Below are 144,179 nucleotides of genomic sequence, written 5' to 3'. Positions count from 1 at the left end.
GCGAAGAAATGAAACGCCAGCGGGAAAACTACGAACAGAATTTCGTTGATCCCCCCCCCCCTTCCCTACCTTCCCTACGACGTTTCCAAATCAATCACACAATCGCCTCTTTCACGCCCGATCTTGCATTTTTCTAGATTGAATTTATCTTAATTCGCGTTTCAATTATTCAGGACATTGTGAATGAGGGGCCAGATTCACAAAGAGTTTCGTACGTGAGAGCTTTTTTTTTTTTCCATAGGCCGGCCGCCTTCCCTCATAATATGTCCAACATCATTATCGGCCGGTACCTGCTATTACGAACAGTTCTAGCATAAAAACACCTTGCGAACACGGGCCCGTGAGCAGAAATACTGCTTGCAAAGAAATAGTGCGACACCGGTGGTATCGCTTTCCTGCACTGCATTTGAAAAAAAGAAATTTGTACCTTTTTCCGACATTAGCGAGCCACGATCATGCAGATAGCAAATGCACCTCGCAGCGCATCGCGACCACTACTACTCTTGCATTCGTTTCGCACCCTGTGAAGCTTTTGCATAATGCACCTGCACTCGTGCAACGTTAGAGAGCGAAACAGCTGTGACACTTGGAATACAAATAGCGACACATCATGCAGCTGTTACGCGATAAGACGTCGCAACATGCAAGATATAGAGTCACTCGCCTTCCCCACCTTACACTTCTGCAAAGGCTTTCTTCGGCAAGAAGCGGAATGACAATGAGAAGAATAACGCAAACAACCGAAGCAACCAAAACCTGAGTGAGAAAATGCTTGAATTTCGTTACAAGATAATCGTCGGTGCATGAGACACGCAGTGTCCGAGAGATAAACGCCTGCGTAATCGCCGCGCACAATATTGCGGGGCCAAGTTGAGGTCGAGAGCCCTTCCGATACTACCATTTGTGACTCGAATAACAACTATATATAGGTGACAAATGTAACCCGCTCGGTGGCCACATGTGAGGTCTAGGAACGAGACCCAGGAAGATCGGTCCCGCACCGCTCACTCGCCAATGCTTTATACAGGTGCCAATCCCTTATACTGACGTTCGTACTCACGGATAATTATTCCCAGTGCTTATATGAGGGAGAGTGGACACACTGACGAAGGAGTGTGCCGCAAGATATTGAGAGGGCCAACGTCTCTTTTCTTCTTAGTGACTTTAATGGTAATTAGGAAGAGAAAAGTACAGCACCGTGACTGCCACTCGTGCGAGGGCACCTCAACAGCGCTGTACGGGAAATGGTGAGGGATCAACAGTAAGAGAGAAAGATTGGGGGGAGATAAGGGAGAAGAACCAAGCGGTAAGGCGTGACGGCGAACTTGTAAGCAGATCTGAGGCAGGCTCGCACATTTATTTTATTTATTTATTTATTTTCAATACTGCCAGTCTCTTTATCGAGACCATAGCAGGTGGGCATATTGTTACTATGTAAGCGTTGATACAACATTATTCATAGAACATGTGAATACAAAGTACAATGAACTAGATACGCTACATGTAGGTACACAGTAAAGTCTGGAAAAGTACAAAATGCAAAAAAAGAAAGACATCGTTTCATGCATATAATTAGTGAAGTCAGCTATAACAATAAAACAGATGTTATAAATACAATAAATTGTCATTCAATACAATCTCGTGAAATATAAATGCAACAACAATTTACAACCTAACAGTGCATAACTTAATACAATCTAACATAACATAACATAAGAGAGAGATCTAAACAATGTAAAAAACAAATTTGCATAAGACTAAAATATTTCTAGCAGTCATTCCTTATTCTTTTCTATCATATTACTAAAAATTGAAGGCGAGTCTATATCAGCTATTGCTGGGTCGAGGTGGTTCCACTCCCTAACAGCAGTAGGGAAAAAAAGAGTACCTAAATGTGTCCGTTTTACAAGGGTACTCAACTAACATTTTATTATGCTTATGGCGTGAAATACGGGACGTAGAGAAAGTGATGTATTTTGAAGAATTTATGTTAAAGCGGTTGTGCAACAGGTTGTGTATGAATTTTAGTCGAGCTTGCTGTGCTCTGTTTGCCAGTGTGTCCACTCCGGATGACGTCAGGAGTTCTGTGGGCGAGTCAGTGGTTTTGTACTTGTTGTGAATAAACCGTATTGCTTTCCTTTGAACTTTTTCCACTTCGGCGGTGTTTGTCTTTGTGTGAGGAAACCAAACCGTGTTGGCGTATTCTAGTACTGGCCGCACAAATGCTTTATAGCATAGCAGTTTGATATGACTGGGAGCAGATTTCAGGGACCTTTTAAGGAAGAAAAGCTTACGGGTGGCTGCTGAAGTGATGTTGGCAATGTGCTTATTCCACTTCAAGTCTGATGCTAGAGTCAGTCCTAGATACTTGTGTTGCTGAACATTAGTTAGGGGTGTACCATTGAGAAGGTAGGTGAATCCTGATTTAATCTTCTTTGTTGTTACTACCATTCTCACTGATTTCTTGATGTTGATCGACATTTGCCATTGTTCACACCAGGCATTTATCTCGTTAAGGCATCTGTTCAAAGTAAGGTGATCTTCATAACTTATTATTTCTTTACATATAATGCAATCATCTGCAAAGAGCTTTATGCTGCATGTTATGTTATTGACGATATCATTGATGTAAATTAAAAATAGTAAGGGCCCCAAGACCGAGCCCTGGGGAACGCCAGATGTGATAGGAACTGTATCAGATGATGCTCCATCATGGAAAACGAACTGTGAACGTTGTGATAAAAAATCCCTAGTCCAGGCTGTAATGCTTCCATTTCCAATAATTGACTCCAATTTTGCAATTAGCTTGTTGTGACACACACAGTCGAATGCTTTGCTAAAATCTAGAAATATTATATCTGTTTGACCGCGGTTGTCAATAGTCTGTGCTAGGTCATGTATAACTTCAGTCAATTGTGTTACTGTTGACATCCCGTGCCGAAATCCATGCTGATTGGCTGTTAGTATGCCATTCTCTTCAAAATATGTTGTTAGGTGTTTTAAAATTATATGCTCTAGTATCTTGCACGACGTACTAGTTAGTGATATCGGTCTGTAGTTGGAAGGAGAGGCTGTGTCACCTGATTTATGGATTGGTATTATCTTTGCTTTTTTCCAGTCATCTGGCACACGTCCGGTTGAAAGTGATATGCGATAGATAATGCCAAGATACCTGCTGCACCATTCTGCGTATCGCTTTAAGAATTCGTTCGGGACGTCGTCAGGGCCACTAGATTTTTTCGTGTCTAATCCGAGTAGGAGGTTAAAGATTCCTGAGTCAGTTATGTTTAGTGAGTCGATGGTGAAACCTGTAGGAATTATTGGGGGGACAAACCCGTTATCTGCAGTAAATACCGATTGGAAGTACTTGTTGTATGCATTGGCTTGAGAAACTTTTTCATCGTAGGGTCGTTCTGGCGTGATTACTTTGCGTGCACGAAAGTGATTCCAAAATCTGTGGGGATTACTTTTTACGAAGTTAGGCAGGGTAGTATTAAAATATTCTTTTCTGGAGTGGCTTAGTTTGACTTTAAGTTCTGCCTTGGCGGTAATCAATTTTGATGTCCCAAGTGATTGATTTTTAGCTTTCTTCAAAGACCGACGTAACCTTTTCACTTTTCGTTTCGCATGAATTACCTCACGCGTTACCCATGGGTTGTTTTTGCGCGATTTTCTTGTTCTTAACGGTATAAATTGTTCAATGCAGTCATGTATTACTGTCTTAAACTTAATCCAGAGGGAATTTGCGTCTGCCGAAGGATTGCAAGCCATTTCCGCAAAATCCGTGAATTCATGTGCCATGTACGTCAAAACACTGGCGTCGTCCGACTTCGCAAAGTCGATAACGGTGCTTTCTAAGGACCTTTTTTGTATGCTAAACGACAGAGGTAGGCGACATATTGGAATATTGTGGTCGGATATACCTTCAACAATACTAGTGTGCATTTTGTTTACAAGGAAGTGATCAGAGAGTAGTATTAGATCGAGTATATTACTTGCAGTACCATGTGAGCGTGTTAGTTGATCAACTACTTGTTGTAGGTTGAAGTTAAGCATTAAATCAATTAGTGCCTCTGAAGTACGTGAGGAGTAATGCATTTTCTTCCAGTTAATTTCTGGAAGGTTAAAGTCCCCCATGATGATAATTCTTAGGCTGTGAGCGTGGCACTGCAGAAACTCATGTTGGATGCCGCGAGAAAACAGTTCGATGCGCACCGCGAACTCTTACGGCGCGTCGATCAAGTGATCGACCCCCGCCTCTAGCCGGCGCCCAAACCGAAGAGAGAGGGCAGAACGGAGAAAGGAGAACGCGGCCACCTTGCACGTGCCACTGGCGCTAGCACGCGGACGACGGCATCGCCGCGCCGACGCCACTCTAAACCAGTGCGGCGACGGAGAAGCGTGCGGAGGCGAGCAACAGTCCAGTCATGCACTCGCATGCACGGGCGCAGGCAAAGAAGCAAAGGATTCGCGGCCGTCAGAAGCGAGCCCACGCCAGGTGCGCGTCGTCTCAAACGATGTCCGCCCCCCCTAAGCCCCTTACCTTCCGCCTCCAATATGCCGTGCGCTATGTTAATTCTGCAGGACGGAGCCGAACGGCTTGGGCAAGCAGCGCACCTGTGCGGGAGTCCCGCGTAAGCGTGGCGTGACACCGCCGCATTTAACCCCATGCCCGTGCCACGGTTGCCGCCGATGACCGCGCCACACGGCCAGACAGCGATCGACCTCGCCGCGCTCCATATGCGCGTGACAGCACCACGGCGCACGTGGTCCTCGCACACGGGGCTCGAATGCTCCTCGCGGCGAGAGCAGCAGCGCGTTTCCCGAAGGGCACGCCCACTGCGAGAGATGCGCGTAATCTGCAGAAGCATGACGTGGTCGCGACGATCTGTCCGCCTACACCCGGCAGACAGGACACACGCGGACTCGGTGCCCCCCTGCAACGACCTCCGCTCTCGTGGGCGCAGCCGATAACAGGAATCGAAGACGCTGGTTCGTAGTGACCCTCCAACAACCTAGCTGCCCAATGTGCGTGCACGACTAACCGGATTTGGTGGCGCACTCTCTCGGAAAACTGCCAACGACAAATTCGAAAAGATTTTTTTGTTGTTGTAAAAACTAGACCCAGTTTTCCCAGCACTTCAAGCAAAATTAAAACGAATATGGTTGAATTAATTTGTCATGTTCTTTTTTTATTGAGATAGCAGTTATATCGAAAGTCCAGGCATATTTCTGCCGCCGCCGTGATATTCCGTATAAAGTCCAAGCGCGAAAACATCGTCCCCGCGCGCCGTATGCTGTATGTGCGAGTGAAAGCTTGCGAGGGTGAGCCGAAGATGGCGGCTTAATCTCGTGCGAGCAAGGGAGGAAAGTGAGGATGAAGCGCGCGGTCTTGTACCCCGCGCAAGGCACCGGGGGTAGGGGATGAAAGTGGGGGGGGGGGGTTCTACTCCGGCGGCTTCTGCGTATGGCGCAGCCGCACGGGCCTTATCTTGAAAGCGATCTGCGATAAGGACAGAGTTTAGATGCGACGAGGACTGATACCTTTGTGTGCGCTGTTTTTTTTTATTGATATGATATAAGGAGATGTTGGCGCACAATTTAAGGCGCCGGCTACTCCTCATCTCTTGAGTGGTTCCGTCATACATCGTACAGGGTTCAAGGTTACATATCAAACAGTCTTTTCACACAAGCACCAGGACTTATCACGCAACGTTTCCACAGGAAGACTATGACGTAAGGAACACATGGTACATACAATATATAATGTAAATGTCTCCACACTTATTTAGATGAAAGTCTCAAAAGTACAAAAGATATTGTCGCCTAATAACACATTGTCTAGTCAGCGGGTGGTAGATACATCGTGTAAATGCATTATCACATACAGTCTCAACAGAACAGTCAACATAACATAATTCACAAACAGATGGATATATACAGTGACAATGAAATGAAGGGAACAATGAAAGCGCTCATAACGTCCAGCAATGCCGCTGTCTTCAAGAAAAGTCTTTAGTGCTTTTAAAGCACTCTTCTGCAAGGCCGTTGTTGGCCAAGGGCCCAAAAGTTTCCTTAAACTGAAAGGTCTGCGGTCTAATTGAATTAGCGCTGATTTAAGTCGGCTTCTTGGTGTGTCGTGATGTGGGCAATCTAGAAGGAGGTGATATATATCTTCGTCTACAAATCCACAATCACATTCGGGGGTTTCCGCACGGCCAATTCTGTGCAAGAAACGCTTTGTGTAAGCAGTGCCTAGCCTTAATCGATGAATAAGGGTTTCCATAGTTCTATCTAACGACAATGAAAATTTGAATTCAATAAATGGATCAATATGGTATAAGTCCGAGCTCTTAGAATTCTGGTCAAACCAAGTGTTTCTAGATAATTTGAGAGACGTTGTCCTTATAATGCAGCGTAATTCATCCTTTGATATTGGGAGCGGAGCCGTATCATCTTTTAGGTGCGCTTGTCGTGCTGCTTCATCGGCTGCTGTGTTGCCAGGAATGTCGCAATGCCCTGGTATCCACTGGAATGATATTGCATGTTTCGCTTCGCTTGCCTTTGTGAGGTTTTTAAGTGCTTCATATATTATACTGTCACTGAATGTTTTCCCCTTTGTGTTGCAGAGTGATGTTAGAGCCGCCTGTGAATCGCTGAAAATTACCCATTTTTGCGCATCTCTTACTGACAATATAAATTTTATCGCACATAGGATTGCGAATAGTTCAGCCGTTGCAGACGAAGTCGCACGAGATAATTTAAATGATTCTTGTTTGTTGAGGTGCGGTATAATGAATGATGAAGTTGAAGAGGTTGCTGTACTGGAGCCATCTGTATAGACGTGTGTGTATCCTGAATACCGCATATATATCTGGTACAGCGCTAGTTGTTGAGCAGCTCGAATGAACATATCTCTTTTGCTGAATATCCCATCTACTGACAATTCGATTTTTGGAACTGTAAGCAGCCATGGAGGATATTCGATGTCTGAGTTCCAAAATTCATTTCTTGGCAATATGTGAAGATGTTCTCTAATTTCTATATGAACATAACTTCTATCCCGTTTCATTATTTCTAGAGCCAATGGGTGGTTTTTATGCTGGGTTTGAAGACGGAAATAATGCCGGCATGTTTCTGTTGTTCGCATAACTGGAAATGGTGATTGGCGAGCCTCAGCTATTAAAAGAGAACTAGAAGTCGCTCGTGGAACTCCTAGACATAGGCGTAGTCCTCTAGCTAAAAGTCTTTGAAGTCGCTCTTCTGACGTGTGGGAAAGTCCGTGTAAGATGGGCGCGGAATACGCTACTTTTTGTCGTATTAATGCATTGTATACAGTTAGCATGGACGATACTGATCCGCCCCATGATGTGCCTGCAAGTCTGCGAACTACAGTCATTACGGCATTGACCTCGTTTTCGAGTTTATTTATGTGGGCTGCCCAGGATAGCTGCCTATCAAGTATTATGCCTAGAAATCGATGCTGTGTGACAATCATTAGATGGTGTCCTTCCAGACTAAGAGTGAAATTTTTTAACCGCCTTTGAGTGAAGGGCAATACAGCTGTCTTTGCGTGTGATAGTACCATTCCTCTCTCTCTCAAAAATTTGTTGATTATATTTATGCCGTCTTGCAATGCCATTTGAAGTAGTTGAGCATTAGACCCAGATGTCCAAATACACACATCATCTGCATACAGTGAAAATTTTAACTGTGATGGCAGCCTTCTGGTTAAATCAGCCATGACACAGTTAAAAAGGAAGGGGCTGAGTACGCTTCCCTGTGGTACTCCCTGTTTGACGAGATGTTCAGCACTCTTTCCTTCACCCGTCTGAACAAATATTTTGCGACCTGATAGAAATTCAGAAATCCATCGCAAGGACCTGCCAGACAGACCAAGTTCCAACATGCTTAGCAAAACATGAACGTGACTAACAGTGTCAAATGCCCTCTTGATGTCTAGGAATACTGCTATAGTCATGTTCCCACGTGCACGCTCGTGCTCCACACAGGTTACTATATCTAATATTGCATCCATTGTGCATCTATGTTTGCTAAAACCTACTAAGTAGTTGGATAGCACATTCGTTTCATTACACCACCACTGAAGTCGCGCGTCAATCATTTTCTCCATTACTTTGCATAAACAACTTGTCAAACTAACAGGGCGGAAGGATTCAAGGCACAAGGGCGTCTTACCAGGTTTTAAAATTGGTATGATTCGAGCGACTTTCCAAGAGTCAGGTACCGTTTCCTCTATCCATAAGTTATTATAGATGTCTAAGAGAGCATTTGTACCTGTCGGTCCGAGGTTTCTTAGCATATTGTACGTAATGCCGTCCGGCCCAGCAGCGGACTTTTGGCGACATAATGCAATTGCACATTGAAGCTCGCTTAATGTGAAAGTATGATCTAATTGAGGATGTTGGGCCCAGTAGCAAGCCGTAATTTTTCTCTTAGCCAACACTACTGAAATATCAAAGTCTGCACATTGCGATGAGAAAGCAGGTCTGGAAATAAGCTCACAAAATTCATCTGCAACTATTATTTCACACGTGTCCCGTGCTACAGCGAGAGCACGAAATGGGAAGCTCTGTGTTACAGGTCCACTTAAAGAACGAATTACTAGAAAAATTCGTGGGACAGCCGTGTGAGGAGACAGCGTGCCGCAGAAATCGCGCCAGCGCCGTTTGCCTAAATTTTCCATTCGTCTGCGCATTACACTGTGTATTTTCTGAGCGATTCTGTATGCTTCCAAACTTCCGCTCCGTCGGTAAGCTCTTTCGGATCGGCGTCGGATGGCTCTTAGGTGTTCATATTCTCCGTCAACTGCAGCGTAATTTTTTGGAATTGGGACCCTCTTTGTGCATATGTTCATATTGTCCTGCAAAAGTTCTGTAAATTTTTCCACTGTTGCATGTTGATTCATTTGATCCGTTAGGCGGTACCGAAAAGCTTGCCAGTTGGTTAGTCTGCTGTAACGCCTGATATCACAGTGCATGCTAGGGTGGTTAACAAGGATGGGAAAATGATCACTTCCGCGCGTTTCCATATCTGTTGTCCATCCCACACCATTCACTAGATCATGTGAACACAGGGTAACATCTATGCAGCTTGAGTAATTATATCCACGAAGGAATGTTGGCGACCCATCGTTTAAAACAGTCAAGTTGCATTTATCTATGGCGCACTCAATAACGTTACCCCGTGCATCACAATGACCACTGCCCCAGATGGTGTTGTGTGCATTGAAGTCGCCACATATAAATACATTAGAATGAGCTATTTTGAAGATATCCACTAGCGCTTCTACTGAAATCCGGTTTGAAGGTTGTAGGTATAAATTAATCACTGTTATACAGAGCTTGCCAAAGGATACTTTACATGCGATGAATTCCGGGAAGTCTGAATCACTGGACAGAATTTGATAAGATGGTAGGTCCTTTCTGACGCACAGGAACACTCTGCTAACAGCACCTTGACGAGAAGTCTTGTATATCACATAATTTGAGAGGCGAAAGTCGTCATTGATTCCCGCCTCTTGAATGCAAAGTATTGGGAAGTTGTATTGCACAAGCAGTTTACGAAAGTCAGCACACTTCCTTCGAAGACTGTTGGCATTCCACTGAAATATGGAGACATTTTTGTAGCGGTTATTCATGTACTGCCTGCCGCAGTTTCGACCCGGATTGTTGACAAAATAGTGCTTCTAGAGGCAACAAGGCTTTCACTTCTGGTAGGTTGTTTGCTTCCGGCAGAGCAGATAGGATTGCCTTAAGAGCTGCGAAAAGCATTGGCAAAATCAGTTGTGTCACCGATGCTGTGGTATGCTCGCTATTAGCTGGTGTTACTTCTGCAGTAGATGAGTAAGGTCGCTGAGAGAAATGTGTGCGAGTACTGGAGCTTTCTTGTGTATTACCTTCTGCCTGTTGTCGTCTGGGTTTCCGTAGCACTGATGCGTAAGACTGCGCACTTGACTGTGATCCTCTTGATTGGTCTCTTGATTGCACTGTTGGTTGTTCTCTAGAGGAGGAATAGCTTGTTGGTGCTCTTGGCTGTAGTGGTTCCGGTGCCCGCTGAGGTGGGTGATCTGACACTGGATGGACAATCTCAAGGTTTGGGGCGGGTTCATTGCGTCGCGGTTGTCTTCCATGGATTAGTTCATGTCGACGCATTTGTGCAGCTGCTTTTTTCTGAGGGCAGCCTGAGAAGGAGGCAGCATGGTTCCCCGCACAGTTTGCACATTTAGGTTGAAGAACTGACTTGCACTCCTTGTGGTCATGATCTGAGCAGATTTTGCATCGACGTGTGCTGCGGCAGGTTTTCGCCATGTGCCCAAATCTCTGGCAGTTATAGCAGCGAAGTGCTGGTCCTAGGTATTCCTCGACAGGGTGACTGGTGAAACCCAAGTAAATTCTTCCTGGAATAGGGCGATCGTCTCTGAAAGTCAAAATTACCGTGTGAAGTGGATGAGACTGTACTGCTCCATCTTCTTGGCGGGAATACCTTATCTGTCTGCGTGCCGATATAACTCCTGCGTCTTTCAAGAAGTCTAGGAGTTGTTCGTCTGTATACTGCAGAGGCACGTTTTACTTTCCCAACGTTTCGCGTGTATGACTCGGGAATGAAGGGCTTGACTTCCAGGCCGCCTACACTTGAGAGCATCAAAAGGCGTTTCGCCGACGCTAAGGAAGCAACGCTGACACTGAAACTTCCATCTCTGTTCGTCCTGAAAGACTGTACTTTTTCTTTGGCAGCGGAAACTATTTCGGCAGACACTCGGTTTGGATTTACTTGCCAAAAAGTAGTACCTTCACTTGGGCGAAAGACAACCGGAATGCCTTCGGCTCGCTTTTTCTTGTACGTGACCAAAGTAAATGGTGCATCTTCACCCATCTCTTCTTCATCACCTATAGCTCATAATTCGATGTTGTGTCATCGTACTTGCTGTCTTCTAGGCGAGGCTTCTTGGTCTCGGCTCCACCGTCAGCCATTATTCCTGAATTCGCTGAAGTTGATTCCGAGTTGTGGAGAACCCAACGTGCTGGCTTTATGAAGCTTTGTGACGCTTGCAAGGCCACAGGCTTTTCATTACGGCCCGTAGCATCATTCATATGGCTTGTCACGTTTGGACGAGCATAAGGCTCGTGACGATGTTCTCGGCTTCCGACCACCGTAGCGGTAGGGTAATGGCCAGGTCCTTAACAAAAAGAAGTGTCGTACCTGTAAGGCGCCTGGCTCGTTGAACCTTCGCCCGACGTCTTGTTAATCAGTCGTCGTCAATGGCAACCGTAAATGTCCAAAAACCAGAAAACTCAGAGCACCGCACAAAAACAGCGACCGAACAGATACACTTCCTGTGTGCGCTGTGTTCTCGCCGCTTAGTTCGCATTGGAGCGAGGGGCAGCACGAAGATCAATTCGCTCGCTGCAGCTGCCGCACTTCATCACTCCAGCGTTTTGACAGCGAGTATCCACGCTCATCGAGTGATATATGTGTTCGTGTTTGCTTGTGCGCGCCTGACACCATGCTTGTTGATTTAGTTAGTAAGCGAATGTTTACAACTTCATACGGCCGATAAAACTATTATCCTTACTTCGTATAGCTGTCTACTAATTTGCTATCGCAACCGATGCACCGCCTTTCGGGAGAGACCGCGACTTTTTTTTTCAATACTTGAAGCAAAACGTGCACTCTCGTACGACAGCTAAAGAAGGGGATGTGGGTATGTAGGCGTCTATACAGCAAAGAGCGCTATGACGTAGCCGGTAACCTTTTTTACCTCCGGATATATAGCGAAATGCAAGACGCGGCAGCGTAATTCTAGCCGCTGCTGTTGTGTTCATAATCCCAGTGCAGTGCAACGCACACACACATAGGAAAAAAAGCTGGGGGGGGGGGGGTCGGCGGTCGTGCAAGGGACACAATGAGTGCAGGTATATACGACAGCTCGGTATGCGCGCCTGTCACCTGGCGTCTCTCCCTTCTTTGGCAGTATGTAAAAATACGGCGCCTTTCTGGGATCAACGAGAGCGAGAAGCAGCCACTGACGACGCACGCCAGCCTCCGCCTCGCGACAGCTTCGAAAGCCGCGTCATCTTCTCCCAACTCAGCGCGGCACATAAGCCAACACTGGCCAAATTACGAACGAGGCACACCACGGAAGAGAGTTAGAACCGCACGGGAACGCGACGGGGGATGCGTCCTCGCCACCCCTTTTGTGACTGCGGCGGCGAAGCAGCAATTAATCTAATCTAATCCGCGCCTGTCCAAGCCGTCAGCGGGCGACGTCAGCCGCAGTCGACGACGGCAGCCGCGAGCGCCCGTCAGGGTGCGCGCCCTTCCTTGAGCTTGTCGCTTCACAAAAATGCTGGCGCGAACGCCCGTATAGCCAACGCGTCGCGCGAGTGAAATTCACTGGCTGATGGGCCAACAGCCCGTATCGGCTCCCTGGACGATCGCAGTTTGGTGGCGATTACGGGCAGATTAAAACTCGTTACAGTGTACCCGCAGCTCCGGTCTCGCAGTGCAGGATCTCCCGAGTTGGAATTCCGTCAGCGCTAACCGGATGTCAGCTTAAAGGGAGGCTAAACGAGTGAAACTCGAGCTGAAATTTCAAATAAATGCTTTTCGCTGTCACGCGCCTTTCGCTTTGCGAGCCTTCGACATGTAAAAGGATTGTTAATAAGGCAACGAAGCGTGGCCGACTTCACGCCACACCGCAATGTCCCGAATGAGTTCGTCCACTGTTGAATTTACAGCGTATCTCGTGGTTAATATAATTACGACTGTGACATATAGTAAAAAGAGCTGCTACTTTTACTGTAGTAGCTGCTCTGGATTCTTCTGGCTTTGAATGTACCTGTACATACATCTTTTTAATAAGTAAAGAGCAACGTTGAAATGAAATAAACGAAGAATTTGATGAAAACTCGCTCGATAGCAGTTCGTATACCACTGAATGTTTATCTGACGCTCATGGAGATCATTATTTTTCTACCATTGAGCATATACCATTGAGTATGATGTTTTAACACATTTTTTAGAAGCTCCGAAATTTCCCATTTTCCTGAAAACAGAACACACCAACCAGCTTATTAAATTTAATGTGAGCCGCATTAAAGATTTCGCATCTCCTAGGCCCAGCCTAAGCATTTCTTCTTGAGTCAGCGTTGTCTTGGCTGGTTTTCTGTTGACATTCTATGTACCAACTTGGCCAAAAATTAGTTGCTACCCCATACCAAGCATTCATTATCACACAGTTTCATTTTCAATGTGGCAGCCTTTATCGGGTTCGTATTCTTCATATAAAGTCTAAGATTTTCGCTATAAAAAACAGAGCTATCCCCTAAGTATCCGACAGCGGGATTCGAACCGCTGAGCCGACGGATGCACAGGTGTGTGTATAACAAACTTCCTCAGCACCAATTGAATAATGACAACTGTACAAGTACTGGCAGCTTCTCGTTTTGTGAGTGAAGTGAAAGACTGCGCAACTGCGAGGGGAATCTTAAAGAAATGAAAGAACGGAGCACATCCGCGGCAAGCGCACGCCATCAATTTATACAGATCGCCTCACGTGAAGCGATAAAAAACAAGGGCTCCGAGTATTGATACCGTTATTTAGGCCATTCAAGTAAAGCTCGCGCGTCGACTACTGCACCGCTATACTGTACGCGCAGTCGATTACACTGAACGCTGCAGCATAAAAGTGCTAATCGCAATTAGCGTGCTCCTGGCGACCGTGAAACGTGGAACCACTCGACAGCGTGTTTGTGGGTGCGCACCGTAAGACCGATAACAGAGTGCATGAAGCAAAATTCAGCCTTCCGGGGGACGAAAGAAAACAAATATTCTGCCTCTAATATCGAGCTTCTCGGAGGAGAATCCGGCGCGCAATTGCCTGCATTTCTACCTTTTAGTGTACGTGTATACAGTACCGTCCCTATACACGATGGTTTCAATGTGCGCAACAGGGCACGCTGGGTTGGAATGCGTCATCCGAGGAACTCGGCCCACGTTGCAGCCTCGGGGGGCTCTCTTCAATGAACTCCGAAAGCACCGTTTCCTAAAATGTAGCTTTCTTCCGTTATTTTCACAGGCGATCTCATTCTGTCTATACATTGTGCCAATAAAAGCGACACACTTTCTCGTGTCCCCTCACCGGTGACATCGAAACACTTGCAGTCGTCGTCTCCCTGTTTGAGCGGTGCCCACCGGCAGGGACACGCGTAGTCTCTCACCGGAGCCCGATGACAAGGGTGCCGTTATTAGAGCTAACGCACTGACGAGTGGAACAGGCAGAACCAGGCTCCACTCCAATGGCACCCTCCGCGACGACCATCTTTCCGCGCGCGCTGCCTGCGAAAGGCAGCGAGACGTGACGTCGCTCTACGTGCAAGCGCGTGGTGGCCACGCGCGAGAGATTAGCATCCCCCGGGGAGTCGCGACCGTAGAGGAGAGGTGGCGCGCCCGTTACGCAACACCGTCAGTATAAGGCCAAGCCGCAACCGGCTTGCTCGCCTGGCCTTTGCCAGGCTGCAGGGCGCGGCAGATCAGAGGGGAACTCGGCAAGCTCTTCTCTCGCCGTCTACGATACGACCGCCGTAAAAGAGGAAGCCCACGATAGATAGCCTGCTCCGCTATGCGCAAGTGGAGCAGCAGAAAAGCAGCAACAAGCGCGCCAGGAGGGTGACGCAATTCGGTTCGCTCATTCTGGCGGCCGCTGCTCGCCTCCTTTCCCTCCGCGCTCACCCCGCTGACTTAGTTCCGGGTTGTGTGCGTACGCGTAATTTTCACTCTCGGATGAAACGTGCGGCTGGATTTCGATCACGTTTCATTCCACTACAGGCGCGCAGCCGCCGCTGGGAAGAAGGTGCGCTTGCGGGTTGGTTGGTGCCCGTGCGGCTCGTGTGCTGCGTGCCCCCTTCAGTTTGAGGCCACGTTCAACGCTTGCGGTCCCGTCACGTTCGGCACATCTGTACAGACCGCTACTCACTACGCTACACTTGAAAACATTGACAAACAGCGGCGCTACAAATTGGCTCTTGGTACGCCAGACGAACAACGCATGCAAGCGCGACTGTAGTTCGTAAATGGCCCCGCACAAGGTTTGCGTATTCTGGCCACGAACACCGCGCGACAGTGCAAACGTTTCCCAGCGCGGCGTGTGCTGCGGGTATTCGGCGAGGACGCACTGCAGGAAAGCGTCGAGAGTTGCACGTCACAATGCAAATAAAACCATAAGTGCACACACACTGGACGCGGTTCCGAGACCGAAATAACCGAAAGTAAGGTCTCTCTATAATGAAACTGCTCAGACATTAACGGAAAGTATACCCAGCAGCGCGAAACTTGTGCAATGCGGGAGTCGTGCAGTGCGCACGTATGCAGACAGTTTCACTGGCGCTGCCATGAGTGGCTACGACACGCCCCTCGGTTTCCGTTAGATCGCCAGCGAGTAAGATGGAGTCCTAGAACTTACTACGGTGTGCTTGCGAAATAGGAAGAGTCCTCGCACCGTACGCCGGTGCTGCACAAAACTAGTAAGCAAACACGACTGCTTTATTTTTTTTTTTTTTCGTTCCTAATCTGGCGCAGCAGCCGATACACGACTATGTTGCGCCCACGAAGCTCCGCAAAACTGGACGATTACATAGAAAGCGAAGGAAAAGACAGACCGGCGCAGAGGTTTGATTTGAGAACACATACACGCGCGATTGTTGGTAGGCTATTAGCACGAGTCCGTGAGAAATTTTCTTCCTATACATTGAAGACCAAGTGCATGTTGCTTAGAATATGTTTGAGAAACAGCCTGTAATTTATTTTAGTCCATGACGTCCATATATTTCAACAATATAGACAAATGGGCTAGTTGGTTGATATTCATCTTCAGAGCTATTTGAACAGCAACGAAAAGGGGAGGAGACAAGGCGCTTCAAAAAGCAACTCGAGATCCAGATATTTAATTAAAAGTATGCATCTATATATTTAGTTCTTCTAATTGTTACGATATCACTTAAGCGGTCGTACAGAATTATAGACACATCCATATGAGCGAAAGAGAGAGAGAAACCTTAATGATATGCTGGAGAGGTCAGCTGGGCTGATCGCCTGGCATGTTACTCCAGGTACAGGTACAAGTTGGAGGTACGAGCTACACCAAGGTACAGCAAGGGCGGAGAGGTGGCCATAACCGCGCGCGTGTTCTTTCCACGATGCGCGAACAGCTCTCGGCGATTAATACGTAGCAAGATCCCGGAATTGCGCTGCCCTGGACGGCGAGCCTGAGATGACCACAGCCGTGGCTTCGTTGTCGAGTGCCCAGCTCGGCTACGCGAGGTCGTGAGTTCAAAACCACGTTGCCACCGGTTATCCAAATGGGCCAACACTTGACTTTCTTTAGGGGTGTATTGTCCTGGGAAAGGAGCTCGCACCATGACAATCACGTCGAACCCTATGGGCACAAGAGCATTGAAAAAGGAGGTCTGGGCCGCTCCCATGCCACTCTCCACACACACACACACACACACGAGTAAGCAGACGAGTCTAGATACTTATTCATTTATTCGCCAATAAGCACTGCCCAATACTGCCTTATATTATATTAACGAATATTACATAAGGCTATATACCTTGGTGCAGAAATGCTTCGTTTCCACACATCAGTCCGCAAGAATATGTATGTATGTTCTCTTATTTTGTATGAAAGACTGGCGACGTAGCCTTGCGACTAATGACGCACTGTTTCTGCATTACATGCAAAGCGCAAGATATTAACTAACTGGTCATGCTACTCATGTACAGTAAGGTTTCACGTAAAACGAATCTGGCTAAGTTACCAGTCCAAACAGCAGCATTTTTTCCTTGAAACCAGCTCGTTGGTCAGCTGAGAACAGGTTTCCTGTACAGTATATGAAGGATGGAATTAGGGAATGACCCAGGCAAGGTAAAACAGGGAAGCCATTTTAATAAAACAGTTTTTCTTCGCAGTTTTTTTTTAAAGAGTAGCGTTTAAATACTCAGCGACGGAGAGGCAAATCACCATGAACACCATGGCTTGCACGACGCAACACTAGAGACATACGCACCAGGTATTGTTATATTAAGTCAGAACTCGCAACTACGGACTGGAGCAGCCACTAATTAACAGCACAGTGTCTGCATATATAGCGACGGCAGCAGAGCCCACGAAGGTGTAGTCACGAAGGCGTACGTACACAGCTCGGAGCATGAAAATGGTGCACTGAACGGGAGATCACAATCCCGCGTTCGTAAAGCAGGAAAAGGAATTAACCGCAGGCGGTGGCAGCACAAACCAACGTCCAGAACTCACCCGGCGCAGCGAGCGTCCGATGCCAGGCGCTCGGGTGCAAAGCGATCATGCACCGAAAAAAATAAAATCGTAACAAGCACAGAGCTAGCACACGAGCTCCACCTGGTGTGCGACAAAGCCCAATGGCGAGAGGGAGGGTCCCACATCTGTCCCTCCGAGCATCAATCGCGCAGGCACTGGCGGCTCCATCCCGGCCGAAGAAAGCCGCGCACTGCGGGGGTGGACCAAAGAAAAGGCACCGCTGGCGGAAAACGACCGGCCCCCTTCCCAGCCGCCGGCACGCAGCCCCGCGAGCGGTTGGGTCAACGGGCCGCGTTAGGAGAACAATTATCGGCGGACAGTGACGCGCTCGGAGAGCTGCTGCGTCTTTTCCCGTGAAAGGACAAGTTGGCGCACCCGGCGAAGGACGCCGCTCTGCGGCACGTGACACAGCGGTCAAACGCCCGTCGGGCCGCTGGCATCCCCCGCACACTGCTACAGCACGGTGCAGACAGGTGGCGGCCGCGCTGTTTTCTACATTACTGCCCCGCAGGTGCCATGGAGCGTTTCCTCAATACCACTGTTGCATGAACCGCATAGCCGCGGGCTCGCTATTAACTCGGATCACGCGGGCTCCGCCACAATTACGAGCATTTTACGCGCGTGGGAGCTGAACGACGACGCCCAGCACAAGCGAGTGTACTACCAGCGTCTACGCAGCCGTCACTCGTGCGCAGCGAGCAACTAGATGCAGCATGTGAGAAAATGTTGTCATTCATCTGTAACGTGAGTTGTTGAATGGAATGATGCATTAATGAAAACGCTCTCACGGAGTAAATCGTTCCATAAACAAATATTATTTAAACGAACACATTAGGTGAACAAGCTTTGACATCGTGACGAGACAAAAAAAAAAAAAAGGTCAGAAAAGCAAAAATAAAAGAAGAAATACCTTACAGTAGGAAATACAAATAAGTTTACCCAAACAACATGACGAGTGGGGAGAAAGATAGCAAGTGTTAGTTCCACGTTGGGCTAGTTGGTGTTGCACATTTGAAGGTGTAAACAGTGCGTAAGACGAGGACAAGTGAAAGAACGACAACACGAGCGCTGACTAACAACGTTATCTTTATTGCAACACGGCAACACATAGAAACCAGGTACAGCTTCCCCGCATGCGCCTAGCATATCGTCAAGGACAAAAGGCATTGATTAAAAGTTTTTGCGCAGGAAAGATGAATCGTCAATTTATAAAGGTGACCGTTTCTCAGGAGCCGTCTAGCAATGCGATTTCCTTCTTGCTTCAAGCTATCGAAGCCGTGCTCACGCACACATTGCCTCCGTTGTGAATAGCGTGTGCTTTGGCTATAAAACGCGCGTGAGTTTATTCACAACGGAGGCGATGTGTGCGTGAGCACGGCTTCGATAGCTTGAAGCAAGAAGGAAATCGCATTGCTAGACGGCTCCTGAGAAACGGTCACCTTTATAAATTGACGATTCATCTTTCCTGCGCAAAAACTTTTAATCAATGCCTTTTGTCCTTGACGATATGCTAGGCGCATGCGGGGAAGCTGTACCTGGTTTCAATGTGTTGCCGTGTTGCAATAAAGATAACGTTGTTAGTCAGCGCTCGTGTTGTCGTTCTTTCACTTGTCCTCGTCTTACGCACTGTTTACACCCCCTCCAAAAAAGTTGGTGCCTTACACGTTTTGTTAACATATGTCTCGATCACGTTCATTGAGAGTCTGATCTAGCCAACAATGCTATGATTCAATCACAGAGGGAAGGAACGACTGATTAAAAGCCTTTGTAGATCCGTGCAGGTGTGGTACACTGACACAATTGGAACGGTGGCTAGAAGAACGGGCCGGGTGTAACAGAAGTGTTCCTCGTAGATAAGGGAAGCTGTAATAGAGGTTGTGGAAAATACATATAGCGGGCTGATTTTTCGGCGCAAAAGCAGAGCGGTGAGACCAAGGGTTGATTTGACATACGAGATACTGGTGCGACGATCGTAACTATAGAGGAAATGAAGCGGGCCGTACAGTTTTTTTTTTTTTTTATGGATTCCGATGAATTAATTTGGTAAGCTTCATCGGGGGGACAAGATGGCAGACGCGTGCTCGAGAAAGATGTCCGCCCTAAGGTTTCACAAGTTAGTTTGTGATCAGACGGTCGACGTAGTGAAAGTGATACACCCAAAGATTTGGCAAACCTCTTCGTTCAGTTGGTCTGGAATGTGATTTCCCTACACTGTTCGAACATCCCCTGTTCTGGCCCCTGAGAAGATAACGTCGAAGCATGCAGCCCTCACTTATTTCAGAGGAATGTGGGCAGATTGATGCTGCTCGAATCAGTAGACATGCGAGTGCTCGAAAAAAAAAAAATTTGGAAAAAAAAAAGGAAGGCAGTTTCTTTGTACTTTCTTTTTTCTTAAAAAGCATAAGGTCCAAATTTACCGATTAAAATGGAAGACATGGATGTAAATCATGCAAAAATAAGGTTGGTGACACTTAGTGAGTGTAAACATTCAGGTGACGTAAACGGCCCCTTTGATTTGGCTGCACTTTATGCCCCCCAGTTCAGGAAGTGCAGCACTTTTGTCCTCGATTTCACAGTGCAGCGCGATTTGAATTCGTGCAAGGCAAGTCCTGCGCTCGTGAGTTCACGGTTCTCCTGCACTCGCTACTCCGGAAGTGCAGGCTCTCGGTGGCAGACGACACGGCGCGCGGACGTAAATATCTGCCGCTGTGGCGACAACAGTTCCTCTATAGCTGGTATAAGAACCTGAGGTACAAGTTCGATGCCTGAATAGGGGCGAGGGCAGTTTAGTAAACTCATGTGACACGTTAAATTGTTTTCCATCGTAAAATTGCCTGAGGAAAAAACAGCATCAACCTCCTCCATTCCGTTCTCACGACGTAGTACTATCAAGATAGCGATTATTGCGATAACGAAAAGAAAATACCCTCCCTTTTGCTACATGCGAATTTGTCGAAACGGTTCACGACAGACCTGCACTAAGTTGATAGGAGATGGTGCCAGATTGCAGAAGCATGTCCTCACAGGAGCCAAACTTTGGGCACAGTCACAAGCCAAAACATATATCAAACCGCGAGAAGCCGCGCCAGCTCAAAAAAGCGTCCCTAGAACGATGCGGCGACAACAGCAGACGCTGCCACACGCCCCCGCAGCACGCCGTGGCGCGACACAAGAGCAGACGCTACGACACAATGCGTCAAACGCGCGAAATGCGCAGAGCAGACGGCAAGGCTTGCACTCTTCTACTCGTTACTTGAAATAAACGTGCTTCGCTAGTGCAGGTACTAACTCTGAACTAACTAACTTGAACTCTCTGGACTGGCACTGTACTCTCCGGCACTCGCACTGCACCGCAACGGAACGATAACGTAGAAAGTCCAGGTAAATTGAACAGAACTATTATTTCATTCGTGCGAACGACAAGGGACAGGCGCTAACTCGCCAATGAATTTTGTTGGAAGCCACATGCGTACATATACGTGTAGACAAGAGCGGTGGTTGCGCGAGAGCTAAAGGAAGCGTACCATATCAGGAGGAGAGAGAAGGCACGTATAAGTTACACCTAGGTATATTGTTGCGGAGCAAAGAAGGAATGTTTTATAAAGACTGCTATGATTTTTTTTCATCGCTTGCTTTTCAAGATATGTGCGACCTCGTATGCTCAGTGCAGTCTGCGCACCTGTTTTTGTGTCCACATATAGGCACGCCATGCGGCGTCCAATAAAATTGCGAGCTGGCGCCTGTATCTTGTCCGTCTCAACACTCGCCCGCTTAAGGTTGGCGCTTAGTGTTCCACGCTAGAATGAACCCGAATATAGCGCTCAGCAACACAATCTCCACTTTGATTCAGTTTGTGAAACAGTTTCGATATTGGTGGTGCGCTGCATATCCATAGTTTGTTGCTCAGAGAGGCAATGACGACATGCGTCACTTGTCGAGGGTCACAATCCTATATTTGACGGAAAAAAACCACAAGTAGGGCAAGTCCTGGTAACTGTCTCATTCACGACGACCCAAGAAACTGGCTTTCAAAGCTTCGTCAGACGCCTTGCTTATATAGTCTGACGATGAACGTCTATCGCTACGCAGAACAGCATTTGCCGTTGTCTTAACCTTGTGGGAAAGTGCACGTGAATCGAGAGATTGATAATTCTGCGCATTTTTGAAAAGCTACGCTTCTTGGCTTTCAAGAAAGCGCAATCGTAGTTTTAATATGAGTTTCCACCACTGGTGGCACGAAAGTGACTCACCCTTCAAGGTGGAGAACCTCAAGAGGCAGAACGTTATACTTAAACGAAAAGCCGCAACGTCAAGGTGACTAATTAGAAATATTCCCGAACTAACTTTTTAATTGATCGCTATAGGGCATAATTGAAGCCGTGCCGCAGTGAACTCGTGTCTGCCGTGCGAAAATCCTATGAACAGCGTCACTTTCGAGATAACCGCCTCCAAAATCCACTAAACAAATGGACTGGCACTACAGTTAAGGTCATCCCGAACTGCTTGACGCACGCTTTTGAGAAATTGCTCGCTGGTTTTAAGGCCAGATATCTCAAAATTGGTGCTAGGCTTACAATTTCAGCTAAGAAAACGTTGCTTCACTCCTACTTACTGCCTGACTTCAATTTCGTATTCGGATTTGTCAAGCAAGTAACGTCAGTGTCTTCCATAAATGCACCTGAAAAGGCGGAAGAACGCAATGTATCGCAGGCTCCTTTTCCTCTTTTTTCGTTTTTAATATGCTCGCTTTCAAAAAAGAAAAAAACCAGAAAACAGACATGTGGCATATTTGGAAATCGGCGCAGATTTGCTCCTTTGTGTTCTATTCTATAAAGTTTTTTTTTTTTCTATGACCTTCGTCATCCTCCATAACAAATCATAGACGCCATGCAAGCGATCTTATATACGCGCGACGGCGGCAAGCGACGCGATGGTGATGGCTGTCGCGTTCGCTCGTCGCCTACAAGTCGTACCCCATGCAAGCGACAACTCTGAGCGACGTCTTCCCGGTGTTGCCGGTATGAGGGCAGCAATATACGCGTCAAAACTAGCGTGAGCCGTGCTTCATTAATTTAAGTTGATGTGTTTTACTGTACAGAGAAGCATAAAGCATTTCTGAAGGCCTTGAAGTAGCTTCTTATCCTTGCACGTATCAAAGTTTAGTCGTTTGCTCGTTCCGTGCGACAATCGGTAGTACTTGACTGACGTACTACATCCAGTTCCGGCTTCGCGCTATTGGCTGCTCGCTCACAGCACTTCCGGGCGACGAATTCTAGATTTCCAGAACCAAGCGACAAGAACGAGCGATCTGTTCGCGCGACGGCCCGTTTCGTCGCTCGTCGCCGTCGCGCACAAAATCGCTTTCATGGGGTTTACGCTCAATGTTCAATTTAAATCAAAAGTAATTTATTAACGAGATTGATTTCAGCGTTAATCAAATCACAGGGAACAGGCGAACCGAGAGAATCAACAAGTACACGCACGCAATATGTGTACAGAGAAAACAGTGTACGTACTGGTCGAGTGAGAATGCGGCGACAATTCAACAAAGTGGTGCTTTGTCGATGACACCTTCGCAAGTGGCGTCGCTGTGAGGCCAGGCACAGTAGACGCCACTACAACAAAGGCGCGCTCATCTCGAGTGCACCGGCAATGGCCGGCCGCAGCACGCGTCTGCAGACACTTTGCACGCCCTGCAGTTGGGACCTCGAACTTATCTTTTTACGCTAAAGCTCGCGCAGAGACTATCAGGTGAAAGTCGACGTCTCCTCCCCGGAATTTGTGGCAGCAGCCAGCGGGACACCCCGTTTATGGAGACAAATGAAACGCAACTCCCCTCGCATTAAATAAATCCCACAATCTCTCAATCACAATAAGAAGTCGCCATCCCTGCAGTGAAGGAAGGTTACACTTGCCGAGACAAGTTTCTTTGCAGACCGAGGAGACCGAGTTCACGTGTCAGTTAAACCCAATGTTCGAGTCAAAGAAAAGGTACAAGTTGCGCGAGCGTTTACGGGAAACAAAAACAAAACAAAAAGAACGGCAGATAACAAACTTCTTTCAACGTCACAACACAAAGAAAACGACGCACTAACTACACTGTTTTATTTCTTCATCTTAATAAATAAATTCTGGGGTTCTTGCGTGCCAAAACCCCAATATGATTATGAATTACCACCATATGGGGGGACTCCCGATGAAATTTCATCCCCAGGGGTGCTTTAGCGCGCACCTAAATTCGAGCAGGCATGCGTTCTTGCATTTTGACCCCCATCGAAACGCGGCCACCGCGGCCGGGATCAAACCCGCAACCTCGAGCTCCTCTGCAACACCCCTGGGCTGTCGCAACGGGTGCTTGTACATCTTCCGTTCCGTTCCAAGTCACAGGAACTTTGCAGTAAATACAGCGAAAGTTTCATTTCCTACCCGAACACGCGCTACAGATCCAGGTTAGAGTATACTATATACACTTACAGAAGGTGTCGTAAATAAAATTAATTAAATTCTGGGGCTTCTCGTGAGAAAAGCGACGATCTAATTATGAGGCACGCCGTAGTTGGTGACTCCGGATTAATTTTGTCCACCTGGGGTTCTTCGGCACACGGCCGTTCTGCACACGGGCGTTTGCATTTCGCTCTCATCGAAATGCGTCCCCCGCGGCCGGGATTTGGTCCCGCGACATCGCCGTAATGTAGTACCGTTGTTCGCCAGAAGTAGCAGTGCAGATATTATGCAGCATCTAAGCAAGAACGTGTACGCATCGTTCATTCGTTGTACCGATGACTTCATGCAATATATATATATATATATATATATATATATATATATATATATATATATATATACGTCATATGTGCGAGATGGAACGATCTTATGTTACATAAATTGTGTACAGACAAAACGCAAGTTACGCCGCGGTTGCTTAGTGGCTATGGTGTTGGGCTGCTGAGCAGGAGCTCGCGGGATCGAATCCCGGCCACGGCAGCCGCATTTCGATGTGGACAAAATGCGAGAACACGCGTCACGCGTGTGCTTACATTTAGGTGTACGTTAAAAAACCCCAGGTGGAGTAAATTATTCCGGAGTTCCCCACTACGGCGTGCCTCGGAATCAAATCGTGGTTTTGGCACGCGTACAGCCCCCCGCCCCCCCTCCCCTTTTTTTTTTTCACAACATAAGCGTTAGAGCTGGAGGAACAAAATAACAAATATAAAAACAGAGCGAAAAAAAAAAGAGGGGGAGACTGATCACTAGATCCCAAGCGTTAAAATGTAATTAAATTGAACTGGCCCCCTAGCGACAGCAACGTATTGCAAGCCTTACAGGCGCCGGATGCCGCAAGCGCGTGCATCTACCAGGAGACCTTAGACGTGCTGAATCAAATTAGGAACGAAAAAAAAAAAAGTCCACGTGCTTACTACCTATTCATTGTACCTTACGTTGCAAAATTACGAATGATACAAACCCGCACCTTGCACACGTTACACGAAAAAAAAAAAAATAAAGATGGCGACATGCGGCGTATTTAATTGACTTTCAAGCTGACACGGTTCTCATATGCGCTCATTACCCAGCCGCATACAAATGTTTCATTATGTGGATAGGTATTGCTTATGCGCGCCGTAAGGCAGAAACAAAGTAAACATTTTGATTGTTAGGAACGCGAGGGTGCCTTCGCAAAACCAAAGCGATTGAGCACTCCTGCGATGGAATAACAAAACACGCTCAAGAAAAAGTAAAAATAAAACAGCGATGCACGAATCAAACTAACGAAAGCTCGCTTACCTCCTTTCATTATTTTCCTTTTTTTCTTTTTGGCCATGGTGTTCTGCCTGTTTATACGGCCGCGCCAGCATAACAGCTGACGGCGCCGCGCGTTTATGTCGTCTGCTGCGCGCACGGAGCCGCTGGCGTATTGGTCCACGGTTTCGAAATGGACGGCCAAAGCTAACTTAGCCCGTCTGGTAAACCGACACGGGACCCGGCGTGAGCAGCGCTTGCTCAGCGCTGTCCAAGCAGTCCGTCTCGACTTTTGCTAATTCCCTGCCTGCTGAGCGAAATAAAGACAAAAGTAAAGGTTCTTTTTATGTATGTTCCTCCTGTCACTGCCGGGCTTAGGAGTAAGTTGAACTGAGCCAGGGGTGGTCATATCGGACACAGTGAGAGAACAGACGGCTGTCCTACAGCTGGTAACTTTCCTTCATTCCCATTCTCACGATTTTGTTACTTCTCGTACTACCTTAAAGATGCACGCGCTGAGAAATTGCTTTGCCATCGCGGGAAATCAAACGAACCGCCTTACGTGCGATTGCCGCGTTGGGAAACGAGAAATCGAGCAGAAAAAAAAAGAAAGGAAAAAGAGAGCCTCAGAACCTGACCCTCAGCAAGGCCATCAAGGCGAGACTGCCTTTTTTTTTTTTTTTTTTGCTTCAATTGTTTCCTTGGAGCATTTCAAAGGCTCTAACGCTCGCGCAGCGGGACATGCCGCAACGCTTATCGTTCTTAGTCACGATGCCGACAGCTCCAGCTCGTGCAGGGTCATAAAGCGGTCAAATTTCCACTATAAAGAAATGGAAAAATAAATTTAACGAGGAGTTATTCGGAGAAGGTAGCGTCGCAAACAAGAGCGCAACAGCTCTAAAAAAATCACTCACCGTGAAAGTCGGCGTCTTCGTAGCCCGACGCACTGCCGCGGCCCGTGGAACCGTAGCGGGGCTCGGCCGAAGCGTCGTCGGCGAGCAGATTTTTCTCGGTCTTGGACACCGTAAACCGAGAAGTCATACTGCCAGTCGGTGTAGTCCGCACCCGTTAGTTGAGAACTTCTCGAGAGTTTGCAGCGTCTGCTTCCGTCGATGCTCGCAGCCCGGTCTCTTTACGACTCTCCGCTCAAGCAGTCACACCGAAGGCAAACACACACGCGCGCGCACACGCACACTACTCTCATACAATGCGCTGCGATGCGCTTGACGGCCCAGAGGCCGTACTTCCGAGTTCAGCACAGACGCAAACTTTCAGTCTGAAAGCCAGAAATCCTCTAATAGTTCAGTAAAGCTCGTCGGACACTACTCGTAAGCAGTAGAACAACTTTCCTTAGCGGCGCAGCAACTCCGCCTGGAGTTTTATTTGACTGACGCCGCCCGCGAAACGATGCACGCTCCCGTGCTCCGTTCACCCGCTCACAAGCAACAGACCCGGCAGACCTCGCACCTCTCTGTCATGGTACGAAAGTGCGGCGCGCTGCGCGCGGCCGATTCAGCGTTGGCTGCGCAGGGTCGCGAAAAGGCGGTGCGGCGCGTTCCGGAACTCTCCCCGGCAAATATGATTTGACGAAGCGCTATAATTTTCGATTACTCTGGTAATTATGAAGTTTATGGTCTATTTATATAAGATTTACTGTATAAGTAATATTGTAATAAATATAGAACCGAAAGTTACGAACCAGAAGTCGCACTAGGACAGGCTAAGTCACAGCGCGTTCACACGCCGCATGAAAACGTTGTAAAACTGAAGTTCTAGTGAAAAACTGGTCGTCGACATCGTTCGTCGTTAGCTTTTTTGACGCCTGAACTCTACGTTCAGATTAATTTGTAGCGCTGTTCACTTATCTACAGGATTCATGATGAACAAGTTGGTCTACTGTAACAACTGTTTTGCGCAGCCATCGCGAACGCTAATGTTTTATGTCACAACATGTGCCCATGTGTACTGCCATACTTGTAAGGAAGATTGTAAGTATGAGTTGCATTTGTAATCATTTTAGTATCATCTATTTTTAGCATGTCGCATGGTTCTGAAGGTTTACTTTGCCGCTGGATTTCGCACTTCTGCTTAGGCACTCGGAACTCGTGCAAGATGTGCGGTGCGACATGCACGACTGCTGCCTTGTCTCAAACCGTATGTATCACGTTCTGTTGAGCGTCGTCTGCGAAAAGGTGTTCACACTGAGATGTTATTTCAGATGAGTCAGGATGTTCGGGAGCTTTTCAAGGACCCTAAACACATTTTACAAAGAGCAATGATGGTATGATCATCGCAGTCACCCGTTATGGCAGGCTCAGTGCCATTTACTTTAATGGATGTTTTTACCAGCACGGTGTCTTTTTCTTTCTCGCTCTTTTTTTTTTCACAGATCAGTGAATTCCAAGTGTCTCAACTCGTCAGGCTAGCGTCGTGCCTGAGACAAGAGGTCAGAACATTTTTTCTTTGTTGCAACAGTGCTTTATGCGCACAGGAAGCTTTTCCAGATGTCTTATTCGTCGACCAATGCCTGCCCATTGACACCGGAACCGTGGGTCACTTAGAGGGCGCTACTTTCTCGGTAATTGATCTCAGTTTATTGGACATGTTTACGGTCACGTCAACTTTCTTTCATCGCACGTCACAAGGGAAGCAACTGGGCCAGCTAGGGCAACACCACCGCCAGGGCGAACACGGAGCGGCAGCAGCGCCGGACGATGGTTGCTCGAGCTCTAGCAACCACGGTAATCAAATTTCTCGGAACGTGGAGCCACAGCGGCGGACCACTGAGCAGGCATTGTAAAAGTGTTGACCATACGCTTATAGGGGCGCTAATGTGTGTCGTTCTATATGCTCAGGTATATAGCTGAAACTCGCTAACTGGGTAAAATGAAGTCATATACCTGTATAGTGTTTGCGTGCTTTCCGCAGGTACTTTCCTGCTTAGTTGCCCGTAGTAATATGCGGGGAATGAGAATGGAGCTGCCGTGGTGGCTCAACTGCTGAGCCGCTGTTCCGGAACGTTCAGCGCGGTCTTGTTTCATGTGCGTGGCCCGTGGTAGATGATATTTCGACTGGGGCAAGATGCCCCGCAGGAACAACCGAGCACTAAGATTAATGTTTTGGAAGATGAAATTCGAGGCGGCTGCAATAAATCCGAATACCTTCGCTTTGCACACTCATGGTCTGTTCTGTGGCGTACAGGTTAAGTTAACCCGACGAAATGAGGTAGTGTGAAGTTAAAGTTAGAAGAAAAATATGTCTATCTCAGGAGCTTTAGCAAAGAGTGCTGCAGTTATAGTCAGATTTAAAGAACCAGATAAAAATTGAATGCGTAATGAAATGAAATCTCAGGGCTATTTTTGAAGTAACGCAATGGAACAAAATGATTTTGCTTACGCTTTTTTCCTAGGTGCATCCAACATGTTTGTGAATCACGCTGTTTTGTTGTTTTTATGATGCTTTTATTTTTATGTGTTTATTCACATTATTATTATTTGTATACAGTAAAGGACATTGGTTGTTCTTGCATCCAGAGAGTGTGTGCGTGTGTGTACAGGGTGTTTCACGTAACTTGTGCCAAGGATGTTTTTAAAAAAGTGGTTAGCCGCAGCTGAATGCAACCAACGGCATATGGTTTGCCGTCATGTGGCGCTCCTTAGAGTATGTTTTATTTTCCACTTAATTAGTTAATTAACCAAGATGAATTATGCAAAACTTGTAATATTCACTTTAGGGCCAAGTGCGTTTCGTTGTGTTCTACAGATGTTTCAGAAACGACCGATCCAATTTTCTGTGGCAATGTACATGCTGCGTGGGGCTTTTCTACAGCGTTTAAACAAAGCGAGTACATGAAAAAAAATAGAAAAGGAGAAGAAAAGAAAACGCGCGACGGGATGGTTGTAACAGGTTCGCAGAGCAACACTATATACAGAAAAAAAAAAAGAAGGGTTTTGGTGTATATAGTGTTGCTCTGCCAACCTGTTACAACCATCTCGTCGCGTTTCGTCTTCTCTTTCTTCCTTTCTTTGTTGTTTTTTTTTTCGGCATGTACTGTTTCTTCGTCACGAGTGCAAGATCCTCACAGCAACAATGTGTGTCTTGGCAGTGGACAAGCGTGTAGAGCCCCCCCCCCCCCCCCTTATGCCGTGTACGTATTTAAGCACAACGCCTTACCATGTCATGTATTCCCTGACGAAGGCCGGACCCCGGCCGAAACGTAGGAAATAAAGCATCGATTTTGTTCTTGTACGTGCGTCGTCGACCTACAAGTGCCTATATATATATATATATAATGTTTGAAAGTATGCAAATATGAAATATCCTAATGCCACGTAGCTGGACCGAACCAAGGTAATGCTGTTTGCCGACGCTTGGAGATACTCAGATTATTTTGTTTCATTCCGCTTAATTAGATAATGAGTCTAAATTAATTTACCAACTTCTTAATTATAAATAGATGAAAATTGTCAATGAGAAAATTGTACCGCAACATGAAAAACTCCCGATACAGCTTTCTGTTGCCCAATACGTGCTACATAAAAGTGTTTTCCCGAGCCTGAAAGCAGCCCTGCGAATACACACGAAGTGCCTTGAGCGGGCAGTCGCGCGGCAACGTTGCGTGTATTCGCGGGCTCCTTTCACGCTCGGAAAAACACTTTTATGTATCATGCTTTTTTGTACCAACAATGCATGACACTATAGCCAAGCCGAGTCGGCTTAATTGCACCCTTTATCCTCCCCCTCAAAATAAAAATAAAGGATAACCATGCTTATTTTCTGCCAGCTGTCCATTGAATAACTGCTGTCTACTCGTGAAAACGTGCCTTTGACTACAAACCCTGGTAACTGAAACACGTTTATTCACGTCCAGGTGAGCACGCTGAAAGCGAGCCACAAGAAGGCCACCGAGCTGGGGATCAAGTACAAGCAGTAAGTACCCGTTCATGTATGTCTGGACACACTGACGTGTTTTATGTAGGCCACAAGCAGTGGCCGTTGCGTCCGTGTTTTTTGCGCTTTGCCTGCCTTAAAACGAGAGGATCGCCAACCGCGAACGGCACTTAGCTATCAGATGTTTTGCGAATGCGGGCCCCAATACCGCGCAGCCCCGCCTTCGTAGAATTCCGGTGTGCGCATCCGTGTGGGTTGTTATTCCGACTATACTGTTGTCATTGACTTGGACGGAGTCACCGCTGTGATGCAACGAGGGCGTGATGCGTGGTTCGGTGTTTCTGTCATGTACTCGAAGCACGCAAGGGCCCACGCGAGCGTAAGCAAGCACTGAACAGTGCCTGCACACGGTGGGTCAAATGAAAAACCTATGATCTGAAAAGAAAAAGCTTCCTTAAAGTTTTCCCACGATGTTCTGCCCCGCTGAAAGAAAGCATCCATCAAGAGAAAGCTTGAGAAACACCGATGACGCCTTCGTCCACCACAGCCGCGGTGGTGACAGATGCGGCGGTCGGGAAAACTCGCTCGACACGGTGCGTGGCATGCCCATAGGGAAAGAAATTGCATGTCTGCGAATTGTGGGGGAACCCGCCGCGGTTGCTCAGTGGCTATGGTGGTGGGCTGCTGAGCACGAGGTCGCGGGATCGAATCCCGGCCACGGCGGCCGCATTTCGATGGGGGTGAAATACGAAAACACCCGTGTACTTAGATTTAGGTGCACGTTAAAGAACCCCAGGTGGTCGAAATTTCCGGAGTCCTCCACTACGGCTTGCCTCATAATCAGAAAGTGGTTTTGGCACGTAAAAACCCCATAATATAAAGAAATTGTGGGGGAAGCTGCTAATCGTTCGCGCCGCGGACACAGTGCACGGTGACGACACAGTCCCGGTCTGGGGTCCTATTTTGTGGCGATCCATTTCATGTTTTATTCTTTTCGTCCGTCGCGACGAGGATCCCGGTCCCAGCGATAACGGTGGCGTCCGAGCCAATGACAATTGGCGGACAAGAAAAGAATGGAAAAAATGAATCCGGATCCCGTTATGACACCGTCTCCACTTGAGGAACAGCGCGGGTGGGCGCGTGGCAGCTCGGCCGTCGACGCCGAGATGAGCCTGAAGCTATCGAAACTATACTGGAGAGCACACAGACCGAGTGGGTGCTGATGAAGACGACCGCATCCGAAAAAAAGGCGCCTAGCGGATCGTCGATTCGACTGATCCACGGGGCTTGGCTACCAAAAAAGCAACACTGCAGCTAGAGAGACGCCTGGACACGTGGAGGGCTCAGGATTAACTTCCACCACCCGAGTTTCCTTAACGTGCAGCTAAATCCTATGAGTACGCGAGCGTTCTTGCGGCCACCGCGGCCGGTAATCGAACACGCGACCTCGTGCTCAGCAGCAGGACGCCATATAGCCACAGCGGCCGGCCGTCGCACTGTGCCACTATACAAGGTATGTGTTTTGTCGAGGACGGTAATCTGCGCCTTAAGAGGAAGCTTCAGCACGGGCCACACTCCGGCGCGGCCTATTCAAATACATGTAAAACGCAACAAAAAAAAAAAAACGTTTTTCTCAGATAACCGCTGGACGAATATTTTAATGAAATTTGTTGCATTTGAGAGAGAAAGTTAAATTTTAGTGACTGTTTGAAGCGGAATTTCGATTTAGGGCCTGAATTTCGGTAAAAGGATTTTCAAAAATTCGAAAGTTCGAAAAAAATGGGGGCGCGAAGTTCACAAACGAATAGCTTTGCATCAAAAACAGATATCGCGGTTCTGTCAATGCCATCCACTAGATCATTGAAAGTGGAGAAATTCGATTTGTGAATTTATATATTACGTGGAATAGTTACGTTGTGTACAAGGGTTCTGCAGAAGCTGTATTTACACATTACTAAACTTCTTGAGATTCATATGTAACATATCAATTTTGTCCGCTTTAGATGTACTATGAGATGCGATTCACAGAATTGTGATGCCATTTTTCATTGCTGAGTTACGGAGTTGTAAACTTGATAGTTTCGTTTTCTGAAAATTTTCTATTTTTACCACTTTCTTATAAAAAAATTGGCGATGTAAATCAAAAGTTCGAAACCGACGGTCACTAGAGTTTAAGTTTTTCTTTTAAATGGAACACACTTTGCCAAATTTGGTGCAGTGGTTGCTGAGAAAAACGAATTCTCCTTTTGCATGTATTTATATAGGAGCACCGGAACTAAAGCTTCCTCTTAAGCGAAGTTCAGATGTATAGTTTGGAACATCAGATGAGGTAACACTGTGAGAAATTAGGAGCTAGAACGTTTACGCGGAAATAAGTGGAATAAAAAAAAACGTTGACGAGCAAAATAACACTTGACCCACCCACGAAACAAGACCAATAGCTCAAAATGAACTGTATTTTTCCCTTCAAGCACACGTCTGGCTTTAGCGGTTTTCACAAGCGAAGTGTTCCGCTGTTTTTCTTACTGGCTTTACTTCTTTACTGCGTTAACACCTTCCGAGGAATCGATCTATTTGATCGGTGCAGCAGATTATTTTCAGCACTTTTTTGGCATGACAAGTCACCTGCTGCATAGTATGAATACGACACTTTCAGTTGTAACTTCATTTGTGTCGTATAAACTGGGAGATTTTAAACGTTAAATGTAAGATTCTTTCTATGCAACTTCTAACGCACACCACGCAGTTTATTTATTTATTTATTTATTTAAAGTACACTAAAAACCTGATAGGAATTATAAAGGGGGGCACAACAATTAATGGAACAAGATAACACAATTTCTTTGCATGCACAACTTAGCAATGATTTACGTATTGCAACGGAACTGCAATGCGTTAGATGATAATGCAAAAAAAAAACTTATGCAAATATTACTAACAGTCGCGAGTTTAGAGTTTTAGAAAACACTTCGGATAGTTTGCAACTCGTTATGATGATACACGCGATGCCAGCCGGTAGCAGCAATAAATAGGACAAGGCGACACCCAATTACTTCGCATACACAACTAAACAAGAAAACAGACCAAATCGGTACGGCAGGAGATCTCGTATTGCCACGGAGCTGCAATATGTCTGGAGATGGTGAACATTTGTGGTACTGTTGCTAACAACCACGCGTTTAGAGTTTTAGGAAGCATTCAAACTGTTTACAAATGCGTAGTGGTCAGCAATGCATGGGATGTCAGCCGGGAGAAGATTCCATTGTCGGATGGCGAGGAGGAGCGGTTAGGGATAAAACAAGAGTGTAAGCGAAGGTAGGTTCTACTTTAAGTTGTTGATCGAGTCGCGGATGCACACGATAGGTTAACCTGGTATGTAGCGTATCGCGTGACGACTGACTGTGGTAAAGCTTGTGGAAAAAAAGGGCACAAGTGTGAGTATATAGTCCGCGTATTTGGAGATTAGCTAAATTAAGTGACGATTTTAATTCCGTTACGCTTGATGTTCGCAAGGAAGTTTTTGTGATCAAGTAAGAAGCTTTATTTTGCAGAGACTCCAGTTTATGAGGTAGGCCTGTGTGGGTTCCGAATTATGGATGCGCATTCAATTTTAGAGCCTGCCAAGGCGGTGTAAGCAAGACGTTTAGTGGCGGAGTTAACCAAATGCAAATTGCGCCGTACGAAGCCAAGTGATTGAGATGCCTTGCTAACTATAGCCTCTGAGAGATCGGACGACAAATGAACACCCATATATTTGATAGCACCTACTGACGTTACAGGCACGTTATTTAATACGTAGCTACATAACATGGGGCTAGCTTTAGTGGTAAATCTAATGGCTTTTCTTTTATTGACGTTAGCTTCCATTTGCCACTCATTACACAATTTACTGAGATTGTTTAAATCAAATTGTATGAGACATCCACGTGGTTAGTAAATTATCTATAAATCGCGCTATCAGCAGCAAATAGTCTGACTGTGGAACACAGACCACTACTGGTATCATTATTCTAAAGTAAAAACAAAATCGGCCCGAGCACACAACCTTGTGGTAGTCCAGATTTAACGTGGATCAACGGATACGTATGTTCATTGACGAAAACTAATTGCTATTGGCTACCTGAAAAGTTCTTAAAGGGCACTAAGGCGAAACAATAAATCAGTTTATACTAATAAAGCATTGTTCGAGAACCCTGCAGGCAGTCATTTCAAAATAATAGTTTGATTATTAGATGAGAAAATGAAGGTCGAAGTATGAGTATTTGTCGCGCCGAAACCCCGACGCCGGTACGTCAGTGTAATGTCAGGGATTCCAAAGTATGTTTTCGCATTTGGGCCGCGTTGGCTTAGTAAAGGTCCCCGAAACTTGCTATGTTTAATGTTTGCTTCCTTTAGAACACAACATAGTCGATCTCTACCGCTATGTAAGTAAGTAGGTCCTAGAAGATGCCATCAAAATCCATGACGTCACAGCGACCAAGTGCGGGAACTTCAAGGAGGCCTGGTGTCGCCACCCGTCTTTCGTTCTTGCGCTTTTTCTGGCTTTCCAAGCGTTTTATTGTGCTAAGAGTGGCCTTTTTAGTGTTGTAGAAAGGTGATTTACTAGTGCAGAAGCAATCATTTTTCTCTTTAGTGTCCCTTTAAGCATAGTATAGTTCTCGCATGTATGTTAAGACTTGTCAGTTTGCGAATTAAGGCGCAAGTGAGGAACCTTGTCGAAAGCCTTCACGATGTCGACAGATATCGCATCAACTTTGTGTAAAGCGTCGATATCGTGATGCAAGACAGTAATTATTTCCAACAGTTGCGTTTCGCAAGGTAGACCGTGCAAACACCCGTGCTGATTGTCAAAAAAGAAGTTATGTTCTGTTATAACCTTCATGATAGAGGGTGATGATATGTTCGAGAAGTTTGCAACGCGCTCTGGTTAAAGAAATCGGTCTGTAGTTTGATGGTTTAAATGAGTAACCCAGCGCTTCCAGTTAGGGGTGGCCCGGGGGGGGGGGCGGACCCCCTTCCTTTTTTTTAAGGAGGGCTCGGCCCCTTCTTGAAGGTCAGCTGTAGCACTGCTTCTCTGAGTAGCTTATGGCATACGTCATCAGGGCCTGGTGCAGAGTTCGTCGGAAGACGGTCAATGGAGGATTCTATTCCTTCAGGAGTCATAACTACGTTGTGCATGGTTGAAAGTAAAATCTGTAACTGGAAGGTTATTTGGTACTGGACTCTCATCCGTAAAAACAGAGGTAATAAATTCATTAAATTCTACAGCGACCTGTGCCGGAGAAAGGACGTCGTTGAGAAAGGTGCCGGAGAAAGGATACCATTGAATGTGACGCGTAATTAGGGTTAAAAACATTCCAAAACTTTTCTGTATCATGGGGTAGCACGTTGGAAGAACTTGTGTTTAGCTGTTGCTATTTGGCTTCGGCAGAAATGCGTTTGTTCGCGCCTCCAACCTTCCTCAGAGGTCGATAATTTAGCTGTTGAATATAAACGTTTCTTTTTCTTAATGCGACGTTTTACGTTCGTCGTAAACCATGCGCTTTGTGTCGAGGCAGTTATTTTGACTTTAGGGATATACTTTTCCTTAATTGAACTCAGCCCGTCACGAATAAGAGCGTATAGTTCACGTTTGCATGCTGAAGATGGAATGATTACAAAAAGCCGACGTAAAAGGTTGAAAAATCACGGACCAGCATATCGACATTCGCTCGCGGGTTTTCTGTGCATCTACGAATTCGCAATGCAAGATATTGTGATCGCTCACGCCATCCAGTACATTTACCGAAACGCTGTTTGGCTCTGCGGCAAGTATAAGGTCTAAAAGTGAATCACCACGTGTGGGAACAAAAACCACTTAGTGCAGATCAAACCACGACAGTACGTCATGAAGATATTGACGGATGTATGGATGGATGCTATATGAGTGTCCCCTTTGGAACGGGGCGGTGGGTTGCGCCACCAAGCTATTATTATTGACATGCACACTATCTTGTGCCACCTAGGAGCCTGCATGATTGTCATTCGATATTCGGATAATTTAAATCACCAGCTAGAAATATCAGTGATGTTGGGTACCTGTCTTCACAAAACTTGGATTTATTCACGTACTCTGGAAATTCGCCAGATGGACCAGGTGGGCGATAGCACCAGCCGTGGTGGCGTAGTGGCTTTAACGTTGCGCTGCTAAGGCCGAGGGCGTGGGATCAGATCCCGACCGCGGCGGCCGCATTTCGAAGGGGCCGAAATGCAAAAACGCTCGTGTACCGTGCATTGGGTGCACGTTACGAAACCCCAGGTAGTCACAATTAATCTGGAGTCCCCCACTACGGCGCCCCTCATAATCATACCGCGGTTTTGGCACGTTTAAACCCGAGAATTTAATGTTTTAGGTGGCCGATAGCAGACCGCAATGACACGCGTGTGGGCAAACATGAGCTATCCACAGAATTTCGAGGCACGAATCATTTTCAGCAATGTAAGCTTCCAAACTATCTTTCACTGCGATTAACACACCACCACCTCGTCATTCAACCATATATTTTTTAAGCAACAAAACCTGACGAGACCGGGACAACTCGCGGTCAGTAATGACGGGTGATAACCATGCAGGTTTCTGTGCCAAAAACTATCTGCCGAACACGATCCACCATGGGAACACAGGTGACCTTGCTTATGAAATAGACTGCAAAAGTTTGACACAAGAACTGACAGAGAAGTAGCCCGGCATTCGTGTTTCCGTCACTGGGTTTTCATGGGCGTATGACGGTTCGTAAGGGCGGTTGCCTCGCTAGTGGTGCGGTCAAAGACGTAAACTGTGTAGTTCAGGGCAACCTTCTCAAATAGAACCTTGAATTTTTCGCCGGGCGTTTGTTTGTTACGAGCGAAATATCGGAGCTTCTTCCAAATAAATAGCATCTTGGTCGCAAAATCCTTTTCAATCTGGACTCGGGACGATTTTAGTTTTCTTGTTTTTTCAGTTTAAATGCATTTTTCAGCGTGTTTCTTCTGTCCTTGAAGTTGAGCAATTTCATATTGATGGGCCGAGAGTGGTCTGGTTTTCTCTCGTTTATCCTATGAGCACGTTCCATTTATCACGCTGCAAGTCCTAAACATTTGGGTACAAACTCTGTTGCAATTCCTTCTGTGTCCTTTCATGTCTCAGAGTCTTGCTCAGGAATTCCTTTAGAAATGAGGTTGTTCCGACGCAATATGTCGTCAACTACTAAGCTTGACTGTTCCAATTGCTTTGATTGTATATTTTCCCGTTTGTCCTGGGTGTCTTTAGGCATCTGAACTACCTAGCCAGGGCTGGGGGATCCTCCTTTGGTGGAAAGACGCCTCTTTATGTCTGTTGCATTTATTTGGACGTCTTTCACCTTCCCTGGGGATACCTCTGACAATGGTTAGAAGCTGGTTTACCTTGTCAGGGCCTGCCGCTTCCAGCAAAATAGCCTACTCGACCACGTTACGTGCAAAGGTCTATACCCATTACAAATACACAGTTGCGATTTGCAGCCGAAAAAAAAATGAAGCAGATAATTTCCGCTAGTAAGGTACACTCACATAGGACGTGACAATGCAGACTTGGTTAGCGACGAGCATTTGGCCGCAAACCCCACTTCCGGACGTTTCCGACGTTCCTTCTTATAGTCGATAGGAGAGCACTGCGCTCGGCGATGCGTGCGCTTGCGCTGTAATGGTGAACAAGGTAGTGGCCCTGATGCGCACGTGGCGGGTGATAAGTCCCGCGAACGGTGATGCACCGGCCAGTTTCAGATAGAGTCCGTGATCTGTGTGCAGCACAGGCTCCCCGTCAACTAGAGCGTGACTGTACAGAAGACTTGGTTAGCGACAAGCATTTGGCCGCAAACCCCGCTTGGAAGCACACAGACATGATGCACACCGTGACCACACACGCGCACACGCGCCCGCACGCATGCAAACTGATGAATAAGCGTTTTGTCAAGGGCGAAACACGAGCACAGCCACAATTTTGCATAGTAGCCGCCTCTTTTTGTGTTTTTGTTTATATAGTGGTCGCAATATACGATGCTTATAGACAGCCGCGCAGCCGCGTATATACGAGCGTCGGAACGCACGTAAACACGCAACGAACGCAGAGGTGCAATCTGTCTTTATTTCGCGCGTCTTGCGAAACGCGATGCTGGCGTTGCAATCGGGAGCGCGCTTCGGTCGCGCCGCTACAAGGCTCCCCCCTCCGTGGAGGAGAAGGACGTTTTATTAGGGTCCTTTCACGCCGGTTCAACCGTCTAACTTTTGGGAAGCGGAACCGAAATAGATGAGTTCGCCATGTACGCAGGTTTTACGCGGTCGATCGCTACAACGTCCGTGCGGCCGTTTACTGTCGCAGTGAAGGTCCTGTCGGTACGCCCAAGCACCTTGAAAGGGCCTTCGTAGTGTGCCGTAAGAGATGACCGGATGTCTTCGCGTCGCACAAAGACGTGACTTGATGAAGCAAGGTCTCTGCTTACGAAGACGTCGTATAGTTGGATGGTTGTGTGGGCGTTGGTCGCAGACGTTGACACAGGTGCCCAAGCTGCTCGATATAGTCAGGCGGTGACAGGTCGGGGGCAGGAGCCGGGGCGAAGAATTCACCGGGCAGGCGAAGGGCGGTGCCGTACTCCATTTCAGCTGCAGTGCACCCGAGGTCTTCTTTAATCGCCGAGCGAATGCCGAGCATCACGAGGGGAAGCTCGTCAACCCATGAAGTTCGGGCGTTGCGAGCGATGAGTGCAGCCTTCAACTGTCGGTGCACACGTTCGACCATTCCATTTGCGGAGGGGTGATATGCCGTTGTGTGGACGTGCCGTACACCGAGGATACGTGTCAGTGCTCTGCTCGACTTAAACTGACGGCCACGGCCCATAGTAACAATACTGGGGCAGCCGAAGCGAGAGATCCATCCGGCAACGAAATATGAGGCTACGGTGGACGCCGTGATATCGTGAAGCGGGAATGCCTCGGGCCAGCGTGTATAGCGATCCACACAAGTGAGTATGTAGCGCTTTCCGCGCGATGACGGGAGTGGACCGACGATGTCAATGTGCACGTGATCAAAGCGACAGTCGGCGAGCAGAAGGTTTGAAGGGGAGGTTTGGTGTGTCGCGTCGTCTTCGCACGTTGGCACTGCAAGCACTCACGAGCCCGGCCAGCGGCAGTCGTCTTTGTTGACGCCGGGCCACACAAAACGAGACGTGATGAGGCGGTGAGCGGCGCGGATGCCAGGGTGGCTTGCTTCGTGCAGCTAGTGAAGATTTGACGACGATATTCGGACGGCACAAAAGGGCGCGTGCGGCCCGAAGACACATCGCACACAATTGTACCAGTGGAGAAAGGCAGCAGCACATCAGACAATGAGAAAGAATTAGAGCTTTCGCCCAAGTCGCGAAGTTCACTGTCACTACGCTGTGCCTCTGCAATTGCCTCGAAGTCCACAACAACAGATGTTACGACACTTACGCGTGAAAAGGCGTCGGCAGCAGCGTTGACGGGGTCTTCTATGTACCTTAGGTGTCGCTGAACTCCGAAATGAAACTTAGATGCCGAATTTGCCGGGATGTATAAGCACTGTGGTTTCCACGGAAAGCGAATGTCAGTGGCTTATGGTCGGTCAGTACGTGGAATACGCTACCTTCCAGTTGATGGCGAAAATGCCGAATTCTGAGGTAGACGGCGAGAAGTTCACGGCCGAACGTGCTGTATCGAGTTTCGGCAGGCTTTAGTTTCCGGGAGAAGGCTAGCGGGCGCCACGAGTCTTGCTGGAACTGCTGAAGGACGGCACCAACGGCGTTGGAGGAAGCATCGGTGATCAGCCTCATTAGTGCGTTGGGTAAGGGATGCACGAGTATTGCTGCGTTGGTCAGAGCATTCTTGGCTTCCTCAAATGCTGCGTCAGCTGCACTTGTCCACTCGAGAGGGACTGACGGTGCTTTAGTTGGCTTGAGCATGTCGGTCAGTGGTAGGGCAATACTAGCCACATTAGATATTGACACATGTACTTATCTTTATCGGGCGACCACGTTTCGCCGCCTAAAATATGTAATCGCGCAGCGCGGGACGCGCCTGCCTGTATCCGAAGTTTCTGGAAAGTTATCGATGCTTACCCGGCTGTCTGTTGTCGCCGAACCTTGTGTTATCTGATTTCATCGCGTGACGCGAATGGTGTAGAACTTTGTGGAAGGCGCGCGGGTCCGAACGATTAGTCTGGAACATTCGCCGACTGCTGTATAAAAGCCGACGCGCTTGACCCGCTGATCAGATTTTCGACGATCGCCGGCTGTGTTCGCCGCTATCGTGGTGCTTTAAGTGTAGCCTGTTTTGTGGGCACAGGTTCGCCCAATAAAAGCTAGTTTTGTCTTTCACAGTACTGCTACTGTGTTCTTTAACGTCACTACCACGTGGCAGTATAAAGTGGCGGTGAAAGTTCAGCAGTCCTACGAGGGGCTGACGGTGCTTTAGTTGGCTTGATCATGTCTGTCAGTGGTAGGACAATACGAGCCAGATTAGGTGTAAAGTGACGGTGAGAGTTCAGCAGTCCTAGGAACTTGCGCAGCTTTCGAAGTGAAGTTGGACGAGGGAAATTGCGCAGGGCTTGAACTTTGCCGTCCAGGGGCTGGACTCCTTCAGGTGTGACGACGTGGCCAAGAAATTCGATATTGTTGACGCCGAAAACACACTTTGCTGTGTTAACGGTCAAGCCGTGTTCCTGGAGTTGTGTAAAAAGCAATCGCAGATGATCGACATGCTGTTCAGGTGAAGAGTTAGCCACAAGTAAGTCATCGAGGTAGGCGACGACGAAGTGTAGGCCGCGGGTCACCTCATTGAGGAATCTTTGGAACGTTTGGGTGGCGTTCCTCAACTCGAAAGGCATGCGGACGTACTCAAAGAGGCCAAAAGGTGTCGCAATGGCAGTCTTTGGTATGTCCGATGGCTCAACAGGAATGTGGTGGTAAGTTTTGACCAAGTCGATCTTGCTGAATATCGTCGTACCAGCTAGTGTGGCGGCGAAGTTGTGAATAATGGAAAGTGTACACCGATCAGGGAGAGTGCGCGCGTTCAGTGCACGACAGCCACCAAAGGGACGCCAATCACCTGGGTCACGCTTCGGAACCATGTGCAGGGCGGATGACGAGCTGCTTGACGATGGGCGAATGATACCAATTAAGTTGCAGCATATGTTCAAATTCCCTGCGTGCCGTGGCAAGGCGGTCACCCGCGAGGCGTCGTGGTTTGCTGAACACGGGAGGTCCGGTTGTGACGATGTGGTGCGTGACTGTGTGTCGCACCGGTAGTACTAAGTTGTTGGGCCTTGTAAGTTCAGGAAAACCAGACAGAATTGAGCCAAACGAGCATGCTTGTAAGTTCGGAACCGTTTGCACAGGGTTCGACAAAGGTGCGATGATTCCCTGCACGGACAAACTAGTCGTACAGTCCACAAGGCACCGTGAGCGGATGTCCACGTTCAGGCCGAAGTTGTTAAGAAAGTCCGCTCCAAGTATAGCGAAGCGCACATCAGCGACGATGAATATCCATCGAAATGTGCGGCGCTGTCCTAAGTGGATGGTGTCCAAATGTGGCGGTGGTGCAGCTATCTACCGCTTGTAAAGACGCAGTCCTTTCAGCGCGTTGTCGATCGTGACGTGAGGCAGGAATAACGCTTACCTCAGCGCCAGTGTCGACCAGGAAACGACGTCCCGTTATTCTGTCTGATACGTATAGCAGGCAGCTGCGTTTCAATGTGAGGTCAAGCGAGGCACTCGCCGCCACTGGCGACTCGCGTTCGTGTTTTCCTGCCAGCGACAAAGCTCCCGACGCTTCTTAGCGCTGGCGCCGAAACGGACATGATACCAGCGGTAGCCGTCACAGTTGCTTCTAGTGCGGGAAAGAGAACGCGAACGTTAGTTGCCGTGAGAGCGACCATGGGTCGAAGTCCGCATCGCGGCGATGGAGGCAGTGATCTGCTCTATATATTTTTTTTTCGAGGCGAGAGTGCCGCGCTTGGGTATCCGGTGTCACGGCGGTCGCTGCTGCAACCATCGAGCCAGCGCGGGAGTATTCTGCAACGCGATCCCCGAGCTCGGCTAGCTTCTCCAACGGCATGTCACCTGCAGCAGCCAGGACAGGAAGCAGGTTTTGTGGCAGACGCTGCAGAAATAACTCACGAAGTAGAGGACTCTCAGAATCTTGCATGCTGTCGCCGAGTAGCTGGCGCATCGGTGCAGCAGCTGAGATGGTCGTCGGTCTCCCAGCTCCTCCGTATTGAGAAGTTGCGGCAAACGGCTGCGCTCCGAAACCGTTTTGCGCGTCAGAACAATGGTCTTGAAATGGTCGTATGGTTGGGTTGCGTGTGGAAGACTCAGCACGTCGTCGAATTCGTGCGCAACTTCACACGGTAGTGTAGAAACTACATGAAGGTATTTCGCGCGCTATGCAGTGATAAGGCGCAAGTCGAAGAGCGCTTCCACTTGAGTAAACCATACTGTCGGATCCTTCGGCCAAAATGGCGGGAGACGCACCTGCACGTTTGAGACTGCTTCCATGTCGATGGCGAGGGAATGCTTCTCGTTGCTCATCGTTGACTGCGGTCGCTGTTGAGTACCGTTGTCCGGCGACGTTGGACTTGTGTTCGTAGCCATCACGTACGTGCGTCCCGGTCACCAAGCTATAGTGGTCCCGATATACGACGCTTATAGACAGCCGCGAATATACGAGCGGCGGAACGCACGTCAGCACGCAATGAACGCAGAGGTGCAATCTGTCTTTATTTCGTGCGTCTTGCGAAACGCAGTGCTGGCATTGCAGTCGGGAGCGCGCTTAGGGCTCGCCGCTACAGTTTATCTTGCCTTACCTTTATTTTATACTACATTTTTCCTATTACACCACATTAGGAGACTGAGAACTACTGCACATCTATTGCTTAAGGGCACCCACCACTCCGTGATGTCTGCATCCATGGCCCAGGCCTTCAATAATAATTAAAGAAAATCCAGAGATGAGTAGTCTCCTTTGTGCTATCTTCAGTTCTTGCTTCAAATTTCACAAATAAAGCTTTAAGGGTCTAATTCGGAACGTATAGCGTTCGGAAGTGCACTAGACCATTGGTCGCCCTCCTTCGCTATGTTCCGCGTCAGGATTTGCTCTTACCGACAGTTCCACCGTAACAGCGATTTGTGAATGCGGGCCTAGAATATTCTGACTGATGTTTCTATTGCTTCCATTAAAAAGTACACATCATCATCATCAGCCTGGTTACGCCCACTGCAGGGCAAAGGCCTCTCCCATACTTCTCCAACTACCCCGGTCATGTGCTAATTGTGGCCATGTTGTCCCTGCAAACTCCTTAATCTCATCCGCCCACCTAACTTCCTGCCTCACCCTGCTACGCTTCCCTTCTCTTGGAATCCAGTCCGTAACCCTTAATGACCGTCGGTTATCTTCCCTCCTCATTACATGTCCTGCGCATGCCCCCCCCCCCCCCATTTCTTTTTCTTGATTTCAACTAAGATGTCATTAACTCGCGTTTGTTCCCTCACCCAATCTGCTATTTTCTTATCCCTTAACGTTACACCCATCATTCTTCTTTCCATAGCTCGTTGCGTCGTCCTCAATTTAAGTAGAACCCTTTTCTTAAGCCTCCAGGTTTCTGCCCCGTAGGAGTACCGGTAAGATACAGCTATTATACACTTTTCTCTTCAGGGATAATCGCAACCTGCTGTTCTTGATCTGAGAATGCCTGCCAAACGCACCCCAGCCTATTCTTATTCTTTTGATTATTTCAGTCTCATGATCCGGATCCGCGGTCACTACCTGCCCTAAGTAGATGTATTCCCTTACCACTTCCAGTGCCTCGCTACCTATCGTAAACTGCTCTCTTCCGAGACTGTTAAACATTACTTTAGTTTTATGCAGATTAATTTTTAGACCCACCCTTCTGCTTTACCTCTCCAGGTCAGTGAGCATGCATTCCAATTGGTCCCCAGAGTTACTAAGCAAGGCAATATCATAAGCGAATCGCAAGTTACTGAGGTATTTTCCATTAACTCTTATCCCCAATTCTTCCCAATCCAGGTCTCTGAATACCTCCTGTAAACACGCTGTGAATAGCATTGGAAAGATCGTACCTCCCTGTCTGACACCGTTCTTTATTGGGATTTTGTTGCTTTCTTTATGGAGGACTACGGCGGCTGTCGAGCCGCTATAGCTATCTTTCAGTATTTTTACATACGGCTCGTCTACACCCTGATTCCGTAATGCCTCCATGACTGCTGATGTTTCGACTGAATCAAACGCTTTCTCGTAATCAATGAAAGCTATATATATATAAGGGTTGGTTATATTCCGCACATTTCTCTATCACCTGATTGATATTGTGAATATGGTCTATTGTTTAGTAGCCTTTACGGAATCCTGCCTGGTCCTTTGGTTGACAGAAGTCTAAGGTGTTCCTGATTCTATTTGCGATTACCTTAGTAAATACTTTGTAGGCAACGGACAGTAAGCTGATCGGTCTATAATTTTTCAAGTCTTTGGTGTCCCCTTTCTTATGGATTAGGATTATGTTGGCGTTCTTCCAAGATTCCGGTACGCTCGAGGTCATGAGGCATTGTGTATACAGGGTGGTCAGTTTTTCTCGAACAATCTGCCCACCATTCTTCAATAAATCTGCTGTTACCTGATCTTCCCGAGCTGCCTTCCCCCTTTGCATAGCTCCCAAGGCTTTCTTTACTTCTTCCGGCGTTATTTGTGGGATGTGATGTCAAATTCCTCTAGACTATTCTCTCTTCCCTTATCGTCGTGGGAGCCACTAGTACTGTATAAATCTCTATAGAACTCCTCAGCCACTTGAACTATCTCATCCATATTAGTAATGATATTGCCGGCTTTGTCTGTTAACATATGCATCTGGTTCTTGCCTATTCCTAGTTTCTTCTTCACTGCTTTTAGGCTTCCTCCGTTCCTGAAAGCATGTTCAATTCTATCCATATTATACTTCCTTATGTCAGCCATCTTACGCTTGTTGATTACCTTGGAAAGTTCTGGCAGTTCTATTCTAGCTGTAGGGTTAGAGGCTTTCATACATTTGTGTTTCTTTATCAGATATTTCGTCTCCTGCGATAGCTTACTGGTATCCTAACAAAGTTACCACCGACTTCTATTGCACATTCCTTAATGATGCCCATAAGATTGTCGATCATTGCTTCAACACCAAGGTCCTCTTCCTGAGTTAAAGCCGAATACCTGTTCTGTAACTTGATTTGGAATTCCTCTATTTTCCCTCTTACCGCTAACTCATTGATCGGCTTCTTATGTACCAGTTTTTTCCGTTCCCTCCTCAGGTCTAGGCTAATTGGAGTTGTTATCATCCTGTGGTCACTGCAGCGCACCTTGCCGAGCACGTCCACATCTTGTATGATGCCAGCGTTAGCGCAGAGTATGAAGTCTATCTCATTTCTAATCTCGCCGTTCGGGCTCCTCCACGTCCACTTTCGGCTATCCCGCTTGCGGAAGAAGGTATTCATTATCCGCATATTATTCCTTTCTGCAAACTCTACTAATAATTCTCCCCTGCTATTCCTAGAACCTAAGGCATATTCCCCTACTGACTTGTCTCCAGCCTGCTTCTTGCCTACCCTGGCATTGAAGTCGCCCATCAGTATAGTGTATTTTGTTTTGACTTTACCCATCGCCGATTCCACGTCTTCATAGAAGCTTTCGACTTCCTGGTCATCATGACTGGATGTAGGGGCGTAGGCCCGTACGACCTTCAATTGGTACCTCTTATTAAGTTTCACAACAAGACCTGCCACCCTCTCGTTAATGCTATAGAATTCCTGTATGCTACCAGCTATATTCTTATTAATCAGGAATCCGACTCCTAGTTCTCGTCTCTCCGCTAAGCACCGGTAGCACAGTACGTGTCCGCTTTTTAGCACTCTATATGCTTCTTTTGTCCTCCTAACCTCACTGAGCCCTATTATATCCCATTTACTACCCTCTAATTCCTGCAATAACACTGCTAGACTCGCCTCACTAGATAACATTCTAACGTTAAACGTTGCCAGGTTCAGATTCCAATGGTGGCCTGTCCGGACCCAGAGATTCTTAGGACCCTCTGCTGCGTCACAGGTCTGACCGCCGCCGTGGTCAGTTGCTTCGCAGCTGCTGGGGACTGAGGGCCGGGTTTGATTGTTGTGTTCATATAGGAGGTTGTGGCCATTTACTGCACCAGGGTGCCAATCCTGCTCTGGTGAGGGAGTGCAATACCGGGCCTGGTCACCGGGATCAGGCCACACTCCAGGCTTGTTTACACCTAAAAGTACGCCTAACAGGCAACAATTTAATGTGGAACATTGACTTTCCTACATTTTCTTTAACGAATAAGGCAACACCTGAAGGCCCGCCGTTGTGACTCAGTGGTTCATATCCAGCTTTGGTGGACACGTACCAACCAGCGCCCCAAGCGGCCCCGGCACGAAGCTAGCCCGTTTTCAATGGAACGAGCAGGTTTTTCGCGAATAACAAAAAGCTGCAGGTAGATTATCGAAAAAGGCAGGTGACAGACGTGTTCTGGAAGACAATCCAGACGAGCCAAATGCAGTGATCACTCTATGGGACGTAAGAATTTTGTTCCCACAGCGATTGAAGATTTAGCAATGGAAGCCTATGGAAACGATGAAAATTTGTACTCGATTATCGAGGCAAGAACGATGCCGGATATAAAAACTATGGCGTCTATCGTTATACCCTGTGCGGCGTATGTAGTCCGGAGACTCAGCTTTCGATTGATGCCTATCTCGACTCTCCACACATGGCGTAACACTATTCTCGAAAGCGTTTTTTGTAACACTGTCGTGAAAATTCACGTCGTATCTATATATAAGGATGAGCGTACCATGAGGCGCAGCCTCAGTAACCGTGGCCGAATGGTAGAATCGCGCGCACTTTTAGTCCCGCGTCGCCGTGGCCACGGTTCGATTCCCACTTCGCACTTTTTTTTTAAGCCGCATAGGACCTAGTTTTGTAGCTTTTCACTAGATGGCAGAAACACAAACACAACGCTTGCTTTCGGTTCTGGCTTTTCAGCGGCGCATTTTTTAAAAGTCGCATAGGACTGAGTTCTATAGTCTCACACCAGATGGCAGAAACACAAAACTCATGATTTACTTTCGGTTCTGGTTTTCCAGTGGTTCTCTTGAAATGTTATTTTTTCTATTTTTCCTTCCTAAAACATAGCAGTGTCGTGTTCATTTGTTAAATCATCGCATTTATGAAGATTTTATTCATTCGCCATCATAAGTAGAAGCTTGCGCATAGCTTTGTGGTATGCACAAAAAAAATTACGTGCTTTGTAGCGTGGAACCATGGAGAACAAAATGGCTATTCTTATTGAGTTCTTCTGGAAGGTCCGTTTTCTTCGACTTTCGCCTCGCCTTAATGGCACATACTCCCAGCGAATCAGGTCAACCCAAGCCACAATGCCACCCGGTGGCCAGTGCCATCCTTATGCAACATTCGTGCGGAACAAAGGGTCTGCTAATCTGAGTCGCTGCCCGAACGTTAATTATTTCTAAAGATTCATCCAAATAAGAAATGCACCAACTAGGAGAAGATGTACACTGTGTGGATTATAGCTACTGTTAACGTGATCCCTACAGCCAAGTGGTATGAAACCATTTGAATAAATGTCCCGTGCTGTGTCTGCCCCAGTCGCTCTACAGAGAAGCTAGCTTGGCTAGCCGTCAGTATTTGGGATCACCATATGGCGTCGCTTGTTCGGTGCAGTTGCTTTTAATGCGCAGCCTTCTTTGGCGAGTACCCCAGCAATTTGGTAGCAAAATCGTGCAAAATCGGGTCTGTAACGCCAAAAAACGACGTATTTCCTACATGAATACGTAGGTCTTTATAAAGAAGGTTGGGGTGGGCCAACTTGAAATTGGAAGTCGCATCAGCATAAATTTGGGCGTGATAAAGGGATGGGCCAAGTTGAATTTGGTAGTGATATGGGAGTGGCTCATCCTAAACTTGGGGTGAAATGGTAATGAGCCAAGCTGAACTTTAGGCTGATATGGGGGTGGCCCAACCTAAATTTGAGGTGATATAGGGGTGGGTAAGCCTAAGTTTGGGGGAATATGGGGGTGGGCAAGCCTGGATTTGGGGATGATATGGGGGTCGGAGAACCTAAATTTGGGGGGATATGGGGGGTGGGCCATCCTAACCATGGGGGTGATATGGGGCTGGGCGAAGCTGAATCGGGGGTGACATGGAGATGGGCTAACCTAAATGTGGGAGTGATTTGCGGTGGGCCATCCTAAATTTGAGGTGATAGAGGGGTGGGCCAGGCTAAGTTTGGGGCTGATATGGGGATGGGCCAACCTGGATTTGGGGATGATATGGGGGTGGGCCAACCTAAATTTGGGGGTGACATGGGGACTGGCTAACCTAACCATGGGAGGATGTGCGGCTGGGCGAAGCTGAATTGGGGGTGATATATGGGCGGACTAACCTTAATTGGTGGGGGATTTGCGGTGGGCCATCGTACATTTGAGGTGATCGAGGGGTGGGCCAGTGTTAGTTTCGGGCGGATATGGGGGGTTAGCCAGCCTTGATTTGCAGGTGGTAATGGTGAGGGCCAACCTAAATTTGGTGGTGTTGTGGAGGTGGGCCAATCTGTATTTCGGGATGATATGGGGTTGGTCCTACCTAAATGTGGGGGCAATCTCGGGGTCGGCCAATCTGAATTTGGGGGGGATATGGGGGCGGGCCAACCTAAATTTTGGGATGCCTCGACTCGCAATTTCGAGGACAATTTATGGAAATTCGTGCGTGGACCAACTTGAAAATTAGAGGTGGCCCAATGGAAATTTGGGATTGGGCCAACTTGAAGTTTAAGGCTGGGCGAAAAGAAAATCGGGCCTAACCGACTTTAAATTTGAGGGTGGGCCAACTTAAATTTGAGGGTGTGCCAACTTGAAATTTGGGGGTGGGCCTACTTAATGTTTGGGGTGGGCCAATTGAAATTTGGGGGTCTGTTTACGAATAGTTAGGCAACACCAGTGGTGCTTCTGCATGTTTTTCATCATGTCAAAGTACGTACATTAATAATTGTTACCCAATACCCCTCAAGGTGAGCTACCACTCGAGCCTTCCCAGTCCACTGAGCTAATAATGTCACAGGAGTGCTCTCATCGTGACGACTGCGACGTTCAATGTGGAGATCCACAAGAACGAATAGCAAACCGAGCTGACCATTTTCACACCAATGTCATCGCTAACACTACTTGCTCGTGCTAGACGCAACACAAGCTTACAACGATAATAATTCAACTTTCAATCGCACGCTAGTCGACACGTTCTCAGTGCACGATTTCGTCAATCGTCTGGATAGGAACCTTGCTAGATGTTTTACTGTTATGTTGCGTCGTTTTTCACGAAAGCCTTCTCCCGTAAAGAGAATACATTTTTTGAGATTGACGAGGCAAGCTAGTAATAAGTCATACGAAGCAAATGTATAAAGTGTTATAGTAATTTTTCAAGAAATATGTATAAGTAAATAAGATTTCAGATGGTATTGTTTCGACCGTGCATGACAACGATTTCTTCCCGCCTGTCACAGTGCTTTGACCGAAAACCTAATCATCTTGCTCAAACGTGTTGCCCCAATACTACTGTGTAGTATTGTAGTACTACTACTGTTGCCTTACTACTGTGTACTTTTGTTGATATTGTAGTAATGTAGAGTTTTCCTCTTCATAAGAGCACAAGAAGAAAAAAATATCACAGATAGTAGCTAAGATCAAAGTACATTGGAAGATCTCAAACCAGCAATTATCTTTAATTTGCGGGTTGGTCTTCTCCGCTGGTGAAGCGCTGTCCGATCACTTCAACGAATTTTGTTTGTGTGCAACTGCAGCAAAAACAAAGATACTACCATTTCATTGCCAGGACCTTTATGCCCTTCACAGACACGAGAAGGACACCAGATAATTGACACTATCAGTTTATAAAATGATATTGTTTTGCTCATTTCAGTGTTGGGTGGTGTCTGCGAACGGAATATTTTCTTATTATCAATCCAGTGTTAGCAGTGAGAAGCACTTCGGTCTACCATCCCCATGAGGGCATACTAGCCATTGTAGCGCTTTACTCTAGGACAAGTGCTGAAAACTTGGTGTGCTTTGTCCTTCCCGCAGGTCGTCCATCCATTCTGTTATGGTGACCATCAACGTTGTGTCCGTCAGGCCTCCTCCTCATTTTAGCTTCACCATCGCGAGATTGTACAGAGAAAAGAAGCTTTCTTCACAATCAGCCCCAGCGGGTTTCCACCACTCGTAACTGCTACAATTTGCATTCAGTGGCTGGGCATGCTAACTACATCCTTGGTGTCGCAATGCCTAGAGCGCGCAGAAAAAGTAGAGCTTTGATCGCTATCACTACTACGAACCCATGTCAATGCAGATATAAGTATGTGCAGGGGCTGGGCATGCTAACTTCTGCGCTACCACCTGCCGCCGCCACATCAGATTTTCTATGCATACCTGCTTCTTGTTTTCATCGCAGACGCACGCAGGACAAACACGGATAATTAATTGGATTGGATTGCGAAAACGTTTATTAAGCCTCAGTAAAGCGCGAAGGCGCGCTTCGGACGTGGCCTACGTCGTCATCGTGGCGGGTGCTCTACGAGGATCCCCGCTCGCCGTTGCCGGCTCGCCAGGCTCCTGCCTAGCCAGCGCCTCGATGACCTGCTGGACGGCCTGGAGTTGTTTTTCTTGGTTGTCGCTCCGCGTTGCTTCCTCAGGCTGCGGCGGTATACGTCCTGAGTTAGCTTTGCTTCGATGTTTGGAGCAATCCCATAGCATGTATTCGAATGTGGCCGTCTCCCTGCAGCACGCTCTGCACTTGTCATGGGGGTGCGATTCTGGGTACATCCTATGCAAGAGTGCCGGGCTTGGAATCGTTCTCGTTTGTAGTTGCCTGAATAGCACGGCCTGCGACTTGCTCAACCCTTTGCAGGGCGACGGGAGAAGTCTGCGTGCCAGCCGAAAGCCTTGGTCAGTTCGTTATAGCTCGTCATCCGGTCTTTGGCGCTGAACCACAGCGGGAAGCCGTTGCCTTGGGCGCGGTCGGTTAGTCCTCGCGCTCGGACGTGTGCCGTTTCGTTGTGATTGGCATGCTTCTCCGATGCTTGTCCTGCGTGTGCCGGGAACCACTTGATTCCAGTCCTCTTGTCGCGGTCTGCCTGTCGGAGCAGGACGCGTGCCATCGTTGGGGCAATTTTTCCTTTGGCGTAGTTCCTAACCGCCTGTCAGGAGTCGCTGATGATCATGTGGCATTCTCGGTCTACGATGGCCAGGGCGATGGCTATTTCTTCTGCTTCCTCCACTTGCTTGCTCGATGTGCTGGCGGTCGCCCGCACTTTGCCTCCGGAGTCGACCACCGCGATCGCAAAGCCGTTGCGGCCGGCATATTCGGCTGTATCCAGGTATCTGGCGCCGGTGTCTTCCGCGTGCAGGTCCGTCAGTGCCTTGGCTCTAGCGCGTCTTCTGCCTTCCTTGAATTCCGGGTGCATGTTCCTCGGCAAGGGCTCAACCCGCACGTTCCGCCGTACGTGGTCGGGGAAGGGGGCATTTTGGTCCCTGCTGCTCGTGATAACCGATGCCTAGACTGCACAGGATCTTTATGCCGGCCTTTGTTGATGACACTCTTTCCAACTGAGCGGCTCTTTGCGCTTCGGTGATCTCGTCAAGCGTGTTGTGTATGCCCAGCTGGAGGAGACGTTTCGTGTTGATAGTTTCGGGTAGACCGAGTGGTGTCTTGTAAGCCCTCCGGATTAGGATGTCTAGCTTGTTCTTTTCGCTTTTCCCCCACTTGTGGAAGGCTGCCACGTACCCTATGTGGCAGAGTACGAAGGCGTATATAAGTCTGATGAAGTTTTCCACCTTCATGTCTCCCTTCTTAGTGGTAACGTGCTTGAGCAGTCTGGTGGCGTTGGCCGCCTTACCCATGATGCGGGTGACGGTGTCTCCGTTCCTGCCGAGCGCTGCGATCGTCATGCCAAGGACTCGTATCATGCTGACCGTCGGTATTGTGTTACCATCGCTGGTGCGGATCTTGATCTTTTCGTGTTTTCTTTGCTTCTTGATTCTGTGCGTTTTGATCGGTTGGTAAAGCAGGAGCTCCGACTTACTTGGGGAGCAACGCAGCCCTGTACTTTCCAGGCTTTCTTCGATCGTCTCGGCGGCCGTCTGTAGTTTGGATTTTATGCGATCATCACAGCCCCCTTCCACCCACAGCGTAATGTCGTCCGCGTATATCGTGTGCTTCAGTTCTTCAGGCTGGGATAGTCTTTTGGCAACTTGAATCATAACAAGGTTAAATAGCATGGGTGAGATGACGGAGCCTTAGTGAGTGCCCTGGCTCCCTAATGTCTTCTCGTCCGTCTTCAGGTGGCCGGCTCTGAGCTCCGCCGTTCTGCCGGTGAGAAAGTCTTTAAAATATTCGTACGACCTCTCGCCTAGGTTTAGATGGGATACCTGCGCGAGGATGACAGAGTGCGTCACTTTGTCGAAGGCGCTTTCTAGGTCGAGTCCGAGGACGGCTTTGGTGTGCCTGGTTTCACCGTCGATGTCCTGATGTTTGATAAGTAAAAAATTTCAGTGCCCTCCCACTCTGTGAAGAAAAATGACCAGCAAAGCTGTGTATGTGGGCCCCTTAATGGCGAACTGCACCTCCGCCGTATGTCGGCCCCGCATTGCACTGTCTTCGGGATCAGCCCACGTATGGGGAGTGCTTAATGCCTGCTTCACCTCCGTCGCATGCAATGAAAACTGATATCACAATTCTGTACATTGTATCTAACAGCACATCGAAAGCGTGCAAAATTCATATGTTACGCATGGATCTAAAAAAAAAAATTAGTAATGTAGAAATACAACTTTTCCACAACCCTTGTTCACAACGTAACGACTTCACATAAGATAAAAATCGGCATATTGGATTTGTCCGCTTTGAATTGTCTAAAGGATGGTGTTTACATAACCGCGATATCAGTTCTTGATGCGGAGTTATTAATTTGTAATCTTCGTGCTTCTGTATTTTTCGCACTTATGAATTTTTGAAAATCTTTTACCAGAATTCAAGCCCTAAATAGAAATTCCACTTCCAGTAGTCACTAGAATTTACCTTTCTCTCCCGAATACAGCAAATTTCATTAAAATCGGCCCAGGGGTTATCTCGGAAAAGAGTTTAGGGGTTTTACGTCTACTTGAATAGGCCGCGTCGGAGTTGGGCCCGAGTCAAAGCCTACTCTTAACGACTTCGTTGTAAAAAAAAGGAATAAAAGAAAAAAAAACGCCTCAGCCCTCAATATCGCCGCCTCAGATTTCGTCATGATGGCACCGCCACCATTGTCACGGCTCCGTGAGCAGCTACCCAGCTGTTCACTTTCGTTATCTTCCTTCCCTCGCCGGCAGCGCATTGTCTTGATGCCAGCGACGCGCTGAATCTGCACAATCATTCCGTCATACATCGCTTCTGCGACCAAGCAAAATTTCGGCGGCACACGTTCACTGCCGTATTGACACTAATGGTATCTTCGACTGGTCGCCTGTACGCCCCGAATCAGAGTCGGGTAGATCGGTCGTTTCCCGAGCTCAAAGGTAGGGGACAAGCGCGCAAGCCAAACGCGCGACTCGCTCTCGGAGGAGGAAATTGCTGATGCGAAACCACGTGACTACTGCCAACGTCCGATGTTTCGCCTATCCAAAGCTCCCGGCACTGCCTGAGAAACCGGCGGACGTGCCGGCGGGACGAACGTTCGTCGAGACGCCAGCATGCAGTGGCCTAGGTTGCCAAGGTTACGGTGGGCCGTCGCCAACAGAAGCGACGCGGCGCTGCGATGACGTTGCAATCTCGATGACTGCTCCGACGACAGGGCTCGGAGCGCCTCAGAGCGCTCCAAGATAGAGGAGAGCAATCGAGAAGAACCAGCCGAACGCAGGGCGCGCACCCTCTTTCAACCAGCCGAAGACAACGTAGCTCGCGAGAGCGCTCCAGAGTGCTCAGAAACGACCAGCCGAAGATAGCATTAAACTTTAAAATGCCTGCCTTCGACAAAGCAGCATGAATAAAAATGGAACGCGACTATGTGGCCATGGGGAACATGTTCACGGGGCCATACTATTGATGACAGCATCACAAAAGGCTAGATGTGGTCAAGTTGCCTTTACAAGTTTGGAACGAATGACTGACGGGCTAGTTGCTTCATATCACGCATAAAGAACCGCGCTTAAAGTTAGCGCAGTTTGTGTATGGTTCCTCCTTTGTGTCCCGTCGTGAAGTGCTATTCTTTCTGTGACTTTACAGTTGTTCTTTTTCTGCGTCAGTTACGTCTTCCAAGAGCGTTTACGTGGAAACTTTTTGTTCGCATGGCTCTTACAGAAGCATGTTTAGTCGAAATTTTTTCGCTTGACTGCATAATCTCGAGGACGGGCTCCAAACTGCTCATTTTCTTTAGCCACGTAAACACCATTACTGAAAATTTAATTAACGTAGCTTTGTTAATTCCGCAAACAACTTCTCAACTTACTCCGCATCTAGAGGTTACCAATGTGAACACTCGAATGATAAAATGATGTTAACACTGTTTGTATCGTTTCAATAGTTTTGTTTCGTGCAGTTACAAGCAGCCGGCATATTGATGGTGCTGTAGACTTCTTATAAAGTAAGTGTGAAAGCTTGGACAGGTTATCTTGGCACAAATCAACTTCATGAGCTTAAGCATATGGCCCAACCTTGCACGTCTGTCTTTACAACCGATTCTCATACATTATACAAGAAGCACCTCAGCGCTACGGTACATCCCACAAGGCGAGCGAGAACAGTGTGCGCGCTCCCGATTAGGTTTCTGAGCGTTGGTGGCATCAGGCTCGGTTTCCTGGCATCATAAGGAATAAAAACAGCTTCCTGGAGGAAAGCATTGGGCACATTTTCAGTACTTTGTAACATATGGATCAGCATAGATATGTACGTTAGAACCAAAAGTACTGAAATATTAAGGTGAGGGTTTCGCTGGATGTATTTTAGCTGTCTAATGATAAGATCTAAAGAAAAAAATACTGCGATTTTGTGACAATTAATGCTGACATGAAATATGAGCTCGACACAGTACCCGTGGTGGAACTGGCCCCTGGACTACAGGGCTACATTGAACCACGATATGCTGGTTTGATAAATACCAGTAATTGGAAAATGGTTCGCTCTTGAATTCCATGTATGTCGGCGCCGCTGTGCAGTGTTGGGGGCCCTTTTTAAACCACAAGCACTATGTTTCAGCTAATATTGAAAGCAACTGTATTATTTTTCTTATGGGGGGGGGGGGGGGGGCTTTCTTTAGCGTCTAACCACAGTTCCAAAGTTAGCAGTTAGCTCAAGATGCGCCTGCATGTGTTTCTAATATCCAGTATGTTGTCACGGATTCAATAGCGAAAGAGCGTTATCTTACCAGATTGCGCGCGTGAAGCGAATACTGGCGCACATTCTCCGTCACATTCGACGACCCCAGATTGCGCTGCAATGTACGAGCATTCCAATCTGACGAACCGACGCCTTGGTCCGTAGATCGGAATCACAGGAAGCACTTTGCGCGCAGCCATCTTTATGTTTGAGCGTTGTTTTCTTTTCCAGCGCAAGCTCACCTTATAATGAGTTATATTCGTGACTCACTCTTTTGGAAGTGTTTTGTTCTTGAGATTACTACAACGCGAGAGTATAGAGGTGCTCCATCTTCATTGAGTGAATACTGGGAAACGGACTAGGCCTTTTATTGCGTCTGCGCTTACACATTTACCGCACCAATTTATTTTTCATAACTCACTTTTAAATTTAGGGGGCTGTAAAGCACAGCAACCTTTTATTAACAGGATCTTTTCATAACACAGAAAATTTAAATGCTTATTAGTCGGCTTTCACCCCATGGTAAGGAATTTTAATAAAGATATACTTATAATAATTAAAAGCCTATCCTTTTGACAACGTTTCATCTGAGTTCTCCTTTGCAAGGTGATACAGACTTGCTGGTGGTTCCTATAGGGGACCCCCGACATATGTCCAACCGCCAAACAAAGGGTTATTCCGAATGTTTCATTTCAGGAAGGCGTGTTACCCTCCTGTCTTTTATTCCCGTTCGCAAACACGCATAAGACAAAAATGCTGGGTGAAGAGCGTCGTTAGTCCAAGCCAACGAGCTACCGTAACTCACCTCGCCTATATCGCTGTCATTTAGGCTTACTTAAGAAATATATATATATTTGAAATCGACGCGTCACGAATCCAAAAAGAGCTGCCCGTGACCAGCCCAGCTAGATTTCTTTCATTTCGTACTTCGTCGTAGCGGCTAATAGTAGCTCACGAAGCAGAGCACTGAGTGTGGATATGTCAGAAAAGGTGTTCTATATACTGTCTCGTCACCCACCGAAAATTGCCCGCCGTGCTACTGGCGATTCCTAGAAAATTGTATATGTGACGCCCAGCCATTTGCAACACAGCAACTTTGTTTTGCGATGAGAGAGTCCAGGTGAGAGACAGCGTGGTTATGGAGATAAAGACACGCTATTTTCTGCAGTAACTTAGGAATGAATTAATGAATGCCTTCATTTATTGAGAAAAAGGAGCAAGCATCAGTGGAATCAAGTCTCAGCAGATTGGGAAAGAAGCGGGGGACAAAGAGGAAAAGCTGGGGCCCGGGTGGCAGGCGAAGTCGCAGCTTAGGGGCGAGAGAATATAAGCAAGAGTTGGCGAAACCAGTTGAATTCGAGTGTAGATGTGTGATGTGCCGAGTAAATGATTGGAGTCACCGCCCAGCATCCGTCCTTTGCGGCAGTATAAGCTCCCACCGTTCTTGGGAACAAACCTTTACTGAAAACCAATCTTCGCAATTACTTATTCATCAGCCATGCCTAGCCACGTATTCCTTAGTGGCAGGGTCTGTGGATTACAACTACGCTGTCCCGACAAGTTACGACCATAACGTGACGCTTGCGGTTACGGATGCCATACTCATGACTCTTACTATACTACTACTATACTGCGCGAATAGTATAAACATGGGCTTACTGCACAAGTTAGTGCACATGCAGACATTTTAGAACCGCGTTTTTCGTCTTACGTACTCTCAACGCAAGTAGCATTGCAGCGTGTTACGGTGCGCGTCCCTTCAAGACAGAGACGCAAACGTAAACACAAGAACGCGTTAGAAGACAGGGCTTGGGCCTCGTGCCAAACATATCCAAGCCAACCATATATTAACAATCATGCCGTCGTTTCTATGCAAAGAGGTTATGTATTTAAACTTCTGGAGTGACAGTCCAATCCGCCACCTACTGGAGCGCGTGAAGCCGCCGTGGGCCACATTGTTAGAGGAAAAGGAGCGCGGCCACAGTACGCGTGGCTGCAGTATACGCGCGACGCAACCTGTGCTTGCGGTTCTGCGATGAAAAAATAAAATGTAACCCCTTTAGGAATTATATCTGTCCGCCATTGTGCGTCGCTGTTGTCAAAAATAAATGTCATGGTGGTGGGTGCCTTGTGTTCTGTGTACAATGTTGCGAGAACTGAAAAACAGTCGTTTCCTGTTTTCTTCATTCAGTAACTTGCTACGTGCATCGGCACTGTGATGCCCTTTCGTCGATACGTGGTGCCGGCCCGTATTGACACAACGACTTGACCTCGAAATATAGTATCCTTATGCTATTTCTTTAAAAAATCACTATTTGTGTAAATGAGCGTTTTTGGTTTCAACCTAGAAAACAAGAAAAAAATATTCAACGGTAGGTCTCATTTTTGTCCGGCATTTCAGTTCTAGCTGAAGAGAGTCGGTGAAAGCAAATTTACAATAAAGCTAAGGCGACCCACAATCTGCACGCAGCCGCAAGCCTACATGCGCTCCAATGAGAATAACCTGCCAAAGTTAAGGTCATGTGTCAGCTGGCGGCTCAAGCAATCTTTGCTTTTTTTTTTTCGTTTCTACATCCGTTCTGCCTGCGTCTGCGGCAAAAACGTGAAATGGGAAGGCAGATTAACAGATAATGGTGGAGGCAGGTGGTAGCGTAATGGTTAACGTGCCCATCTCCCAAATGCAAGATGGTGCATTTGGGAGATGCGCTCGAATCCCGGTGGTTTGTTTGTGAAGACAGCTTTCTGTGCTCTCTGGTGACTGCGAAGCTCAGAATGAGGCTGCAGCCTGACGACAACGGTCGTCGTCAATGTAACAGAATAAGCGGGCGTGCAAGGTCACACCTAAAGCCGACAGCACATTCAGAGGAAATACACTATGCTCTTGTCGACAAAAAAAGAAAAGAAAAACGTGATGAGTAACGAGCGGTGTTGTTGAGCGAGGCTGTATAAGGATAATATCACCATAGACAGGACCACGCTCCAATCCCGGTGCTCAGCGGAAATATACATCGACAGCGTGTCAACTAGCGTGTAATTGATACTTCATTAAGGTCGTTGCGTGTTTGTGTTGTGTCTAGCAGGAGCGAGTAGTGTAAGAGATGACACTGGAGAGAAGGCGGTGAGCGAAGTCTGCGAAAAGTAATTGAGGATGGCCATACTGAACGCCGACGCCGTGTTGAATAAAGCCTGCGACTTCAGTTGCTCAGCCGCCGGAAAGGCTTGAGTGGTAGCATACCGCTGGGCGTATTTGGTAACCACAGCGATAAACACACACTTTGCGGAAGTAAACAGAGGAAAGGGACGTAGTGAGTTGGCCGCCATTTTCGAGCTCTGGCATAGTTTGAAAAATGAATGTGGTGAAGTATGACGCACAAAATAGTATATGTCAACCCTAATGAATCAGCGTGGTCATACTTGCGCGACACGTCATGGTGACCTGCCACCAGGACATCATGAAGTTGCAGCAATGAGAGTTTTCGTTGGGTACTTGAGAATAAAAACGAGCACATTAGAGACGTCCGAGGGACATTTCTAGGGTACAAGAGCACATCCCCCCCCCCCCCAAAAAAAAGAAGAAAAGAAATAAATCACGAATATAAGCTTACGCATAGGCACATCATAAGATCGAGCACTACGGCGCTTGTTGATCTTGTTTGGGATGACGTCAGCATTTCATTCAGCGTTTATTTCTGATAAAATGAGTTCAAGTTCCGTTTATTTGCATCACAATGGCAGGCGTAATCAGGCAAACATTGACAGCATTTCATTAGAGTGCCTGTCTACTCTGTGGAGATTACGTATGACAATGACAACAAACACAGAAAGCTTTGCTTACATCGATTCGCACATACGTGGGATCCGCATAATTTTTTTACTGTCAATTTAAATGCTTAAGAATGGCGCTCATTAACGCAATATTTCCATTCACAGTGAGCAAAAGCAGCTGTCGTATCCACAGTAGGATTGATTTAAATGGCTTTTATCCCATGGACATTGTATCGTTGCCAACTTCCGTGGGATTGGAGTCCTCAAAATGGGATACAGTTGACTGGGAAATAAGGAGGTTGATGAACGGCAAGAAGGCAGAAGCTTGCACAAGACCTCAGGGATATAAAATGACTTTTTGAGCAGCTTGGTCAGGGGGCCACGCAATGGTTTCCACGTCTATTAAAATCTTCCAAAATATGAACAGAGACCCACAAAAATGTGGGATTTTGGGAATGTTGAAACCGCTAGAAATTTCAGGACAGCATTAGCCTAAATATAAAAGATGACTTAAAAATAAGCAACCATAACGTTGACAGGGTGGCCAAATTTTGGGACAGATAAATTGCCTGTTGAAGCAGTTCAGCTGAAACGCAATGGTGCGAAATAAGGCGAGAATGCCGGCAAGTGCTGAACAAAGGTCAAGTAGGTCCTGTGGCCTACGCCAGCGCTCGGCAGCTATCAAGCGACTGCACGTGTTAGCGAGATACCTGGTCGTCAGTATTTACCGTATGATTCGGGTCTGAAATATTGGACGCGGACTGCATCACATTGAATACAATGCATTCTACGGTGTCATTCTTCGACAGATGGTACCGATTCTTGCGCAATGAGGATGGGAACAAATTTTCTCACGTGCCGGCTGTCACCTTCCTCCTACTGCTAACATTCCTTCCCCTCCGTAGTTGCTTAGCTTTTATTGGGTTCGGCTGCTAATCACGAGGTCTCGGGATCGAATCCCAACCACGGCAGCCGTATTTCAGTGGGTGTGAAATCCGAAAACCCGCGTGCTTAGGGTTAGGCGCACGTTAAAAATTCCCAAGTAGTCTAAATTATTCCCGAATCCTCCACTACGGCGTGCCTCATAGTGAAATCGTGGTTTTGGCAAGTAAAACATCATAATGTTTTATGTAACATTCGTTAAGGATGTCCTGGGAAGTCGCACAACTCTTGAGTACAACTAAGTGTCAGGAGTTGTGCGCGAGGTCTTTGAGTATGTGGATAGCCTTTATGGCGTTCGATAGCTGCTAGTCTACATTGCGGCTATATAATAAAGGCGGAACGGCAACATGGTAGAGAATGTGGAGAACATACAAATCCTGCATATATTACTGCACAATAATTTTAAATAGCGTTCTTGCTTCACGCACGTGGATAACCGCCATAGGAGACTACTTGGGAAACTAACTGCAAGTACTGTATATGTCGTACCCAAGGGTGTACCTGGCCTGGTGGCCACTAAATGGTGATGTAATACTGCGAGCAGCTTCGGCCATAGCATGCTAACGGACGACGACACAGACTGAAGTGACTAGCGCAAGAGTGGACAGGGGACACTAAAGGCGTTACAAGGACAAGCGCCCAGTTGGAAGTTTGCGCTTATCCTTGTCGCCTCTTTAGTGTCCCGTGTCCACTCTTGCGCTTGTCACTTTAGCATGGAATACCAACTAGCCCGGTCTCACACCCTGCGACGACACAGGGTTTGCTCAACTCTTGTGTCGTGACTTTTGTGTCACGGCGAAAAACCAACATATCCATGTATATGTCTTAATACTTGAGCACATCTAGATTTGCATCTGCGGCGGTAGCCCATGAGTGCGCATTGCAGAGTCGCTGGCGAAATAATTGGGGGCACCTTATTAAAAGCGATAGGTCAAAATCAAAATCCGTCCACGACGGTGTCTCTAGTAGACGCTGTGCGATGTTCGGACGTTAACAATGTGTGCCGACTGAAGAAAGGCTACCCCGAAGTGCTTCTGACGGTTAGGCTAGCTTCTTTACTTAGAATGAAAGAAAAGAAAAAAAAGAACCGCATCAAAAGCCCAGAATCAACCATTGCTCGTCGCGACTAAACGCTCTTAGGATGACGAGTAATTTCCAGGCGACGAGCGAATACGCTTTATCAAGAACACTGATAACGCCGGCGGGACAAGCATTGTGGCGAAGTTCAATGCGCAGGGACAGCTTTTATTATTATTTTTTTTTTGGTTGGCGTCATCACGCGTCATCGCGGGAAGTTTGAAAAGTTTAAGGCCAGTACGCCACGTGGTGGCACTCACGCGAACTAAACCCCTTGTGTCCAGAAAAGCTGGATACGTATATGGATTCTGTTGCTCAGCGCCATGATTATGTTTTAGATTTCCGGTGGCGACAACCGCAATTCGGCGCCCATATCCGTGAAAAGCTCCTGCGACAGTATTTTCCATAAGAGCATTTTTCAGCAAATCTATATTGATGGACATATCAATATGGAGGGCTGCCAATCAATGGCAAAGAGTACTTACGAACGAAAAGCTTCGTGAATTTGAACTCTTTTCCGCGATAACTTAGTGGAACTCAGCGTGTTCACCTATTTGAAGTTCAGTCCTTTTTGCCAATCACTATTCGCACAGACTGTATTCTACATATCGATAGCACATGCACCGTTCTTCAGTAGGAGCTGAAGTGACTAGCGCAAGAGTAGACACAGGACACAAAAGGGCGACAAGGACAAGCGCAACTTCCAACTGGTGTTTATTACAAAAATGGTTATGAATATATACTCTCGCGTACTTGTTCGCGACGGCTGCAAACGTGCAAGACAACATGGTTATCACAAGCAGACAAGAGCGCACCATGGCGGGGGCAGTGCTTAAGGTGTTCTCCCACAGACAGTCCCCAGGAATACAAATCCTTTAGCGGTCAAGGCTATGGATGGTTTGCTGACGCAGTTGCCTTCTGCTATAGCCGCTGACTCAATGATGAGTCTGGTGTTTTCCTGCTCGTGCCTTGCTATTATTTCTGTTTTTCCAAAGAGTGGTTGACATTTACATTGGGAGCAATGGATCCCAAGCAAACCTTCTCTCCCTTTTTGAACTTTCTGATTTGACTCCTGTTTCCGAATTGAGGACTCTCATAGGCAACTCTATGGAATGCAAATGGCGGCAAGATTTGTTTTAAAAAAGAGCTCGTCCTTGTCGCCATTTTGTGTCCCGTTTCTACTCTTGCGCTACTCACTTGAGCAATGGAATACCAACTATCTTCAGTCTCACACTGCTTCACTTCATTAGGATCCGTTTGTCAAGCTGGCCTGCATGGTAACGGATTTTACAGTTCGCTTGGCTCCTCGCCGAGTGATTCATATGCACGTTGTTTCGTGATTTAGACGTGAACGACGCATCCCAGGCGCATGCGGCCTAGTCGAAAAGTGATGTGATTTATTCACTGCTGCTTTTATACATTCTCACTTAGAGGGAGAAAAGAAAGGTGGTAAGGCGCGAATGGGGAGTGAGTGTGCGCGCTAATCACAGTTCGCTAAACGTGTAGGATACGGACGTCACAGGTTCATTTCGAAAACAGCAGTTGTATTCGACGCCTCTGGCATGTTACGATCCGCCAGCGAGGGTAGTGACCTTCTAGCCTCTTCTGCACGACTGCGACGAATCGCTTCGTGAAGCTAACAATGCGTCCCCTCGGACAGACCTGCGGCGACAGCAGGGCGAGACACGTTTGGCGGATCGAGTGTTGTTTTTTGGTACACTGTCGCCGTCACCGACGATGGAAGCAAAAAACTCCTGGAAAAAGGTGTTCTACAGCATCTCCTCACGGACTCCGGTAACCGCTACGGTCGTTTGATAGACGCTCCAGGTAACTGCTGGGTCATCCCAGGAACCAAGACGCGCCAGTTTGAGTCGAGCGTAACAATCACTATCTACGAAGCTCCCCTCCTTTCCGTGTGTTCAGTGAACAAAGGTGCGGGAGTGATTGTGTGGACCCTCGCCCTCAACGCGTGTCCTTCGACGACTTTGGACGCTCCGATTGGACGAAGGTGGGGCGGCAGATTTCCCTGACCTAGGGATCTAGGGGGGACGAGGGGGTTTGTGCAGACTTTTTCGGCTCCTCAGTGTGCTTCAATTCACTCGTGCTAGAATGATGAGGCGTAACGATTCCACTCTTCATGTAAATATTGTAAATACACCCAGTACTCCTCGTTCTCGATGAGAGCGTGTTCCTCCCTTCAACAGCATCCTCAGCGTGGATGAGTCGGACGACGGCATGGGCCAGCTACCCCTTTTGACATACTCGACCCTAACCCTTACAGGCCATCGCGCATTGATTCTTCATTGTGAATGACCGTCTGTGCCATGTCTTGCCGTGGGGGTCGCTTCAGTTATTACCCAACCTTTATAAGGCCTACAGTGCTGCCATAACCTAGCAATCACTAAAATTACTACGACCGTCGGTGACACGCATCCGACACGCACTTGGATCATGTTCGCTAAAGAAATCTTGACTATTTGCTACCTTGCTTTAAAAAAAAAAACTGTCACGTGACGTGCTTCCAAAGTTTGTTCAAGTACGTGAAACGTGGTTCTGCGAGAAAATTTACATAAAAGTTATTTTGATGTGTAGATCTGTACAACTTCGCCTGCCGAACCTACAAATGCTTGTCTTCAACATGTAATGGTGTTTGTTGGCAACATTTGTCGGAGAAAGTACTTTAGAAGCCCCAAATTTTTACAGAAATTTGCCAAATTCATTATTTTTACTGGCAAAGTAACTATTGATTTATTCATTATAATTATTTTGTTTGAGTGTCCCAGGGCTGTACTGTGCAGTAAACAATCTTTTCTTCCTCTACATCGTACTGAGACTTGCTGTTACGGCCGCGAATTTCTTTTTAAGCCCTTAAGTGGCTCCTTGCAATGGCTCATACCCGAAAAAAAGGGGCGTCTAGTTCAGTTAGAGAAAAATATCATCATCAAGGATGGCTCATACCCCCGTAAGCAAGAAAAGATGCAATGGCTGACTATGAATGAAGAAACGAAAGAAAGAAAGAAAGAAAGAAAGAAAGTAAGAAAGAAAGAAAGAAAGAAAGAAAGAAAGAAAGAAAGAAAGGACGAGAGAACCTTTAGGCAGTGCATTAGGTGCTCGCATGTGTTGTTGAGGAAGTCGACTTACAACGCCATACGCTTAATTCACACTGCGGCTCGTTATTTCTTGCATCTGACCCATCCGGTCGTATAACTTAATGCACTACTATGTGTGCAGCACGCTTTCGCGTTCACGTGTTACAGTATTGCAACATGCTTCCGAATTTTTTTTGATTAGCTCCAGACATCGAAAGTCGAAATTGATTATCCGAAATATCATTTGAAGCCTGCTTCCGCAGGGCGACTTTTTTAATTGGGAACTTTATACTCTTAAATGATGTCAGTCTTGCAAAGAAGTGCATGTCGAGATCGGTTCCAAATTCTGAAGTTTTCTTCATGTCCCTAGGGGTGGGCAGCGCAACCCGGACGAAGGACAAAAGGAACTGGATGATAGGAGCGCCCACTAACAACTGGTTTATTTTTTCCAAACAAATGATTAAATATACAGAGAATGGGATTATGTGATGAAGAGACGCGTACAAGTGGTGAAAGGGTGTCAGCCTATGTTGCCATTCAATAGCTTCGCTTCTTTATCATGCTGGGAGATAGACGTCTGGCTGACGCATGCGTTTGAGTTGACATGCATGAAGCAAGCTTCCATAATCTCGCGGCTGACTTGATTTCCACTTTTTATACAATATTTCGGTTTTTTCAAACAAAAGTTTGCATGGACAACTTCGACAATGCGCGGCCAGATTGGAGCCTGTCGAGTTCCTGATCGCACCTTGGAGCTCCGTAAGGCGAATGCTCCATAAGGCGAATGTCTCTTCATCACATAATCCCATTCTCTGTATATTTAATCACTTGTTTGGAAAAAAATAAACTAGATGTTAGTCTGCGCTCGTATCGTCCACTTCCTTTAGTCCTTCGTCCGGGTTGCGCTTCCCATCCCAGGAACATGTTCAGTCACCAACTCGCCCAGCTTGCTGTGTTAATGATGTTTTCTAATTTCCTTAATAGGAGGTTCTACACTCAACGTATGTACAAGGAAGATGGCTTCTTTTTTGGCGCTTCGCCCTGTTTACTGTCCTCCTCTTCTCCTCCTTCTCAGTCTTTTTGTTTGTTTGATTACGCTGAAATGCCGTATGCCGACATTGTGCCGAGTTTTCGAAAGAAAGAAAGAAAAAAAAAAAACACGGCGAACATACCAAAATGTCTGTTTTAGTCCACTTTCAACTTCCAATTTTCGCAGTGACGTGGTCCCTGTAAAATATGACGCAAAGTGCATGTTTGTTGGCCTTACATGTTGTTCATTATCTCATTTTGATTTTGTTTTAAAGGGGTTGGGACACCAAATTTTGAGGCTATAAAAAGCATGTTGTAGGCTGCTTCCGTATGCAAGGACACCCAGAACGAGGTATTGGACGCTGCAAACATTTCAAAATAATTTTAATTCAGCTCCAAAAGTCATTAAAAACTCCTTCTCGTAGTCGAGACCCATCGCTAGCGCGACAGTTACTACATCACAGAGGAGGAACGAAAATATTGACGTCATAGCACACTAGCACAAAAACGTGACGTATGATGAGTAGCGATGAAATGCCGATTACGGAGCCTGCTGAGCCGAGCGACCGAGCATAGCCTCCACTATGACCAAGCTACAGGCATATGGAAATACTTTCTTAATGCAAAGAAGGGGTAAGGCCTGCAGACACGGACACAAGAGGAGAGAAGTGGACAACACGAACGCCGCACGGCGGCCCACGAACGGCGTGCGTGCGGCGAGTTGCCGTGCGGACGTATAGTTCGGCACCACCACTTCACCGCACAGGGAAATGGATGTCATGCTTCAGGCACCCGGCACGATCAGCGTGGGACTGTAACGTGAATTTCCTCAGCACCTCCTGAGGACTTCGCCGTATTGTCCAGTCCTAAAAATCATTACAAATATTGTATTTGCCTCGTCGTTCTTTTGTACCTGCCAGAGCGTGCTGGAAGCCGGGAGGTTGGGCGAGTGCTCTCGGAGTTCACATCTTTTGTCGCAACCCATCCTTTTTTCGTGCATTCCGAATTACACGCCTCTATGAAAACCTTAACACACACCTGAGTGCGCATGCCGGAGATGTCTGGCCCACATGAAGTGTTTATCCCGGATAAAGATCCAGAAAGCGGTGAAGCAGTGCGGGCGAGTTCTTCCGCGCGAGGCTGCGATAAAAGTCTAGTGACAAGACGTGCATGGGGCTGTTAGGAGGACACCTGTCATGAGGCAAATCAACGCTAACGTCACGTTTGCGGCAGCTGCCTAATCATCGTCGTCATCATCATCTCCATTGTTTGCTTATATAATGTGCACTGCAAGGAAAAAAGTTCCTCCTTTTGTTCTCTAAACAACTGTGTCCCGTTCTGAACGGACGCAATTTACGGCCGCGAATTTTCTTACACGACTATAGCTCTAGACATCGAAAGAAGAATTTGCTAGGCCGAAAACTTCTTTCGAAGCCTGTTTTCGTAGAGCGACTTTTTTAATTGGGCGCTTATATATTCTTAAATGATGCCACTCGGGCAGAGAAAGTGTATGTGGAGATTGTTTCCAGATTGTGAACTTTTCTAGTTTTCTTAATTGGGGGAAACGCTGAACTAAACCTACGTGCGAGCAAGATGACTTCTTTTTTAAAGCGAATAGCTCTCTTTGGCTCTTTCGGCCGTTTTCGTGGTAGGTTGTTGTTCGGTGGTCGACATCGGTAAGGAAAACTTTCTTTCGCTGTCTCTTGCTGTCTCTCTCTCGTTCACTCTACCGCTCTCGCTCGCTCGCTCTTTCATTCGCTTGTTCGGGCAAGTCGCTTACATTGACAATCATCGCCGATATGGTTTTTGCAGAATTTTTATCGCGATAGCAATTACATGGACACTCCAGGCGCATGTCGGCGTCGGCGTTACCGTGATGTTCCGCATAAAGTCAAAGGCCGATAACATCGTCGCCGGGCGCCGTATATGCTGTATGTACGAGTGAAAGCGTGCGAGGGTGAGCCAACGATGGCGCCTCAATTTCGAGCGCGTAAGGGAAGAAAGCGGGGAGGAAGCTTGCCATCTTCCGTCGCGCGCAAGGCACCGTAGGGAGGGAAGGGAGGGGGCGCGTTCTACTGCGACAGCAGCTACGTATGGCGCGGCCGCGCGGGCCCTATCTTGAAGGCGATCTGCCAGGAGTGCAGTCTCATAAGCGCCTCATAATCGGATCGTGGTTTTCGCACATACAACCCCAAAATTTATTTAAATTCTTACATTGACCATCTCACAGTGAAAATCAGGGTCGAAAGTGGACGGAAACCAACTTTTTTGTATGTTTGCTAGGATTTTTTTCAGGAAACGCGTACAATATATTGGCGAAGAAGAATTTTTATTGTAAAGCACAGCTCTAGGTCATTCACGTAACATAATTACAGTGAAGAAGTCGGTAGTAATTTCGACAGTAAAAAATGTCAATTTGACGAATTTTCGTCAAAATCTTTGGTCCTTAAAGTACCTTTCCTAAACGGTGTAGCCAATAAACACCACCACATATTGAAGACAAACCTTTAATTGTAGGTTCAACAGGCGAAGTTGTGCAACTATACAAACCAACATAACTGTTATAATAATTTTCTCGCAGAACTATGCTACACGTACTTGAGCAAACTTTGAAAGGACGTCACGTGACAATGAAATTTCTTTCAGCAAGAATATCCTGCGAAATGACCGAATAGCCATGATTTTTTACACGAAAATACGGGATAGTCGAGCGACACACGTCTGGTATACGTATTTGGCGTGGAATGACCCATTTCGGTTTAGGCTATAGATCGCCAGTGTCCTTATTCAGGGACTCCCGCTGTACAACGCATTGGCAGATGCGCGCACATCTTTTTTTCAGCCACTACACGCGACATCAAGGGCACCGCTGAGCCGGCACTTTCACAGCCTTTCCGGGCACCCAGCGGCACGAGAAAAGTAGACGACGGCGATAGAGCACGAGATGACACGCATGGAGCATGTCGCCGGCCTGTGTGCGTCCATGCAGGATTAGCACGCGCCTCGCTGCGGAACCCATCAATTCGCAGAGTTTCGTGTTCGCGAAACGGGCGGCGATATATGCAACGCAACGTGCCTTAACGTGCAACGCAACGCGCCAACGGACTTGCGGATCCTTTCGACAAACCATTCCGCGCCATTCGCTTCTCGTTCGCCGAATAAAAGGCCCGGTATTAGAGACAGTGAGATCGGCGCTGTTGGTTTTGGCGATGCTATCGCACGAGCAGAAGAGCCGAGCGCGTCAGCGTGGCGCAAGCGACCCACATCCTGCCGCCGACACGCTGCTTCATCGCCGCCATGCGACTTCCATCCCTAAAGAGAGGCAGCGCTCTTACTATTTGCATGTCGTATGTTATCGCGGCGACACAGCCCGGCGCACCGGGACGACCGTGGTAGCATGCGCCAGTGCTCGGTCGAAAGAGACGACGCCGCGTCCTTCGCCGCCGCTGCTCACGCGCGCGCGTGTATCAGCGCACGGAGATCTCGGCCACGTGACCTTTGACGATACCGACATTGTAGGGGGTGTCCTGCACGTTTACGAGATGAGTTTTTTGTCCGTAGAGTGCCCTTTTTGCCCCTCTCGCCCAATTCCCCTCACTGCAGCCCGATACGCCGTGTTTTTCTGGCGTGCGCTAAGATGACGCGGCTAGCCATCGATGTGGGCGAAATCAATGACCGCGCGGCGGAGGATGGATGGATGGATGGATGGATGAATGTTATGAGTGTCCCTTTCGAACGGGGCGGTGGGTTGCGCCACCAAGCTCTTCCTATTATACCGCCTAATGTACTACCTTGGTTAAAGAAGAAAGAAAAAGATGAAAACGCAAGATGGAATTCCCATAACCAAATTTTCTGGCTCCCTATTGTTAAATTTGTTTTTGTACGTCTCCGTTTTTTGTCGTTTCCGTACTTAGCTTCCACAAATCTTCCAATCGCCTCTTACTAATCTCTATTGCGGACATGTTTACTTTCCCCCTGTTCTCGCCAAACCCAAGGGCTTCAAGGAGGCCAGCGGTGCCTAAATCGACCGTTGGGTAGACGTCTTCACATTCTAATAAAGCATGCTCCATCGTTTCCCTAGCTTCTTCTTCCTTCTTATATCTCGTTTTATGGGTGCGTGTTCTAAGGCATCCCGATCTCGCTTCGAAAAGTAATGAGCTTCCCTTTGAGTTATCATAAATTGTTTCTTTCCTGATTTCGGTATTTCCTCTTTAGTAGTTACTCGTAGCAGGTTTCTTTTCCACTGCCGCCACCCATCAGATTATTTCAGCCTCTCTGACTTTCCGCTTGACGTTCTTTGTTGCTGTGTTGCCCACCCTATAGGCCGCATACTTGCTGGTAAGGTTCCTAGTTCTTTTCCTCCACTGTGAATCAATGTTTTTTTCTGTACAAATACCTGTACCCACACAAGGGAGGGAGGGGGCGGCAGGTTACGTGAGAAGGCAAACGAACCCTACTACGATACTACGGCGGTTGCGAGGAAACGGGATAAGCTTAAGTTCAAGGTACGGTACAGTATACGTTGCTGCTATTTCGGAAAAATAAACGCCATGAAAATATGTCAAGCGGGCAACTTTCGCATGGAGTGCAGAAGTAGAGCCGCATTAATTAAGGCGCACCGCAGGGTCCAGGAGACACTACGGAAGCGGTCGATCGTCAACTCAGCACTTCTGTGCCCGCCGCGTTAGCTTTACCGCTATGGTATTGCCAGAGGTCGCGGATTTGATTCCAATCGCGGTAGCCGCATTTCGACGGGGGCGAAATAGAAAACGGACGTGCACTTAGATTTTGGGACATGTTAAAGAACATCACGGTGTCAAAATTAATCCGGTGTCCGCCACTACGGCGTGCCTCATAATCTGATTGTGGTTTTGGCACGTACAACCCCATAATCCAAGTTCAATACTTGTGCCACTATGCGATGTGTCATGTGGGGCAATGACTATGCTTAACCCTCTCAGAGGTTATGAAATATGGCGCACAACAACGCCTCAATCAAACACCTCTCCCTGTGTGTTCTGTGTTCTACGCAGACACAGCAGTGGTGCCCTTAAGGTAAAGTTTAACATCAACTAACCACTCTCTTATTAGACTAAACATTGAAGAAATTAGGCGTTAGCCGTCAACATCACCGCTAATTATCGTCAATCAAAGCATCCAGCACGGAACGCTTCGCTTACATCGATTCCCACAGTGCGTGGGATCTGCATAATTTTCATGCCGAGTGTTTCAGGCTGGTTACGGGGATGTAAAAAGAAAGAATTTGACGGCATTCATGAATATGTACTCAGCAATTACGTGGTTGATCTACTCAACAATTCTGGTGTGCTTATTCTTGAGAATCAGTGCAGAAGCTCGATGTTGTGGAGGTTGGGTTAAAACACTTAAGCTGAATATTTACTGTAAATAAAGTCGCTCAGCTGTCGCTGCCATGCGCGAGCTTAAGAAAAAAAAAAACAAGTTTTGGTTGTACTGTAGACGAGCTCTAGCTATGTTGCGGACATGTCTTTTCTTCATTTTGATGTTTCCTTTAGTCCATACGTCAAGAAACGCTATCAGTGCCCGAAAATCCTTAAACTCAAATTTGTGTCCATTTAATTAGACCAAGAAAAGGTGAATTCCAGGGTGTTTACTTCGGATAAAAGAGTGCGCTGACCGGTGGGGATCAGTAATAAATAATAATAATCTCGAATCGACGCCAAAAGTCGCCTTCATTCCTCCTGCTCTCGTTGCCGCTTTCAGTGGCTACATATTTCAATATAGGCTTAGCTATACAGCTGACATCAACAGACATTTATGATTTTAGTAAGATAAATGTGAGCCGCGACGTACATCTGCGCAAGAGAGACTTCCTGGCAGCGCACTTCAAATCTTTTGACTTTAAACCCACCACGCATACGATCTGAGTGACTTTTCTCTACTTCAACAATATGAATCGTCTTTTCCTCGTTTAACCTCACAACGCCCGCCCTGCCTCACCTCACCAATCTTCCAGAAGGTGATCCACACCTCACCACGTGAGGGTGAGGGCAGATCAGGGTAAGGAAGGCCCTCATGAGGGCTCGTCCTCGCGAAGGTGCCTTGTGGGTGTCGTACGCTCTGTCGCTCCCTCTTTATGCCGATGCCCGCCTGAGGGTTCGAACAGGTAGGCAGCGGCTACACGTCGGTGGCACAATAATGTAAAAAAAAAACTAATCTAAAGAGAGGTGCACGTTCACGAACCAAGATACGACCAAGGGGCCAAGTGTTTTATGTCGTACAAAACACGGATAAATTTATCTTCATCACTTTTCTCGCCGCCGAAATTGTCCCTCGTGATATATGTATTCTTCCAATTATATTGAAGTGTTCACGGTATGTGCATTGCATAAGTCTAATTACGCTTGTCCTGCATGTGCCGAAGCCATAATCACAAATTGCCTTACATCATAACCTCATCCTGTACCAGGCCGTCTCCAACTGTGTTTCTTTTCCCGTGGCATTCCCTTCTTTTGTTCTCCCGTATGACTTTCGCATTTCTACACAGTTCTCCGTCACTAGTATTTTCTAGTAATTCTCGCTTTCTTTAGGGGAACACTGTTCCCTGCTCGACGGGAATGGAAGTGGAGCCACCCGCACTCCCACCTGATTTAGGGGCGCCCGCGTTGGCAGCCTCAAGGAAGCGGAACTGCCTTTCGAGTGACAGCGATCGAGGCTACCCTGATAGACTCGACCGAGAGCGACGACAGCTCTGGCGACTACTACGTGACTGTCCTGAGTCAGAAAGCAAAGTGGCGGATACTGAGGTCCTCTGTGGACACATCTGCTATGAGGACTCTGCAGAGTTCGCCGAAGTACGCCATCCTTTTCTTACCTGTGCTACCCTCCGACAATATGAGATTCCTCAACAGGCAAGTTGCATCGGTTGAACTCGAGAGACTGTTTCCAAATGACATTGAGGACGTCCGAGTCAACCCTCGGAAGAATGTTGTTGCGCTAGACGTCGCCCAAGCGTCGGCGTTAGATTCTCTGCGAGCTGTCACTGTCCTCGGTGGCATGAACGTTCGTACCATCATCCTGATGGGAAAAGAGGCTGCTACAGGCGTCATATATGACATTGATGCGGCCATCTCAGGCGAGGATTTACCACTTTTGATAAAGCCTGCCAATCATTCGACCCAAATACTGCAGGTGGCCCGTCTCGGAAATTCCAGATGCGTAAAAACTGTCTTTAAAGGTGATTTCCTTCCGTCGCATGTGAAGGTAGGTCATTTCCGACATGCTGTGCAGCCCTTTGTTCCCAAGCCGCTTCAGTGGAGAAACTGCCAGAAATTCGGTCCACAGCGCCTTCTGTGGACAGTCTACGATATGTTCCCGCTGTGCAGCACAACACTCTGCAGACAACTGCCTGGATAAAACTTATAAGTGTCCAAAGTGTCAAGGGCCCTACGACGCCTTACCAAAGGAATGTCCAAGAGTTAAGAGAGAACTCACCTTCTTAAGGAAAATGGTGAGTGACCGGTCGACTCATCGTGAAGCAGTAGCTGACGTCAGGCGACGTCGCTCTCGTCGCAGGCGCTCATCAAGGAATTCTGCTCTCCGCACACAGAATACGCGTGCCGCAAAGCCTCTTGCTGTTGAATCCGCTCCAACCCCAGTGCAGAATGTGACCAAGCCGCGTGTTGATAATGGAGCATCTGAAAAGAACGCCGTGGATGAAGCATCGCCACCACTGCCAAGGATAAGCCCTGTGGAAACACCCAACAAGGAGTGGCACCACAATGCTTCACCCCTCACCCAGATGACCTGACAGAGCATGACCGCCAAATTGTAACAGTGCTCAAGTCTTTGATAAATGCTATTCGCACGCTTGTGGGCAACTCGAATACGCCAACAGCTCGAAGCGCAGTGCAAGTGTTGGATGCCCTGAGCCCAGTGCTTGCAAATCTTGAAAGCACAATGGCTCCTCCACTGCCTTCACTCCGTGATGAAGTGCGTAGTGCGACGATTTTTCAGTGGAATGCCAGAGGACTCAAATCGCGGATTTCATGTTTCCGCCTATACGTTTTTACGAACCGATTTCCTATAGTGGTAATATGTGAACCGAACGTGTCAAAAGCGCTAAGATTCTCTGGATACGAAGCCTTTATGGCGTCGACGTGCGGGCAATCCAGCAATGTAATTGTTAACATCCGTACAGAACTAACTTACATTCCCCACTCGGTGCAGCCTCATGATGGAAACAAATACGTGTGTCTCCGCATTACAAAAAATAAAGTGGCATTCACCGTTATCGGCGCCTACATCTCCCCATATACTAGTCGGTTCGACGGCGACCGACTGCGAGACATCCTGACGGCGACTTCTGGACCCTGGATTATCACAGGAGACTTTAATGCTCATCACTTGGTTTGGGGAAGCTCCAGAATAGATTCCAGGGGCCGGAAACTTGTGAAATTTGCTTCCCACCACGAACTCAGTATTATGAACGATGGCAGTCCAACGTACTTGCGTGGTTCGATCTATAGCAGTTCCTTACATTTGACTTTGGTGTCACGGCATCTTGGTCAAAATATTCGATGGTTCTCTAACATCGAGACTCATGGATTCGGAGCTATCTATTCAAAAGATCCTTCTTTGTGCACAGTGCAGATGCCATTACACTTGCCGTGTAAGTGGTCGGGTTCTTAGACCCACTTTGTTCAACCTTGCAATCCTTGGACTTGCCGACGTTCTAACACATGCACTAAACCTTTCCATATATGCTGACGACATGTGCATATGGGCCTCGGCAGTTACACGTCTCCAGGTGCGTGAACGGCTCCAAAAAGCAGTGATCCTAACATCATCGTATCTGCGTGCTGAAGGCCTCAGCATTTCGACCGAGAAGTTCGCCATAGTCGCTTTTACGTACAAGCCCATGACCTGGTATCCCATTTCTATTGACCACCAAACAATTTCATACGCAAAATCTCACCGATTCCTAGGCGTTAGTATCGACAGGGACCTTTCATGGAGCCCCCAAATCTCATACTTGAAGAAGAGGCTTACTTCTATCGCCCATATACTAAGGTTTTTTGCCGGTAAAACGTGGGGCACATCTATGCTTCAACTATGCAGCACGCTCTTCCTAGGATACTTGCGATATAGCAAACCAGTGCTGTTCAAATTAATGCTAACAAAACTAACATCCATGTCCTACAGAGCATTCAAGGCCAAGCCCTTCGAACATGCCTGTGGCTACCTCGAAGTGCTTCAACCGTAGCAACAACTGCCACCGCAAGAGACCATCCTATAATGACCTATATAGCTATCGACGCTCTCCGGGCGCAAGTTCGCCATATATCCAGAGCCCCTGACCACCATCTCGCTCGCTTGCCCGAGAAAAGACCCAAGGCAGTGTTCTCCAGATCAGTTGCGGCTAACCGGCACTCTTTGTCATTGAGGCACTCACCCGCAACAAGAACGCCATCTCCTCTGTGGTGCTTGAAAAAGTCTCCTGTGTACCTTGCTGTTCCAGGAATAGCGAAGAAAGCTAGCCTGACCACCGCGGCTCTCAAGCAGATCACATTGGAACTTTTTGCATTGTTCATACGCTAACCGAATCCATGTTTACACGGATGGTTCCGTCTCGGAAAATTCGACCGGCGCCATTATTATACCATCTCAATCGGTCGTCATCAAGTTTAAGACTTCACACGTAACGACATGTACAGGTTCCGAACTGGCTGCTCTTCGCGCTGCTGTCAAATACATTGAAAAAGAACCGCCCAACAAATGGGCAATCTTTTGTTATTCGAAAGCAGCCATCCAGAGCTTGCGAGGTTTACGACGTTGTAATTATGAACAGCTGGTGTTTAAAGTAAGTGAAACTTGCCATTGCGCTTCTGAACGAGGACATAATATCATGTTTCAGTGGCTGCCGGGACATTGTGGCATCGTTGGTAATCACCTCGCCGATGACGCTGCCCCGACGTGCCCAGGATGGCGCACCGACACTCCTTATACCTTTATCGAGAGTAGACGCTGCAAGAGATCTTCGCCGCCTCGCTCGTACCATCACATTAAATTACTGGCATTTACCACAGAACTCTAAGCGTCGTTTATACAGCCTCGACCCATCACCAAAACTTAAATTAGCAGGAAAGCTTTCACGACGTGGCGCAACACTGCTGTGTCGGCTGTGGACAGAAGTATTATTCTCGAACTCCTACAACTATCGTATTGGAATGACGGACTCACCAGTGTGCGCTGAGTGCAAGTGTGAAGAGACCATCAGTCATCTTCTGTGCCACTGTTCTCACTTTGATAACCAGCGTAAGACTCTCCAGTGTGCCTTGAATAGACTGGATCACAGGCCATTTACAGAAGCAAAGATCTTGGAAGCCTGGCCTCACAGTTCATTAGCCCAGAAAGCAGTTCGAGCGCTTCTTCACTACCTCAAGGCAACGGACTTGAGTGCCAGACTATAGACACCCCACACCTAACTTAGTGCATGTGAAAGTGCGGTATAGACGCATGTTTTCTCTCTCTCTTTCAGTCCCCATTCCCTTCCCCCTCGTGTAGGGTAGCAAACTGGACTCAGTCTGGTAAACCTCCCTTCCTTTCCTTCTTCCCTTCTCTCGCTCTCTCTATCTCTATCCCCAAAGCCTCCTGTTGAGAACCACGCACCCCCGACCCCCCAAAAAGAAAGAAAGAAAGAAAAAGGAGGTGGTGGATTGTCTTGACAAACGAGGCTTCTCTTTGCAGGCAAGCCGAGAGTCTGCGCAAGGAGAACGCCGCCCTCAAGAGCGAGCTGAACAAGCTGAGAGACCAGCAAAGGTACACCGCGTAGCAAACTGGCATTGCTCCTCTCGTCCACGCTAGTGCGACGGAAGCGCTGCCATTTGCACACTTTCTGGCCCTCGACTCGTTTCTTCCTCCGTATACGAGTACATTCGGGAGGTGTGCCTATAGGGCTGTATTTACTAAGCGCGCATAACTGTTTGCAGCAAATTGCATCCGCGTCCAAAACTGTTGAGCATTGAACATAATTGTCGCCGACGTAACCAATAATGCATTCTTAAAATCACGCCAATAACATCCTTTTTTTTTTCTTTTTTTTTTTCACCTCGGGCTCAGCATTTGCCTTGGCACTTGCCTGCGAGTTGTATGCTGAGAGACTGAACGTTTCAGCGTGGGACTCGTGACTGCAATCACTTTTTTTTCTGTGCTAAGTGGATGTGCAGTGAAATACGCGCAAGAGTGAAAAGGCTACTCCTAACGAATGACGCGCTTCTATCTCGTGAAATGGTCCTTTTAAGGCAGCAAACATTCACGTCGTCACATCTGTGCGTTCAGAAGTTCGCTCGGACGATACTTTCGGTTCAGGAAATAACGCTCTGTTGTGCACTGTGGTGCGAGTTCGCGGATCTGTTTGAGATAGAAACCGGTGCTCAAGCGCGTCCATGCATGTCTGCAGGGTTGATATTTGAAAAGTTCCTCGTGCAAAGAAAAAAAATATTAGTAAACGTCAAGGGGCACTTAGTTATCCCTACGCAGGTGAATGCGAAAGCATTGCGACCATCGCGCGATGCTTAGACATTATGCCACAACGCGAGGTCGTAGGGTCGACTCCCACTAACGGTCGAGGGTTCAACTCTTAACAAAGGTCGTGGGCTGGAGTGCCTTATTTAACCATATCTTAATTAACCTCGCCTTAATTAACACTAAAGGTCGTGGGCTCGAGGCCCCTAATTAACTATATGTTAAGTGTTTCTTAATTCGCCTTAATTAACACCAAAGGTCTTGGGTTCGACTCCCACCAAAGGTCGAGTGATCGTAGCCTTGACACCGATGGTCATGGGTTCGACTAGCACCAAACGTGGAGGGTTCGTAGCCTTTTTGTGCCATCGTGTGGCCACACCGCCTACGCCGGATCTTCCGCCTCACCAGCCATTTAATGCTTTCGCATTAACAATGACAACCGCCGTACTGGGCGCACAAAGCAGATGGCCGGCAAGAGATCCAGCAATCGTAATGGGTTCCCTGACACGCAGCACTGGCATCGACATCAGCCAGTCCCCAACTTTCCTGACTCGGCCGGACTACCCCGCCCCGCCAGCTTTTGAGCAGCCGACCGCCTCGCAATCGAGCAACGGTAAGAAACACTGTCACTCGGTACCCTGACGAGTGTTTATTCCGTTGCGAGGCCCCAAGCACAGTGGCCCGAATGTACAAGGTGATCATTTTTATGTTTTACGGAATTTTTAGGAACCGCCTGTGGCAGATAGCACAACGCGTGTCGTTTAATTTGGTTATTCGAAGAGGCGGACATCACTAACACGAGAAATCGAAACACATATTCAACTAATCAACGAAAATTCACTAAAGAACTTCATTACTTCACGACCCATATTGCAATTTATGAATTGTAGCCGTTGAGCTTGCAGGACGTATCCACTTGAAATAAATTTCCATGATGACACCAGTTTCGAGATATTATTTCCCAGAGTGTGGGACGAAATGCATGGGCGTTCTTTTACTTTGTGCTTCAATGAGTGTTCTGTTAAAGAAGTGGCACAACAGTGCGTTTTTACGGCGAGTTTGATGGGCGCGTGTCTCCAAACTGGGCGTCATTCTGGAAATTCATTCAAAGTGGATACGCCTTGCAAGCTCATCGGCTACAATTCGTAAATTGCAATATGTGCCGTAAAGTAATATAATTAAGAAATTAATTAGTGAATTTTAGTTAACTAGTTTAATAAGTCTTTCGAATTCTCGTGCAAGTAATGTTCGTCTGTCTGAATAATCTAGCTCAAGGACTAGAATTATGCTATCTGCAAAAGGTTACTTTTTAAATTTCGTAAAACTTAAAATTTATCACTCTGTATTTTATATTTTCTCAGCCTTATAGAATTAATAGCTGTCATGTGATGCGCGAAGAAAGAACGCAGTTACATTACAGTGACAGTTACAAAACGTAGTTACAGTGACAAATTTGAAAAAGCCTGTGTCTGAATTGTGGGAAGCCGGTCACGTGGCAGAAGTAAGTCACATGGTCGAGTTAGATACAGTGTGTTCTTTTTTTAGACAATATAAGCTTTTTTATAAAAGGCTTCTGCGCAGCGAACCTGGCGTCTTTAAGCGCGTTGTCGTTTTCTGAACGGCGCTTGTAGTGCTAGTACACTGCAACGCTGCAGACACGAGAGAGAGACGCCGCGCTTTCCTGCGCGCATGCGCGTGCCTCAGTTGCAAGAGCAAAATGTGAGGACTGCGCCTAGGTACTACGGACGCGGACGCGCTTTCGCCCGTTTAACCCTAGCCGAGCTGCACTACCCAACGACAGATAAATGCTCCGGAATGAGCCGCCACCCCCCCCCCCCCTTCGTCTTTTGCGGCGTAGCGGTCACAGCACCACGCTCGTGATGGGGAGGTCAGTCGTTTCAATGTCGAAAATCTGATCAGCGGGTCAAGCGCGTCGGCTTTTATACAGCAGTCGTCGAATGTTCCAGACTAATCGCTGGGACCCGCGTGTCTTCCACAAAGTTCTACACCATTCGCGTCACGCGATGAAATCGGATACCACAAGGTTCGGCGACAACAGACAGCGGGTAGAAGCATCGATAACATTCCAGAAACTTCCTATACATGCAGGCGCGTCCCACGCTGTGCGATAACATTTGTTAAGCGGTGAAACGGGGTCACCCGAGAAAGACCAACATGTACACGTGTCCATACCCCCCTCTTAAAAAGCATCGACCCCATGCTGCAAACAAACGAAAGTAATAAACAAAAACACTCGTGGCAAGGAAACAACAAAATAAGGAAGTTCGTCAGCGTGCGTAAAAGGGCTTAAGACGCACTACGTGGACCACTTCAGATCGTGCGCGGCGCCGCTGCGACTGCGAAATGCCGTCTGGCACGACCTTATAGTCCAGTTGGCCAACACGTCGGGTGACCTTGTAGGGTCCGAAATAGCGTCGCAATAGTTTCTCACTGAGTCCTCGTCGATGTATTGGGGTCCACACCCAAACACGGTCGCCAGGCTCGTACTGGACGTAGCGTCGTCGGAGGTTGTAGTGTCGGCTGTCGGTACGCTGCTGGCTCTTGATCCGTAGGCGGGCGAGCTGTCGGGCTTCTTCAGCGCGCTGGAGATAGGCAGCGACGTCAAGATTCTCTTTGTCGGACACGTGCGGCAGCATGGCGTCAAGAGTCGTTGTCGGGGTCCTGCCGTAAACCAGCTTGAACGGCGTGATCTGTGTTGTTTCTTGCACCGCCGTGTTGTAAGCGACGGTTACGTACGGCAGGACGGCATCCCACGTCTTATGCTCGACGTCGACGTACATTGCTAGCATGTCGGCAAGGGTCTTGTTCAGGCGCTCCGTGAGACTATTCGTCTGCGGGTGGTAGGCCGTTGTCCTCCTGTGGCTTGTCTGGCTGTATTGCAGAATGGCTTGGGTGAGCTCTGCTGTAAAAGCCGTTCCTCTGTCAGTGATGAGGACTTCTGGGGCACCACGTCGCAGCAGCATGTTTTCGACGAAAAATTTCGCCACTTCGGATGCGCTGCCTTTTGGTATAGCTTTAGTTTCAGCGAAGCGGGTGAGATAGTCCGTCGCTACGACGATCCACTTATTCCCGGATGTTGATGTCGGAAACGGCCCCAACAAATCCATCCCGATCTGCTAGAATGGTATGCGAGGAGGTTCGATCGGCTGTAGTAATCCTGCTGGCCTTGTCAGTGGTGTCTTGCGTCGCTGACAGTCTCGGCATGTCTTGACGTAACAGGCGACGTCGGCGGTCAGACGCGACCAGTACCTTTCCTGTATCCTCGACAGCGTCCGGGAGAATCGGAGGTGCCCAGCGGTTGGATCGTCGTGTAGGGCGTGCAGTACTTGTGGACGCAGCGCTGAAGGTACAAGAAGGTAGCTGGCGCGGACTGGTGAGAAGTTCTTCTTCACGAGTAGGTTGTTTTGTAGCGCGAACGAAGACAATCCACGCTTAAATGCCCTAGGGACAACGTCGGTGTTTTCTTCCAAATACTCGAAGAGGCCTTTTAGCTCCGGGTCTGCTCGTTGCTGTTTAGTGAAGTCTTCCGCGCTTATTATTCCGAGGAAGGCGTCGTCATCCTCGTCGTTTTGCGGCTGGGGATCGATGGGGGCGCGTGATAGGCAGTCGGCGTCAGAGTGTTTTCGTCCGCACTTGTATATTACCGTGACGTCATATTCTTACAGTCTGAGGCTCCACCGGGCCAGCCGTCCTGAAGGGTCCTTTAAGTTAGCTAGCCAACACAACGCGTGATGGTCGCTGACGACTTCGAATGGCCTGCCATAGAGGTAAGGGCGGAATTTTGCTGTAGCCCAAATGATGGCGAGGCATTCCTTTTCAGCCGTAAAATAATTGCCTTCCGCTTTTGATAGCGACCGGCTAGCATAAGATATCACCCGTTCAAGTCCGTCTTTCCTCTGGACTAGGACGGCAACGGAGGCCTAGGCTACTGGCGTCAGTGTGCATATCTGTATCGGCATCCTCGTCGAAGTGCAAGTACCGGCGGCAACTTTATGCGTCGTTTGATTTCTTGAAATGCGTCGGCCTGCGGCGTTTCCCACTTAAACTCGACATCACATTTGGTTAGATGTGTTAGCGGCTCCGCGATGCGTGAAAAGACCTTGACAACGCGCCTATAGTAGGCACACTTGCCAAGGAATCTGCGCACTGCCTTCTTGTCGATTGGCTACGGGAACTTTGCGATGGCAGCTGTCTTCTGCGGGTGGGGGCGTACTCCAGATTTGCTGATGACGTGACCTAGGAACAGAAGCTCGTCGTAAGCGAAGCGGCACTTTTGCGGCTTCAGAGTGAGCCCTGATGACTTGATGGCCTCTAATACTGTCGCAAGCCGCCTAAGGTGATCGTCGAAATTTCCGGCTATGACAACGACGTCATCCAAGTAAACAAGACACGTCTGCCACTTCAATCCTGCTACACGGTGTCCATGACGCGCTGAAACGTTACAGGCGCCGAGCACAGTCCGAATGGCATTACCTTGAACTCGTAGAAGCCGTCTGGCATGATGAAGGCGGTCTTTTCGCGATCTGTCTCGTCGACTTCTATTTGCCAGTAACCAGACTTGAGGTCCATCGACGAGAAGTATTTAGCGTTGCACAGCCGACCCGATGCGTCATCTATCCGTGGAAGGGGGTACACGTCCTTCTTCGCGATCTTATTCAGTCGACGATAGTCGACGCAGAAGCGTAGCGTTCCGTCCTTTTTCTTCACCAGGACTACAGGAGATGCCCACGGGCTTTTCGACGGCTGGATGATGTCGTCGCGCAGCATTTCGTCGACTTGTTGCCTAATAGCTTACGTTCTCGCGTCGAAACTCGGTAAGGGCTCTGGCGGAGTGGTGGAGCGCACTCTTCGGTTATTATGCGATGCTTTGCAACTGGTGTTTGTCGAATCCTCGATGACGTCGAAAAGCAGTCTTTGTATCGTCGGAGAAGACTTCTGATTTGTTGCTGCTTACTCATAGGAAGACTTGGATTCACGTCGAAGACTGGTTCAGAGACTATGCTCATCGGGGGAGATGCGGCAGAATCCGAGAGGACAAAGGCATTGCTGGTTTCCACAATTTCCTCGATGTACGCGATTGTCGTGACCTTGTTGATGTGCTTGAACTCTTGGCTGAAGTTGGTTAGCATAACTTCCGCTTTCCCTCCGTGGAGTCTAGCGATCCCTCTTGCTACGCAAATTTCACTGTCGAGCAGTAGATGTTGGTCGCCCTCGATGACCCCTTCTACGTCAGCGGGTGTTTCGGTGCCGACGGAAACAATAATGCTGGAGCGAGGCGGGATGCTCACTTGATCTTCGAGCACACTCAAGGCGTGGTGACTACGAGAGCTCTCCGGCGGTATCGCTTGATTTTCCGACAGCGTTATCCATTTTGACTTTAGGTCTATGATTGCGCCGTGTTGGTTCAGGAAGTCCATGCCGAGAATGACGTCTCGTGAACACTGTTGGAGGATAACGAAGTTGGCAGGGTAAGTCCGGTCATGAATTGTTATTCTTGCCGTGCAGATTCCAGTCGGCGTAATGAGGTGTCCTCTAGTGGTCCGAATTTGGGGGCCTTCCCATGCAGTCTTAACTTTCTTCAACTGGGTGGCGATGTGTCCACTCATGACGGAGTAATCGGCCCCTGTATTGACTAAGGCGGTAACTGCGTGGCCGTCGAGAAGCACGTTGAGGTCGGTGGTTATTTGTCTTGCGTTACAATTAGGTCTTGGCGTCGGATCACGACTGCGTCGTGTCTGCCTGTGGCTGGTACGTGGCGTGGTCAGGTCGTCTTTCGTCGGCGTATTCTTTGCTTCCAGACTTCGTCGGGATGGCGGCGTGTCGTTATGTCGTCGAGGTAGTTTCTTCGGCGTCTTCGTCGGCGACGGAGGATATCCGTCAGTTCGACGAACAGCAACCGCATCTCCATCGGTTGCTGCTTTTAGTTTACCGGATATGGGTTCGCAGAGCGGCCCCGCGCTGGGCCGGTGTATAATCGGCGCTGCGGCGACCGGTAACGGCGTGGTGACGGCGAACGGAACGGTCGTCGAGGGTTCCACTGAGTGGCGGCGAGGTAGTCGGCGATATTGCGAGGTCGTTCGCCAATCTGTGGTCGCGGCGCGTTAACGGCGAACCCTCGGAGTCCCATTTCCCGATATGGGCATCGGCGGTAGATGTGCCCGGCTTCTCCGCAGTGATAGTAAAGCGGACGGTGGTCGGGTACGTGCGCGCCAAATGTCAGTCTTCCTTGGAATGCCGCGTGGGGTAACGGATTGGCGTGCTGGTGGTGAGGGTGGTGGTGGGCGATGGGAACTGTGTCGTCACTGGGCCCTGCCGTGGGCGAGGAGGGGCAACGTGACGGCGGGCTACAGCGGCGTATGTCATCGCTTGCGGCTGAGGCTGCGGCGATTCAGGGGCTACTCCGAGTTGTTGGAGCTCCTCACGTACGGCGTCTGCAATCGAAGCCACTTGAGGCTGTTATGACGGGAACAGCTTCTGTAGCTCTTGCCGCACCACTGCTCGGATAGTCTCGCGCAGGTCGTCGGTGGCCAGTGACTGAACTCCGGCGTAGCTTGTCGAGTTCGTGCGGCGGTTGAATTGCCGGTTCCGCATTTCCAGTGTCTTCTCGATGCTAGTGACCTCGCGAAGGAACTCGTCGACAGTATTCGGTGGGCTTCGTACCATTCCGGCGAAAAGTTCCTCCTTTACACCACGCATCAGTAGGCGGACTTTCTTTTACTGGGACATTTCCGGGTCGGCGTGGCGGAATAGGCGGCTCATTTCTTCTGTAAAAAGCGCGGTGGTTTCATTAGGCAGTTGCACTCGGGTTTCTAGTAGTGCTTGGGCTCGTTCACGGCATGCGACGCTTGTGAATGTCTGCAGGAAGCCGCTTCGAAAAAGGTCCCAGGTCGTTAAGGTGGCTTCTCAGTTCTCGAACCACGTCCTGGCTGCGTCTTCCAATGCGAAGAAGACATGTCGCAGTTTGTCGTCGCTGTTCCAGCTGTTAAATGCAACGACCCTCTCATACGTCTCAAGCCAGGTTTCCGGGTCCTCGAATGTTGAACCGCGGAACGTCGGAGGCTCCCTGGGCTGCTGCAGCACGATGGGGGACGCTGGGGCTGCCATTGGGGTTGCCTTGGCCACAATCTTCTTGGTCTTCTCAGGTAGAAGTCCGTGCTCCGGGGGCAGCTGTTGAAGACGGCGGCTTGCTCGATGGTCCGGGACTACGTTGGTGTTCTCTTTGCGATCCGGGCTTGGATCATGGCTTGTCGTGGGCGTCCGGTACATGAACGAAAAGCACACTGAGGAGCCGTGTAACAGCTCCTTAAATACATTCTGTCCTCCCTAGATCCCTAGGTGAGGGAAAACGTTCGACCAGGGCCATTGTAGCTGAGCCGCCTTTGAGGGGGAGGGCTTACACACACACTTCCGCACAGGTTTCACTGCACCCACCGAGGCGAGACGGTCTTCGCAGAACTGGGTCTTGCCCTAAGGAGGCGCATCTTAATCCCCGAGCTGACCCCCGCAGAGTGGCCGCCGTAGTTTCCATTGTCTTTCGTCTTGAAAGGCGCGTTGGACGGTGCCGCCAAGTACATTCCCTCAGGAACTCCCCCGCTCCCGACAGACCAGGTCGGTGATGGCGAGTTCACTAACAAAGCCTGGTTCGCCGACCTCGTCCTGGCATTCCGGCGACGACGAGATGCTGACTCGGCGTATTGTCCTCCTCACACAGTCTGTAGCCGCAGCAAACATCGTGACGCCAAGAGGCTGCGGAATGACGCCTTGTCGTCCTTTCAAAGCAAGTGTCCACAGTAGACCTAGTGGCGCCGTTCGCCTGGAGACTGACGGTCGGTTCCTAGAAAACGCCAACCCCGCTGCTGCAGGTGGCTGGGAAAACTTTGCATCTCGACACCTCTACAGGCCGTTCCTAATAGCTCCTCCATGGCCCGGAAAATCTCGACTGTCCAGCGCTGACAACCGCTGGGCAGGAAGAGAACGGCTGGTGGCAAGGGGGTGATGCCTTGGCTTGCAGCGACCACTTGTGTAATGATGTCACTACCCCAAAACATCCAACAATGACACTCAACTGCAAAACGAACCCCACATCACTGCTCTGCGCCGAGATGACGTATCTTGGATCTCACTTTAGACCCGCTAGGCTTCAAAGAAAGCATAAGTGCAGAAACAAAAAATGCTGCATTTCACTATGCCAATTTTTTTTTTCGAAGGGATTTCGTGCTGGACAAATTGAGCAATCATGGAAGGAATCCTGCTAAATGAGAGGCGATCGTCTTGCTTTAACCAAATCAATAATAATAACCCCAAAATTTAGGCGGGATCCCTAAACGCAGAATTCAAATTAGCCTGCTCAAACCATCCTCATTGTTATGCAACTTTCCCTTCTTATATCTAGCGGAGAAGTTATACTCTTGGAGAGCGAGGCTCCATCGGAGCAAGCGGCCATTTTCGTGTGACATTTGATTGAGCCACGTCAGAGGACAGTGGTCGGTCTCGAAGATGAACTTCGCTCCGTACAAGTAGCACGACAACTTCTGGGCTGTCGAAACCAAACAAGCGCATTCCTTCTCTGAAGCGCTGTAGGCTTCCTCTCTTACAGTTAGTTTACGGCTGGCATAGAAGATAGGATGTTCCTCATTATCGTCGCCGACATGACCAAGTACCACGCCCATACCTCTGTCGCTTGCGTCGCACTGAACTATGAATTCCTTTGTGTAATCTGGCGCGCGAAACACAGGACGAGAAACCAACAGCGTTTTCAAACTTTGGAAAGCGTCCTCTTTGTCCTTATCCCAGTGCACGCTATCCGGTGCTCCCTTTCGGAGGGCGTCCGTTAAAGGAATTGCTATTTGCGAGTAATTCGGATTGTACCGTTGATAGTACCCCACAAGTCGCAAATATGAACGAATGTCTGTCTTCGTGCGCGGCTGAGAAAATTCTCCAATCGTAGCTGTTTTCAGCTCGGCCGGCCTTCTCGTGCCCTGGCCGACAACATGGCCCAGATAAGTAACCTGCGAACAGCCAAACCTACACTTTTCCGCTTTCATCGTTAAGCCGGCTTCCCTCAACCGTGGGAACACCTGTTTTAGGTGCGGCACGTGCTTTTTTCTGCGGTCCGAAAAAATTGCTACATCATCAAGATAAAGGCGAACTCCTGCAAGTCTGTTAGGGCAATATCCATTAACTTAGAGAAGCTAAAAGGCGCGTTCTTCAGCCAGAAGCTGAGTGCGAGATGGCGAAAAGTGCTTACAGGTGAGATGAATGCGGCATAGCGGCTGGCGCTCTCTGAAAGGGGAACTTGCCAGTACCCCCGCACGAGATCTATAGTTTAAATGTATTTAGCAGCGCTAACTCTTTCAATTCGTTTCTCAATGTTGGGTATCGGGTACAGCTGATACCTAGTGATGGCATTTAACTTCCTGTAGTCAACACACGGACGAGGGTCCTTGTTAGGGGTTTCTACCAGTATTAGCGGTGACGTGTAGTCACTCTCAGAGGGCTCAATAACGCCCAACTCTAGTATGCGCTGTATCTCTTCCCCCATAATATCTCGCTGTTGTGGAGACACCCTTTAAGGGTTCGATCTTACGGGTTCGGTTGATGTCAGCTCTATTTCATGCGTTATTAGTTCGCTTTTACCTGGCGGATCGCTGAATCTGTCGAGATATTTCCTTAACAGCCCTCTTAGCTCATCTAGCTGCTCGGGTCTAAGAGAGTGCGAGCTTACCAAATGTTTAGCACTTCTTCCAGACTGATTTCAGACTTGGAAGTCGCCTTACACTCATTAAACTCGGTACTAGTGTCATCCTGCTCCTTGATGGCACAGTTAACGACTCCGCTCCGCTCTACGTACGGCTTCATCAAATTGAACTGGTATTTCCTCACCTCCTTCCTGCGACCGGGTATTTTCAGAGCATATAGTTAGTATCAGAAAGTTTGTGCAACACTTTAACGGGCCCGTCCCAGTGATCTTCAAGCTTGTTCTTTCTTGAAGGTTTGAGGATCATTACCTGGTCTCCGGCGTTAAACGTACGAAGCCTCACATTCTTGTCGTAACAGAATTTGGCGTTCTTTTGAGCTACTCTCATGTTCTTTTCGACTAGTTCTTGGGTTGCACTTAGCCGCTTCAGTAGATTTAGCACATATTCTACCACTGTTGGACTCTCTCCTCTTTCCTCTCACATCTCTCTTAACATTCTCAATGGAGAATGGAGTGTCCTCCCATACACTACTTCTGCTGGCGAGAACCCTGTAGCCTTATGAGGAACCGTTCGCAAAGCAAACAAAGTGGCCAGAAGAGAATTCTTCCCGTCCTCCTTGTGTTCGTAACAGAGCGCCCGCAAAACTCGCTTAAGCACTGAATGCCACCTCTCTACACTATTTGACTGAAGGTGATAGATGGAACTGTGTATCAACTTTACCCCGCACTTTTGTAAGAATGTGGAAGTCAGTGCGCTGGTGAATACTTTCCCTTGATCCGCCTGAATTTCGGCAACTCGTGCATATACTGTCAAAAGCGCGCCTACTACGTCGGTGGAGGTGAGCTCTTTCAGAGGGATTGCTTCCGGAAACTTTGTAGCCGGACACAGCATGGTAAACAAGTACCTGTAACCCATCTGTTTTTGGTAGAGGCCCTACTGTGTCTATCACAAGTCGTCTGAAAGATTCTGTTACTAAGGGCACTACCTTTAGTGAAGCTTTCCATGTCTCTCCTGGTTTACCGGAGCGCTGGCAGGCATCGCATGATCTTACAAAGTTTTCTACGTCTTTGAAACAGCCAGGCCAGTAGTATTCCATAAGCAATCTTTCCTTTGATTTGTTTATGCCTAGGTGGCCGGACCACCCATTTCCATGAGAGAGACTGAAAAAGTCCTCCCTGTACTTAGTAGGTACGACTAACTCATCTAGAATCCTGCCCTTCCGGTCTCTGTAGTGCCGATACAACAATCCTCCTCTTTCTTGTATCGTCACTTTGCGCTTGGCAATGCCTTCTTTAGCTGTGTGATGTAATTTAGCTAAGCTGTCATCATTCTTTTGCTCGGCTGCCAATGACTGTCTATCCACACGTAAGAGCTGATCAAAGTTCTTTGAGGCCGGTGATAATAACGACCCTGTCTCGCGTGTGAGTGCGTCAGCTTGCTCTTCCTGCAGGCTTGAACTTCGACACTCTAGTGATACACTCTCAGTGAGCTGGTCAGCTGGCAGGCTCTCCTCGACTGATTTTTCATCCCTCGGGCCTAGCTCGGATTCGGGTATGGAAGTTATCCCCTTTTCTGCTTCCGCTGGAGCAGCTTGTGCATTTTCAGTCGAAAGTGACGCGATTTTACGGGCTTGGCCTCCCGTCAATGCCTGTACTATGCCATCTCCCAGTTTAAGCCCTTTGTCACGCAGTAACTGATTCGAACGATTCGAAAAGATGTAAGGGTACTGCAGTGACAAAAATTCGGAAACTGCAGCCTCAGTCTCTAGCTCCCCGAACGGTCCACTGATTTTGACTTTGGCCATGGGCAGACACACGCTGTGTTCTTCTCCAACCTGTTTGATCCGTGCTACTTCTCCGGTGAAATCATCTACCGTCACGTAAGACGGATGGACAATGTCCATCGTGTCGGTACTGTCTCTTAGCACTCGGCATGATTTGCCATTAACTTGCAGGTCGTGAAGATAGGGGCTTAAAAGTTCCATGTTCTCGTCTTTTTCCTCTACGTAGGAAAAAAACTACGCTAGGCTTTCCGCAGTTTACAGCTTTATGTCCCAGTTTGTGGCATTTATAACGGCGGATCAGCCTAAAAGATTCGAATTTTCTTTTCTGTACTTTTTGTGCGGTTTCTCCGTCAAGTTTCTCCTCGTTTTTTTCTGCGGGCTTTTCCTCCATGTCTACAGGCTCCGATCGTCTAGTCTGCGAACCCCTTTGAACGGAAATGGTTTCCGCGGTCCATTTCGACCGCCCCAGTTTCCGTCCTCGGCGTACAACTTTCTACGGGTTGCGTACTCTTTGGCTAATTCAGCCGCCCTTTCCACAGTGTTTACATTCCCTCTGTCTTGCACCCACAATTTCACAGCTTGGGGGATGGTTTTGTAAAACTGCTCTAGACACATGCATTCTATGATCATGTCTCTGCTGTCGTACGCTTCCGCGCTTTTCAGCCACTCGACTAGGTTGACCTTTAAGCTATATGCAAACTCCGGATATCCCTCGCTATCCTTCTTGCCCGTGCTTCTAAACCTTTGCCGAAAAACTTCGGCTGAAAGGTGGTACTTTTTCAAAAGACTAGCCTTAATCTTCGCATTATCATATGCATCTTGTGCACTGAGTTTGGCCATTACTTCCGCAGCCTCACACGGCAACATAGACAGCAACCGCTGTGGCCATGTACTCGGACCGAAGTTCATCTTCTCGCAATTCCTTTCAAAATTTCCTAGGAACAAGTTTATTTCGTTGCGGACCTCAAATAGCTTTAACAGCCTGTTCATGCGGCATGATTTTGCCTCACTTGATCGTCCCGGAGCCCCTTCATTTCCTTGAGACAACTGCAAACGTGTTTGCTTTCAAGTTCAAGTTGTATTTTTCTTAACTCACGATCTTTCTCGCGTTCCTCTCTGTCCCGTTTCTCTCTTTTCTCAAGTCCAACCTAATTTCAATGTCCTCGTCACTGGCCTGTTCGGAAATCAGCTGCACTAATTCCGATTTCAGCATTTCCGTGCGTACCTCCAGGCCCAGTTCCTCACCAACAATCAACAATTCGTCTCTCAGCAGTGTCCTTAACTCCATGATTGATGCTTTACTGCATTGATCCTGCTCGCTAAACCTACCTAGGTAAACACAACCTAGCTATCAATCAACAATCTACCTTCCCTACTGTTCTAAACAGAGCAGCCACAAAATGAAGCCTAGTGAGTCAAAGCAAGAACCAAGCACTCACCACAGACACAGCACCACGTCGCAAAGTCCGTCTCACGGCTGTCAGCCAGTTGTAATGGTTGGAGTCGGGCATGAAATAGATGGTAGCTGGCCCATGCCGTCTTCCAACTCATCCACGCTGAGGACGTTGTTGAAGGGAGAGACCTGTTCTCATCTAGAATGAGGAATATGGGATTTATTTACAGTATATACATGAGAACGTTACAGTTCATCAGTCTAGCATGACTGAAAGAGAATGCACACTCAGCAGCCGCGCAACAGCTGCTTATTAACACTCTGCCCTCCCTAGATCCCTAGGTGAGGAAGAACGGCCGTTCAACCGTAGACCAATTCGTAGCGTCCAAAGTCATTATAGCCGACCCGCCTTTGAGGCGGAGGGTTTACACACTCACTACCGCATCATCATCATCATAAAAACTTTATTGTAAGACTGAGGAGTTTGGAGCACGCAGGCTCCCGGGCCCCCGCACGACTCCACTGCACTCAAGCGTTTATGTTGCTTCGCTCCATAACGCTGGCAGCCCGATCATTAGCCATGGTCTGCACGACCGGGTCTCCAGAGCGCAGCAGGGTCTCCCAGTCCTCCCAGGTCTTCAGGTGCTCGAGGCCCCGCGGGGGAGGATCCGCCGGGCAATGAGAAAGGAGGTATAGAGCAGAAGCGCGAGGTTCAGGACAGATATTACAGGCTGATGTGAGGAAAAGTGGGTGATAGTGAGAAAGAGTCAGAGGAGATGGGAGAGTGTGAGTTTGTAATCGGCGCCAAAGGGTTGCTGTCGATTGCTAAGGGATTTGTGCGGTGCGGGGTACAGCTGACGCGCCGCCTTGGAGGCATTCGTCAGCTCGTTGAAAGTGTTCGCGCGCTCCTTCGTGAATCCCGGATCGGAGGCCGCAAGAGCCCGGTTTAAAGAACCTCGGGCTAAGAGGTTGGCGGCCTCGTTTCCAGGATTCCCGCAGTGCGCGGGCACCCAAATCAGCTCCACATGACGGGGCGGGGGTGCAACGGGCGAGTCCAGTATGCAAAAAGCAGGGACGTGGACTCGGCCTCGTGCGAAATTTAGGATTGCAGTTTTGGAGTCTGATAAAACATACCGTGCTTCTGTGTTGATGATAGCTAGGGCAATGGCGGCTTCCTCTGCAGCTTCGGGAGAGGTGTCTGGGGGGAGTGTGTGCGTTCCAATCGAAGAGAGAGTGTGATACACCACGACAGCGACCGCTTCATCACCCTTGCAGGCTGTGTCTACCCATACGGCGTCCGGTTCCGAGACGTAGTAACGGTGCAGCGCTGTAGCTCGAGCTCTGCGGCGCTTATCGTGGTGGTCGGGGTGCATGTTACGGGGTAGTGGCTTAATGAGCAGTTCGCGGTGTAAAGGTTTTGATATGGGGCGTAATGTCGGATCGTTGGCTGGTATCCGGATTCCAAGAGAGTGCAGCATGTACCGGCCAGTGTTGGTTTGTGTGAGACGAAGGTATTGTGCTTGGCGGTGCGCGTCTACAAGTTCCCCGATTGTGTTGTGGAGGCCTAATTGTAAGAGTCGATCGGTAGGTGTATTTATGGGAAGGTGGAGGGCGACTTTGTATGCCCGGCGAATAAGAGCATCCATGGCGTCAGTTTCACGGCGAGAGAGCTTGAGATAGGGGGTGGAGTAGAGTACACGGCTGAGTACAAAGGCGTGAACAAGTCGGCATTGATCACGCTCCCTCATGCCTCTGTGGTGGCCCGAGACCCGGCGGATAACGTGCGAGATCGCCCCTACTATCTGCCTGAGTCTCCGGAGTGTAGTCGTGTGCTTCCCATCACTCTGGATATGCATACCAAGTATCCTAAGGGTTTCGACCTCTGGTATCGGTCTACCGTCCAGCTCGATGACGATGGGGGAGCAGGGCAAGTTGCGGTTCTTGGGACGAATGCACAGCAGTTCGGACTTCTCTGGGGAACAAGAAAGTCCTACGCTAACTGCATAGTTTTGGGTCAGATTGGTGGCTGCTTGGATGGTGTCCTGTATGGCGCCATCACTGCCATGGGTAGTCCATAGTGTAATGTCGTCTGCGTAGAGAGTATGTTTCAGGTGAGGAACGGTTGCCAATTGTCGTGCTAGGGGGATGAGTGTGATATTAAATAAGAAAGGTGAGAGGACGGAGCCTTGCGGGGTGCCTACGCTTTTTAGTGAGTATGTGGGGTAGGTGAGCGGGCCGAAGTGAAGCTCGGCCGTGCGTGCTGTGAGGAATGCCTGAATGTAGGTGTACGTACGTGCGCCCACATTCAGTGGGGAGAGTGCAGTCATGATCGCGTGATGTTCGACGCGATCAAAGGCTTTGGATAAATCCAAAGCCAGGACTGCCTTGGTGTGGCTTGGAATGAGCGGATCGAAGATGTCATGGGTGATTTGCAACATGGCGTCTTGTGTGGACAAATGGGGGCGGAATCCCACCATACTGTGAGGGTATAAGTCATGGTCTGTCATGTGCTGTGCGAGCCTCGCTGATACCACATGCTCGAAAAGCTTTCCGAGACACGAGGTTAGCGAGATTGGGCGAATGTTTTGGAGTGTAAGTGGTTTGTTGGGCTTCGGAATGAAGATTACCTTTGCGTGTCGCCAGGACTGGGGGAGGGTGCCCTCTTTCCAGCACTGGTTGAAGTACTCCGTGATGCGAGTAATCGATTGATTGTCCAGATTACGAAGCGTTGTGTTGGTGACCTGGTCGGGGCCGGGCGCGGAATTGGTGCGGAGAGTCATGAGGGCTGCTCTGACCTCCGCCTCTGTTATGTCGGTGTCGAGTTCGGGGTTCGGCTGTCCTGTGTATGAGGGGAGAGGAGATGGTATGCCAGGTGAAGTGTATGTGTCGCGGAGTGTACCCAAGAGAGCATCGGGGTTGTCCATGTGTGTGTGTATGAGCCGGGTGACGTGGTGCTGGATGGTGTTTTTTGTTTTCGATGGATCGATGAGGTGTCGGAGGAGGTGCCACGCCCTTTTGGTTGTCAGTTTGCCGGCGATGCCGTCGCATACTTGCCCCCAATTTGAGCGGCAGAGCTCCTCCGAATGTAGTTGAATTTGGGATTGTAAAGCGGCTAAGCGTTTCTTTAGTGTTCTGTTATGTTTACCCCGTTTCCACCTTTCTAGGAGGCTGTGGTAGGCCTCCCAAAGGTGGGCGAGTCGGGTGTCTAGTGTCGGGGTGTCTGTGGTGGTTTCAATCAGCTGCGTATGGTCTTGGATGTCAGTCTGAAGAGAGTCTACCCAGTCGGTGATGTCGGTGATGGGGTTGTCAGGGAGGGCAGTCCGCGCGGTGCGGAGAGCGTCCCAGTTAATGAGTTTGTGTGTCATGTAGGCGTGGCGGGGTGGCTTGAATGGGACAGTGACTTGTATCATGTAATGATCACTGCCCAGTGTGTGTTGTGTTCTCGTCCAGGTCACATCACGAAGGGAGCGGCTGATCACCAGATCCGGACTAGTGTCCATGCTGACACTGTTGCCGATTCGCGTAGGCATCTGAAAGTTGTTGTGGACGGAAAGTTGGAGGTTCTGCATGAGCAGCCAGAGCCTGCGACCTCTGTGTGTGGTTGTTTTATATCCCCAGTCAGTGTGCTGGCTGTTGAAATCCCCACCGATTAGTACGGGGTGCTTCCCTGCTAGGCGGTACAACTCTCGGAGGAGGGAGCCCAACGAGGCCGTAGGTTGGGATGGGCGGTGGTAGATATTGGCAATAAAGATGGATAAGGTGTATGTGTATAATGGATAATTTCGGTGATCACGCAAGGCGTCTCTGATGTGATGTAATGTGTCTTGTGTGTTAAAGTGCGGTGCACAAGTGTGGACGCCCTGGGTCTGTTTGGGGTGTCAGAGTGTGTGGAGTTGTAACTGGGGAGTGTGGCCTGATTGGCGGTATCTTGGAGAAGAAGGACTTGGGGTGTTGGGGAAAGTGTAGGAAGTAGAAGCTGCAGGGGCGCGCGCTTGCCCCAGAAGCCGCGGCAGTTCCAGGTTATGATGTGAAGGGAGTTATTGTTGCCCCGTCCCGCCATATTGGAGCGTGGAGGGATGGATAAGAGGGGTTAGTCTCGCGTCTATTGGGATGTGGGGTTCCATGGCAGTTGTGCTGTGGGGAGAAGGGGGTAGAGAGCGGGGGGAGCTGCGTGAGGCGTGCTTCGAGGAGGTTGACCATTTTCTTAAGTATAGATCCCATGCAGCGTTCCAAGTGCGTCTCCACTTTCGTAGTGAGGTCAGTGATGAGAGCATTGAATTTGCTTTCGAGGCGAACCTCAATCTCTTTGAGTTTTTTGTCAAATTGGTCGGAGAGGTCTTTCAATTTGGTGTCGACATCGATGGGCTCGGAGGTGAGGGGTGGGGGAGTGATGCGTTGTTTTTTGAGGGGGGTGATTGAGAGGGAGCGGTGTTGCTTTGTGATAGAGTACGAGGTGAAGTTGGAGGGGAGTGAGAAAGAGTAGGAGAGGGAAGTGAGCTCTGAGTGAGGACTGTGAGGCGTCTTACCTCCTCCCGCAGGGCCCGGAGCTCCCCTTCGTTGTGGTCCGGAGTTTTCTGGGCGGGGGCAGGCGGCGATTTTTTTGCACGGTCGGCCCATGTGAGGTCCTGCTGGGGTTTGTGGCTACGGTCGCGTGAAATGGAGCGCGCAGTGCTTGCACTGCGCGATGACTTTTGCGGGGCTGGCTTCTGCTCCCGGGTTCTTGACTGGCGTCCGGTGGTTGGCTGGGTGCGTGGTGGCGGGCGTGCGTACCGGTACTTACATTGAATATTCCCAGTATGATGCTCGTCCCCACAGACAATGCACTTGGGTGTACAGGTTGGGGGTTCCGTTGGCGTGTGCTTGTTACCGCAATTGTGGCAACATCCGCTAGTTGGGACGGGACAGACATCCTGGCGGTGTCCGATACGGCGGCAGTTGTAGCAAGCCTCCATTTTTGGTCGATGAGGAAAGCAAGTGTGAATACCCGCCCAAAAGCGGACAGCCTTTGGCAGGGGACCGGTGGCGAAAGTGATAATAATGGATCGCTTTTTCCCGAAAGGCCGAGCATCAATAATTGGTAGTTGAGGATTGAAGGGAACAAGTCCTTGCAGGATTTCACCGTGCGACTCACCACTGTGGGCCATGTGAATGACGCCCCTCACGGCATCGTCGGGCGGAGCGAGGTATGCGGTGACATCATTTGCGCTCGTGCCGATGCGGATTGACGTCATTTGGGCATAAGCTGGAGCTCGAGTCTCCTCTGGAGTGCTGATCGTCAAGGTATTGTTTGTTGGATGCAGCCGCACCTGGTCCTGAGCGACCGCTTCCTGCAGGTGGATTTTCGTCGCATCACAGATAGCTGCGAAGAGCGCTCGAGGGGTCTCCTTGCTTACGTCCAAACCGCCGCGTGGTCGGACTACGATCTTGAAGTCTCCCTGCGGGAGTTGCGGGAGAGGCGCGTGTCGCGTACGGAGCGGGCGCTGCGCAGCTCGGGATATCTCGGCGGTTGAACGGCCGTCGCCGCCCTTGGGTTCCGTTTGGGGGGAGTGAGTGGCAGTCGCCGGGCGGTGCTGTTTGCGGAGACGCAGGACATTCTCCCATTCCCCGTTTAGGGCTTCGGCGGGGTCGATGTCAGTGCCGTTTACTTGGTATTCCATGGCTGGGTGGGCTGTGGGGGTCACGGACGCTAGGCCTAAGACAGGCGTAGCCTCGGCGTCCACCAGGGAGACGGAGAAAAGGCCGAAAAATCCGACCCGGGCGGGATAGTGACACCCAGGTGGGCTCAAAATGGGCGGCTCACCTTCCCGGATACGATGGTGGCGATGTTGAGAGGCTCAAGTGGAAATGACCGGTCGCTGTGGACTTCGAAGCAGGAGCCCATACATTGCGCGTCCGCTCGCAGCGATACCGAAACCACCTCCTCACTACCGCACAGGTTTCACTGACCACACCGAGGTGAGAGGGTTCCCGCAGACAGAGGTCCTGACCCGAGCAGGCGCCTCTTTATCCCAAAGTTGACCCTGCAGTCAGTGGCCGCCGCGTCTGTCCATTGACTGACGACTTCTAAGACCCGTGAGACGGCGCCGCAAAATACCTGCTTCCATCAGTTCCACCGCTTCAAACAAACCGTGACGGTGACGGTTTGTTTGAATCCACTAACAATACCTGGTCCGCCGACTGCGTGTATACATCGCGGCGCCGTTCGGTTGGGGACTGTCGTATTGTCGTCCTTAGAAAGCCAGTCGCCGCAGTAGACATGGTGGCGCCGTTCCCCTGTTGACTCGGCGTATTGTTGTTCTCACAAAGTGAGTCATCGCAGCGGGCCAGGCAGGTTTCATCGGTCGTTTCTCCTCTAGGTCTCCAGCCCCCGCAGGCCGTTCGTAACACTACGTAGGCTAAACTAAAACTCCCTACTTTGTCTTCTTTTCCGCGTACGTCAATGTTCAAGGTTCTCTCGGCCTTCATAGGAAGGAGTCAATGATGACTTGCTAGGTTCGCGCAGCAGAAAGACGTGCGTGGTTGTGGCCATTGTCGGGAAACTAAACACAGGTTGCCTGCGGGAGACACGTGAGGGTGTAGGTCGAAGCTGGTCAAGCCAGGAATGTAGCCTCTCTAAGTGCTGCGCGGCCGCTGACGGAGTGCCTTGCTGGGTACCGAAAAACTGGCCTTGAATGTGGATTGCTGATCCATAGAGTATCTCGGCTGCGCTGATTCCGAGGTCATCCTTGATAGTTGTTACTACCCCTAGTACCCAGTAGTACTAGGGGTACCTTTCCACCTAGTGCTGTCTGTCGAGCGTAGCGGTCAATGAGGCTTTTAGTTGTCAGTGGAGACGCTCGACCTTGCCGTTGCTCTGTGGGTGGTAAGCCGTGGTGTTATGAAGGTCCGTGCCGAGTAGTCTCGCCAGAGCAGAAAAAAAGCGAGCTTTGGAATTGTCGACCTCGGTCATCAGTTATTCGCAAAGGACAACCGTACCGCGGCACCCACGTAGCGCAACAGATGCTTCCGCCACGGTTTCGTCCGTGATGTCTTTAAAGGCGTTGCCTCAGGCCACCTTGAGTACCGGTGGACACACGTGAGGAGGTACCTGAAACTTTGGCAGGGCGGAAGGGGCCCCACCAAGTCTAAGTACATGTGATCGAAACCTCTCTTTGGTGGTCGAAACGGCTTCACCGCTGAACGCGTGATCCGGGTCACTTTCACGGCTTGACAGGCTGGGCAGCTTCTTACGCAGCTTCGAACATCTTTGTTGATCCCTGGCCAGACGAAGGGCTCTGTGATCGAATGTCTGAATCGAATATTGGCTGCAGAAACTGATGGGGCACGAGCTGGCGAGGAGGTGCCTGCGGTTTGTCGCACGTGACCTATGTTGTTGTGTAGGGAAGCGGCACCTCCCCAAGCTGGAGCGACCAGCCTTGTTCCCGCAATTGGCGCAGCTCGGAGTCGTTTTGCTGGGAAGAGGCTAGAGCTTGAAAACCCACAGGGCCAGCAAGCACAGCGCCGATCCGCGAGAGTGCGTCAGCTGCCTGATTTCCGGTCCCAGAGATACGGCGGATTTCAGTCGGAGATGAAGGAAAGTTGCCGAAGCTCACGTTCTGAGTGCGAGGAACTGTTGTTCTTGAAAACGAAGGTTAGCGGCTTGTGGTCGGTCAGAATGTAGAAGCTACCGCCTTCGAGAAAAAACGGAAATGCTTGACAGCGCAATAGTTGGCCAACATCTCCCTCCTTCAACATCTCCCTCCCAAAGGTGCTGTAGCGAGCTTCTGTGTGTTTGAGGCGCTTTGAGAAGAAGCCCAGCGGCCTCCAGTCTGTGCAATCGTGCTCCTGCAGTACTGCACCCACTGCCGTGGTCGACTCCTCAGCCATAAGGGGAGTTGGCGCGTCGGGCAACGGATGAATCAGCAACACTGAACACTGTAGTCGCCAACCGTGGTTTGGCTTGCTGGAAGGAGTGTTCGTACTCCGAGGTGCAGTGGAAAGTGGGCGTCTTTTTTTTTTTTGGATTCGCGACGCAGTAGGTCGGTAAGGGGCTGAAGAACTTGCGCTTAGGATGGTATGAAGCGCCTGTGAAAATTTATGAGCCCCAGAAACTCGCGCAACTTTCGGAAGGAGGTTGGAGAGGGGAAGTCCTCGATTGCCCGCACCCGTGATTCCAGTGGCTTGATGCTTTTGGGGAAATGCGATCGCCGAGAAAATCCATGGCTTAAACTCTGAAGATGCATTTCTGGGGCTTTAGGACGAGGCCGTGTTCATCCAGTCGTTCAAATAAAAGGCGAAGGTGCTCTTCGTCTGTGCGACTTGCAACGAGAATGTCGTCAAGGTAGACGAAAATAACGGGAGTCCACGGGTAACCTCGCCCGTTAACCTTTGAAAAGCTGTCGCCACATTCTTCAAACCATAAGGCATACGGACAAACTCAAATATGCCAAATGGCGAGTGATTGCGGTGTTCGGAATGTCGCTGGGTTCGACAGGAATTTGGTGGTACGCGCTCACCAAATTGATCTTGCTGTATATTTCGGTTCCAGCGAGATGAGCCCCGAAGTCATGTATGTAGGAAAGGGGATATTTATCGGGAGTAGTGACGGCATTTAAAGCTCGGTAATCACTTCAAGGCCGCCAGTCTCCACTGTCCTGCTTTGGAACCAGATGGAGAGGTGAAGAGCAATTGCTGGAGGAAGGACGAATGACGCCAAGCTGAAGCATGTGTTCGAACTCACGGCGGGTGACTTCCAACCTCCGTCCAGCGAGCCTCCTTGGCCGCGCGTCGACAGGTGGGCCGGTGGTGGTGATATGATGTGTCACCTTGTGTTTCACGGGCAGCGCATCGTTTCGGGGCTTCGTGAGCTGCGAGTACTCAGCAAGTATCTTGTCGTACGTTGAGACCGGCCGAAACGTACGGGTGCCAGATGAGGTGAGGTTGGACTGCAGGCCAAGTACGTCGAGGGATGTGACGTTATCCTTTAGACGCCGATCGCGAACAATCACATCTAGGTTGAAATGCTTGAGGAAGTCCGCTCCCAGTATGCCAAAGCTCACAAACACTCATCTGTGCAAGCGCCGGAGTCCGATGTCTAGCGTTATTGACCGCAGCCCATACGACGCGATGGCAGTATTGTTCACTGCGTGGAGCGTGGGTGTGGACTGGGTGTGGACTTGGCGCGTTGGCGATCTGCGGCCCTGGCGGGAACCATAGACAGCTCGGCTCAGGTGTCGACTAGGAGTGGGGTACCGGTGATGCGGTCGACTACGAAGAATAGGCGGCTTGCGCGAGGGGCGATGTCGCATGCCGCCGTTAGCGACTGGCAGGTGCGTTTCCCATCCATGAACAGGGCTGGGTGCGGCGACTTGCTTGTTCGCGAAAGCGACGGTGATACCATCACAACTGCCACGGCGAGTCTCTAGGTGCGCTGCGAGACTGTGAAGGCGAATGGTTGCGCTGAAGTTGGTCGGTAATGTTACGACTCATCGTCAGCTTCTCCAGTGCGCTGGTAAGGCGGTAGACTGTTTCCTCCAGGCGTGAGAATCGGTCTACTGGCTCTGAGACTCTCGCAGCGGCGTTAGGTAGATGTGCCGCAGACGAGCAGTCGCAGATGCGGTCAGCGAGTGCAGCTAGCCAATCGAGACTCGTCTCGTCGGAACCCGCCAGCACCATGCGCGCGGACTGTGCCAGGCGCCGCAAGAACAGCTCGCGCAAAATTGGAAGCTGGCTCTTGTTTGCGGAGTGGTCACCCAGCAACTGACGTAACCGGTGCAGGAGTTGTGACGGTCGTTGGTCGCCGAGTTTCTCGGAGAGAAGCTGTTGAAGCCTACTCTATTGCGATCACTCGATGGGCTGCAGGACCGTGCGTTTCAGGTCTTCGTATGCTGTGGCCGAAGGTGTAGGCGACTTGCTAGCGAGCAAGTCGTCTATGGTATCGGCGATGTCGGAAGGTAGTGCGGCGACGGCGTGCAAGTACCTTGCTGTCTGTGAAGTGATGCACGGGATTCTACTTGCATAAACCAAAATCGAGGATTCTTGTGCCAAAACCTGGAAAGCTGAAGCTCTGCGGCGATGGCAGAAGGCGTAATCGTGGCATCTTCTCTGTCAGTAGGAGTAGGAGCAGCGTTGTCCATGGCAGTCTTCGGTAAAAAAAAAAAAACGTAAATGTCCTGGGTCACCACTTGTTGGGAGCTCAGTTTAGCGGAGGCAATAGACGTTTTGACAGGTTGAGAACGGAGAGTCGAATGACTTTCTTCCACATTAACTGGATTTCCCAGAAACGGGGACAACGTGTAGTGACGGATGGTCGCTACACACGTACACACACCACACACACGCATGCATATATATATATATATATATATATAGTCACAAAGATAACTAAGACGGGCTCACCAAAACAGAACAGCCTTCTTTTAATGATGGCCGACACCCAAAAAGCCCCCGGGAACAACTGGTTGCAGAAGACCATCAAGTTTCAAAGGTGGAACCTTGCGCTGCTGACAATCACGGAAGCTCCTCACGTAGCGCTGAACGAACGGGAACAGCCGCGGCCGGTAATACTTCTGGCGCATGCGCGCTAACGTCCTGGCGAAGCCTAAGTGTCTGGCACACGGGTCGTCATGACACGCTTGCAACACTGTTTCGCGCAGTGAAACTGGGACGACGAGAAGGAACGTTTCTTGGCTGTTTTCGAAGTTCGTTTTGTAGAGAACGTTGTTGCGGAGGCAGTAAGAAGTCAGCCCTCGCGACATTGGTCGTGGGACAGCAACGTCGGCTCCCTGGAGGTATAGGATGAGGGGAAGCAACGTATTGTCTACACGTTGGAGGTCAGCCATCTCAACAGTGCCTACTACACCAAGAAACGGGAAGTCTTGCTCTAAATCACTTGGCTTCAAAGGTATAGGTGCACGTGAGACGCAGTCGGCGCCGCGGCGCTTCTGTCCAGATCGATAAACCGCTGTGACGTCGTACTGAAAGTGGAGGCTCCAACGAGCGAGACTGCGCGTAGGCTACCACTCGTTCGGCGCCGTCTTGCCACTGGACAAGTATGGCACCGAGCCCCACGTTACTGGCGTCTGTGTGGATTTCTGTGTCAGCCTTGTCGTCGAAATGCGCGAGTACGGGGGCTGTTTGCAGTTGCTTCCGCAATTCTGTAAATGTTGCTTGTTGCTCGTCCGTCCACTCGAAGGGTACATCTTGGCGTGTTAATCTCGTTAATGGTTCAGCGATCCTTGAAAATCCTTCGACAAAACGTCGATAGTAAGCACAGAGACCTAAGAAGCGTTGAACTGCCTTCTTGTCAGTTGAACGCGCGAACTGTGCGACGGCAGCTAGCTTCTCGGAGTCTGGCCGAACACCGCAGGGGCTGACTACGTGTCCGAGAAACTTGAGCTTCTGAAAGCCAAAATGACATTTCTCAGGCTTGATAGTCAGATTTGCTTTGCTCATGGCGATGAGTACGTGCTTGAGTCGTTCTAGATGTTCATCAAACGTACTCGAAAACACCACAACGTCGTCTAAATAGACTAAGCACGTCTGCCATTTCAGTCCAGAGAGAACAGTGTCCATCATCCGCTGAAATGTGGCAGGTGCGGAACACAGGCCGAATGGGAGGACTTTCAATTCATATAATCCATCATGCGTGACAAATGCTGTTTCTTCACGGTCGCGCTCATCTACTTCCATCTGCCAGTACCCCGACTTGAGATTCAAAGAGGTGAAAATTTGGGCGTGGCGTAGACGTGTCCAGAGCGTCATTGATCCGTGGCAGGGGATAAACGTCGCGTTTGGTGACACGGTAAAGACGTCCATAGTCTTCACAGGAGCTTAGTGTAGTGTCCTTCATTTTAGCCTACACGACGGCGGATGCCAATGGACTTATGGATGGCTGGATCACGTCATCATTGATCATCTCTTGAACCTGGCGCTTTATGACCTCCCTTTCCGTAGGGGAAACGCGATACGGATGTTGACGAACGAGCGCGCTGACTCGTCCGTAGGAATACGATGTTTCGCAACGGAGGTTCGCTGTACTTTAGACTCGGTAGAGAAGCATGCAGGCAGAGAATTCATTGACAAGGTCGAGTAGCTGCTCTTTCTCTCCTTCTGATAAGCCGGAGTTAATCTGAATGCGATCGCTCAGGTTGGCCGCTTCCAATGAATTAGGCGAAGCAGTTCCGAGCGAGACGACATCCGTGAGAGGAGCAATTTCATGGAGGAAAGCGGTTGCGGAAGCGGCCTTGCGGTAAGTGCTGATATTCGTTGCTGAAGTTGGCCAGCAGGACCAACTTCAGGAGTGACCGTTCTGAAGCTGGAGGAGGCCCCGTGCAATGCAGATGTTCCGCTCAAGCATTAACGGAATATTTGCCTCGGCGATGCTCTCATAGCCGTCGAATACGTTGCACGTTACCAGGGCCAGTTGCTGCTTGGCGGTGCCGTTATGCTGTCATCGACGATGCCCAAGGTGTTTACGGTGTGGTTCTCGTTGCCAGCGTCGCTTGCTATGGCTTTTGCCGTTGAGAACGTCACACTCGATTTTTCCAGGTTGATTATGGCTCCATTCGCCTGTAGAAAGTCCATGCCGAGTATCAAGTCTCTCGAGCAACTGGGCAGGATAATGAAGACCCCGACGTACGTAAATCCGCGAATATTTATTCGAGCAGTTCATCTGCCCGCCGGAATTAGTATATGACCTCCAGCAGTACGGATCTGCGACTCAGTCAGTCCACTGTTAAAAACGTTCTTTAACTGTGACGCAGGCTCTCTGCTCATAACCGAGCTGTCTGCACCAGTGTCAATTCAAGCGGTGACTTCGTCGTCTATGGTAACCAGTATGTCCGACGTTACAACCTGTCGTTGATCACCGCAATGTGGCTGAACGTCGTTTCGTTGTCGTCGTGATGGAGGATATTCGATGCGTCCGGTGTCAGCGGCTTCACCTCCGGTGGTCGCTTGACTCAATTTTCCGGGTTTGTAGAGCTGGGCGAACGACGCCTACGAGCGTCTCGAGGGAACACGGGACTGGGCGATCGGTATCGAGCGGGCGATGAAGAACGGGGCTCGTGCCTTCGCTGCTCCAATGAATTACCACGACGCGCGATGAAGTTCTCTATCTCCGTAGGGCGCTCACCAGGTCGTGGACGAGGAGCACCTGGAGGGAACCCACGGAGACCCACGAGCCGATAGGGGCACATCCTGTAGACTTGGCCAGCCTCTCCGCAATGCAAGCATAGGAGCCTGAGGTTAGGAGCCCGCCAGACGTCGCTTTCCCGAGGCCTCGACTCCTCGATGGACGGTGGACTGCGACGCCTGAATGCTACTTCCGTTTGTTCAGTGGAGCGAATGACGTTTGAGGGGCCGTACAGCGACGGTCGTCGTACCGCGTCCGCATAACTCATTCGGACTGGCTCCCGCCGTTGTGGTACCTCGTAGCGTTCAGGAGCTTGGATGACTTGCCTTATCTCGTCGCGCACTATCTCTGCCACAGAAATTCGTGCTGTCGGCGTGTCGCTTACCTGCAGTTTTTGGAGATCTCGTACCACAGCCCTGATCATTTTGCGCAGGTCCTCGAGGTGGTTTCCCGAAGTCATGGTAGGGGTCTGTTCGAAAGTTCCATCATGTTGCGGTCGTATTGTCTGGCACGCTGTCGAAGGGCCCTTTCCATTGCTGTCGCTTCAGCAAGGAAGTCCGCAAGTGTAGTGGGTGGATTTCGAATAAGCCCAGCAAAATCTCGTGCTTCACGCCTCGCATCAGATATCGGACCTTCTTGTCTTCGGCCATTGAGGCATCCGCATGTCTGAAAAGCCGAGCCATGTCTTCAGTATACGTGGTGACGATCTCGTTCGGGGCTTGGAATCTGCCTGTATTGCCAACTCCGCTTTCTCTTTCCTGTCCGTGGAGTATGTGACGCTCAGCTGTCGTCGAAATTGGTCCCACGAAGACAATGTTTCATGGTTATGAAACCACGTCCTTGCAGAGTCTTGGAGCGCGAAGTACACGTTGCGCACCTTGGTCTTCGTTCCATCCGTTGCATTCGGCGACCCGCTTGAAATGGTCTAGCCAATCTTTCACGTGTTCAGTGGCATCTCCGTGGAATACAATCGGCGCGCGCGGCTGGTTGATGATGAAGTGCGCCGGCACAACAGCCGCACAGAAGGCGGTGGGCTCATCGTCCGGATGCTCGGGCAAAAGACCGTGCTCAGGTTGGAGCCCTTTCAGACGGCGGCTGGTACGTGCGTGCACAGGGGTAATCTCTCCAGGACTACTCACAGGAGACGTGTCAGGGGTACACTGCGCCTCCGGCAATGGTAGCATGTACCCAGCACCCCCACCAGTAAAATGTCACAAAGATAACTAAGACGGGCTCGCCGAAGCATAACAGCCATTGTTAATGATGGAAACCCCAGGGCACAACTGCGCCCTTCGTCGTCTTTTCTCTGGCGATCGTTGCCTTTAGCGGGCAGCTTACTTCGCGTCAATTGTTACATTGTTACAATCGTCAGTTTCACTTCGCTCCTCGAAGACGCAGGTCGTGTGTTGAGTGAGCTCTTGCACAACACTTTCCCATGTGGCGAACGCGGTTTAAATCATGCACCCGGGACTTCAAAGGGGTGCGACGCATTTATTTAGCATTTATCGCTAAATCACCACTGAATTTTTAAATTCATTACTTTATTTTCATGTGCACTGGAAGACCATCATTTTTACACTAGAAACTGAGCTCGAGAAGCGTCAGACAAAAATTTCCAGCAGAAATATATCAGGATGGCAGGTGACGTTAAGGCGATTAGCACTGAACGAATGTAGCGACACACCGTATCGCCACCGCCGAAGCGCGTCATGTATGAGGTGTGTGCTGCAGCCGGGCTCCTCTCTTGCGCTTCCCTCTGGATACACTGCGCCATCTAGCGGCGCGTGTCTGAATATACATTCAGACAATATTGTTTGAATATATATGACGCGAGTTCAGTTCCACCCTGCACCCAATAAATTTGAAAGGATTTTTATTGTGATAGCAGTTATATGGCCACTCCAGGCACATTTTTGCCGTCGCCATCCTCTAGATGCTTCGTATGGAGACCAAGGGCGATAACATCGTCCTCGCGCGCCGTATGGACGTCATACTCTGGAGTTTTGCAAGACGCGTAGCGCCACCTGCCGTTGCGAAGAGGCAGTAATTGAGTAGTGCGAAGCGCGACTCCCTTGCTAAGTTGCCTATGCAGCTAGCGACTGCGGAACAATGATATTTAACTAGATATTGGTCCATATTGCGAGTGCTTTGCGCATTTAACACCCAGACAAAGCGCTGTGAATTTCTACGCTAGTCGGACGCGCCGCTGAACTGCCATAAAGCGCTTGCTGGCTAACTCTTCAGACTGATGGCGGAAACGACGGCAACCGCGATAGCTCCGCGCGCTACGAAGAAACGCCGCAATCGACGCTACTGTTGTGTTGTAAATTGCCATGAACGTGAAGGACGGAATAACAACGTTCCGTTTTACCGATTTCCATCGCGATCGTATGAAGGGGAAAGGCGAGAGCGCTGTATACGGACCATTCAACCTGTTGGGTAATCGGATTACTTGCATTCCGCACAACACAGCGGCTCGCATGAGAAAGTGCGACAATTTTGTTCTTCTGTAATTGTGTTAAGTAGCCCTGACGGAAGACCGTGGTAACCAAGCGAAAACTTAAGAATCTGCAGCCGCCACTTCGTTGGTAACAGAAAAAACAACGTTGCGAACCATCCTGCTTATGTGCCATCTATATCTCCACCTTTTAACAGACGTTCGCCTCCGCTTGACTCAACAAGTGGAACGGAGAGATTTGGCAGGTCAGCCTAACCAAACATTTTGGTTTGTTTGTGAATTCAAAATCCTGTTCAAGAGCATTGTTTTATCGCGAGCTCATTTCTACTTTCGGTATTTTGCATGTCCTGCGCCGATACAACAAGCACGCTTCGCAATGTGCTGAGCCTGCTCGACTGCGTTTTTTCAAATGTGAGCAATAAAGTTACTGTAGGAGCACTGGATGAGTAATTGCGAAGCAGCGCACGTGTGTAAAGAAAAAAAATGTCGCGTTTATTTACATTTATTTGTGCGCGCTTGTTGCTCGAAGCGTCTGCGAAAAGTTCAAATTAAGGTACTGAGCGATGCTGTAGCTCCTGCGAGAAAGAAAGATGCAGCGCGTAGGCACTGTAGGACGCTTACTTTCGTTATGATCGCACGCTGTTTGCTGCTATGGAAAACGTTTTCTGTTTGCTACCCTGGAAAAGGCTATGAAAGGATTTACTCTCTGTAAATAATTGTGAGACAAAACATTACGATAACATACATAAAAATGTAGGAGATACTTAAGTCTTGTGTTCAGGACATACTCAATATGAACCAATTTGAAATGCTTCGATTTTTATGCTGATATGGCTCTAGACAAACCTGATGCTCTCTGTACTTGCGAGTTGCAGCACGCCGAAATGACACTTTAGACTTTATTTTATATTGTACACGTACTTCGCCCTGCTGAGCTTTCTTTCCGAAGCGTGGATGGGCGGAAGAAGCTTTCCGGGTCTTTGAGTTTTAGGAAACCGTGCCTCAACACAAACGAAAGTGAAGGGTCCATTGTGGCCTATGCACCTTCGCTTGCGGACAGCTCTCCTTGCACTAATCAGCGCCAAGGCTGCGATGTGGGCGCTGGTGGCGGGTTTTTCCGCAGCGCCGCCTGGGCAGAGTCTGAGGTCTATGTGTATGTGCGAGTGAAAGCGTGCGAGGGTGAACCGACGATGGCGGCTCAATCTCGCGCGCGCGTGGAAAGCAAGGGAGGAAGCGCGCCGTCTTCCGTTAGGAACCGGGAGGAGGGGAGGGGGGGAGCGTTCTACTTCGGCGGCTGCTGTGTACGGCGAGGCCGCGCGAGCTTTATCTTGAAAGCGATCTGCGATGGGGGGGACAGAGTCTAGGCGCACCAACGGCGGAGAGCTTCGTGTGGGCGCTTAGTTCGCGTTGGAGCGATAGGCAGCGCGAAGGTCACTTCGCTCGCTCCTGCTGCTGCGCTTCCTCACTCCAGCGTTCTGACAGCGAGTATTCGCGGTCATCGAGTTATGTGTTAATGTTTGTTGTGCGCGCGTGACACCGCGCTTGTTAATTAAGTTAGTAATCGAATGTTAAGTTTATACGGCCGATAAAACTACTATCCTTACTCCGTACAGCTGTCTACTAATTTGCCATCGCAATCGATGCTTCGCCTTTCGGGCAAAACTGCGACTTCTTTTTTTTTTGTCATTGAAGAACGGCACTTGCCCAGTGGCACATACCCAGTGACCCAACTAGACGTCAGAGAGGTTCATTGAAGAGCAGCACGTACCAAATTGCACATGCACAGTACCCGAAGTTGGCGTGAAAGAGCTTCATTGAAAAGCGGCGCATACCCAGTGACCCAAGTTGGTGCAACGGTTGGTTTAGAACCCGGTTCTCTCAGCACAGCAGTCCGATGCTTTACCTATTAGATGATTAGATCATGGACTACCCTGAGACCCATGTTGGAGTGAAAAAGGATGGGTAGCGATGGACACACATACCGAAAAGTGGGTAACGAAAATTGGATATGCGTATATAGGCTACCGGGTTATCTATATTTTAAAGTAAACAGATATTAGAAAGATTTCCCGTTGCGGAGGTCGCAATTATACCAAATCAGTTGGTTTACTTGAAGAAGCGGACACTGCTTACAAGACAAACTGCAGTTTTCTTAGATAAATAACAAAGTTTATCTAATCAATTTTGCAATTAGTCACTTTAGAGCACATAGCCCAATTGTGAAATTGAAGACGAACAGTAATGAAATACTTTAGCAGAAATCCTGTGCTTAGCACCAGTTTCGAGACATGCGTCCTAAAATCTCGCGAAATGCATTGATATTCCAGTTGGAACTTATCAGCACTGTGTTGAATGGAGTGCTGATAAACGTGCTGAAAAGACAATATTCGAAAAAACATTGATTTCTCACTTCGCCTTGAGATGTTAACAGCACATGTCATAGGTATCCAATACCTGAATCAGCTGCTATAACGTATGAAACAAAGTTCCCCTTTTTCGTTACTCACCCCAACCGTTCTCCCCCCCCCCTGGCCCTCCGGCGCCGCTCAAAGCAAAAAAAAAAAAGAAACAAAATATGCTAGCCACGTTGATTACAGCTAATATGTTGCGGTGATCAATAGTTATTGTCTCTAGTTGTGTGATCTTTACTGAACTGTTGTAGTCTTTATTACGCATTTCAGATTATTTTTCTTATTGTAACAGTGTACGTATATTATGTGTAACTAACTGTTGTGCCTTCTTTCGTCTGTCATAAACCGAGATTACACGTTGTAATTTTTCATCGGAGGTCTCCCAGGCACTTCCTAACTTTGGTCTCTCCTTTTGTACGTGAATGTAGAGAAAGTTGCTCCGTTGAGCGCACTGTGCTGCAATCTAGAAGACCTAGACACAGTGATACCTGCAACTGTACACGAGCTGTGCACATATCTTTCAGCTATAGTGGAGTGTGCACGACAGCAGTCTGTCTTTCTTTTGGCATCTTTTACAGAGTTCGCGCTGCTCACTCCGTCGAATCGTTCCCAAAGGAAGAAGCACTCCAGCGTAACAGGGTAATGTTTATAAATGCACAATCACTTTGCACCTCCTTCTACTTCAACAGCATATAGTGAAAAAAAGACATACTTTTTATTGCGATATCAATTGTATGGGCATTCCAGGCGCATTTCTGCAGTCGCCGTCGCCGTGATGTGCCGTATAAAGTCCAAGGGCGTAAACATCGTAGCCGCACGCCGTATGCTGTATGTGCGAGTGCGCCGACGATGGTCGCGCGTCTTCCCTCGCGCGCAAGGCGACGATGGAAAGGAGGGAGGGGGGTGTTCTGCTCCGGCTGCTTATAGACCGTTTTATTGAGGGCGCCGCCATTTTGCGATTACAGCGCTGTCTATCGTGCGGCACCATGCTGTTATGCGGGATCGCGCTGGAGGGTGCACGGCGAACGTACTGTTGACGATGAGTGGCAAGTTTTCGCGCTTTCCCGAGAGGTTTCAACAAGTTGTTTGGATTGGAAAACTTGTTAGCGTGGCGTCACTAAGCTTTTAGCTTCGGTATAGCTGCAGTATACGAACGGCGACGGGCCTAGAGGCGCTCCCGCAGCTCTCCCCACGATCGAAATAGGAGTCAAGTCTGAACATTGTCTGCACGTAACGTATACATGTAACGTGTTTTTATTGTATGTCTAGCCTTGAACTCTCTTAAGGTATCGACTCGGGCGAGGACAATCAGAGGTGTCTCCACCTGTCATGCGGTGTGCCGCACCAGCGTACAGCCCAATCCAGCTTACTGCGAAGCTCCGAGTAAACACGTTTTGCTAGCTTTCATGGTCATAAAGTTTTTGCAGTACAATTTTCTAAACATTGTTTATCTGTCACCCGGGCACCAAGCTCTACAAAATAAAGAAATGTAATATAACTCGATCGAAAGGCTACATGGATAAAATGAGCTGATGATAGTGGCTGCGAATATGCAGCCACTATCACGCGACGACGCACGCGACGCGTTAAAAGATTATGCGCACTCTTAGGTCTCGAATGGTACCTGTGCGTACAAGGGCACCTCGCCTACTCGTCAGAGTTGAAAGAAGAACAACTACTCTTTGCATCAGCATTTTTATTTTCTGCAGTAATACAGCCCTCGATGAGCGGCGTCGACAGCTTGCCGGCGAGATTTGGAAGAACGGGAGAGCCCGTGTGAACTAGGGCCGGCCGGTACGCGGTAGGCATGGCTTTGGCTACAGAATGGAAAAGAACACACCTTCATTTCTTAGTCGGCACGTGCTGTTGTTATAATACATCCTCGGTAAAATTCTGCCAGAACGTTGGTTGCCAAGCATGATAATCTTAGAAGACGTTTGAACTTAATAAGTTCAATGTGCGTGCACGAAGAAATAGTTAGCTTCATCAATTCGCAGTAGTTGACCGACTCGAACACGCACCTTTCTTTCATATCCCAATTTGATCGTGGGTGCCCAGTTCCGAGTTCGAAGCCGAGCGCACACTGGGACCAAAACCTTCCGAACATACACACGATGGCATCAAGTCATTTCTGTTTATGCTGGCAATACAAAGCGGACGCTTCTCTGCTGTTGCAGCTACGGTGTCCACGAAGTCGCCGCGGCTGAAGATGCACTTCACGCTTGCTTCCTAAAGTTATTTCTGCAGCCGAATACAGCAGAGTGGTAGCCCGTCGACCTTGAGCCATCTGACATCGCCGAAAACCCAGACAGAACACGTTAGAATCGCACTAATTCGCAATGAAACCGCTACTTTTCCAAGCTGTCGCTGGGAGAAACCGGAATCCGCACATACCAGTGCGAGGAGGAGAGCGGCGCGGTGCGCTGGTTCGAGGCTACGTTCCTCCTCGCCGGTAAAACGGTCTACAGCGCGGCCGCGCGCGCCCTATTTTGAAAGCGATCGGCGATGCGTTGGTCAGACTGCGATCTCGCGCGCGTAGGAGGAAAGCGTGGAGGAAGCGCGCCATCTTCCGTCGCGCGCAAGGCACCGGGGGGTGGGGGGGGGGGGCGTTCTACTCCGGCGGTGGCTGGTTATGGTGCGGCCGCACGCCCTATCTTTAAAGCGATATGCGATGCATTCGACATAGTGTGTCGAGTGTTGATAGCTTCGTGTGACTGTTCTCGCCGCTTAGTTCGCGCTGAAGCAAGAGGCAGCACGAAGGTCAGTTCGCTTGCTGGTGCTGCCGCGCTTTCACTCCGGCGTTTTGACAGCGGTGCGCGCGTGTCACCATGCTTGTTCATTTAGTTAGTAAGCGAATGTTTACATGTCTATACGGCCGATAAAACTGCTATCCTTACTTCGTAGTGCTGTCTACTAATTTGCTATCGCAATCGATGTTTCGCCTTGCAGGCGAAACAGCGACTTTTTTCCTCTTTGTTAGTTAAAAAATTAAGATTTGCCACTTTTACTGCCGCTTTTTCTCCTGGCAGATTAATATTTGTGGTCATGTTAGATGTATGTAAGAGGCAGAAAACATAAAACCGAAATATATTTTATTCACTGCAACGCACGCGCGGCAAATGTGAAAATACTCCATTGCTGTATACGCCTTTGTACGCAGTGTGCTGCACGATTCATCCGCTGAGCAGTGGTGTCTGCTCAGTAAACACCCTCGCGTCTGGCGATTGGTTTGCACAAGGCTTTACGTTAAACCTTCGACTGTTTCGTATAACGCTAGTGACGCTTTCTTTTTTGCCTAAACTGCAGTATTCAACTTCTTTTTCTCCCCCTTCTTTTTCAAGCTACACCCCGAGCAACCAAGCTGCTATCATGATGGCTGGCATGGTAAGTTTACAGCAACATAGATGAATACTCAAATTTAGCCGCCCAAAAGTAATTTACCTCCAGCATAATTAACTGATGATGATGATGATGTATGATGATGATGATGTATGGAATTTTATGGCGCAGTTGACGGTCAGGTATGACCAAAGAGCGCCAATATACTTTACTGCGCGTTGAAGCAACTGCTACTGTCATGAAAAATATTTTGATCGACCACCTACACCTAACAGTCCGCATAGTATAGCAAAACAGGTCAATCCACACTGACAGACCAACCGCGCCTATTGCGCGCTGATCATGTGGAATTGACGAGCTTGAGTGAATCTCTAAACTTACTCCAAAACATATATTGGTCCACATGCTATCGAAGCGTGACTGCGTCCCCAAGAATATTCCAAGTACCACTTTCTTGCTCACATATTTTTGTGGAGAAATGAATGCGTTTGAGGTGCTTATTCCTAAGGCAAACTTTCACCAATTCGCTTGAATACGAACTACATTTGATTAGAGAAGCTTCGTGGAGACTGGCCCCGACGAGCTATAACATAGTGCCACTCTTCTATTAACGGGTATATTTAGCGGACGAATCCGAAAGCCGTCTGCAATAAATATATCATCAGTGGAGCATATACTCACAGGATCCGGCACAGAAATAGTTTAAAGAATAGAGGCCCCTGGGAAAAAAAAACAGATCTTTACTGACATTTTGGCCGAGGTCTGACCTTCATTATATCTGGCCTTCATTTTATATATATATATATATATATATATATATATATATATATATATATATATATATATACATATATATATATATATATATATATATATATGTGTGTGTGTGTGTGTGTGTGTGTGTGTGTGTGTGTGTGTGTGTGTGTGTGTGTGTGTGTGTGTGTGTGTGACTACAAAGGGTGTAATAAAAGTGGTGTAGAGACAAGGGTACATTGTGCACCAAACACATGTTTATAGTGATTCAATATAACTAAATCTATATACAGAGGAGCACTTCAAAACAAACAGACACTGCACAGATGTTGAGAGCCCTCAAATGTCATATTTACTAGTTTCTCACCTGCTATTAATTGTAATGGACACCCTATTTTGCACGGTCAGAAATGAAAAATGTAATTCCCTCAATTGTAATGCGCACCTAAATTTTTATGCTTGGAAAAAATTGTGCAGAAACCATCGACAGTGATTTTTAATATAAATATATAGCTGAACGGGGTCAGAAAAACTATTCACTTTATTACAGGAATGGTGTGCTTGATGGCGTATACTTGTTGCAGTGAGGATATATCAATAGGATTTATTGTTTCACTGCATAATTTCATAGAGAACAGAGCCATTAACCAGCACATTAGTAGTTGTAGTATATGTAGACAGCATCTGCATCTGAAACAGCTGTAATACTTGCCGTTCGGCAGCGAACTCACCCTGCAACTCAGTTGCTCGCGCACTCGCTTCCTGTGCATCAGTGCCTTTGCATTGGCAGTGAAAGACCGACCACGGACCATTTAAAAAAAAAGGGGGCGGGGGGCGAAAAAGTCAGCAAAAGCTATTCGCTTTGAAATGCAAAGTGCAATGCCTTAATTAATTGCTTTCTCGCAACATTTTTATGGTGAGAGAAAAAAAGAAAGACATTTTAAGCTCTAAGGCCACTGGAGGTGCAATTTGAGTATCACCTATTGCAGTTTTATAATTTGTACACTATTATAATGCACATGTCATTTTTAGTTAACATTTACAGAAAAATAAGTGCACGTAGGAATTGAGTAAACATAGCAATGTAAGCTGCTTTGCATTATAAATGCAGTCCTACTCACAGATGGCCTGAGCTTAAGCCCATATTGTTAATCAGCTATGTCTACATGCAAGCTGTTATGGGCGAGCTGCATGGGAAGCCACCCTCTTTCTACTCTTTCGTGGAAACCACACCCTCTAAATGTTTGCCACCAGTAATACTTTCAGGCTGAAATTAAATGAAAACTCAAAGAAAGAAAGAAAGAAAGAAAGAAAGAAAGAAAGAAAGAAAGAAACCAATTGGAAGAGCTATTGCTGTAAAATGGTATGAACAGGTAATGTGGCTTCGCTCCATGTCTGGCTGCTTAGCATTCCATGGATCCCCTATACTCGATATATATATATATATATATATATATATATATATATATATATATATATATATATATATATATATATATATATATAGCAATGAACGACAATCTTATGGGCATCATTAAGGAGTGTGCACTAGAAGTCAGTGGTAACTCCGTTAGAAAGGATACCAGTAAGCTATCGCAGGAGACGAAAGATCTGATCAAGAAACGCCAATGTATATAAGCCTCTAACCCTACAGCTAGAATAGAACTGGCAGAACTTTCCAAGTTAATCAACAAGCGTAAGACAGCTGACATAAGGAAGTACAATAAGGATAGAATTGAACATGCTCTCAGGAACGCAGGAAGCCTAAAAGCAGTGAAGAAGAAACTAGGAATAGGCAAGAATCAGATGTATGCGTTAAGAGACAAAGCCGGCAATATCATTACTAATATGGATGAGATAGTTCAAGTAGCTGAAGAGTTCTATAGAGATTTATACAGTACCAGTAGCACCCACGACGATAATGTGAGAGAGAATAGTCTAGAGGAATTTTAAATCCCACAAGTAACGCCGGAAGAGGTAAAGAACGCCTTGGGAGCTATGCAAAGGGGGAAGGCAGCTGGGGACGACCAGGTAACAGCCGATTTGTTGAAGGATGGTGGGCAGATTGTTCTAGGAAAACTGGCCACCCTGTATACGCAATGCCTCATTACCACGAACGTACCGGAATCTTGGAAGAACGCTAACATAATCCTAATCCATAATAAAGGGGACGCCAAAGACTTGACAAATTATAGACCGATCAGCTTACTGTCCGTTGCCTACAAAGTATTTACTAAGGTAATTGCAAATAGAATCAGGAACACCTTAGACTTCCGTCAACCAAGGGACCACGTATGATTGCGTAAAGGCTACTCAACAATAGACCATATTCACGCTATCAATCAGGTGATAGAGAAATGTGCGGAATATAGCCAACCCTTACATATAGCTTTCATTGATTACGAGAAAGCGTTTGATTCAATCGAAACCTCAGCAGTCAAGGAGGCATTACGGAATCAGGGTGTAGACGAGCCGTATGTAAAAATACTGAAATATATTTATACCGGCTCCACAGCCACCGTAGTCCTCCATAAAGAAAGCAACAAAATCCCAATAAAGAAAGGCGTCAGGCAGGGAGATACGATCTCTCCAATGCTATTCACTGCGTGTTTACAGGAGGTATTCAGAGACCTGGATTGGGAAGAATTGGGGATAAGAGTTAATGGAGAATACCTCAGTAACTTGCGATTCGCTGATGATATTGCCTTGCTTAGTAACTCAGGGGACCAACTGCAATGCATGCTCACTGACCTGGAGAGGCAAAGCAGAAGGGTGGGTTTAAAAATTAATCTGCAGAAAACTAAAGTAATGTTTAACAGTCTCGGAAGAGAACAGCAGTTTACGATAGGTAGCGAGGCACTGAAAGTGTTAAGGGAATGCATCTACTTAGGACAGGTAGTGACCGCGGATCCGGATCATGAGGCTGAAATAATCAGAAGAATAAGAATGAGCTGGGGTGCGTTTGGCAGGCATTCTCAGATCATGAACAGCAGGTTGGCATTATCCATCAAGAGAAAATTGTATAACAGCTATGTCTTACCAGTACTCACGTACGGAGCAGAAACCTGGAGGCTTAAGAAAAGGGTTCTATTTAAATTGAGGACGACGCAACGAGCTACGGAAAGAAGAATGATGGGTGTAACGTTAAGGGATAAGAAAAGAGCAGATTGGGGGAGGGAACAAACGCGAGTTAATGACATCTTAGTTGAAATCAAGAAAAAGAAAAGGGGGTGGGGGGCATGGGCAGGACATGTAATGAGGAGCGAAGATAACCGATGGTCATTAAGGGTTACGGACAGGATTCCAAGGGAAGGGAAGCGTAGCAGGGGGCGGCAGGAAGTGAGGTGGGCGGATGAGATTTAGAAGTTTGCAGGGACGACATGGCCACAATTAGTACATGACCGGGGTAGTTGGAGAAGTATGGGAGAGGCCTTTGCCCTGCAGTGGGCGTAACTAGGCTGATGATATATATATATATATATATATATATATATATATATATATATATATATATATATATATATATATATATATATATATATATATATAATCATATGAAGCCATCTGCTGGCCCCATATGGTTGTGATTAACAAAAGCAGGTGTCTCGGAACCATGACGAGGTCTAGTACATGGCTACAAAACTCGACTCGAAACGCTTAGGACAACTACGGAAAAGAAAAGACCAGCATTACGTTAAGACACCTGTAAACAGTATATAGACGATTTTTCACCCGCCTTGGCAGCAGTGAGCCTGCGGCCGCTAAGGAACTTCCGGTCCCGTGTAACTATCAGTCTGTTATGCTAAACAACAAATCCGGGGACTCCTAAGCACTTATGAATTGTGAATGAGAAAGCATTTATGTCCACTTGAACGGCGCTGAGCGGCCATTCGAGTTTTGCGCTGCGAGTAATGCACCATAGCGGTACGTGCTGCCGTAGCCAGCAAGCAGCATCAGCAGCCTGCGGTCTAGAGACGACCGAGGAAGAAGCAGCAGCCGTCGGTCGGCAGGCGCGTGCAGCCAACAACAAATAGACAGCAGAAGTTCTGTTTACTCCGATCCATGAAGTCACACTACCTGACCCGAAATTTCCTCTGACAAGGCTTGCGTGATGAACGTGGTGACGTAAAAATCACTGTTGCCTACTCGGGAGTATTGCCTACTCATTAGAGTCTGCTGCAATCGGGTCAGGTAAGATGACGTCGTGGATCGGAGCGAAAAGGCCTAGGTGGTGTTGGCGCAACAGATCCCAGTGGGAGGTGAGGGAGAGATACGGACCGCGCGCCGGATTTCGAGAGCGAGGCTGACGTGGCGTTGCGGCGGTGCCCTCCTCCCTCACGCATCGCATGGCGCGCTATCGCCGCAGCAGGCGACCCCTTTCGCCCACTCTGCTCCGTCAAGGCGCGCTCGTGATATGGCGTCGCAGCCAATGGCAATGCGAGTTTAGGTGCCGTTTCGCTGCTACAGACGACAGACGCCGGCTTTTGCGCCCAATGGGCCATTTGACGCTTTCGCATAAAAAAAAAACGCTTTTCAAGTTAGCTCAACTTAGTGAGACGTCCTTTTATACATAGCCGATAATATGAAAGCTTATTAGGCCTCAAGCACAGACGTTTATCATTTTCCCTGTTTTATATAGGGGGAAATTGATTTGTGCATTTGCGATTACTTGCAGGTGAACACTGCTGAAAACTTGCGGGGTTTCGTATTGTCGCACAATTGCGGTTCTCTTGATATTAGTCGCGTTTTCGCGCTCTTTGCAATAGTGTGTCGCCACTGTCTTTCGTGCGCGCTCTATTTTCTGTGGTGCAAGCCGGAGCTAGGGTCCCTCTTCGTAAGCAGCAAAACGGTCAGATGGTGCGAGCGCGCTCTTGCAACACTGCAAGAGGACTCCACTGTGTGTGCGCGGCGTTTGACAGGTTACCTAACGACCACCGCAGGGCATATCCCAGCAGAGAAGTCAGCACGCCTACGATGATGACGGCCGACAACGTGGCCGCGCTATCGTCGGAGCAGTCACACCACCCCTCCGTAAGGCACGCCCAATCTCCTTGCATGTCTCAGTGATGTTGCGGCTGTACAGCATGCAGGCGCTCTTAGTCCAAGCATATTACGTCGCGCGGGAAGAAAGGAAATAAGGGGAAAAAAAGAAACACTGTTCAATCGCGACTTTAGTCACCGTCGTTTGTGAAACTCCATGGGCAGATCGAACAAATGATGAGGGTCACCATGCATCTAGAACTTTGACGAAATTTGCGAACGTTGCAAAATTTCAAGCCAGGAGCGCAATTCTGGAGGTATATATAGTTTCGCGAAAAAGAAATAAGTTTACGCTCCCTATAAAACAAATATGGCAGTTGTAGCCGTCGAAAACACATTTCCAGTGAATTTCCCGAATTCTCTCATTTTGAACATTTTTTTTTTAAGAAAACAAAAAATGTACGGTATATGCCTACGTGCATCGTGGCCATTTATGGGAAGACATGCATTGCGCACGAGCAGAACGCTAGAATTTGCTACTCGTGCTCTTTCTGTGCCGATTGGTGCTTTGCAATTCGCGTCGTCGTTGTCGTGTAGAAACTTATACTCTTGAGCAGTATGGTCCGTAGCTTGGCGCGCGAGCATCGCCAGCGAAAAGACGGTGACTTATGGCTTCCCGTTCTCGAGCTAGCAACCTTGCGGCAAGACAGTTCTTAGAGTAACACACTACTTATCTTAGTACCTCAGCTTATTGAACGAAACCAGAGAGCACCGCGTGGGCCATGTCGTAATGCGTTCACAAGAATCGAGGTGCGCGCTGTCAGACACCCACAGTTCTGTTCTGTTCTGGACGCACATGGCGAATCTACCGCCGGCGAATTCCGTCAGTTTGCCTCTCTGAGTGGCTCTAAAAAACGGTTAAACATCATCTGGCCTCAAAGCTAAAACAAAGTGGAATCAGCTGCGAGGAACTAATTCTGCATGTGAGGTCATCAGCCTTAACTGCGACCTGTAAGAACCTGGAACGAAGGGAAATTTGGCTCGCGATCGGCATGTAGTCATACCATTTGACAGGCGCATAACAGAAAAAAAAATGCAAACATCGCAAAACTGGCTCGGTCGATTTGGCGCCGCGCTTTGTCCAGAGGAGCATAAGCTCAACGGGTTGTACGTGTTCCGTACAAGGTGACGAGCCATTGGAAATTACGATGTTCTGGTACATTGCAACAACTTCCTCGTTTTCTTTTTCTTCTCCTCTAGGCTTTTCAACAGCAAACGCTGACCGTCGCAGGTGAGAAAACCAGCTCCTTCTTCAGACGAATCTCTTAGCGTTACAATGTTAATTGAATTTTAACACGATTCCACACATCACGTACATAATAAGTATATGTACATAGCTAAAAAAACTGAAAATTGAAAAAAATTCGGCGATTTATTTATTTATTTATTTATTTTTCTCCTGAAACACTACGCGTTCCAAGTCTCCCAGCACTTTCATGAGCGTTACCATTCCAGAAGATGTTCGCATTCACGTTGACTTTATCTCTTCTTTCTTCATTTTTTTTACGGGGTAAGAAAAGATGAAGTAAGAAACCATTCATAAGGGACCATTTTGTGTACAGGTTGTCTGAACTGAGGATGCGATCGCAGCTAAGCCATTTACTATTCTTGCCCAGACCGTCGCTATGTCCTCAGCACATTCCCAAGGAGTCTATAAACTGGTCGCATGGGGTGAATCCTGCGTGAATGCTTCGGGTGAAGCCTTCGAGTGACTCCTGCTACGCACTCACAATAGCGGGACAGATAATCTGTTGGACTGTTTCAAAAACACCCAACACGCGACTTTTATGTTATACGCTACGGGGACGCCGGCTGCACGGCTGCGCCGCTGTGCCGCTGTGCCGCGAGGAGCGGCGACCAGGAAGCCGCAGTTGGCCTGGCGCTTCGGGTTGTCTCTTGAGTGGCTCTTGCACCCTTTGTCGCCTCCAAGAGCCTCAGCTGGCCACTGGCTCTGAAGCCGTGGCCCTGAGCGCGCAATCACAAGCGTATTCACGTCAGCTCTCTAAAAGAGATCACTGTAGAATCAAAGGCGTAAATGGCGAACCCCCGCGGGAAGAATAACGTATAGGTTGATTTTTTATTGCAAACAAGGTACGTCCTTTGTAGCGGCCACACCAGCTCGATTCCATAAAGTTCACTTTAGAATTAAGAACCCTTCGCATCGGCCTAGTATTGCACTATATATGGTGTAGTACTCCCGCATGCTCGAACTGTCGCGACTTGAGCAGATAAAACGTATGCTGACGCACACGTGGCAGACTTTGGTAGAGGATTCTGCTGGGATGGATGGATGGATGGAAAAACTTTATTGAGAGTCCCGAGATACGCGACTATGGCGCAGCGGGCCGCTCCCACGTTCCGCTGGGACGTTTGAGAACACATACCGCTTGAGCCTTCTTGCCTTCCAAATGTTTGCTCTGTGTTGGTGAACTTGCGTAGCACCGCGCACGCCTCTCACCTGGCTGACACTAACTGGGTGGACCGGTGAAACACAGCAGCTACACAAATGTCTGGTAAGAACACATGGAGATTTTTCCGCCATATGATTGACCCCTCACAATCAAGAGGAGAAACACGAAGACATTTACAACGTGCACTCCACAACTTCAAAGGCACCACAACACACTTGGCCGAGACATTACGGGATAAGTACTTGTGCCAGAAACAGGACCCCAAAGGCACGGAATATCTTTATGCAGGCAAAGATAATCCGGAGTTGGACCAACCGTTTCAACTCTATGACCTCAAGGCGGCTCTGGCCAAGATGCGCAGGGGCACGGCGCCAGGTAGGGACAAGGTCACAGTCACACTGCTGGCCAACCTCCCTGACTAGGCATATGAAGCCCTGCTCGAATACATTAACGCAATTTGAAAAGGGAAAAACCGGTTCCCTTAGATTGGAAGACAGCATTGGTTACATTCATTCCTAAATCAGGCAAGGCAATAAACACAGACAACTTAAGACCTATCTCGCTTACATCGTGTGTGGGCAAACTGATGGAAACGATGGTGCGCGATAGACTCAGAATATTTGGAACACCGTAACACTTTCTCGGACACGATGTTCGGCTTTCGCCCCCACAAGTCAGCGCAGGACATCCTGCTCCAACTTAACAGAGATGTAATACAGCCTATCGAGCACCCTCATAATGACAAGGTTATCTTAGCCTTGGACTTGAAGGGTGCTTTCGATAATGTTAAACGCAGCTTCATACTGAGTCACCTCAGTGAGACAGACTGCGGCCGCAACACTTTCAATTACATAAAAGATTTCTTGACAGATCGGGCTGCACTGATCCTTATTCAAGACACCGAACATGGACCCTATCAAATGGGCACGCGGGGCATGCCACAAGGCGCGATGTCGTCCCCACTGCTCTTCAATTTAGCTATGCTGCTATACCTTCCGGCGCAGTTGAATGATATTCAAGGCATCCGGCATGCGCTGTATGCTGATGATATCACGATCTGGCCAGGGCCACTGAAGGCAACTTAGGGCACATGGAGGAGAGCCTGCAAGCAGCAGCACGGGTAGTGGATCGCTACGCTGAGGACTTCGGCCTCCAGTGTGCACCAGCAAAGTCAGAATTTGTTCACTTTAGGGCTTCCCCTAAGGATAATACAAACATCCACTTATCCGTCGGCAGTGGCGCCATCCACGAGTCTAAGGAGATTAGAATTCTGGGACTCTTCGTACACCATCAGCGAAAGGTCGACACAACACTTGAAAAGCTCCGGAAGATTGGAGACCAGGTGGGTCGAATGATCCGCCGGGTCTCCAATAAGAGAGGAGGGTTACGAAGTAAGGATGCGGTGAGGCTCGCTCACGCTTTCGTAACAAGCCGCATCCTGTATTCAGTACCCTACCTCCACTTGCGGAAGCACGATAAAGACAGGGTAGAGGTTATCCTCCGCAAAATGATGAAAAGGGCTCTTGATCTCCCGGTATCCACGTCCAACGGACGACTTCTCGATCTTGGAATGGTCAACACCTTCCAGGAGCTCAAAGAAGCTCATCTAACAAATCAATACACAAGGTTAGCCCAAACACTATCGGGCCAACTACTTCTGGCTCGACTACACATCCAACACGATTGTCACATACAAGAAAGAGTCAGAGTGCCAGAACTATGGAGACGCGCCATCCGGATTCGACCCCTTCCAACCAAGATGGATAGAGAAGACCATATTGGACGCCGCCAGGCTAGGGCGGAAGCTCTGGAGCGTCACTATGGCAACTAACATGGAGTTTACTATGTAGATGTCGCTGGGCCAAGCCACGGGGGATGGTATACAGCAGCAGTCATACATCAGGGAACACAGGTGGATGGGCTCACTTTTCGTGCACCAGGTACAACACAAGCAGAGGAGGTAGCGATCGCCCTAGCTGCCTCGGACTCTAATTCTAAATATATCATTATGGATTCGCGTGGCGCGTGCCGTAATTACGAGGCTGTTTGGGTCACCCTATTGGCCGAGCGAATACTGAGAAACTGCAGCAAGATCCCACCCCCCGCTGTATCGTTTGGACTCCTGGCCATCAGGACCTTCAAGGGAATGAAGCTGCTGATGCGGCAGCCCGAGCACTCACTTACCGGGCGCCCCCTTTAGCCCCTGAGGTCCTTGAACAAGAAGGCGGAATTCTCTTAACTTTCAAAGACATTTCTACCTATTGTAAGGATAGCCATCGCCGGTACCCAGCCCCAGCTAAGGGACTGGGGAAAGCGAACGAACGCGTTCTACTTCGCTTATCACCAACACAATGCTGTGCCCGGCAGTAATGAAACATTTTGATCCTGCGATCACTGGCAGGTGCCAACACTGTGGCGAGGTGGCTGACACTTATCACATAGTGTGGGCCTGCCAGCGAAATTCGGCTCTCACCCCCCACGCCAACCCTACCCGAGTGGACTGGGAGGCGGCCCTGCTTGGTTGCTCAGACCTTCAGGCCCAAAAGGCCTTGGTCAAGAGGGCCAGGCTGGCGGCTTCGACCAATGGGGTCCCTGACTATATAGGACTCCACCTAGTATGTAGGGCTCCTGCGCGAGTCCACACCTCTCTTTCTTAATAAATGCTTTCCACCACTCAGCGACTGGCGTACGTGCACCGCGCAGCAAAGGCTTGCACCCGCCGTGGTTGATCAGTGGCTATGGTGTTGGGCTGCTGAGCACGAGGTCGCGGAATCGAATCCCGGCCACGGCGGCCGCATTTCGATGGGGGCGAAATGCGAAAACACCCGTGTACTTAGATTTACGTGCACGTTAAAGAACCCCAGGGGGTCGAAATTTCCGGAGTGGGGGACATACGGCGTGCCTCATAATCAGAAAGTGGTTTTGGCACGTAAAACCCCGTAATTTAATTTTTTAGTCTTGCGCTTTGCACACAGTCGTGGTCGAGAAATGGATTGCGTGCAGACAGTCCTCCTACAATCTGAGAGACAGCTGGCCTCAGTCACTTAACAAAGACAACGAACCGTTGCTGTCTTAGTGGCGCATAGCATCTGCGACACGTCGGCCAAGAATTGAGCAGCGTACGTAAAATTTGTGCCAGAAGCTTAAGAAAAGAAATACAACGAAAAAGTAAGCAGTAAACAATAGGAATAAAATGAAAATACGGGAAAATCAGTAATTGAGTAATGCCAGACAGACATTAGGAAAACAACTGGCGCTTTAGAAAATGAGATAGAGAATAAGATTAAACTGACAAAAAAATCAGACTTTTAAGGAAACATGGATTGACAAGCGTTCTACCGTACTATCTGTTTGGTGGTCGCCAAATAATGTGCGGCCAGGGCAGCTGTCCTTTTCTTGTTTCCTCTGTTTCTTTATAATGTGATAAGAAACTTATACGGGCTAGGAAAATGCCATGCCAGATTGACACATCGATAGTGGTAGGTGGAGTATCCACCTATTCGTGTCAAGATCAAGCTCGCCATGTGCGACAGCTCTCTGCTGACCTCCAACATCGTGTAGGTCTTTAAAAATCGTGTTGACTAATGTTTCTTTTTCTTTGTGACGTCGAGGCGTTGGGCAGGTCCGCATTACCCTTTCACGTGACGCTCAATTGCATTTCCCCTTGCTCCGCTGTCTCACTCACACCTCTTATTTTATGCTTTTCTATGACCCTGCAGCAGACGGTTAAAAGAAGGTGATCGTGTAGTCAGCAGTGGCTGTATACAATAAAGCAGTGGTGTGCAAATATTCGAATAGCGAATCGAATAGTGTCCTATATCCGAATCGAATAGGCACTATTCGTGAATGCGAATATTTTTCGAATAGTTTGTGAATATTTCTAAACGTGAACTTCGCCCAAATACACATAAAACTGGAGCAAACGTATGGCAAATTTTCACCTCCGCAGGAATAGTGTAGTCATAAAACACGAGAGCTTGTGTAGTGGAGCAGGCCGCGTCAATTAGGTAGCCATACTTTGCAGGCTGTGCAGCGATCATTCGCACTACCCGAAGAGCCCTGTACATGCGAAGAAACTACTTGTCTGCTCCTAATGCTTCATTTGTGCTCTTAATAAACATCGTTTCACAGCGTACTATGTAATGACAGAAACTTGTTAACCTTGATAAACTTGCGAACATGTTTTTATATTAATTGTGATAACGGCTATTCATTATTCAAATATTATTTTAAAAAGTATTCGATAATCGATTCGCTTCTGGCATCATTCGATTCGTTTTCGATTCGGTTTCAAAAATCACTATTCGCACATCCTACAATAAAGCAGCGACTTTATTACAAAAATGTAACGTGTGATCTATACTCGAGCCCCTCTGGTGCCTACAGGTCGATTCAAGACTCTGAGTCGTCAATGAGCAGCTGCTTCCGGACACCGAGCACCGATTCTTTGTCACGGTGAGTGTACGTACGCGGAGCACGGATCAAGAGACTGATTTTTTTTTTTCCGTATTTCAGATATAACACGAGTATTCCTGCAATCGCACCACACGAAATTGGAGGCAGTATGTACTTTATATCCACTATAAACAGCACAATGCTTGTCTAAAGATATTCCGTTTGTTCACAGATTCGAAGAGCTCTTTTAACCCATCGATAAGGGTGAGTAATGTGCTCTTTCACCATTTCCTCTAAAAAGGCAGGTGTGTAACACAGTGATTTCAACTCGTATTCCATGCCCCAAATGATTCGCACAACCACAAATAACTGGCTTACCACTCAAAGATCCCAGCAGCCACGTTCTTGACAATGCTGAGGCTTTATAGCCTCCGCTGCTTTCTTGTACGGAACTCGCAGTTGAATATTACGTTATGTTTCTCTTTGAGCATAAGTTGCGTGGATACAGTTATCAAATCGAATGTTTTATTGCACCATCAACACAACTCCAAAAACGGCTGTTGAATAAAGTTTGTTCGCTTAAGTGAGCCACTCGGCCGAAGAGCCAGACTGAGTACGACCATTCCAGATTTAAGACGAAATTCGCTCTGTTCGTCACACTCTTCTATCAAATGTGCCATTTAACGTCACGACGCGGAAAGCTCCCAATTTCTCGCGACATTCATCGCGCGGGGGGGGGGGGGGGAGGTAACGCACTCACCGTCTATCTGCGTGCATCATTGCAGATTTTCTCGATTACTTTATTTATCATTACTTTATGTTTGTTTCTCCCTTGAAATCTGCTTCCGCTTTTATTATGTATTAAAAGCACTTTGCATATGTTTGCCTAGGAAAAAGCTGCTGTTTTCAATCGAGTCTCGCTGGTACTTTACAAATAAAAGTAAAGCCGATACTCACACAGAGTATGGATATTGAATATACCATGTGTTTTACTTTATAATGACCTTTTTTATTATTGTTTGTGGTAGATCGCACAATTCTAATCCTTCAGCAGGATTAGTAGAAGAGTTGGAATGCACTTGTATGAAATCCAAATGAATCATTGACTTTAAAAAATTTCGCTAGTCAATTTTTTAAACAATTGCTTTAGGGCAAATATTGCAAATTACGAATTGAAGCCAGCGACTTTTGTAGGCACATCCACTTGTAAGGAATTATGAAACTACAACCAATTTAGAGGTAAGCGCCGCCAAACGCGGTTCAGATGAACTGTTGTTTCGCTTACATTTTTTGACAAAATGCATTTTTATGCACTCCGGTATAAAATTTACTGGAACACCAATGCATTTCGTCGCACAATTTGGGAACGCATATCTCGAAACTGGTGCCATCCTCAGGATTCGCTCGAAGTGGATATTCCTTGCGAACTCCTTTCCAGTTGGGAAATGTTAATATTAAAGTTAAAGTTAATCAGTGAATTATTGTCCATTATACATTTTGATTTCTCGTGCAAGTAACGTTAGCCTCTTTCAGCAAGCTGAAGGAATACAATTATGCTATCTGCCACAGGCAATTTTAAATTTTCTGTTAACTTTGAAATAAAACGACCTAATTATATATTTAAAAAGCGATGGTGCGATATTGAAACGTTGTCGAATTATGAAAAAAATTAAAATTTACTTTCCAAAAGGTTTCGAGAATGAGCTCTCTTCGACAGGGCAGGTTCAATAACCCATAGTTGCTTACTACAGTAACTCTACCTGAGCCTATCGGAGATCGTCGAGTTTACTGACCGTTACATTTGAGATAGCGGCGGAAAATGTTTTTTATTTGTGGCCATCGAAAAGAGCTCTTGGCGTCGTTGACTACACTGTCCTAAAGGAGCTGTCCGAAGTGGACATTACTTCTTTAGCGCACATTTTTTCTAATAGGGGTCAAACCTCAATTTAACGACGTTCTCTCCCGAAAACTCCGCGAATATTTCCATGTTGGACTCGCACAAATAATTTATTAGCACAGCGTTTTAAACACGCTATGAATCTCCAGTAAGAATTCGTAGAAGTCTGTGTGCATCGTCTTTCTTTCGTCAGTTTTCTTTAACAGGCAGGAAAAGACAGGCGCGCCCCGACGAAATGGCAAGAAGGCAAACAGGCCTTCGTGGGGTCCCTTTCGCTAGTGATCACCATAGTATGCACGAGACAGAGGTGGAATCCCCCCAGATGTTTTCGAAGCTTGTACATGCGCGCATCGTGAGATACGGTTTGGGGACCTTATGGGAAACAGCGAAAAGTTTCTTCTGGCGCGGCCATGAAATTTCTACGTACTACGTACGTATGTATACAGTCGCACAATCTTCTGTATGTTCACGGGCGTGAGTTGAATGTACGTTTATTGCAACAGCGATGACGCTTCATCATCATCAGCCTATTTATGTCCACTGCAGGACAACTGCCTCTCCCAGCGACCTCCAATTGCCCGTCTTCTTGCCAGCTGACTCCACACCATGCCAGAAAACTTTCTCACTTCATCACACCACCTAGTTCTCTGCCGTACCACACTATATTTCCCTTCTCTTGAACACCCATTCTATAAGATTAACAGATCAACAGTTAGTTGTCTGCGCTACGTATTGCCATGTCCTGTCCAACTTCATTTCTTATCCTTAACATCAACTAGAATATCGGCTACTCCCGTTTGCTCTCTAATCCACACCGCAGTTTGCCTCGCTCTTAACGTTACGCCTATCATTATTTTTGTCCCATCGCTCTTTGCGCGGTCCTTAACTTGTTCTCAAGCTTCTTTCTTAAGCTAAAAGTTTCTGCCCCATACTTTAGTACCGTTAGAATGCAATGACTGTTCACTTTTTCAAGGATAGCGACGGGCTGCCAGTCATAACTTGGAATGCCTACTATATGCGCTCCAACAGATTTTTATTTTCTTCTGTAAATTTCCTTCTTATGACCAGGGTCCCTTGTGATTAATTGGCATAGATAAGCTTACTATTGCATATATTCTAGGGGCCGACTGCCAATTACGAATTCTCGTTCTCTTGCCCTTTAGTATTGTGCATGTTAATCTTCAGACCTACTCTTGCACTTTGTCGGCTAAGGTCCCAATAATTTGTTGAAAGTCATCTCCATCATTGCTGAACACGGTAGGTTTCCGAGATGCCTCCCCGTTGATCCTCACTCCTAATCATCCCGTCTAACAACGAATACTTCGACCATAAGAAGCCAACAAACACTGACACCAAGGACAACACAGGGGTATTTACTTGTGCACAATAAACGAAATAAAGAAATGATAAATTAATGGAAATGAAAGTGGATGAAAAATAACTTGCCGTAGGTGGGGAGCGATCCCACAACCTTCTACTAGGAAACATAAATACCCAAGAAAGTGGATGTGGAAACGACGCCGCGGTAGCTCAATTAGCAGTAATGCGAAGGTTGTGGGTTCGGTTCCCACCTGCGGCAAGTTGTTTTTTCATCCACTTTAATTTCCATTAAATTCATCGTTTCTTAATTTCATTCATTAAGCACAAGTAATTTCCCCTATGCTGTCCTTGGTGTCAGTGTTTGTTGGCTTCTTATGATGTGACTAATAAAAATCGGGCCCTCGGTTCTTAACGAATACTTCTAGGCACGTAGTGAATAGCATTGCATAGATTGTGTCTCCTTGCCGATCCCTTTCTTGATCGGTGTTTCTTTGCTCTTCCTGTGAAGAATTCAGGCCGCGATGGTGCTTAATCCGGCCCAAGTACCGGCGATTGTTGACTCTCCCTCCGGCCTAGACGCGGTGCACTGCTTCTCCCATCTCCGTCGCGAAGCAGCACCTTTCGTTCGTCGCTGCGGGTCGGTGCACGCTGTCCGTATAGCCGTGCACATGACACGGTGCTGTGTGCCCGGCCTCACTTGCCGGTGGGCGTCGCATGGCCAGAGCACATGGAAGACATCAGCCCTGCCGTCCGTCCTGTTACAATCGGAGCAGGGAGTCGCTGGCGGCAGGCCAGCCGCCACGCTGTCGTCTCGTTTCGAGGCGTGTATACGCCCTTCGTAGCGTCCGTTGCGGCCGCAAAGCTGGGTCGTCTTCTCTTGTGCACAAGCAGTAGTTTGGCAAGCCACTCTACGAGCTGGTGGAAGCGGCTGCACAAACCATAGTATTAGCATCATTGTCTTCGAGTAGGCTTTGCGTGCACCTGCACCTAACTTTATTTCTGCGTCGACGAGTTCGTTGCGCTCTGGTTGATCGAATGGTCAGCAGCCATGCAGAAAAGTGGTCTTGCCATCTTCTAGCTCACCACCTCAGTGCATGTTGCCCCCATTGTCATCCATATACCTCGGGCTCATTCTCGACACGCATAGCGGCTGCACGACCGCAATTATACACCATCTTCGCTCTGTGATTGGCCGTCGAGAAAACACGTTTTTCTTTCTTTTTTTTTTTTTGAAATTTGTGCCGGGAAGCGGAAGTTCGGCAAAGTGCATTCCCGCGCTTTCCTGTACTTTACTGCTTGTGGACCGGGAGAGGAAAGGGGGAGAGGAGGGAAAAGAGGAACATATTATTATTTCACCGCCTATATTAGTAAACAAACTGTAACCCAATAATTTGTCAATTTCTGTTGTTCTCAGTTTTCTGTGTAAACTCGTGCACAATGTGTAAAAATATGTAACGTTATGTGTGTCCGCTCACTGCCAATGAACTACCACTAAATAATGTATAATACACGCGTATTTTGCGGGTACAGGGGCCCCTGTCAGGCGCTATGCGCCTTTTGCCCCTGCACCTTTCTTGAAATTATACTCAAGATGAAATAAACATTCATTCATTCATTCATCAAGGTGAAACATTACGTAAAGCGGTACGCTTTCTCGAAGGAAAATTTTTTAGTCCTCGGCAGCTATATTGTGATATTCGCGCTTAAAAAATAAACGTTAGCGGTCGCGCTCAGGCACCCCTACATTGGATCTGTCATACCGTGAATGTATTGTGATGTTCCAAGATTGTCGCCATGTTAGCTTGTTGATTGGCTGAACTATCACGTAACGTCGCAGGAAAGGACTTTTAGTCAACATCATTTGGACGTTGCGTGACACTGCTCCGAAACGCCATTGCAGAGATCTTAGGCCATAATTTACGGTGCGACGAGCCGCGTGAAATACATACGCTAATGAGCGGCCCTGTGCACGGCGGCCGACAGAAATGCGTATCGTCCACGGAGAAAGGAAAGTTGACGGTATTGTCGCATTTTCGGGCTTTCAGGCCGTCAAATTATTATGTTCGTGATTCATGCTCATATCGTTTCCATACCTCTCAGGAGGTGTTGGCATTTGTGTTTTAAGCCATCATTTCTTTTAACTAAAAGAAGCTTTTGTTTGAAATAATAGTGGCTAAATATTTAAAAATCTTGTAAGACTTTTCACACATCTAACAGAAGCTATGACAACAGCTGCTTTAGAATTGATGCAAAAAATAAAAAATACGCAAAGCGGCGCCTTGAAGTTTTATTACTCAGGGTCATTGAAAGTGTAAATAGCTAACCAGGAGTAATCAAAAAGAAAGTGGGAGAAAGGGACGGTAAATTGGATGCTAATCATGGAGATTTACAAAAACGGCAAGACATCCGGAGGGAAAGTTTTTGTAACACGAAGGACAGTGTTTTGCTATTTGAGGCCCGAGTTGGCTGCCCGAGGACAAAAAAGATCATCATCAGCAGCAGCCTATGTCCACTGCAGGACGAAGGCCTCTCCCTACGATTTCCAATTACCCCTGTCATGCGCCAACCAATTCCAACTTACGCCTGCGAATTTATAAATTTCATCAATCCACCCGGTCTTCTGCTGTCCTCGACTGCGTTTCCCTTCTCTTGGCACCCATTCTGTAACCCTAATTGTCCACCGGTTATCTAACCTGCGCATTACATGACCTGCCCAGTTCCATTTATTTCTTTTAATGCCAATTAGAATATCGGCTATCCACGTTTGCTATAATCCACACCGACCTCGTCCTGTCTCTTAAAGGGACACTAAAGGTTACCAGAAACTCAAGTTAAAGTGGTAGAGCAATGTTCTAGAACGTCTAAGGCGTCAATATAATCGCGAACAGAGCTTTAGTAACCGAGAAATTGAGGTAAATGCATAACACGATTTGAGACCCCCCAGCGACATTCCGGTACTAGCCCGATGACGAAAGGACTCCTCATAATTTGTGTTAGTAATACTCAACTACTCGTCTTAAAAATATCATTTCATTCGATTATAAGACGGAAAAAGATGCTATTTGTCTACGTCTATTCGATTCTAAGAAAAAATAACATTTTGACGTTGCCCTTCAGTAATATGGGTGTTCGAAAGGTTTCGTTTTCGCTCGAGTCTGCGCGCTCGACCCTGCGCCGCGCACGCTTTGGAGTTTCAGTAGTTTCGTTATCGCGTCGTGCTGTGAGGGTTCTGCTGGCTCGCGAAACTTTCATTTGGAACAAGCAGCGAGAATGCCACGTCCATGTGATGTCGTGGGAAGCCCTCGTTGCTTTCCCGCTCCGGAGAGCCGGTGTCGAGGCCGCCGTCGTAGTACGCAACGACGCCGGCAGTGCGAGCCCTCAGCAGCAGGTCGCGCTCGTCGGTGCTCAAATCGCTGAAGTTGAGCCCACCATCGCGAGCCAATCTGTCGGTGTCAGGGTCCATTGCGACGAGCGTCGAAGTTAGCGTCATAGAATGAAGTACCAGCTTATGGGCGTCTTGCGCTGGAGTTTGAGGTATAGTAGCGGCGCCTGGTGGCGGTGCGGGAAACGACATCAGGGTCGTGCCAGCTTGGGTCGTATTGAGCCCTGGCTGTGGCGAAGCACGTTTCTAGGCCGAGTTTTGCGTCGATTCGCACATTTTTATGCCCTGTTGCAAGTGCGAAAAGGCTCGTCGCTTCTCATAGACCACGCCGACCACGCTGCGAGCTCGCCGCAGCCTATAGTTTAACGAAAACGGACTCTCCGTGTGCCGTGGGACGTAATGTGGGACGTAATTCGTTTCTCCTTCCGCTAGCCACCACACTCTCGCTTTCGCTCTGCTGTCGGCTCTGTCTTGGCTCTGTTTCTGGCCGCGCGTTCGCGTTTTGCGCAGAAAAGCCGTAGCGCCGTCTGCGGACGCCGTTCTACTCACCGATGGCGCAACGTCACTATGAGACCATGATGTCAGTACTCCTCGATCGGAGGGCGGGCGATTTGAACTGCGCTAGAGGTACGCGGACGCTTCAGAACGCATTTTCTCTTAAAATAAGTCTCTCCTTGGCACGAAACAAGCGTTTCGACGTTTCTGTGATGGTATTTCAACAGTCCACGTTGACTTAATAGTAACCTTTAGTGTCCCTTTAACGTTACGCCGAACATTCTTCGTTCAGTCGCTCTTTGTACGGTCCCTAACTTGTTCTCGAGCTTCTTTGTCAGTCTCCAAGTTTCTGCCCCATATGTTAGCACCGGCAGAATGCACTGATTGTACACCTTTCTTTTTAGTGATAATGGTAAGCTTCCAGTCAGGGTCTAGTAACGTCTGCCGTATGCGCTCCAACCCATTTTTATTCTTCTGTAAGTTTTCTTATCATGATAAGGATCCCCTGGAAGTAATTGACCTAGGTAAGTATACTCCTGTACAGGCTCTGTAGGCTGACTGGTGATCATGAATTCTTGTTTCCTTGCTACGCTATTGCACATTACCTTTGTGTTGTGCATATTAATCTTCAACCCCACTCTTACACTCTCTCTGTTAAGGTACTCAATCATTTGTTGTAACTCGTCCCCGCTGTTTCTGAACAGGACAATGTCATCTACAAAATGAAAGTTGCTGAGATATTCACCGTTGATCCTTACGCATAAGCCTTGCCAGTTTAATAGCTTGAATGCTTCTTCCAAGCTTGCAGTGAATAGCATTGGAGAGATTGTGTCTCCTTGTCTGACCTCTTTCTTTATAGGTATCTTTCTACTTGTGGAGAACTAAGGTAGCTGGGAATCTCTGTAGATATTTTCCAATATATTTACGTAAGGCTCCTGTACTTCTTGATTACGTATATGCCTTCATGACTGCTGGTATCTCTACTGAATCAAATGCCTTTTCGTAATCTATTGTCACGTGGTGGTGACGTTGAATAACACAGTAGCAATACTGTGAACGACAAAACTAACTTTTATTGGGCGAACCTGTGCCCACAAAACAGGCTACACTTATAGCACAACGATAGCGGCGAACACGCTCGGCGATCGTCGAAAATCTGATCAGCGGGTCAAGCGCGTCGGCTTTTATACAGCAGTCATCGAATGTTCCAGACTAATCGTTGGGACCCGCATGCCTTCTACAAAGTTCTACACCATTCGTGTCAAGCGAGGAAATCAGATAACACAAGGTTCGGCGACAACAGATAGCGGATAGAAGCATCGATAACTTTCCAGAAACTTCGGATACGTGCAGGCGCGTCCCGCGCTCTGCGATAACATTTCTTAGGCGGCAAACCATGTCGCCCGATAAAGACAAGTACACGTGTCACTATGAAAGCCATATACAGAGGCTAATTGTATTCTGCAGATTTTTCGATTACCTAATTGATTACATGGATGTGATCCATTGTACAGTATCCCCGAAGCCAGCCTGTTCGCTTGGTTGAATGAAGTGTTGCCCTTATTCTATTGGAAATTATCTTGGTGAATAATTTATACAATACTGGAAGTAAGCTAATGGGCCTCTAATTGTTCAATTCTATAACGTCTCCTTTTTATGGATTAGTATAATGTTGGAATTCTTCCAGTTCTCTAGGACCCACGAAGTCGTTCGACATTTCATAATGCAAAGAAGGGGTAAGGCGTGCAGCTGAACGCGGACACAATAGAAGAGAAATGGACAACACGAACGCCGACTATCAATTGAAGGAAGCACTGAGGCGAAAAAAGAAAGAAGACACAAAACTCATCTGCGCATGCTCTGGAATGATATCACCACGTTTCAATCGCCCAAGGCCTTCTCTAAACAGCTGTCATCTGAGAAGGCCTTGGGTGATTGTGTTATTAAGGTATTATGTTACGTTGATGATTACCTGATTTTCTGCAATGGGGACGAATTTGATTACGCTGCTACTTCAGTGAGTGAGCAATTTAGGCTTAATGGGGGAGGATGAAAGTTTACCAAGGAATTCCTTCAGAGATGCGTAATACAGTTTCTAGACATTTCCTTGGTCTTCGAACAAAATCACGTGTACTGGCAGCACTCCCCTAGATCTTCGAAGCCATTGTTAAACTTTCACTCCAAGCATTCCAAAGTAGTAAAAAACGGAATTGCCATGCCGTGCCTTAAGTCTTCTCTCACCATATCGTGCATGCACAAAATGAGCGCCAGTTTTAATGCACAGGTCCAGCGCCTATTCGGAGCAGGTTATCCTAGCGCGGCAGTGGCCAATGTGGCTGAACGCCTAAGAAGTCGATTTCGAGGGGGACGGATGTGATTGCAGATAGCAGTAATAGCAAGAAAAGAGTAGTGGCTATTCCTTACATTCATTCAGTATCGCACAGGCTTAAAAAGTTGCAAGCAGATATGGTGTTAATGTTGTTTTTACTGCTCCCAATAAGCTACGTAAGATATGCGCTGCCGTGCTGAGAAAAAAGGAGCAGGTGGCAGGCAAAAAAAACGAACATATATTTGTACAGCGAAGCACATCAAGAACAACATTTTTACTGACTGTCGTATGGGTGTGGTATATAAAGTTCCCTTTGGCTGTGGCCATTTCTACGTAGGGCAAACGGGGCGGTATATCAGTCAGAGGCCAATGGAACATAAAAAGTCATTAACCGGTGGATCGATCTTCTAATCTTTCCTTACACTGCCAGGACTGCCAATATTGTAACTGCACGCCTGAGTTAGACGAATGCGTGATATTGTACAGGCATAGGAATGAAGATACACGTATTGTGGTCGAGGCATGGTATATCAATAATAATGGAAGTGCGTGCGTGAGTCAGCCTTCGAGTACCTTACATAAGTAAGAGATCGAATGTATTAACAACTACCTCTCACGTAGACCGGCACGTGTACCCGATTGACACGTGGTGCTATCATTCCAGAGCATGCGCAGATGAGTTTTATGTCTTCTTTCTTTTTTCGCCTCATTGCTTCCTTCAGTTGATAGTTGGCGTTCGTGTTGTCCACTTCTCTTGTGTCCGTGTCTGCACGACTCACCCCTTCTTTGCGTTATGAATCCTTACCAACTAGCTCAGCTTTCTGTGGTTCGTTAGACATGTCGTATAAAGGGCCGCAAGCTTTTGAAGCATGATGCCTCCTCCATCTTTGATTAAATCAACTCTTATTCTACCTTTTCCTGCCGCTTTTCCTCGTTTCATGTTTCGAAAGGCCCTTTTGACTTCATCGCTAGTTATAGAAGGAGCCTCTGTGGCCTGTTCATTACTACTTGGAATGTAGGTATCGTGGCTTCTCAGGGTATTGTACAGGTTAGTATAGAATTCTTCCGCTGCTGTTACTATATCTTCGGAATTGCTGATGATATTACCCTGCTTATATTTCAGTACATTGGCTTGTCCTATTCCAAGTTTTCTTCTCACTTATTTCATGCTGCGCCCATTTTTTACTGCTTCCTCAGTCTTTCTTACGTTGTAATTTCGAATATCCATTTTCTCCTTGTTGATCAGTTTTGACAATTCCGCGAATTCTATCTGATCTCTTGAGTTGGACACTTTCATTCTTTGTCGTTTCTTTATTAGGTCCTTCGTTACTTGGGAGATCCTACCTATTGGGTGCATTGGTGTGTTACCTCCCACTTCAATTGCTGTTTCTGAAACCAGCCTAGTTACGGTTTCATTCATTACTTCTATGTCATTTTCATCTCTCTGTTCTAAGGCTGCATATTTGTTTACAAGTACCAGCCTGAATTGGTCTGCTTTTACCCTTACTGCGTCTAGGTTAGCCTGCTTCTTCTTGACCAATTTTACTCTTTCTGTCTTCAAATTGAGGTGAATCATAGACCTAACTAACCTATGATCACTGCACTTTACCTTCTGTAACACTTATACATCCTGCACTATGCTGGGATCGGTAGAAAGTATGAAATCAATTTCTTGTTTCACCATTATGGGGTTTTCCAGGTCCACTTTTTGTTGCTACGCTTTCTGAAGAAGGTGTTCATTATTTGCACTTTATTCCTTTCTGCGAATTCTGCCAACATCTCTCCTCTAGTATTCCTAGAATCGAGGCCGTAGTTGCCAATTGCTTGTTCACCAGCCTGTTTTTGTCCCACTATTGCTTTGAAGTCCCCCATTACTACAGTGTACTGAGTTTGCACTTTTCTCATCGCTAATGCCACACCTTCATAAAACTGACCTACTTCATCATCATCATGACTGGAGGTGGGAGCGTAGGCTTGTGCTACCTTTAATTTATACCCATTATTAAGTTTTCTTACGACAACTGCCACCCTCTCATTAATGCTGTAGAATTCGTCAATGTTGCCCGCTATGTCCTTATGGATTAGGAATCCTACTCCGCATTGCTCCTTATCTGGAAGTCCTCTATAGCAGAGGACGTAGCCATAAGTCAGCACTGTATAAGCCTCACCAGTTCTTCTAACCTCACTAAGGCCAATGATATCCCAAACAATGCCTGAAAGTTAATTCCTCAAAGAGGCCTGCTAAGCTAGCTTCACTCGAGAATGTTCGGGTGTTAAATGCTGCCAGGGCCACGTGTGCGCTCGGAAACGACTCGCGGCACATCGGTCGGACCAGTTCGAGCGTAGTGGACGCTAGTTCGACCGCGAGCCTCCTGGTGCGCTGCCCACCGAAGCATCGCATCGCTGCTACTTTCTGGTGGAACTTGCATCCATCCGCACGGCAAATGAAATATTTACACGCGCAAATAACACAAATGTTCCGTTGACGTGACATTTTAGTAATGTGAGGCTAACCGCAGTCGTGACATTTTTCTTTTCTTTTTAGCGAGCGAATGTGCGTTTCGGTCCTTGCAAAAAAGAAAAGAAAAAGAAGAAAATCACTCGCCAGAATCTCACACAAATCGCGTTGACTCAATTTATGAGCATTGTGAAGCTAACCACAGTGAATTTTTGCACGACGATGATGATTGGGATTTATTGGCATCCCCATTGTAACGGGCTGGGGACAAATCGTCACCTAGCCTGCTTGAGTTACTCAGGTATGCTATCAATGCATTTCCTTCTACCATTCTTGTATACATCTCTTTATAATCTTCTCTATCTACCGTGTACCGCTGCATGTGCCTGTAGCGGATCCAGTCCTACCAATCTCTTCCCTGTTTCTTTTTTTCTTTCTTTCTTTTTTTCACTAATACTCTAAACGCCTCTTCCTTATCTCGACTGCTGACCGGTTGACACTTCCGTCTACTTTAAATCCAAGCGCTTCTGGAAGTTGTACGTTACGTACTGGTCTCGCTGGATGTATCCCTTCGCATTCCGTTGGGATCTGCTCAGTGGTCTCCGGATTTTCGGTGCAGCATACACATGCTTATTCAATTGCGAATATTTGCTCCGGCATGTTTTTGTCCTTGGGCAACCAGCTTGAGCCTCAAATAGCAAGGCACTTCCCTTCGTGTTATCGTACAGATTTTCCCTTCTGATATATTTTTCAGTTGTCTCATTCTTGTAAACCTCCTTGGTCCTTTTTCCTTTCCATTCATTGTATCAAATTCGCTGCCTCTGTTTCTCCGACTTACTCTCTCATCACTCCTGGTTGTCTCTCTACACTTTCAATTACCCTATAATTGGTTGCCAACTTTCTTGACCTCTTCCTCCATTCTGTATCCACGCTTTGCGTATCCGCACAAAATGTTCCGGCTACACCACTTATTTATTTTGATTTATATTTTTAAGGAGCGTCCCGATTTCCGCAACTGCTTTCCTTATGAGCACGTTCCTCAAATACCGGGCTGACATGATCTATTGCAACTACATGTGCAGATATCCACAGTGCATTCTCGCACAGTAAATTTTTGACAGCGCTGGTTGTTCTTTCTTTCGCTTCCTTTTTTTTTTTTTTTTTTAAGCTGCGTTCTCATTTTAACGAATACATTCCTTGCGCGCCCTCATATCTCGCAGATACAGTGTTCAAATTGATTATGAGCACTGTGTGGTTATGCAATGAATTCTTCCGCTATAAATTTTTTTACTGCCCGGTGTCACTTTTTTTATCTCGTTCTCTCTCTTCCTTATTTGCAAGGCGCAGTCAAATTTCGGCAATTTTATTTATTTCAATACACTAAGAGGATACTCTGCCGCAAGCAGAAGTGGATTCGTAAGAAAGGCAACACCAAAAATAACAACAGTAGGTAGATGAGCTATTACAAACTGAAAAAAAAAAATGCTTTTTCCAAGAAAACTAAGCCCACTGGATTGACAACGCCTGTTTCCGCGTGAAGATTCTTTAACTGGCTGCGTGTAAGGCTAGGTAGTTTTTGGTCATGTATGCAAAGTTTAGCAGCACAGGTCCTAGAGGACACACACGAAGAAAGCACAATCAGAAACGTGCATCATCCTGTGAGCGTGTTCGTGTTTAAATTCTTCGTGCGTTAGAATTCGTTAGAAATCGTGTTAGAAACCGTTAAAACTATGCAGCGCAACTTAGCATGCGTGAAGATTCTTTTCAGATTTTGTCACCTCAAACATTACCTTTTACTTTGCTTTCCCACGAAACAGAGAATAACAAGAGATATGCTTTTGGCTGTTTAAAAACGAGCAAAAAAATATAAATGACGACTATAGAAAGCTTAAAGGAACAGACAAACGTTCAGAACATAAATCGAGACAACACCGCTGATGGAATTATTCCCTATCGTAGTGGCTAAAACGAGCCATGTTTTATTCACTAAACGTGGATTTATATCTTTAATTCATCACTATAAGGTACCAAAAACTACCTGTGGCGGCAAAAACATGAAGCTCCATAAGAGGTCCACCACGTGACCTTCTAATACTGTACGCTGTTCCCGGTCTTTTTATTAGTATTGAAATGCAGTATACTCTTTATTATTATAAGTTCTTCCTGACTTACAATGCGCAGACAAGCATTCGTTTGTGGTGAGCACAAAAGTGGCGCTGCCTTCATCTTCGTTTTCGATGAGTTGGCTTGGCTTGTCTATCGACAGGACGGCGACGACAGGGGCCAGCCAGCCATGACGCAGGCGTGTACTTTGGGAAAAACGCGGTACAGATTTAGGAAATGTCTGCACAATAACGCGAGCTTATTGCACCAGCTTTTTATTTTCAGTGGTTGAAAAGGTCAAAATATAGGTGGTTAACCACAGTTACACTCACTCCTGTGAAAGCAGAACGATTGGCGGCTTTATCAATTTTCGAGGCGGGCTATCGACTTCGCTCTCGCTTCTCACCGTTGCTGAAGGAGGGACTCCTACTGTTTTAGAGGCTGCTCAGATCGAAAACTTCTGCGTACTATATATCCACGCGCGTTTTGAAGTAACCGCTGCAGATGTAAATACTACCAGGGGTAAGCTTTGCGTTGCGCCTGAAAAAAAATAGGTCCATAAAAATGGGTTGTCAGTCCCTTTAAAGAAGCTAAATTATGTCAAGAGGCGTCGGCCGGTTAAGAATAATAAAGAACAAATGGGAAATAAAATCAATCAATAAGAATGCACGTATTGAAGAAAAATGACAGAGAGAAACAGTGATGAAATATAAAATACCCCAATAAATATAAAAATATCTACATTGAACTTTAACGAAAGATGATAAAAAATCAATTACTAAAAATTAATAAAAGATGCCTTGCTATAAAAACGATAATCGGAGCCCGGTATAAGGTTAGCTTTGTCATTTTTAATCAGTTTCTCATTTTTGTTCGATTTTTCAACGATGAAAAGCCTACCGCATATTAGTTAGTTATCTGAGAAACTAAGCGCACTGGATTGACAACGCCTGCGCCCACGCTAACATTGCTTCCCGTTTTGGTGAACTCTACTTCTAAGAACCTGCAGCGCACGGCTTTGGTACTGAGACACCAAACACTTTTTTAGTTCCAAACACTCATACACCAAACACCAAAGTTTAGTTCTAGTGCGTAGTCAAGCCGCCTGTGCCAGCAGTCATGCTTGGGGTTATACGTTAAACCACGTCTGCATGTCGAGTTAAGAAAGCTCTGCGAAATTAATATGGTCTGAACTAACAACATACGCTCCTGTAATAAAGGGTCCCTGAAACGGTTTGAATAAATATTGTAGACACGTAGGGTAGAGCTACAGTAAACCATTCGCGCCGCAATTTCATTGAAGCGTTTGATATTAACAGGGCTACGCACGATTACAAGTTACCCTCCTCCCTGTTCATGCTTTTTTCCTCAACTCTCTCGTCGAGTGACCAGGGCTAACCTCCGCTTTCACTGGCTCTGCGTCATGATGTCGCGTCGTGTCATCTACTTCCGGTTGTCCTGGAGCCCAGCGCGCGAAGCCTCTCCAATCTCTCCGCCAGCCGCCTGGCAGTCGATCCCAAGCCAGAGCTATCGAAGCAGCGTGCGTTGCGAGCATTCTGTCGCAGCGCCGAACGTGTCCGGTATTCACGTAACCGTAGTCCTGCGGTTGTGATGAAGGGGCTTTGGCGTAAACATGAGCGGCGCACACGGTGCAGCCAGCTGGTGGCGCAGAGATAAACCAGCCAAACACAGAGCTAATATTGCTGTAACCAAGCGTAAAACATTTTAAGCATTTAAAAAGACAAGGTGCTCACGAAAATATACACCAGCAGCAAAATAGAATGCACTTGGTTGCTTTCATATTAGCTTTGCCCGGTTGAGTTTTGTGCCACCAAGTGGCTGCAACGTGCGGGCCGTTCACGTTTGCGCCTCCGCTCATCCGGTAAAACGCAGTCCGCCTGCATTTACCGGAATACCGGACACGCTGTAATGCTCTATAGTAGTACTAAACATCCGGCGTGAAGTGACGGCCGCGAACGCGTAGATGCTGGCGCCGATCAGATACCGACAGCCCGATGCGCTGCAGCCACACCGCCATGTTGCCATGCAGAGGGACACGATGTCGCAGCTTGACATCTTGCCGATGTCTAGATTTGCGGCCCTCAACGCATCAAGGGCGAACCATGGTGCTCGCGAAAAGAAAGCTCGAGACCAGCACTGTCTGCGCAGTTCGCGTCAACACGGAGAAGCAGACAACACTTGTTGTGTGCTGGAAGCGCTTGAGTGTGATGATAAATTGCCGTTGTGTATGCGTCTTTGTAGAAACAAATTAACCAGCATTCCAACTATTACGAACATTTATTCATTATAAAGTTGGACGCGACCTCGGTAGAATCACATAGCCAATCGGATAGCTCGCCAAACTGATGTCGATTGGGTTACGTCAATTAAGAGGGGGCGACTGAAAACTCAGGCGAACGGCGTCGCTGCGATCGATAGCGATACACATATTTAAAACCTTATAATTACACGTTTTGCGCGGAGAGCTTAAATGCGTCACTTAATGAGCAGAAGGACCTATACCCTAACGCTCAGCACGTTTGTACAAGATCGTCATAATCGTTTCAGGGTCCCTTTAAATCGTTACAGAGCAAGAAACGCCGCAAGCCATTTCCTGCTTATAGTAGGATACAACTTTAAAAATAAACAGCAGTTGGAAAACAAGGTACACGGACGCGCGGATTTTTACTTTTACTTTATGTTATTTAGAATATTCAGGAGCATAATCGCGATAATAGGTTACAAGGCCGAGCCCCGTTCTCAAATCCCTCTTTGATTCCGGGGCTTGAAACCTTGACATGGCGCTCCTAAGCCTTTGCTTCGTTTCTTCCTCAGACAAGGATTTCTCACTCGGTGTGTGGTGCGCGAGTTCTAAATTTTCTGTCCTTTCGAATTCGGGCAACGCCAATTGCTTCTGAATTTTGCCATTAATTTTCTTTTCATGAAAAGGTTATCTATCCTGCACATTCCTTCCGCGCGTACCTTCAACTGATTGCGTACAAACTTCATGCAGCGAATCGTCCTTTCTGTTCTGCCCTGAAGCTAGCGACAGGCGTTACATCATCTGAACCCGCTGCTTCATTTCCAGCTAGGCCCACCGAGGCAACCTATGATATCCTCATCCCTCTCCTCAATGAGCTCTGGACCCCCTGCCGGCCAGTCGGCGACCGCATTATCTGTGGCGGTAAACACTTGCTCGAGAGTGGCTCTATCCTGCGCTTCTTCATCCCGCTCCCTTTTCGCGCGTTTCAGAAGCTCATGTGCCTTTGGCGCTAACAATGCGCCTATCCCTTGTGACAACACCTCGGTGACTGCACACAGAGTCTGCACTCGGTGGTTGCGTCCATCCGTTTCGGCTAGAGATAGTGGCACATAAAGCAAGTCAGCGTCAACAACCTGACCAAATGCGCCTTTTAACTTAATTTTACCTGAACTCTTGCCCTTACAAACCTCGGGTACCGTCTCTGTCCTTAGCACAGTTATATCAGCACCTGAATCGAGACAAGCCCTGACGGAATTCTCCACAACTTTCAAATCGACCCAGTTTAACATCTCCGACGCGGCTTACTGGTTTACCTTATCACATCGCTCCAGCTGCGGCCGAAAACTGTCAGATACAATTATCTCCACCTTGCTACGATTTTGCTGCTCTCTTCCTCGGATTGCACCTCCTCAACACACTGCCGCGGGTCTGGACAACTGTTGGCATAGTGTCCAAATTTCTTGCATTGGAAGCATCGGATAGCTCCCGTTTGAGTTTTCCTGCCTGCATTCGCTGCTTCGCCACTCGTCCTCCCCACGCGTCTGTCTCCTTCATGGAGTGGCTTATCCGAACGTTCTCGGGTCCAGCCCACGCGTCTGCTTTCCTCATATGTCTCGGCTAGCTCGGCAATTTCGCTAGCGACAAGCCAGTCCTTGACTTTATTCTGCATTACGTATGTCCTTACTTCTGATAATCTATGTTTAAACCTATCGGCGATAACCAAATCTTTTAGATCCTTCAAGGTTGTGACATCCCTACTCTTTAGGTAGTATGAGAACAAAGTCTCTAACCTGGTCGCCACCTGATTCCACGAATCACTCTGTTATTCCTTTACAGACAGGAATAAGCGCCGATACTCATTAGGAGTCATTTTAAGTTCCTTTAGAATTGTTTCTTTCAGTTCAGGGTATGGCATTACGCTACCGTCCGACTCGCTTGCAACAAATGCTCTCATCTTCTCATTCAGGAACGGCAGCAATATCACTCCACGAATATCCTCGGGGATTTGCAATGTTTCAAAGAGTGTCCACGCTTTTAAACCATGCTGGCACTGTGGGATACGCCTCTGGCATTGGAGCAAGAACTGCCTTCAATTCTTTCGCATACTCCCCCAGCTTGACACCCGACAACTGCCTTTGCCCGCGCTGTGCATCTACCAGCGGCTATAGCTGCATTTGAGCGAGTTTAATTTTTTCCATCTCTAACATTAGCATGAGCTTCGCTCAAACACTTCTTTTGTGAGCAATTGCTGACGCTGTCGAATGGTACATTTTCCCCTTCTTGGCCAGCCCCTGCGGCAGCCATCTCGCTCTCCGCCATCGTGAGATGTCCTACAAACTTCCCTTTAACTCGAGAATATCACTAGTTAGCCCGACATGGTGGACCAAGAGACAACAGACAAGTACCCTATCTTGACCACTCCTGTCTTCGCCGCCTGGACTGCCTCTCCGGGGTGTTGTTGACCTCCTGGATGCTCCTGACAGCTCTCTGTCGCAGCAACCGCTGATAGTTGTCCGGTACGAAACTAATCCGCCAACTTCCAGTTCTTTTTCCAGGCTGCTCACTGCTCTCGAACTCCACGTCGCCACCGTCACTATGCCGCCCTCGACATCACCTGCGCTCTTGCGGTTCACCCCGTCAGTCTTGCCGACTCGAACTCCGCGGCGCTCTGCCACCTGTGATGTCGCCTGCGCTCCCGCGGTTCACCCCGTCAGCCTTGCCGACTCGAACTCCGAGGCGCTGCGTCGCCGTGCCACGTGTGACGTCGCCTGCGCTCCTGCGGCTCACCCCGTCAGCCTTGCCGACTCGAACTTCGCGGCGCTACGTCACTATAGATTCCACCTGTGACATCTCCGGTGTTCCTGTGGTGTGCGTCTTCGAGATTCCTGCAGCTCCGCTCAGCAACAATGAGCCTGCTGCTGACTGTCCAGCTCGCAGCCTTGCTCGTAGTTCTCTGCGCCGTCCTTTTGACGCTGATGTCGTGTCCCTTCTTGGCGCTTCCAAATGCTCTCCCGCCTGCTTGTTCTCCGCCCAAGCAACCGACACGTCACTTGCCTCCAGTAGAAAGACGTCGCGATCCTGTCGACTGCGCCAGTTAATGTTGGCCTCGATATAAGTGAGGGAAACTTGAATATGTTGTGGATGTCACGAAGTCACATTACAGTAGGCAAGACACTGAAGCTGATTGCAAAGGGGTTAACTGTTTAGATAGAATAAGCAAGCGATAGAATGGAAACTATTTACACCGACATCAAACTACGAGTCAAAGGTTAGAATTTCGGTCTTCTTTCTCTTAGCCGAATCTCCACCGAATCCCCCTCCAACGGCCCTGCACGTACCTAAAAGCATCCCCAGCAACCCTCTCGCCCCATCGTTCGTCCAATCACACTGCGGTGCGCGCAGTGTGCACACAACGAGGCTGCAGGGTGACACTATCCGGAGTTCCAATACGTCAAGGCCGTCGCCACACATCCTTTGCAGTGCAACGAGTCTCTTGTCTCACAAACAAGCAAGGAACACTCCCCCGCAGAAAACAATTCCACGCCCCGTTGGGGTATCTGGTCCGTTTGCGGAATGTCTCGGCATGGTGCTGTTCAGCGGCGAGGGGTCGCCTTCAAAGCCACGGCACTGCATCTGCGAACCGACCGGCGGAAGCCCCGACTCAGAGTCAACTCGCTTACGCGCTCTTCGTAAACCGCTGCTCCCCATCCCCGATGGCTTAAACTCTCCGCCGCTGTCTTCGAACCACGCGTCTCTTCTGACCACCCCGCGTGACTCTTACATGCAGCCGCCCGCACAAACAATGCTGAACTCCACAACCGCCATCTCCGTGACCTTATTTGCGAGGCTTTCCACGCAGACCCTCAGTGCGCGCATGCCGGCCTCTTCAAGACCTATGCTCGACTACGCATCCGATTTTATTGGCGCGGCATGTATAACTACATCCGAAAGTTCATTCGCTCCTGTGCTCAGTGCCAACGCCGAAAATTACCCTCCGGACAAGTCTACCCGTCACAACCCCTTCCCTGCCCTATAGTCGGCCCTTTGATCGTGTTGGTATAGACATATACGGACCGCTACCCTCCACTCCAGCAGGCAGCCGCTGGATTATTGTTCCAGTGGATCACTTCACCCGCTATGATGAAACAGCCGCTCTGCCGAGTGCCACCGCCCGCGACGTTGCATCGTTTCTGTTACGACATTTCGTTCTTCGCCACGGTGCCCCTCGCGAACTTCTGAGCGATAGA

General features: G+C 48.1%; 1 protein-coding gene and 1 pseudogene across 1 annotated transcript; one reads left to right on the top strand and one right to left on the bottom strand.

The window, feature by feature from the left end:
* The first annotated feature begins 26,814 nt into the window (after window positions 1–26,814).
* nenya lies at window positions 26,815–119,712 on the top strand. Its single transcript, XM_075671963.1, has 11 exons — window positions 26,815–27,084; window positions 27,189–27,250; window positions 27,315–27,377; window positions 27,486–27,542; window positions 29,967–30,025; window positions 76,093–76,164; window positions 77,382–77,482; window positions 108,326–108,386; window positions 111,089–111,131; window positions 118,080–118,110; window positions 119,579–119,712. Exons 1-11 carry the CDS (start codon window positions 26,973–26,975, stop codon window positions 119,710–119,712), a joined length of 795 nt encoding a protein of 264 aa, XP_075528078.1. The 5' UTR covers window positions 26,815–26,972.
* LOC142574528 (uncharacterized) lies at window positions 50,662–71,420 on the bottom strand (annotated as a pseudogene).
* Window positions 119,713–144,179: the final 24,467 nt, after the last annotated feature.

This window comes from Dermacentor variabilis, chromosome 1 (genome assembly GCF_050947875.1).
Source record: "Dermacentor variabilis isolate Ectoservices chromosome 1, ASM5094787v1, whole genome shotgun sequence".
NCBI classification, from domain to species: Eukaryota; Metazoa; Arthropoda; class Arachnida; order Ixodida; family Ixodidae; genus Dermacentor; species Dermacentor variabilis.
This window is presented reverse-complemented; position numbering and strand designations above follow the sequence as displayed.

Bases quoted from the DNA above. Each gene is read 5' to 3' on its own strand.
- nenya (XM_075671963.1), top strand. From the start codon at position 26,973: ATGATGAACAAGTTGGTCTACTGTAACAACTGTTTTGCGCAGCCATCG. The intron at 76,165-77,381 runs GTACACCGCGTA...CCTGACACGCAG, and splicing joins AAGCTGAGAGACCAGCAAAG to CACTGGCATCGACATCAGCC. The intron at 108,387-111,088 runs GTAATGTTTATA...TTCTTTTTCAAG, and splicing joins AAGCACTCCAGCGTAACAGG to CTACACCCCGAGCAACCAAG.